Source organism: Panthera leo, chromosome A2 (assembly GCF_018350215.1).
Source record: "Panthera leo isolate Ple1 chromosome A2, P.leo_Ple1_pat1.1, whole genome shotgun sequence".
Lineage (NCBI taxonomy): Eukaryota > Metazoa > Chordata > Mammalia > Carnivora > Felidae > Panthera > Panthera leo.
In genome coordinates this window covers 108153609-108280572 of record NC_056680.1, presented here as the reverse complement: position 1 = coordinate 108280572, position 126964 = coordinate 108153609, and the positions used below count along the sequence as shown (strand labels likewise).

General features: G+C 38.4%; 2 protein-coding genes across 11 annotated transcripts; one reads left to right on the top strand and one right to left on the bottom strand.

Moving 5' to 3' along the window:
* Positions 1–5849: 5849 nt before the first annotated feature.
* LRRC72 (leucine rich repeat containing 72) lies at positions 5850–54070 on the bottom strand. Of its 7 annotated transcripts, XM_042919359.1 has the most exons (10): positions 53739–54061; positions 47970–48080; positions 43174–43243; positions 32158–32239; positions 30109–30219; positions 21158–21247; positions 20337–20489; positions 18263–18371; positions 7596–7623; positions 5996–6080 (listed from the first exon to the last, which is right to left on the bottom strand). In XM_042919359.1, exons 1-9 carry the CDS (start codon positions 53906–53908, stop codon positions 7605–7607), a joined length of 915 nt encoding a protein of 304 aa, XP_042775293.1. In that variant the 5' UTR covers positions 53909–54061; the 3' UTR covers positions 5996–6080; positions 7596–7604. The 7 variants fall into 7 exon arrangements, with proteins under 7 accessions (XP_042775285.1, XP_042775311.1, XP_042775323.1 ...); XM_042919351.1 differs by lacking the exon at positions 18263–18371 and having other exon boundaries at positions 5850–6080; positions 53739–54053; XM_042919377.1 differs by lacking the exon at positions 18263–18371 and having other exon boundaries at positions 5850–6080; positions 47970–48043; positions 53816–54049.
* Positions 54071–54077: 7 nt separating this feature from the next.
* On the top strand, positions 54078–119997 carry SOSTDC1 (sclerostin domain containing 1). 4 transcript variants are annotated; one of them, XM_042919443.1, is made up of 4 exons: positions 54078–54156; positions 54535–54680; positions 116530–116610; positions 119118–119997. In XM_042919443.1, exons 2-4 carry the CDS (start codon positions 54677–54679, stop codon positions 119531–119533), a joined length of 501 nt encoding a protein of 166 aa, XP_042775377.1. In that variant the 5' UTR covers positions 54078–54156; positions 54535–54676; the 3' UTR covers positions 119534–119997. The 4 variants fall into 4 exon arrangements, with proteins under 4 accessions (XP_042775377.1, XP_042775358.1, XP_042775354.1 ...); XM_042919424.1 differs by having other exon boundaries at positions 116262–116610; XM_042919420.1 differs by having other exon boundaries at positions 116217–116610.
* The last annotated feature ends 6967 nt before the right edge of the window (positions 119998–126964 follow it).

The following is a 126964-nucleotide window of genomic DNA, read 5'->3' as shown; positions in this document are numbered from 1 at the left end:
AACATTCCGCTTTGACTCGTGCGATAGTCCTCCTAGGCTCTGTTCTCCCACCAATCTGTTTTATACCTGTGTTATCTGATTGTTTTTTCATGTGTGTTATCACCATTTTGTGTTACCATTACGATGCCTGTCTTCGGATAACATGGAGGGTTGTGAAAAAGCAGGAGGAAATAGGAAAATCGAGAGATGTGGCGTTGTAGAGGTACCTTTTCCCTTCATTGAAGTGAATGCTAACATGAATCAACTCTAACACCGCTACAACCCCCAGTGGACAAAGAAGACTTCAGGTATAAGCCATGTCAACATGAAAATTTTCCATAGATGTGATTCAGGGAAGAGGTGGTCAGAAGATGGAGTTTAAGACACAATGGGGTTGGTTCTGATTATAATCCCTTCCTTTGTCATACTTCAATCTCAGAGTGATATTTCCAATTAAGATAGGTGGTCATCCAGTTCATTTTTTTTAAACCGTGTTGAATTACTTTTAATATGCTATCAAGAAACTTCTCAAACAAAAATATGACCTAAAGGATTAAGATAGTCTTATTATTCCAATATGTTTCATACCTAGAGCTGATGTAATAGAATATTGGTCAGCGGGTTTACTAGGAAATTGGATTTTGCTTTTTGATTCAATAGGTGATAACAGTAGTTAACACTGAAAGTTACTCTATCCCTGAAGTTACCGTTTTTAATCTTTATAATAAGCCTGTAAATTAGACTTTATAACAAGCCTGTAAATTAGACTTTATTTTAAGCCCCATAGCACAGACAAGGAAGAGGTCAGTTAACTTATCCAAAAGAACAGAGCTGGAACTCATCCAGGTCTCTAGTTCTGACCACTCCATTATATACTTTTACTATGTTACCTTTGCTGTAGTATCTCTGCAGATATAAGATAATAGAGCTCTGAAGGCAGGCCATTATTTTACAGGATTTAATGAATATTTTCCAGGATCTTTAAAACATGACTGATTTTAGTCATCTATCACGTACATGGGTTTACTTGAATTTTAATATTACTGGGTACTGAACTTCATAGAAATTCTTCAAGTAGATATTCCTTTTTTTTTTTTTCTAAGTAGGTATTCTTGCAGTGTTTTTATCTTCTCAGGATCCCATCTCACCTGCATCTGAAGCCAATGAATGCCCTTCTTGAGTGGGAGCTTGTACATCTTCCAATCCAGGTGTTTTTATGGTTGCTACTGGTAGCCGTGACCTGCTTCTTTGACCACACCCAGGCCAATCAGAGCACTTCCTAGAGGTTTTACATTCCTGAAGCTGAAGAGGGGAGGCTTTTTTTTTGTATTTTGTTTCTCTCTTACAACAGTGATTAAATACAGGGATTCAGTTCCAGAGCTGTGCTGACATGTGGAGGCACCTGAGAGAATACAGCTATTGAACACACCCAAGCAGGCAAGGGATAGAGGGAGGGAATGCTGTTTGAGCTGTTGAATCCACTGAGTTCTGGCAGTCTACACTGGGCTTACATGGTTTGGTTACATGAGCAAATTTCCCATTTGGATATCTATAACTTAAAACCAAATAATTCTTACTAATACATTTGTGACAAGTGGAAGACAAATGGGACCAAATTTTTAAAGTTAAGTGCATATAAATAGAGCTAAAAGGAAAATGAAGTCATATAACTTAAAATTTTGAAATTTATGTGCTCTTAGAAAGAACATACAATAGCAGTTCAAGGTTTTTGATTTTTGTTTTTTGTTTTCTTAACAGTTCAAGTTTGGAATTAAATCATGGTTATCATTTTGGTTGGAAAGGAAACCACCAATGCAAGGTGTTTTTCTTTATGAATGTTTTTTCTAGAAAAACTCATTTGCTTGAAATTGTATAGAAATTAGTGCATATTTATATAAATTGTGATAATACTAAAGCATTATTTACATAGATAAAAAGCAATATCTTAATTTAGTAAAAAGCAAATTTCTTCTTCTCATAATTCCTTCAGCAGATAAATAGGAGATTTCTTTTCCTCTAAAAGGTAATTCTGGCCTAGTTTATAGGGCTGTTTTTTGGAATCCTTTAAGGACTTATATGAATACATGAAGGCATCTTTTGAATAAAAGCCAAATCATAATTTGTCTAGAATGAATCAGGTAGCTACATAACTGACAAATTCAAGGCAATGTATCTAGATAATTCATAAACTAATATGGAACCACTTAATTCCAGGATGATTTGACATGGGTAAGATTTAAATGTGAAAAAAAATGATCATTCTCTGAAAAAAACCATGAGAAAATTCTTAATGACTTTGCCTGGAAGGAGGCCTTCGTAAATAGGATCCTAAACCCAGCAGCCATAAAAGGAAACAAATACAGCTACACTTAAAACATAACCTGAACACTTCTGCCTCTGGAGAGGTAGAGTAGACATACTTTTCTCTATTCCTTCTGCTAAGTAAAACTAAAATCCCTAGATATGATACATCAAACATAAATAAGAAGACTTCTCCATAAGGTGGAGAAAGAAGGCAGACTGGCTGGGGACCTCAAGAGCCAGGCAGTGACATTCAGTTTGTTCTCTTGAGATTTTTTTTTTTTTTTTTTTGCCTCATATATCCCAGTTTTGATGCTGAAGAAGCTGGCAACATGGAAATACCAACACTAAAAATAAAAAGTCCCTAAAAAGGCCTGTTGGCCTGCCTTGTAGATTTGTGACTCAAGACTGCAACATCAACTCATTCTTGAATTTCTAGTCTACCTAGGCCTGCCCTACAAATTTTGGATTTGTCAGCTCCTAAGATGGCATGAACCAAGTCCTTGAATCTCTTTCTCTCTCTTCCCCCTTCTCTCTCTCTCTCTCTCTCTCTCTCTCTCTCTCTCAATATATATATATAGGATATATATAGGATATAGATATATATAGGATATATATACATACAGTTTCTGTGGAAAGTTTCTTTGGAGAGCCCTAATGCACCAGGTGTCTTACTTTGGGCAGTTATATAACAAATAACCTGTATATAACATGTATATAACAATAAACATGTATATTTCTCACAGTTCTGGAGGCCAGAAGAGATCAGAGTGCCAGCATGGTCAAGTTTTTGGTGAGTACCCTCTTCCTGGTCTACAGAGGGCCATCTTCTTACTCTGTCCTCACATGGTGGAGATAGGGTAGCCAGCTCTCTGTCCTCTTAAAAGGGCACTAGTCCCCTTCATGAGGGCTCTACTCTCATGACCAAACTACCTCCCAAAGGCCCCATCTCCAGATACCATCATGTTGAGGGGTAGGTTTCAATATACAAATTGGGGTGGGGGGGGAGGAGGTGGGGACACAAACATTCACTCTGACATCAGATAGAGTTCATAAAGGACACAGCTGCTCCGGGGATAAGAATAACCATTAGATCAAGCACTGACTTTGAGAAAGCTACTCTACCTAACACCTTACATCCATTTATGTAACTTAATCCTTGAGATTTAATGAGTTAACTATGATTACCATTTTAAATAAGAGGAAATGAAAGCTTACAGAAGTTAGCTAACTTGTCCAAATGACGACTAGTAAGTGGAAGAGCGAAACTGGGTCTGATTCCAGAGCTGCAGCTTTTAGCCGCTTCCCTATCTACATCTATATAATATTTTCTCTTTCCTGGTCATGAGAGCTCCTGACAGATCCTAATATACTTTTGACCCACATCAGCTTGCATGTTCTCTTTTGCTTAAAACAAAGAATTTAATACCCTCTCAACTATGTGTTCCATTTTGGTAGAGTTTTAGGTTACCTCAGTAAGGATCATGTCTTTTATTTTGTGTTTCTGCCTAAATGGTGTTTTATTACAGTCACATCCATTCAGTAGCCCTTCGTTACTGAATAAAAAACATTGAGGAGTGCATTTTAAAGCAAATCTTTTTCTTCATACAAATGAGACATCTTTCCATTAGTTCCTTAAAAAGGAGATTAAGTAAAATTTGCTAGCCATATTTTTGTAATTGGAATAATTTTTTCATCCTTTTCAGTTGCTTGCAGGATTAAAAATAAAATATCAGGCTCCATATTTTTTTTTACAATTCTTTCAGTAGTTAACCTGGAGATTACAATATCTCATCTTAAAGTTACTGCAATCTATTCAAAATTAATACTGCTTATGCAGTTTATGGGCCAGCTTAAATCGGATCCCAAATGTACCATTTTCATCATGAAATAGGTTGCTGTTCTGCCTGCTCAACATTATTGCTTAGTGGGTCTGATAGTGCTCCACTTCTGATGAGTAACGTTAGTCAGAGTTGCCTGATGTTCTTTGATCAGATTCTTAGTACTAGGATGGATGCAGTAGCATGCCTAAAACTGCTATTTGAACAATTACTAGCTCTCTGCTGAAGGTGGTATGGCCTTATTCAAGAACCTTTTGAGGCTGCACTGTGACTTTCTTAGAGTTTGCCAGACTTCACAAATCATCCTTACCTACCATAAATACTTTCAGCACCACGGATTATACCAAGTTATTCTGTTACCTGTTGCTGTATCAAGGACGCTTAAATTACACTGAAATCGATCAGCTGGAAGCATTAATAATCATTATCTCATATAGTTTCTGTAGGCCGGAAACCCGGGAGCAGCTTAACTGAGTGGTTCTGGCTTGGGGTTTCTCAGGAGGGTGTGGTGCAGCTCTTGGCCAGGGCTGCAGTCATCTGAAGGTTTAATTAGATCTGGGGAATCTGCTCTCAGGATGGCTCTTTCTTATGGTTGTTGACAATAGGCCTCAGTCTCTCACTGGCTTTTTGAAGTTGACCTCAGTTCCTCACCATTGAGCCTCTCCAGAGGATTGTGTAAGTGTCCTCATGACATGGTAGCTGGCTTCTTGCAGAAGTGATCCAGGAGAGACAACAAGAGAACATTTCAGCTCTTACCACAACCAAATCTTGTAAGCCATGCACTATAACTTTTGTCTTGCACCACTCGTCTACATCAATGCCCAAATCTCTGGTTTTTCTTTCCCCCAACTATAACCCTCTGCCAAGGATCATGGCTGAATTTTCAGATTCTGGCTTTGTACAGAATCCTAAGTGCCCACAGGGGAAAGGAGGTTACAGATTCTCAAGGACGGTTCACTATTCCCGCTAGGGCTTTTGTCCCTTGCCTATTTTGATTTCAGCCCCACCTATAGTGTCCCACTGTGGTGGTGTCTCAGCACCACCAGATAGGAGGAAATGTCACTCTGCTCTTTGTAAGCTTTGATCTAGCTCTTTAGCTTAGCTGGGGAAAACCAGCAATGCATTTTGTCTCTCAGTACCAGGCAACTGCTAAAAGCTTTTCTGGTTCCTCTTTCCTCCAGCAGCAGGCTTCAGGATAGGCAAAGCTCAGACCACTAGCCCACACGCAGAACTGGCAACTGCCTTCAAAGGTGAGATAAAACGACAATAGACTGGATAAATAAATTGTGGTATGATCATACAATGGAATGCCGTACAGCAATGAGAATGATAGGGCTGTTGCCTCATGGGTGAATTTTACAGTATTGAGTAAGGGAAGCCAGACACAAAGTAATTCAACTTTTGTGATTCCATTTATATGCCTTTCAAAGACACACACAATTAATTTATGGTTTAGAAATCATAACAGTGGCTAGGTAATAGGTAATAAGAGTGGTGACAGACTGAGGAGGCACTTCACATCCTGGTGATAGTCTATTTCTTGTTCTAGGACTGCTGTTACCCGAACATGTTCATGTTTTGAAAACTGTTGAGCTGAACATTTAATGATTTGTGTACATTTCCATATACGTGTATTACTTCAGCAAAAATTTAAAATGTGTAGGAATTGTATTATTGGTGTTTCTGTTTACATTTACATATTTCAAATAATATACTAATTATACAATATACTTAATCACAGAGAAGTTTAATGAAGAACTGGAAACCACTAGGCTTTCTACAGATACCAGGGTTTATCTCAGTGTAATGGTGAGCATTTGAGCAGATTCTGTGCCTTTCTCATCAAGGTATTTTTCCTCTCGTGTTGGAACTGTGTCCCAGTTGAGGGAGGTAATAGCCATAGCTGATCTCTTCATGGACCTTACAAATACAGCATCTTCTGGGTCATCAAACACAGTTCTGCAAAAATGGCAGTAATGTCAGACAAAAAAGTCATTAAGCCAAAGTGAAATTTTGATTTAAACAAACAAATGAAATCTTGCCATTTGCAAGAACATGGATGGAACTAGAATGTATTACGCTAAGTGAAATGTTAGTTCAAGAAAGACAAATACAGAATTTCACTCATGTGGAGTTTAAGAAACAAAACATGAACATAGGGGAAGGGAAGGAAAAATAAGATAAAAACTGACAGGGAGGCAAACCATAAGGGACTCTTAACTATAGAGAACAAATTGAGGGTCGTTGGAGAGAAGTCGGGTGTGGAGATGGGCTAAATGGGCATTAAGGAGGGCATTTGTTGGGATGAGCACTGGGTGTTATATGTAAATGATGAATCAGCAAATTCTACTCCGAAACCATTACTATACTATACGTTAACTAACTTGGATTTAAGTTAAAAAATAAATAAGGAAACAACCCTCCCCCCCCCCCACAATAAATGACATATTTTTCTGTGTTATTGGCAGCATAGTACCACTAACAACTCTTGGCTTCTACTGATAAATGACTTTCAGACTAAGGAATGATATTTTTATTGTATATATTGTTTATTTTTAAAATACAGTTTTTAAATATATTTGGGATTGGCTATTCCACATTCATATGTTCATGATTTAAAACCAGTGTTAAATGAGATTATTAAACTATTTGTAGATGTCATATGCTTATTAGTATCTTAACTACATTTTATTAGAAAGTTGCTATTTCTCTACATTATGCTATATTTTATTATTTTTTAAATTTTTTGTTAAAAATTTTTTTTTTATTATTTTTGAGAGAGTGAGGGGGAAAGGTGTAGAGGGGAGGGGGGGAAGAAGAGGGTCCAAAGTGGGCTCTGTGCTGACAGCAGAGAGCCCAACATGGGGCTTGAACTCACGTACTGTGAGATCATGACCTGAACTGAAGCTGGATTCTTAACTGACTGAGCCACCCAGCTGCCCGTACATTATGCTATATTTTATAAGTGTTCTTGGCAATAATATTTTTCAATCCTGAATCCAAAGGAAAAAAAAATACCTAAGTGTAAAATTTAAAAAGAATTAATGACTTTAAAATTCATCAATGTTCTTGAATTTGAAATGTTTTTCATAGTTTAATGAAGTATTTACTTTTGAAAATATAAATTCCCATGAATATAAAATGTTAATCTACATATCTGCTTTCACTGAACATATTTAGAGGAACATTAAACATTTGTAATTTTCTAATAATTCTTAGGTTTTATTTTTTATGCACCAAATCAGCTTTTCATTTATTTCTGGTTATAATAATAATATTAAAAACCTAAATATGTAAAATATGAATAAATAGCTTGAACTTATTTATCACAGAAAGACAGAAGTTTTTCTCATCTATTGAAGAGTTAGTCGTTTTTTAACTCATTAAAATCTGTTTGGGAAATGAAGATAATTTAAAGTCAATACAATTATGAAATAATTTGATAATAAAAGTAAAGTTAAAAAAATCACTTACTTGTCTACATTATTCGCAAATGAAAAATCTATAAAAAAAATACATTTCTAAGTTAGTATTTTCCAAATAATTATTCAGCTTTTTAAAACAGTAAAACCGTGCTATAAAGGAAAAGTCTAGAGCACAACTCTCTGATTTTTGAATGACCATTTAGATAAATAATTCAATCCATCAAAAATGCCTTGACGCTTAAGCTCAAATTGAACTTTTCTCTTAGTTATAGTGCCTTAGGTTTGCCTTAGGTTTGAAGCAAGTTCTTTAATTCAATACAGTTCTCAAAACTCTGAGAACAGAATGCTTAATCAATTAAGTTACCAGTGGAATCCAAGTGGGGATTTTTGTAATTATGATATTGAGTCTCATGTGCAGAAAGTGATCCTTTTTCTCAGATAGACACATGAATCTATAAATGGACTACCAGACCAAATGAGGAGAACTATTTAGGGCAGTTTAAACCTTTTGAATTCTTGGCATTAACTTCAAAGAAATAGAATAAACAAATCCTAGATCACAAGAATCTCCATCTTGCCTAGCTTTGGAGCTCAAAGGCTAGTCCACAAAGCCGGGATTTCTTATGGTATCTTCCAGAGACTGTCATTGCTTTGTTCATTCCTCTCCAGAGGCCTGGTGCCAGGCCAGACATGGAATGTACCAGCACCTGTTGGGCCACCAAAGCCCACAATACCACAAGCAGCAGGGAGCACATAGCCCCTGCCTTAGAGGAGTTCATGGAATTGTTCCCTTCACAAATGGCTGACCATTCCATTTCTGATTTCCCCAGTCTCTCTTGCTGCATTTTTTTAAGAATTTAAATTTTACTTACTTACTTACTTACTTACTTACTTATTTATTTATTTATAAGTAATCTCTATACCCATCATGGGGCTCAAACTCACGACCCTGTGATCAAGAGTCCTGTGCTCTTCTGACTGAGCCAGCCAGGCACCCCTTCTATATGTTTTAATTATAAAATGCTCATTTTGCTGATAATGAATATAAACTAGAAAATAGTAGAAAGTGAAATCTCCATTTGATCTTTCTCATTCCTCTTACCAGAGGGATCACTATTAAGAGTTTTGTGTGTAGATTTCCAGCCTCCTATGTGCATACACATGTGTACTCACATATGTGAACTCAGTTCCAATTTTGTCATACTCTGCATTTTATTAGTCCATGATGTATTTTTCTTATACTCAATACCCCATGGAATAATTCTAAAGTGCAATGGTTCATGTTGTAGGAATGTTCCATCACTTAATATTCTTCTATGAAGGACCATTCGGTGTTTTCATTATTTTTTTCTTTTACTTAGAATGTTTCATTGAGCAGCTTTATACATAAATCTTTGTTTTTATGTGCAAATACTTTTGCAAAAGAGGCTTCAAATTTAAATGCTGTTTTGAATGGTTTGCACATTTTATATGTTGGTGGATGCTGCCATATGGCCAAGAAGGTTAAACTAGTTTACACTCCCACCAATAATTTATAAGTTGTGCTTTTTTCTCCCTTAATCTTTACTAACCTTCTCAGCATTTGCATATCTGCAGGACGAAATTGATATCTCATTGTTTTATTTTCCATTTATTTGCTCACTAGTAAGGCTGATTATGAGACATCACATTTATTTCCTTCTCTAAATGTCTTGTTCATAGCTTTTGTCACTTTTTTTTTAAATTTAGAGTTTACAAATTGATTTATAGGAACCCTTTAATATAATAGGAATTAGCTTTTGCCTATTGTATATATTGCAAAGATTTTCTTTTAATTTTGTTCCTGTATCATATAATGGTTGTCATTTTTATGTAGTTTAAATCTGTCAACTTTTCATTTTTATGGCCCTGAGTTTTGTGCAAAGCTTTGATTGTACTTCGTCTCCTTGGGATTATAAAAGTTTTTCTTTTTTCCCCCATGTACTTTTCAATTCATTTATATTTAGATATTTAATCTCTCTGGAATTTATTTTTCCTTATGATGTCTCCCGAAGAAAGTGGTTTTTGTTTATTTCTTTGGCGCAGAACTGCTCCGTGGCACAACTCCAGTGTCCCCCAGTCATGGCTTCCAAAACCTGCTCTGCTGACTGTTGATTTTTGCCTTCACAAATTCTTCTGACTCTGCGGTTTTCTCATTGCCAACCAATCTCGAGTTCTCACATTGACCCCTGGTACCTCTCTGAGGCTTCCTGCACAAATAGCACTTGGCATTTGCTTTCCTGGATGTGCCTCATGTCGTTGCTTCTCAGAGTCAGAGATGTTTTTAAGGCCTGGATTCCCAAGGCTTCGATCCCCCAGCTCAAAAGTTTTAATTTTTACTTTTGTCTGGATTCTGGCCTCCCTGTCTTATATCTGGATTCACCCACTCTGCTGAACTATCCATTTGCTAAATAGTCTACATGAATTTTGTTGTTGTTGTTGTTTTCTTCTTCTCTCTTCCTGAGTAACACGCCTCAGCTGCTAGGCCTAGGCTCTGGGACATCATCCTCAGCTTGGTCTTAGCCCTGCAGTTCCATCTTGTTTGGGGGAGAAGAGCAAATACAGAAATCCAGCAGTTCTACTTAGACCACTACTAGTCATTTAAAAATTTGGGGCGCCTGGGTGGCTCAGTCGGTTAAGCGTCCGACTTCGGCTCAGGTCATGATCTCGAGGTCCGTGAGTTCGAGCCCTGCGTCGGGCTCTGTGCTGACAGCCCGGAGCCTGGAGCCTGTTTCAGATTCTGTATCTCCCTCTCTTTGACCCTTCCCCATTCATGCTCTGTCTCTCTCTGTCTCAAAAATAAATAAAGGTTAAAAAAAAAAATTAAAAAAAAGAAAGTTATTGATATTTTCATTTATTTTAATCTCCCTTAATGTCTATCCCTATTTAGGTAGTTGGTGGGAAATCCCCCAATGTCTACTTCCTTAAAGCCGTATAAAAGCCCATAGCATTTTGATTCTTAAGTTATTGGTTATCCTGCAATAAGCATGATAATTAATGGAAATCGGTGCATGTCTTTTACCCGTTTTACAAGGATGGATACGTGGCATGTGAAGAAACTACAAGTTGACCTTACTTCTCAAGCTGTTAGAATATAATTGGTTTCTTTCCCAGTATAAGGTTAAAGATAATGAAATCAAAACGTGGTGTTAAAATTACCTTATGAACAATTTTAAGTATGGTTTCTTCCCAGTTAAAGGATTCAGAGTCCTAAATGTGCATGTCACAGCAAGATGAGATTTATATAAAAACAAATATAGAAACTATAAAACTGTAAGACATATTTTAAAAAACTTACATAGTGGGTTTTATTAGTTTCATTGTACATGTTCAGTTATTAAGATAAGCTAAAGTAAGCCAGGCTAAATATTGGGCTAAAAATACTATTTAGTTGCTCTGATATATTGGCATTTTGTAGGAAATGAGTAGATTAGGGCCATCCTAAGTTTTAGGAGGGCTATAGGTAACATAGCTATGAATTCAGAAGAACAACTCTCAGGTGCAGTGAAACACTCTCCGTATTCTTTCTTCCTCTGATTTCGTTTTTGGAGGTTTAATATGAAAAGTAATAAAGAGAATAAAAGGATAATAGTTTTTTTTCTGCAATCTCGTTGCACTAAAGAAAGGTAAAGCGCTAAAGGTAGTGTTCAACCGTCTTCCTCATACTTGTAATAACAGTAGTGCTGAAAAACAGATGGAATGTCTTACATTGTTTTTAAGAGTGTGTTACCTATTTTTAAGAGTGGAGATTTTCTATCCAGAGATTCACTTCCTGCCATAGCATGGCTCACTTGCACTAATCTGATAACATTCAGTTTGGGTATCTTACATGAAGTGAAAGAAAAACCTAGGAGGAGACTAATAGAACAGTTCAGTTTTTATCACGTCCTTCATATGTGTCAGATCAGGTGGCGGCAGTGTGTGTATGTAATGAGTGTGTGTATAAGAGTCGTGACAGCCAGAGGAAGATATTGTCTGTCCCTAGTTTTAAAAATCAGAAAGCTGAAAGAGGAGGTTCCGGAAGATGGCGGCGTAGGAGGACGCGGGGCTCACAGCGCGTCCTGCCGATCACTTAGATTCCACCTACACCTGCCTAAAGAACCCAGAAAACCGCCAGAGGATTAGCAGAAGGGAGTCTCCGGAGTCAAGCGCAGACTAGAGGCCCACGGAAGAGGGTAGGAAGGGCGGCGAGGCGGTGCGCGCTCCACGGACTGGCGGGAGGGAGCCGGGGCGGAGGGGCGGCTCGCCGGCCAAGCAGAGCCCCCGAGTCTGGCTGGCAAAAGCGGAGGGGCCGGACAGACTGTGTTCCGACAGCAAGCGCGACTTAGCGTCTGGGAGGTCATAAGTTAACAGCTCTGCTCGGAAAGCGGGAAGGCTGGAGGACAAAGGGAGGGAGAGCTGCTGAGCCCCCGGACGGCAGAGCTCAGCTTGGCGGGGAACAAAGGCGCCAGCGCCATCTCCCCCGCCCATCCCCCAACCAAAATCCCAAAGGGAACCAGTTCCTGCCAGGGAACTTGCTCGCTCCGCGCAAACACCCAACTCTGTGCTTCTGCGGAGCCAAACCTCCGGCAGCGGATCTGACTCCCTCCCGCTGCCACAGGGCTCCTCCTGAAGTGGATCACCTAAGGAGAAGCGAGCTAAGCCTGCCCCTCCAGCCCCCGTGCACCTTGCCTACCCACTCCAGCTAATACGCCAGATCCCCAGCAACACAAGCCTGGCAGTGTGCAAGTAGCCCAGACGGGACACGCCACCCCACAGTGAATCCCGCCCCTAGGAGAGGGGAAGAGAAGGCACACACCAGTCTGACTGTGGCCCCAGCAGTGGGCTGGGGGCAGACATCGGGTCGGACTGCGGCCCCGCCCACTAACTCCAGTTATACACCACAGCACAGGGGAAGTGCCCTGCAGGTCCTCACCACGCCAGGGACTCTCCAAAATGACCAAACGGAAGAATTCCCCTCAGAAGAATCTCCAGGAAATAACAACAGCTAATGAACTGATCAAAAAGGATTTAAATAATATAACAGAAAGTGAATTTAGAATAATAGTCATAAAATTAATCGCTGGGCTTGAAAACAGTATACAGGACAGCAGAGAATCTCTTGCCACAAAGATCGAGGGACTAAGGAACAGTCACGAGGAGTTGAAAAACGCTTTAAACGAAATGCAAAACAAAATGGAAACCACGATGGCTCGGCTTGAAGAGGCAGAGGAGAGAATAGGTGAACTAGAAGATAAAGTTATGGAGAAAGAGGAAGCTGAAAGAAAGAGAGATAAAAAAATCCAGGAGTATGAGGGGAAAATTAGAGAACTAAGTGATACACTAAAAAAAAATAATATACGCATAATTGGTATCCCAGAGGAGGAAGAGAGAGGGAAAGGTGCTGAAGGGGTACTTGAACAAATTATAGCTGAGAACTTCCCTGAACTGGGGAAGGAAAAAGGCATTGAAATCCAAGAGGCACAGAGAACTCCCTTCAGACGTAACTTGAATCGATCTTCTGCACGACATATCATAGTGAAACTGGCAAAATACAAGGATAAAGAGAAAATTCTGAAAGCAGCAAGGGATAAACGTGCCCTCACATATAAAGGGAGACCTATAAGACTCGTGACTGATCTCTCCTTTGAAACTTGGCAGGCCAGAAAGGCTTGGCACGATATCTACAGTGTGCTAAACAGAAAAAATATGCAGCCGAGAATCCTTTATCCAGCAAGTCTGTCATTTAGAATAGAAGGAGAGATAAAGGTCTTCCCAAACAAACAAAAACTGAAGGAATTTGTCACCACGAAACCAGCCCTACAAGAGATCCTAAGGGGGATCCTGTGAGACAAAGTACCAGAGATATCACTACAAGCATAAAACATACAGACATCACAATGACTCTAAACCCATATCTTTCTATAATAACACTGAATGTAAATGGATTAAATGCGCCAACTAAAAGACATAGGGTATCAGAATGGATAAAAAAACAAGACCCATCTATTTGCTGTCTACAAGAGACTCATTTTAGATCTGAGGACACCTTTAGATTGAGAGTGAGGGGATGGAGAACTATTTATCATGCTCCTGGAAGCCAAAAGAAAGCTGGAGTAGCCATACTTATATCAGACATACTAGACTTTAAATTAAAGGCTGTAACAAGAGATGAAGAAGGGCATTATATAATAATCATAGGGTCTATCCACCAGGAAGAGCTAACTATTATAAATGTCTATGCGCCAAATACCCGAGCCCCCAGATATATAAAACAATTACTCATAAACATAAGCAACCTTATTGATAAGAATGTGGTCATTGCAGGGGACTTTAACACCCCACTTACAGAAATGGATAGATCATCTAGACACACGGTCAATAAAGAAACAAGGGCCCTGAATGATACATTGGATCAGATGGACTTGACAGATATATTTAGAACTCTGCATCCCAAAGCAACAGAATATACTTTCTTCTCGAGTGCACATGGAACATTCTCCAAGATAGATCATATACTGGGTCACAAAACAGCCCTTCATAAGTTTACAAGAATTGAAATCATACCATGCATACTTTCAGACCACAATGCTATGAAGCTTGAAATCAACCACAGGAAAAAGTCTGGAAAACCTCCAAAAGCATGGAGGTTAAAGAACACCCTACTAACGAATGAGTGGGTCAACCAGGCAATTAGAGAAGAAATTAAAATATATATGGAAACAAACGAAAATGAAAATACAACAATCCAAACGCTTTGGGATGCAGCGAAGGCAGTCCTGAGAGGAAAATACATTGCAATCCAGGCCTATCTCAAGAAACAAGAAAAATCCCAAATACAAAACCTAACAGCACACCTAAAGGAAATAGAAGCAGAACAGCAAAGGCAGCCTAAACCCAGCAGAAGAAGAGAAATCATAAAGATCAGAGCAGAAATAAACAATATAGAATCTAAAAAAACTGTAGAGCAGATCAACGAAACCAAGAGTTGGTTTTTTGAAAAAATAAACAAAATTGACAAACCTCTAGCCAGGCTTCTCAAAAAGAAAAGGGAGATGACCCAAATAGATAAAATCATGAATGAAAATGGAATGATTACAACCAATCCCTCAGAGATACAAACAATTATCAGGGAATACTATGAAAAATTATATGCCAGCAAATTGGACAACCTGGAAGAAATGGACAAATTTCTAAACACCCACACTCTTCCAAAACTCAATCAGGAGGAAATAGAAAGCTTGAACAGACCCATAACCAGCGAAGAAATTGAATCGGTTATCAAAAATCTCCCAACAAATAAGAGTCCAGGACCAGATGGCTTCCCAGGGGAGTTCTACCAGACATTTAAAGCAGAGATAATACCTATCCTTCTCAAGCTATTCCAAGAAATAGAAAGGGAAGGAAAACTTCCAGACTCATTCTATGAAGCCAGTATTACTTTGATTCCTAAACCAGACAGAGACCCAGTAAAAAAAGAGAACTACAGGCCAATATCCCTGATGAATATGGATGCAAAAATTCTTAATAAGATACTAGCAAATCGAATTCAACAGCATATAAAAAGAATTATTCACCATGATCAAGTGGGATTCATTCCTGGGATGCAGGGCTGGTTCAACATTCGCAAATCGATCAACGTGATACATCACATTAACAAAAAAAAAGAGAAGAACCATATGATCCTGTCAATCGATGCAGAAAAGGCCTTTGACAAAATCCAGCACCCTTTCTTAATAAAAACCCTTGAGAAAGTCGGGATAGAAGGAACATACTTAAAGATCATAAAGGCCATTTATGAAAAGCCCACAGCTAACATCATCCTCAACGGGGAAAAACTGAGAGCTTTTTCCCTGAGATCAGGAACACGACAGGGATGCCCACTGTCACCGCTGCTGTTTAATATAGTGCTGGAAGTTCTAGCATCAGCAATCAGACAACAAAAGGAAATCAAAGGCATCAAAATTGGCAAAGATGAAGTCAAGCTTTCGCTTTTTGCAGATGACATGATATTATACATGGAAAATCCGATAGACTCCACCAAAAGTCTGCTAGAACTGATACATGAATTCAGCAAAGTTGCAGGATACAAAATCAATGTGCAGAAATCAGTTGCATTCTTATACACTAACAATGAAGCAACAGAAAGACAAATGAAGAAACTGATCCCATTCACAATTGCACCAAGAAGCATAAAATACCTAGGAATAAATCTAACCAAAGATGTAAAAGATCTGTATGCTGAAAACTATAGAAAGCTTATGAAGGTAATTGAAGAAGATATAAAGAAATGGAAAGACATTCCCTGCTCATGGATTGGAAGAATAAATATTGTCAAAATGTCAATACTACCCAAAGCTATCTACACATTCAATGCAATCCCAATCAAAATTGCACCAGCATTCTTCTCGAAACTAGAACAAGCAATCCTAAAATTCATATGGAACCACAAAAGGCCCCGAATAGCCAAAGTAATTTTGAAGAAGAAGACCAAAGCAGGAGGCATCACAATCCCAGACTTTAGCCTCTACTACAAAGCTGTCATCATCAAGACAGCATGGTATTGGCATAAAAACAGACACATAGACCAATGGAATAGAATAGAAACCCCAGAACTAGACCCACAAACGTATGGCCAACTCATCTTTGACAAAGCAGGAAAGAACATCCAATGGAAAAAAGACAGTCTCTTTAACAAATGGTGCTGGGAGAACTGGACAGCAACATGCAGAAGGTTGAAACTAGACCACTTTCTCACACCATTCACAAAAATAAACTCAAAATGGATAAAGGACCTGAATGTGAGACAGGAAACCATCAAAACCTTAGAGGAGAAAGCAGGAAAAGACCTCTCTGACCTCAGCCGTAGCAATCTCTTACTCGGCACATCCCCAAAGGCAAGGGAATTAAAAGCAAAAGTGAATTACTGGGACCTTATGAAGATAAAAAGCTTCTGCACAGCAAAGGAAACAACCAACAAAACTAAAAGGCAACCAACGGAATGGGAAAAGATATTTGCAAATGACACATCGGACAAAGGGCTAGTATCCAAAATCTATAAAGAGCTCATCAAACTCCACACCCGAAAAACAAATAACCCAGTGAAGAAATGGGCAGAAAACATGAATAGACACTTCTCTAAAGAAGACATCCGGATGGCCAACAGGCACATGAAAAGATGTTCAACGTCGCTCCTTATCAGGGAAATACAAATCAAAACCACACTCAGATACCACCTCACGCCAGTCAGAGTGGCCAAAATGAAGAAATCAGGAGACTATAGATGCTGGAGAGGATGTGGAGAAACGGGAACCCTCTTGCACTGTTGGTGGGAATGCAAATTGGTGCAGCCGCTCTGGAAAGCAGTGTGGAGGTTCCTCAGAAAATTAAAAATAGACCTACCCTATGACCCAGCAATAGCACTGCTAGGAATTTACCCAAGGGATACAGGAGTACTGATGCATAGGGGCACCTGTACCCCAATGTTTATAGCGGCACTCTCAACAATAGCCAAATTATGGAAAGAGCCTAAATGTCCATCAACTGATGAATGGATAAAGAAATTGTGGTTTATATACACAATGGAATACTACGTGGCAATGAGAAAAAATGAAATATGGCCTTTTGTAGCAACATGGATGGAACTGGAGAGTGTGATGCTAAGTGAAATAAGCCATACAGAGAAAGACAGATACCATATGGTTTCACTCTTATGTGGATCCTGAGAAACTTAACAGAAACCCATGGGGGAGGGGAAGAAAAAAAAAAAAAGAGGTTAGAGTGGGAGAGAGCCAAAGCGTAAGAGACTGTTAAAAACTGAGAACAAACTGAGGGTTGATGGGGGGTGGGAGGGAGGGCAGGGTGGGTGATGGGTATTGAGGAGGGCACCTTTTGGGATGAGCACTGGGTGTTGTATGGAAACCAATTTGACAGTAAATTTCATATATTAAAAAATAAAAAAAATAAAATAAAATAAAATAAAAAAAAAAAGAAAGCTGAAAGAAATTAGGGTCAAGATTAATAAAACTTCTACTTACTAGCACAGCTGCTATTCAAACCTAGGGGGAATCTGATCCCAAAGCTTGTGTTCTTGCCTCTGCTAGTTGCTCTCTAACTGGGGTGTATATCAGAGTCACCTGAAAGGCTTGTTAAAACAGCTTTCTGGGTCCCATCTTTGAGTTTCTAATTTAGTCGATCTCTTTTGGGACAAGAATTTGCATTGGTCACAAGTTCTTATGCGATGTTGCTGTTACTGGTTTAGGAACCACACTTTGAGAACCACTGCTCTACACTCTACTGCATCCAGAACATGTCCTATGGACATTTCTTCCATTCTCTGGGACGTGCAGTGGGTAAAGGGACAAGTTTAATGACATCTTGTGGAAACAGTCATACAAATTGATGCATTCTACAATTTAACTGGCCTGGTCCCTAAAAGAGTCGTGGAAACAAATTGCAAAATTTTTAAATTTAAAAAGAGTAAAGGTCCATAACAACTACATGTTGTTAGGAAATTTAATTGGATTCTGGTTTGAGAGAGCAGCTATAGCAGCCATCTTGGAACAACTGGGAACATTTGAATATGTATTATTATGTATTAAATAGTATGAGTACACTCATAGTTTTTTAGGTATGATAATGTCATTGGGGCTATATAGAAGAATGCCCTTATTTTTAAACTTAGAGGCTAAATTATTTAGAACTGAAGAGTCGTGATACCTGTTACTGAAACATCTAAATGGTTCAGTGGTATTTTGAGGTTTTCCAGTTAACATGGAGATTGGGGATGGCCAATCAGATGTAAGTAGAAGCTTCTGAGGAGATCGTTCTTGAATAAAAAGGCAAAGCCTCAGTTATGAAGGGTGGTGAATATGACAGAATATTAACAATTATTGAATATGTAAGTGACATTCTTTCAACTTTTCCTATGTTTTGAAATTTTCAAGTGACATTCTTCCAACTTTTCCTATGTTTTGAAATTTTCACATTAAAAAGTTGAGAGGAAAATCTTAATTTTGCCATTCTTTTCCTCTTGCTCATTTAAAAAAATGTTTTATTTTTGATAGCGCGTGCAAGCATGAGTGGGGGAGGGGGAGAGAGAGAGAGAGAGAGGGAGACAGAGGATCTGAGGCCAGCTCCGTGCTGACAGAAGAGAGATGGATGCAGGGGTCGAACCAGGGAACTGTGAGATCATGACCTGAGTTGAAGTTGGATGCTTAGCTGACTGAGCTACCCAGGTACCCCTCTTGCTCATTTTTGACTAGCTTAGCTAGTTGTAGAATTTTTGATTGACAATTACTTTTCCTCAGCTTTTTAAAAGCATTGGATCTGGGGCACCTGGGTGGCTCAGTCAGTTAAGCATCTGACTTTGGCTCAGGTCATGATCTCGTGGTCCATGAGTTCGAGCCCTGTGTTGGGCTCTGTGCTGACCTCAGAGCCTGGAGCCTGCTTGGGATTCTGACTCCCTCGCTCTCAGCCCCTCCCCCGCTCATGGTCTGTCACTCTCTGGCTCTTAAAAATAAATAAACATTAAAAAAAAAAATTTTTTTAAAGGCGTTGGATCACTGTCTTCTGACTTCCATAATTGCAGTTGGAAAGTTTATTGTGAATCTATAACTTATTATGTTATAGGTAATCTACATTTTTCAGTCTATTTTTAGATCATTTTGCCTTTGGTGTGGATTTTTGACATTGTTATATGTTATTTATGTCTTTGGATTAATTTTCTGTGATAAATCTAAAGGTTCATATCATTTGTCAAATTTGGAAAATCCTCAGTTGTTATCACCTCAAACATCAACTTATGCCCAATTTCTCTATTGTTTTCCTTCAGGATTACTAAACTGATGCTGGACCTTCTGTTTCTAATGTCTCCTTGTCTCAACAGCTAATTAATATTTTCTATCTCTTGCTTTCTCTATACTACATTCTGGGTAGTTTCTTCAAAATCTTTTTTCCATTTTAATATTTTTTTCCTTCATTTCTAGAAATTTTTTTTTTTTTTTTTTTTTTGCTTGTGGTTTTGCAAATCTATGTCATTTCTTTGGCACAGTGTCATGAGTAAAAGGGTTTTGTCTTTGCATCTTTTTTGTACCTCCTTGTGAGGCCTGGCTGTATAGCAGTCACCTTGTAACCATAAATCACACTATGAATAGAACAAAAGATAGATGTATTCTTAAATACTGATATCATTGAACTTTGCACTAACCCTGAACACCCTCCCTTTGTACTATTTGCTATGTGAGAAAAATCTCTATTTCCTTAAGTCAGTGAAGTTGGATTGCTGTTACATGTAAGAAATTAAATTCTAACTAACGAAACATCACTGAAAATATTCAAATTCTACTTGTGTATAATGAGTGTGTGTATATGAATCCAACCTAAATAGTAACAGTGATTACTTCTGGGTGAAGGAATTGTAGATGATCTTTATTTCTTCTTAATATTTTTGCCATATTATCAACAACTTATAGCTTTAATTGGTGAAATTGTCCAGTGATAGTGGTAATAATAATAAACAAAGCTTATTTACTGAGCCTTTTATAGTCACTAGATACTAAAGGAAGAATTTCAAGGTAATATCTCATTATTATCACATTACCTCATTTAATTTAATATACATAAACAGATAAAATTGCATATCACTTTAATTGGACTAATAAAATTGGAGAATATTTATTCACCATGTAGGTAGGGGCTTAGCTTATTGTCAATTGCAGCCATTATTATTATAATCAAAGTAACCAAAAGTCTGAGGAATTTTAATTTCATTTTTCTTCTGGTTTCAAAATACCTGGAGGTATTCTCTGAGCTGGTTTTTGCTTAAACGGTGATCTAGGATTCCAGAAGGCATCTACTTTTCCTCTGAATGCTATTGATTGAACAATATGAGCCTTTTTGTGATTAAAAATGGTGATCATTGATCTTCTTTCCTTCTCTGTAACTTCTGACAAATGCAAATAGTAATGTTAACTTCGTAGCATTATAGAGAAGCAGAGAGATTCAGAAGATAATTGAACACTTGGAAAAATGTGTTTATCTGAACTATGTCATATGTGAACATCCTGTCAGAACTGCGAAGGGCTATCACAGTTATTTCCTTGGAGGTAAAAGAGGCCCCCTAAAGGGTAAAATGTAACATGGTGAGGTTATTTTTGTGGTTCATATAAATGGACATACTAGTTCATCTACAATGTCTAAAGGTGTATTCACAAAGAAATTATCATTGATTATATATGTCTTAATATATATATTTACAGGATTTCAAAGAAAACGATTTTTAGAACTTAAATAGGCCTTAAGAGATTTAGTCCATTTCTCTCATTTTTGAAATAAAACACTAAAATGCTGGGGACAAATGATTTGGCATCCAACACATGTGTGTCAAAATCAGGGCAAGGAGACCAATCCTTATGCTCAGTTAGATGGCCTTTTCAATACAGTGATCAAGAAAAATAATTCCTAAGCTAGGGAAAATTTCAGAACAAACATTTTGAAAATAAATAATTGAAAGTCCATTTACAAAGAAAATTATTTTCAAAGACTTTCAGCATTTTTAAGCTAGTGAGCTAGAAGACTGTCCTTCACTTATTTCTCTGCCAGAGGTGTCCTTACGATTTCGATCAAGCAACTCTACTCCTGGAAGGTGGTAGATTATATATAAACGGTACAGGTTATATTGGCACAAAGGGTTTTGGTAGAGACCTGCAAAGAGAGAATCCAAGTTTAGATGTCAGATTTCAAAACAGGTTTCATGTATCACTTGCTAAAATATGGGAAATTGCAGAATTAATATGAAACATAAGAACATGTAAAACTCTGCTCCATGGACCAAACCAATGGCCCCACTAAAACTCACTTTTCAGAGCGGCCCTTTTTTTCCCATTTGTTAAATACACTCATCCAACAAATATTTCCTGAGTGCTTACTGTATACTAAGAACGGTCCTAGGTGCTGGGGACATAGCGTCTACCCCATCTACCACAAATGATGAAAATTTTAACATGGCTATAAGTTAATTAGTAAAGAAACGACAAGATATCAGCTCTGCGGAGGCCTTAATGCTGCTGTCTGCTGAAGTATTTGTTCCCTCGGTTCTCTTCTAGTCTCAAAGGTCACAAAGGTGGCTGTGTGGAGACGGGCAGAGATGCAGTACACTGATCTAATATCGTTTTCTTCCTCCACTTTAAACCATCGCACGCAGTTCAGATTACATAAATACCAGTGGCGGCTTCAGAGCTCAGCAGGAGCAGAGCTGAACAGGTGCTGATCTTTCGTCTTGTTTACCTCTGGCCAGAAGCACGTGCTTCTGATTTCCTTTATGCAGGTGCTGTGATACCTAATGAATCATGCTGTCTAGTACAGTGGCCGGAGGTGGGAGGCAAGCGCATGTGGAAGAGCTCCTGGCGTTTCTGACGTCACATACTTTAGACATCAGCGTGCAGGTGCATTTAAAAAAAATTTCAACTAAAGTTGTGAGAGTTTTATTTTCGTGGAGTGAGGTATCTTCCCTCTTCTTCCCTAGGTGTGTGAAACAGGGTTACTTTAATACAATGTGAAAGAAAGCTTTCATGATTTCCACTTGAATATCTTTAGCTACTGGATTCTGCCAACGTGCAATTTCTAGAAAAACACTTCGGGAAGATACATCTCGTGAGGAGAACCACTAGGTGGCAGTAGTAGAAAGAGTTCCAGCCGTTGTGCGACTACATCGCTATCACAAAATGGGGCTCGTGTACTGTACATGTTAAATTTAGAAGTAGTGCTCTAGCATTGGACTGTAAAATACAGAGACGCTTGATAAAAGCATGAAAACCCTAAGCATCATAAGCCCAGGAAAGAACAGTTGGCAACATGAAGAAGGTGGGGGAGTGCTTCAAAGACAATGAACTATTTTGATAAAAACTGAAAAAGTTGATCATCTGGATGTTTTCCCTGTAGGTTATAAAACATTTTGATATTTATCATATAAACACAAACTTTTCTGGCTAATGAAACCATTACATGTAGCTATTCCCTGTGGAAAACTTGAGCTTTACAGGGACTTAAAGTAGGCAATGGAAGACACCTGGTACATAATAAACAGAAGCAATCAGAATGAGGAAGGCATAAAAGAAAATGTAGATCCAGGAGCAACAAAGAATTTAAAAGAAAGGAAATATGTATGCATTGGGGGAAATAAGAGGAAAAAATGAAACAAAATTTTCAAGATTTCTTGAGTGACAAAAATGGTTTAAATTGTTAACTTGAAAGGAATTTAAAGTGGTAACAAATAATTATTACTACTGAACAGGGAATAGGACAGATGTATATTAAACCAGTAATAAGGACAGGTTTTTGGGTTTTTTTGTTTGTTTTTTTTTACGTTCATTTATTTTTGAGACAGAGAGAGACAGAGCATGAACGGGGGAGGGTCAGAGAGAGGGAGACACAGAATCTGAAACAGGCTCCAGGCTCTGAGCTGTCAGCACAGAGCCCGGCGCGGGACTCGAACTCACGGACCGCGAGATCATGACCCGAGCCGAAGTCGGCCGCTCACCCGACTGAGCCACCCAGGCGCCCCTAAGGACAGGTTTTAAAAGATCCACAGGGATCATGTATTGGAGCCAGAAAGAGAAAAGAACATCCTACAAGGATGTAAAAGCAAAACACAATTGTTTTTAATGAGAGTTTAGGAGGAAGAAAAAGTCACAGATGCTTCAGTGCGGAAGCCTGTTCTTTGGTTACCGTGTTGGAGAATCACATCTGATGCTTCATAACCCTATCGTACATTAAAGGGGGGGGGGGGGGGATAGTCTGCCGTCGCCTGTGATGTAAATCGAAAATGTAGCTATGACGTTTCCTCTTGGTACACCCTTCCCATTCTCTTTTCCCTCTGAGAACATTCCTATTTCATTTCTTTTGGCTTTTTTTTCCTAGCCTTCAGTTAAGTAACTTCTTTATGTAAATTGAAAACCAAGCTTCGGCTCAACAAAACATCCAATTTAGATTTACTGCTGTTAGATTACTTATAAAGAAGGTGTCTCAATACTGAAGACTTGATGCGTTCATTGTGGCTCACCATTTATCTCATTCTAAAGTAAAATCTAAGTGACAGCAAGTCAGAACACTGGGCTCTTAGCCCAGCCTCTGCTTAAATTAACTTTAAAAAATAGAATTAAATCGTTTGAGAGGCATTTCATCTTTACGATTTTTCACTTTGTTTTTCCTTGCTCTTAAGTTTTAGAAAGAAGCAATCTTATTTCCAAACTCTTTTTCCCCCCTTCCATACTATTAAACACTCAACATTTTGGATTTATGAGTTTTGGATTGATGCTGTAAAATTACCATAAATTAAGTTTCTAAGATATGAAATCAGTTTCCTGTGTCTGAAAGTTCTGAAAGCCTTCCATGATGTATGGGTACATTCCTTTAGAAACTATGAAGCAAAATTGCTTACACTTTCACTTTCAATAGGTTAATACTATTTAATCCACTTTCCCTTTAGGCTACTTATAGAGTACACCTCGGTGGCGCCAGCACTGTCTTGCTTATCTTAATTTGGGATTCTGAGTCTCAGCAATTTACATCTATCCAATAATATATCAAAATGTCTTTACTACCTTACTGCACAGCTTGAATTACATGAGTCACATGTACGAAGCTACTTCTTGAAACAGAAGAGAAAAAAGTTATCTAAATAATTGGCTTCAGTTAATTTTTTAAAACTTTTAAAGCTAAATTGAAAACCATCATTTAAATGAACATTAAGGGTTTTAAGACCCCCTTTGAAGAAAGTTGATGTGATTAATAATGTACCAACATGTTCGCTTTAATAGATGGGGAAAATGATACAGAGAAGTTAAAAGCAGTTATGTTCTGTGTCTGTGCAGAACAGCCTGCAGAAGCGAGTTCAGCTGGCAATGGTCACACACTAAGATTCTGAGGTTCTGGCTCAAGGTTACTTAGCAAGGGCAGCATCTCCGTTGTTTACCACCGTCTTACTTTAACAACATCTGTGGGCCACTGCACACCACGTGCTCGTACTGAATATGGAAATCATCCCTGATTATTAAAAGGCAAACCTGGACTAAAGCAGGGGATGAAGACAGTAGAGGGGTCAGAATATTCTCTTCTTCAAGACAAACAGCAAAGACCCAGTTGGCTCTTGTTATTGGGTGGATTGTTTTGTTTTGTTGTTTGGGAGGGGTGGTCCTGATGGGGTTTGGAGGGGTGGCAGGCGTTCGGAGCTGATGGCCAAGAAAATTTTTGAAGACATTTTTGGTGCAAAAAGGTGATTTTTATTAAAGCTCGGGGACAGGACCTGTGGGCAGAAAGAGCTGCACTGGGGTTGTAAAGAGTGACTGCTTATAGACCATGGAGTTGGGAGAGATGAAGTCAGGAGGAAGTTTCTTAAAGGGTTTCCATATGCTAAAGAAGGTTCATTTACTGGAGGCCTAGATTTTGTCAAGCTGAGGTCGTTTTTTCCTCTAGCAAAGCTTAATCATTGAGATGGTAGGGAGTTCCTGGAGAAGGCTATTGATAAGATTGCTTTTTTTTTTTTTTAATTTACTAAGATATTTGTAAACTGATGGAGACTATTAGTGTAACTGTTTGTTTTCTGCCCTTTCCTTTGTTCTTGGGCAGCTGGGAGTGCCTGGGGAATGTCACATCCCACCTGGGGGCCCAGGTGGTGTATGTGGTGTCAGCTTGCCTTACACTCCCTCATCAGTCCCACTTGAGCCATTTCAGGTAGAGGCTCGAAGGCAGAGGCCATCAAGATCATAGCCCCACCCTGATCTCAGTGTCCCTCTTCAGCCCCTGTCTATTTTCCATCTGCAGTGGACAGGGGCCAAGTGGAAAAGGATAGAAAATGTTGAAGATGGAGTCTGAAGAAAATGGAGACCATCTCTTGACAAGGTCACTCTGTCTCTAATGGTGAATCCTTAAAGGGCTTCTGGGAAGCAAATCTTAAAAATTATGCAATGCTGGGGCGCCTGGGCGGCTCAGATGGGTTAAGCGTCTGACTTCGGTTCAGGTTCATGAGTTTGAGCCCCGCATTGGGCTCTGTGCTGACAGTTCAGAGCCTGGAGTCTGCTTCTGATTCTGTCTCCCTCTCTCTCTGCCCTTCCCCTGCTCATGCTCTGTCTCTCTCCCAAAAATAAATAAACATTAATAAAAAAGTATTTAGAAACTTATGCAATGCAGGTGTCTGAATGTACTTCCCAATAGTGGAGCTTAACGAAACAAAAAATTTGAGAGAAATGAGGAGAGTGAAAGTTTAGGAACAGCAGAATGTAAGTATTTTGTGGCTGCTGCTGGTGGTGTTTTCCTGCTGTGTGCTGGGAGAGAGACAGGGGGACTGAAGGTCAGGGAACATCATTAGCCAGAAAATGGGTCTTTGAAACACGTACCTCCTGATTTAGAAAGAGTTCACAGAAAGGGAGGAAAGAGGAACATGGAGCTGGAGAGGGAGGGTGTGGAAAGGTAGACCGCCTGGAGAGAAGAGGTGGGGCCCTCCTGACTCATCCTGGAAGTCAGGAATTCCAGTTTCCAGGACCTCACACTCGGCAGCTGGGGTAGGCCTCCCTGAAGCTCCGGGCCCTGTGTCTCCTGGGCCATCTCTTGGCAATCCTCCTCTTAAACGCCAAAGGAGGGGAAAATGCCGAAATGGATTAGAAGTTTCCCCTCCAGGCTATTTTCTCACCCTCTGAAGAACTTGTAACTGGAGTGGAATAATAACAACACTTTAGCATTTTATACGGTTTTACAACTTGAAAAGGCAAAAATGTTAACACTTGAAAATATATGGATCTCTCATTTTAATTAATGAGCTGAATCTAATCTGTGATTGCAAATGAGGCTCAGAGAAACTTAATCTGAGCACATTACTGCACAAATGCAATTAGTAGTCTAGTACGTGTGAGACTTTTTCCCATATAATATCTTCAACCAAAATGGGGCAAGTGTTCAAAGTGTGCATATTTGCTACCAAAGCTTTTCTACAAATGTTTTATTTTTGGGTAATTGGACATAGCATTCTCTCCCTTTCAAAAAATGATCCCACTACAAGATTCTCATTTGGAACAATTGTAGTCGTGTAACTTGAATTAGATGGCCATGATTGTAAGTAGAGGTCGCTTCAACTGTTGTGACAGGAAATGATAAGGACGTTATATGACCAGGCTGGCCAACCTAGAGAACTAGAAAAGGCAACCCCACCTCAGGGCTGACACAACTCTGTGCTCACATACTTGCTTAACAAGGGAGACGCAGGCTGGATTGCAGACTCCACTCACTTCTGCACCAAGCACTTTGTTCAGAGCATAATCCTGTTGACTCCCATAGGACAACCTTGATTGGTAACTTCCAAATCTTGTCTTGTAAAATAAATCTGATTAAATTATTGAGTTCGTACATTTAGCAAATTGTCCATTTAGTTGCATATCTAGTTCCGTCTGCTCTCTAAGAAATATTTAGGCTGAAAGTTATAAAACCATAAGCTCCAGACGGGGTCTTTTTTGTTTACTTTTGTGTTTCCGTGTAGCAGAGGGTCATATAGTGAATATATGATAAATATTTATTGAATGAATGAATGAATGAATAAATAAATAAATAAATGATAAATATTTATTAAACAAGTGAATGGATTGATGCTAAACAAAGAAACAAGGCATGAGTTTAAATGTTAACATTTCTTTGTAGTTTGGTTAAGTCTCTGAGACCTGCGTGCCCACCATTAAAGGGGAAATCATTCTAATCAGATCATAGGATTTCTGTGAAGATTTAAATGAGACCATGATAAGAAAGCATATTCTCAACAGGAAAGACATTCAAATATGTTGTGATTATAATGATTATTATTTAAAATGTCATTTTTTTAAAAAGTAGGCTTCCTGCCCAGCACAGAGCCTAAAGCAGGTCTTGAACTCAAGACCCTGAGATCAAGACCTGAGCTGAGATCAAGAAGTCGGGTGTTTAACTGACTGAGCCACCCAGGTGCCCCAAGTTGTTTTTCAAATCTATTTACAACTTAGCAGAATTTTCTAGACTGCATGCATCTCAATTCATTATGTAATTTACATAAACCACAGTAATACCATTTTTGTTTTTATTGCTGCTTCAAAATAACATTAATGTCAAGAAATGCTTTTTCAAAACATGTCTGACGGAGTTAGCTTACTATTTCAGACAATCTTAAGGGCTAGCTATTAGCCCATTTTATGGAAAAATGAAGGTAAGTGAGAGTTCCAGATCAGTCGTTTAATCCCAGAAGCATTTGTTCCGCACAAAAGGGCCAGATAATTCCAATATGCAGGCCAATCCTGACTATTTCCCAGACCTTATCACATTTCATAAATAAACCTGGAGTTATTTGCATGTTAAAAGGTGTCTGAGGGGGCAAGACTGCCATGTGGCCAGCTCCAGGGGACACCATTCAGTGTGTAGGCAATATCAATGTGCCCCTTGGACCTGTACTGTGCAAGAGCTCTGAGAAGAACAAGACAGGAAGTAACCAAAGATGATGAAAACCTAAGTAGAGCAAGCAGAAAAGAAAGGGTGGTGATAGATATGTACTAACTAGTGAGTGGGTGAGGATAATAAGGGAGGGCAAATGGTCTTGACCAACTGCCCAGTTTGTGGCCCGAGTTGGTGTGCTGAGGGGAGGGATGGGGTGTAGGAGTCAACTTAGATTACTGTTTGTTTCCTAAACATCTGTCTTCAACTTCTTTCCAAAGGAAAAATCAACAAGATTTTAGATTAACAATGACAACAACAACAAAACATAGAGCTCACATGAACTTGGTGTCATTTTAACATTGGGGTATGAACAACCTACCTATGAGCACCTAAATCATTTTTCCCCAATACAGTAGGTGTAACTGATTAGCACTGAAAATATATGAAAACTTTAATTACTCTATGAATTGATCTGATCAGAATCTCCACCATCAACACCATTTTACACATACTCAAAACACTGTTTCAGGCAAGTCTGAGAAATAAATAGAAAATAAATAGGAAAAAAACACATCAATTTCACGACATTATGTAAACAAGTCTCCAAACTCTAAAGTTTGAAAGCCCACTCATTGGGCTGAGTGTCTTTTTCCTTGGTACACCCAAAATAATTTGTCTTCTGTTCTACCTGTGTACAGGTTATTTACCCTTCAAGAGTATAAGCTTATTAGGAATGCAAGCCGGTGCAGCCACTCTGGAAAACAGTATGGAGGTTCCTCAAAAAACTAAAAATAGAACTACCTACGACCCAGCAATTGCACTACTAGGTATTTATCCAAGGAACACAAGGATGCTGTTTTGAAGGGACACATGCACCCCCATGTTTATAGCAGCACTGTCCACAATAGCCAAAGTATGGAAAGAGCCCAAATGTCCATCGACAGATGAATGGATAAAGATGTGGTATGTATACACACACACACACACACACACACACACACACACACACACTGGAGTATTACTCGGCAATCAAAAAGAATGAAATCTTGCCATTTGTAACTACATGGATGGAACTGGAGGGTATTATGCTAAGTGAAATTAGAGAAAGACAAATATCATATGACTTCACTCATATGAGGACTTTAAGAGACAAAACAGATGAACATAAGGGAAGGGAAATAAAAATAATATATAAACAGGGAGGGGGACAAAACAGAAGAGACTCAAATATGGAGAACAAACTGAGGGTTACTGGAGGGGTTGTGGGAGGGAGGTAGGGCTAAATGGATAAGGGGCATTAAGGAATCTACTCCCGAAATCATTGTTGCACTATATGCTAACTAATTTGGATGTAAATTTAAAAAAATAAAATTAAAAAAATAGTATGAGCTTATTGAGCAAGAACTATGTATTATTTATTTTTCCAACCCATTTCACACTGCCTTCCACTACGTAGGTCACCTCCTTCTTGGGGGTGATTCAGTATACATGAATGAAATTTTCTGTTCACCCACTGGAAAGCTTTAAAAATTTTTAATTTTTTTGGTGTCAGCTTTATTAATATAATTTGCATACCACATACCACTCATTGTTAAGTATTCAATTCATGTTTTTTAGTATATTCAAAGAGTTGTGCAACCATCATCACAGTTGATTTTAAAACATTTCATCACTCCCAAAAGAACCCCTAATTCTTTAGCTATCACTCCCCAGTCCCCCCTTTCCCTCCCAGCAGTGGACAAACAGAAATCTATTTAAAAATAGTGAACTCTCAGTGTTGTTATCGCAATAGATGTATGTATTCTGGACACATCATATAAATGGAATCACATAATATGTGCAAACATTTATATTTTAAATAAAACCAAACATACAGGTGTAAACATGTAAATCTTTTGTCACTTCCATCATTTCCCTTTGAGATGCCATATCAATTCTCCAAAAAATGTTTTCCACCTGTTATTCTTTCAAAAAAGGATTTTTTAAAACGAATAAGATTTAGTCTTCTTTTCAGGAATATTTAAGTATTTAGTTATACCACTGATCTAATTGAAACTTAAAAAATGCAACCTTTCCTGTGTTACTACTATTTTAACTTATGGCCATATAAATATACAAATGAATACTTAGGCTCTTCAGATTGAGCATTCCCTTTAATTCCTTCACTGTTGCGTCAATGTCCGTTAGCTCATTGTGGTGTAGCAGGAGGATATGCAATGAAGGTAGAGAGTGCAGGCCTGAAAAACATTATTTTGTACAAAATCTTAAATGCTTTTAATGCTAATTAAACATGCCAATTAAACAAAAGCAAAGAACACATTTCAGCTGGTAAAAGGAGTCACTACTAATGATGTGAATTGTCATTGAGAATACAACAAAACATAAGACTTTGAATGATTGAGTGTGATGTGGGAATGTAGAGTCAATTTCTTCCCACTGTTATTGTTTTACATTTTTTCCTGTAGCTATCATTTTTCTGTTTGATTTCAGAGAGGTTATTTTCTTTACTCTTCTTTTTATTGTGTTTTGTTTTGTCACTGTTACTTAGATTTATAAGGCCAATCAAGGGAATAATTACTCATTTGAATTGGTACTTTCCCCGAAATTGCGCAGCTAAATATTTTCTTCACACAATAGGAAGAATATTCACATTACTTTTGTTGATTCTAAATTTCACATTTCCCCGCATTTTTAGCATAAATGAAAGTGGGTTGTGTCTTTACTATAGCCACATCATAGTTGAATTGGAAGATTTTCTTTCTTCACAGTACATGAAATCATGGTGGATCTTTTTTTTTTTTTTAATGTTTATTTATTCTGAGAGTGTCTGTGTGCAAGCAGGGGAGGGGCAGAGAGGGAGATCCCAAGCAGGCTCTGCACTGTCAGTGCAGAGACAGAAGCAGGGCTCCATCGTGCAAACTGTAAGATCATGACCTGAGCAGAAATCAAGAGTAGGATGCCTAATGGACTGAGCCACCCAGGTGCCCCGAACTCACGGTGGATCTTAAAATTTATGGTATTTTGATCCTATGATACATGATATTAAAAAAATGTTTTGTGCTGTACCTTTTGTATTTCATGATCATAGTACATCATGTACTTTTATACCTGACTTGAAACTGTCAGCTTAGATACGTAAAATTAATTCAGAGTGAAAGAGGAATTTGGCAAAAATTATAGTCACTAAAAACATTAAGAGTATTTATAAAATCTTCATAAAGTTTATAAAGTTTGAGTGGCAAAATTTTTATTTAAAAAATTTTTTTTAACGTTTATTTATTATTGAGACAGGGAGAGACAGGGCATGAACAGGGGAGGGTCAGAGAGAGGGAGACACAGAATCTGAAGCAGGCTCCAGGCTCTGAGCTGTCAGCACAGAGCCCGACGCGGGGCTAGAACTCACGGACTGCAAGATCATGACCTGAGCCGAAGTTGGCCGCCCAACCAACTGAGCCACCCAGGCGCCCCCAAAATTTCTATTTAAAACATTCTTTTACATTTTGAATAAGGTATATGACAATATTTCACTAAAACTGTAGTCTAAAGCACATTTCCATCTTTTTTTTTTTTTTTAACATTTATTTATTTTTTGAGAGACAGAGTACGAGCAGGGGAGGGGCAGAGAGAGAGGGAGACACAGAATCCAAAGCAGGCTCCAGGCTTGTCAGCAAAGAGCCCGACCTGGGACTCAAACCCAGGAACTGTGAGATCATGAGCCAAACTCGGCACTTAATTAACTGAGCCACTCAGGCGCCCCTAAAGCACATTTCTTAAAATGAAATGTATATGAGAGCATTTTATTTTTATGTATTTATTTTTTTAATGTTTATTCATTTTTAGAAAGAGAGAAAGAGAGCGCACGCGAGTGGGGAAGGGACAGAAAGAGAAGGAGACACAGAATCCAAAGCAGGCTCCAGGTTCTGACCTGTCAGCACAGAGCCCAATGTGGGTCTTGAACTCACAAACTGCGAGATCATGACTTGACTGGTAATCAGATGCTTAAATGACTGATCCACACAAGCATCCCCATAAGAGCATTAAAAAAAATAGATTTCACTACATATTACCAACAGAAATATTAAAACAGATCATTGCCTGCCATTAGCTATATGATAGTTACCAATTATTACTCAATTGAAAATCTATTCAAACAGCAGAAAAAATGTAAGACATACCTTCTATCTCGAATATGGCATTGTTGTTTAGATATAGTTCTGTCAGACAATAGTTTCTAGTTAGAAATGTTATTCCATGGAGCTGAAAATGAGAGATAATAATATATTTTCTATAGTAATTATATATATAAATGTGTATGTATATACATATATGTATAAAGTTATAATGAGATCATAGAAGTTTGATGTTTGCTGTTATTATTATTTGTCACCTATTGGTTTGGGCCATGATTTCACATCTGGACTGTCTGAGGACTTTGTGATGAAAAGGATGTGTTCAGATCATTGAAGACAAACCTTTCATAATGTCTTGACCAAACGTCTTTGCATGGTTTTCGAGGCCCCTGTAATCTGGCCTAGCCCCTTTGCTCTATCTAATGTTCTCTCCCAGTTCTGCCTCCTGCAGTCTCATTGGAGGTGGTCCCGTGTACCCACTGATTCACCATCACACATTATGGAGTGACTAGTGTGTGCCGCGGGCTCTGTCCTCAACAGTGAAGCCATCTCTGCAGCTGTGTGTGAGTCACGCCTTCTCTTTAGCCTGCTTGACTTTTCTCTCTACATTTCCCATAATTCTTAAGGATCAGCCATTGGCCGGCAGAGTGAATCAAACCATCCTTGAGTGGACCTCCATAGGAGGTGTCCCCTCCTCGGGGGATTTGCTGAAACCATCCTTTGATCTCCTGGCATCTCACTACTGTCTTCTTCTCACCCTGTTTTGACCCACTTTTTGTTTCACGAAACTTGCACCTGCTCCAGCTCTTGGAGTCTATGAACCATCTCTGCTCCTCCAGCTCAGTGTCCTTCTGTAAGCAGATCTCAGTTTAGCAGAGGATGGTGTAATCTGAATGCACACAGGAGGGCAGGCCCAGTGCTAACAGCCTGACCAGCCACAACTCTTAGGGCAAGGAAAGGGCAAGGCACAACATCATCCTGTTGCTTAACAGCCCATCTTTTTAAACAAGGACTTTCTTGACAACCTCCACGCCCATGAACCTCCATTGTCTTGACCACTCCCACACTTCATTTGACTTCTACAGTTAATCACTTGCTTGCTAGTTTTATGTCTTCATTAAGGAAAGGAAAACCATATTTCTTCGGTATCTTATTGCCTCCACCCCCTCCCCCATTTTCCTAACAATATGGTGAAGTCACATCTTATTTTTAAGATCAGTTTTGAAATTTAGTTATATGAACTGCAAAGAGTCAAAAGCACTCTTGAAATTCCTCAAATGAACCATTAAGTACTATACCCAGGAAATGGGGTATTCCACTCTAAACTGAATGTCAGAAGTGGCTCTGTTACTCTACCAAAACTCCATTAAAAAAAAAAAATTGACTCTATGACTTGGGTAAAATTTAACAATTTGTTTGAGTTGTGAGGACGGATGAGTCAGAGGCAGGGCGGTATCTTCTAAAAGCTGCAGGTAAGTGAAATATAAGGCTATCTGTCTACTTAGTACAGGATCTATCAGGGAGACTATTCCCATTAATAGTTATTGACCAAGTGCTTCGTATTTTATAAATACAAAAGTATATGCTCATGATTATACATTAGTTTTAAGTGTTTATTAAAGCTTATCATAGGAATTATTATCAGTGAAATGTTTTTGGCCTTTGATGGATTGATTCAGATAGATGCCAACCGTGTGATTAAGTGAGGATTCATTGCGAATTTTAGTCACGCCCTCTCATAGCTCAGAAAAGCTATGTTAGATTTGTGTCCCAAGTTGCACAACTGATTTCTTTAATGAATTGTTTTTTATTTTTCTGTTGTTGTTATATTTGCAACATTTGCAAATTATGAAGCTATAAAAGGCACATGTGCTGTTTATCTCATCATTTCACAGATTCATCTGCACCAAATTATGTCAGCGCCCATGCAGGAGGACCACCAGTAATTTCACCACAGCTTTTGTTAGGTCATACGAGGGGCTGTGTTCTTCCCAGGTAGGAGACCTACCAACACAATGAGGGGCGGATCCCAGTTGGCTTCCTATCCCTTTCTACTCTTCCTTCTGGCCTCCTGACAGCAACTCACTGCCTTCCTTCCCCTTACCACTCCCTGATCTAATGATAGCCACACCCGACATAAATATAGAAAACAAACCCCATTGGAAAGCATGACTTTGTCTTCTCTTCTTTTCCAGTTGCCTGCCCGACCACACATTGACAGAACATTTCTAATTAGTCAGGGCTTTAATTTCTCTTGCATTACTTATTAACGCAGGAAGAATACTAATAAACTCCATAATTTCATCTTGATTATAGCATCACAGTTTTCACAAGAGCATTAATGTCATTGTACCATGATGACTGGGATTTTAAGACTGCACTGTTTGTTGGGGTGAGATGCATAGGAGAATGGGGAGGAAAGAGATAAAGCCAGATCATGAGGACCCTGGGAGCTATTACAAGATTTTGTGCACAGGAGTGTTACTGTTCAATTTTATTTTAGAAAGAAAATGGCAGAGAAGAAAATGGTTTAGAAAGGATAGTAAGTATAATGGGAGGAGTTGAAAAAAAAAAAAAAGGTGTTACGCTAATTCAGAAGAATATATGGTGGCCCAGAGTAAAGTAATGACAGGGAGAAGAGAGGTAGAGGGTATTGAGAGAGAGACAGCTCTAAGGTGGAATTCACAAGACTGAATAGGCATTGCAATGTAGTAAGCTGTTGAAGGCAAGATCTAGGCATGAGAATTGGACACATGCTGATTGTTCTGACATTCATACTGACAGTGTTAAAGTAAAACGTTATTATAATTATCCATTTAGAAAAGTCTACGCTATTAATTCTAAGGATCGCCTTAGGATTTATATTGGATGTGACATTTCACAAATCATTTATTTTAGCTCAAGACTTGGCACATAACAAATGCTCAATAAATCACAGCTATTATTATTTCACCATTATTATCATTATTATTATTATTATTATTATTATTTTTAGAGAGAGAGTTGAGAGTACTTAAAGCACTTACAGGTAACCACTGAAGTACTAGTGGAGAAAAAATTATGCCAGCATGAATTTAGAATTGAAGAGGCATTCATTTATTTATTTTTAAATGTTTATTTCTTTTGGGGGAGAGAGAGAGAGAGAGGAAGCACAAGCTGGGAAAAAGGAGAGAGAGAGGAAGAGAGAGAGAATCGCAAGCAGGCTCCACACTGTCAGCACAGAACCAGATGTGGGGCATGATCCCACAAACTGAGATCACGACCTGAGCCAAAATCAAGAGTTGGACACTTAACCGACTGAGTCACCCAGGAGCCCCATGGAGGCATTCTTTTAGAACAGGGCTTCTCCACCTCTACAACTACTGACATTTTGGGCCAGAATATTCTTTGTTGGGGTTGGGAGGGCTGTCCTGTGCATTATAGTATGTTTAACAGCAAATCTAGTCTCTATCCACTAGATGCCAGTAGCACACACACACTCCACTTGTGACAGTCAAAAATGTCTCCAGAGAGTGCCACATGTCCCCTTGCAGGGGAAAGAATGGGGGTGGGGGTCTGTGTGCAAAGTCACTGCTGGTTGATAACTGCTGATTTAGAGTCAAGGGAAGAGGGAAGAGTCATATTTATTAAATGCTAACTATTAGTTGGCCCCTGACCTAGATGTTTTTACAGACATGATCTAGTGTGATGCTTACAATAGCCCTTTGTTATTTGTTTTATCCCTTATTTATCTAGGAGGAAACTGAGGCTCCGTGAAGTTAACCAACTTTCTCAAGGTAACAACAGAGCAAGGATTAAAATCCAAGTCTGTCTGACTCTTGGATCAAAAACTGGCCTATAGTACACCATAATTTGGTTCCTTAAAAAAGAGGAACCTCTATATAAAGTAACCAGAAGACATTAATTTGAACATACATACTTTGAAGTAATAGAAAATATTATCAGTTTAAGTAATGGAAAATACTCTATAAATTATTTTTCTACTATATCAGCAATGTTTTTCACCAAAAATCATATTTAAAATATACCCAAAAATATTTGGTGTGAAACTGACAAAAAATAGAAGAGAATTAATCTCTAAACATATATGTCCAGTATATACTGAGCCAACTAAAATTCCATGATGTATATTGTAAAGCTACTTGAAAAAAAGGTAGTAATCCAAATAATTCTTTACCAATATTTAAAATAGCACATTAAATATTATTATTTCATTTTTCAAATGCTCTAAGCCGTTTTTAGAACAAGGTATGTTTTATATAAATGAATAAATAAATATATTTATACCCAAACCTTATTGAAAGAACCAATTAAAGTTGTATATATTGGCTTTTGGAATATTTTTCATCACTCAATCTAAAAGTTTCCATTACTCAAACTAAGAGTATTTTCTATTCAAAATATTTTCAAATTAATGTCTTCTGGATGATACGTATATCAATTTATTTAATCTTCATGATAAACTCATAAGGTAAGAGTACTATCATTACCTTATTTTAAGAAGTGAAACTGAGGTACAGAACTGTTGAGTAACTTGTCCAAGATTACACAGCTAGCATATGGCAGAACTGAGGTTGACTCAGGCTCCAGCGTCCTTGCTGGGAACCACTGCACTTCATTACCATCCAGAGTAGGAAGCTGAGCTGTCAGTCAAGCTCATTTCCAGGCTCAGCTTGAGTCACTGGCTTGACTTGCCCCATTCACTTGATCTAATGTTGATCTCTTGGGTAATATGGGTATCTCTCAAAAATTGCTTGCACCTGGCTGACCTACAACCTACCAAGTTTCAAAAACCTAGGGGCAAATCACCATAGGCCAGTGATTAAAAAACACGATGGGGGGTGGTGGGGGCAGCGCCTGGGTGGCTCAGTTGGTTGAGTGTCCAACTTCCGTTCAGGTCATGATCTCACGCCTATGGGTTTGAGCCCCACATTGGGTTCTGTGCTGACAGCTCAGAGCCTGGAGCCTGCTTTGGATTCTGTGTTTCCCTATCTCTCTGCCCCTCCCCTGCTCGTGTTCTGTCTCCCTCTCTCTCTCTCTCTCTCTCTCTCTGTCTCTCAAAAAATAAAATAAAGTGTTAAAAAATTTTAAAAAATGATGAAATTCTATAATTATGTGTTACTTAAAAGGGTATATTGTTGTATGTTTGATGACAGAAATCACAATATCTCCTAAATTTACATAAATGTCTAAGTATTAGTTGGGTAGAGTTTTAATAATACATATTGAATTATGTAGGAGAAGAAAAGAAAAAAGTCAATATACTTCCAGGATTCCTAAGTTCATTTTTATGGTGCTATTGTAGAAGAAATGAAAACAATGCATTCATTTGTATCTCAGTTCAAAATATGTACAATATGTGAAAATAAAATCTATACATTAAAAATATTCAGGAATAACTATATTTATCCAATACAAAGACTTTTATTCTCATGTTTTCCCCTCTGTATTCCATGTTATTGAAATTTTTGTATATGCCCTTTTACAAAATAGGTTACATTTTTTGGTTAAATCATTTTAAATCATAACTAGATACACAGTGTAGATATCTATGAATTTCATAACCATTCAGTGAAGCCTTATTTAGGTTATTTATGTTGATTTACTTTTTTGAAGAAGTTTTAAATATTTGGCAAAACATAATTCTCTCAACAAAGTTGACATAAAGGATAGAATTAATGTTGACCTGAGGCAACAGAAACATGTAAGAGCCCAAATTATATGGAATGCATGTTAGTTCATTTTATTCCTTAACAGTTCTTATGCTCTGCCATGGGATTTGTGCTGCTCTAAATTTGTTTTTCAGAGCAAGGTATGTTATATATAAATGAATATATAATATATATATCCAAACCTTATTGAAAGAACCAACTAAAATTCCATGATATATGTTGTAAAGCTACTTGAAAAAAAGTAGTAATTCAAGAACTCTTTACAAATATTTTAAACAGCACATTAAAAATAATTATTTCTTTTTTCAAATTGTGAATTGCTAATTTTGAGCATCAATGTCCCTTCCTAAAATAATCAGATTTGTGCTATTTACAAAATTCTCAATATGTGCTGAATGCTTGGGAGATAGGAAAGAGTAACGTATCTTAATGGTGTAGAAGAATGAGTCCAGGATCTTTCTTTCTTTCTTTTTTTTTAATGTTTATTTATTTTTGAGAGAGAGAGAGAAAGAGAGAGACAGAACATGAACAGGGGAGGGGCAGAGAGAGAGGGAGCCACAGAATCAGAAGCAGGCTCCGGGCTCCACGCTGTCAGCACAGAGCCCATCGTGGGGCTTGAACTCACAAATCTTTATATCATGACCTGAGCCAAAGTTGGATGCTCAACCGAGTGAGCCACCCAGGTGTCCCAGAGTCCAGCATCTTTCTCAAAGCAATTTTGCTTATTTTAATCTGACCATTCTCTGGTTAGTTAGTATGGAATATGTTATTATAAATAAGTATTTCAATTATTTTTTACATGATGAAGTTTATGAACAATACCTTTGCCAGAAGAGGTACTTTTATTTAGATTTAGTTTGTAAAATGTGTCACCTATTTGGTCTTTGCTACATGGCAGAAACTCAGATTCCATTTTGACAGTTGCTTGGTGAAGCAACATACGGGTTTTTCATCAAGTGCTTCTTCTAATCTGAGACAAATGAAATATACCCAAGTACTGGCCGTTCTTCCAGAAATAAAAGGATACTAGCATTGTGGCACCAATATTAAGAGTTCATTATTGGGGCACCTGGGTGGCTCCATCGGTTGTGCGTCCGACTTTGGCTCAGGTCATGATCTCACAGTTCATGGGTTCGAGCCCTGCATCAGGTTCTGTGCAGACCGCTTGCTCAGAACCTGGAGCCTGCTTCGGATTCTGTGTCTCCTTCTCTCTCTGCCCCTCCCCAACTCACGCTTTGTCTCACTCTGTTCCTCAAAAATAAATAAATGTAAAAAAAAATTTTTAAAAAAGAGTTCATTATTGAATGAATTAAAAAACAATTTTTGAGGTGATGAGCCCAAACACAAAAAGATCAAAAGTATAGACCACTTGAAAGTGTAGTATAAAATGCAAATCACTCAACTTCTCATGGAAGGTTGGTAAGGATTAGCTGTGGACCTAAAATTCCCTCAGTCAGTTATTCTAGAAGATGAGACAAAGAAGGGGGTATTTAAAGGGCCTCGGTTAATGTGCATGTAAGAGCAGCGACCTCCCACTAATTACATGAGGAGAGATGAGAAAAGGTGACCCAGAAATGGAGGTGCTGCAGAATTAGTGAATATCTATGCAGTATGAGGAAGAAATGGGCCCTCAGAGAGCATAATAAAGGAACCAGAGTTGCCTGAGCAAACCTAGGAAAGCTGGGGAATTGGAAGCAACTTTTACCTATTGAATCTGCAAGTCCAGGGTCAGATTAGATGCTCCAGTTTTATCACCCACTAGAGAATGATGAGGAAACATACACCTGCTTCTAGCTATGTTAGGTTCCAAATACACCAAACTACATTCATTGCCTCCCAAGAGTATAGCTTTCTCATATTCCATTCCAGGTAGTTTGCAAATGCCATGCCCTTACCATGAGTAGAGAGAGCCACTCCCTCCGCCCTTCTTAATTTTATCGTGAGACCAGGTACCATCACATTTATTGTTACATTCTGTCAGTAGGCTAACCGTAAGTACAAAACGAGCCACATCAGATAGGATGTTTTGGCTTCAGGTAACTTCTGAGCTGAACTCAAACTGGCACATAGATGAGAACATTTATTACCCCACATACCAAGAAGTCCAGAGGCTATGAGAGCCTCAGTCCTAGTATCACAATGAGTCCCTGGGCTGTACTTTTCTCTAAATGTTGCTTACATTCTCATGCTGAGAGAATGGTTCCTGGCTTCCTATCTAGGCAAGAAATTATCGAGGAACCAAGGGACCTCTCTTCTAGTGCTCCCTTTTAGGACTGAGGAAACGTCTCACAGAAGCCTCCTAGCAGATGCCTCCTCTGTCTCTATTACCATAATTGGGTTATGTGCCCATTCATTGACTAGCCACTCACAAGGAGGATGGGATTATCCCGATTGGCTTAGACAGTATAGGATCCATTCCCTGCAACTGGTGATGCGGTATCTACCTGATTAAAAAAGAGAAGTATGTACAAAAACCTAAATTCAGATTCTGCTGTTTAGGTAAAAAGAAAGAATGGATATTGGATGGACAACCAATAATATCCAATACACATTCCTCAACAAAATTCTTGAGTATAAAAGAGTAAACAACAAAGATGTGTTCATTTTACTTTACCACTTTGTGCCTTGGTTTTTCCTAAATAGAGGGTAGTTCAAGATACTCTCTAATGTAAGAACAATGCCAGTCACAGATTCTGGTCATTGTTAACAAAATGTTGCAATTCTAAATATTTACATTCCTGTGTCAGTGTTGATGTTTTTCACTGTATTTTCACACATCATTTCAATGCTGGTATATTAACTTCTTTGCGGTCATCCTAGAGCTATCTAGATTTTAAAGAAAAGTAATAATCGTGGGGCTCCTGGGTGGCTCAGTTGGTTAAGGGTCTGACTTCGGCTCAGGTCATGATCTCATGGTTAGTGGGTTCGAGCCCACAGCAGGCTTTATGCTGACAGCCCAGAACCTGGAGCCTGCTTCAGATTCTGTGTCTCCCCCTCTCTCTGCCCCTCCCCCGTTCACGCTCTGTCTCTCTCGCTCTCTCTCTCTCTCTCAGAAATAAGTAAACATTAAAAAAAATAAAATTAAATAAAAAATAAAGAAAAGTAATAATCAAAATTTTACACATGGATTTTGTTGAAGTACTATCATAGCTAATATGTTCATTGGAGTTTGGGATCCTGAATAAGACTTCTTTTTTTTAAATTAATTAATTTTTGAGAGAGAGAGAGAGAGCACAGGAATGAGCAAGGGGCAGAGAGAGAGGCAATCCCATGAGGTGCAGAGGGAGATAAAGAGAGGGAGAGAGAGTGCAGAGCCCAGAGCAGGGCTTGAGCTCACCCAAAGTGGGGCCTCAACTCACTGTCCGTGAGATCATGACCTAAGCAGAAGCCAGATGTTTAACCAACTGAGTCACCCAGGTGCCCCCTAAATTAAGGCTTTAATTTTTCATGGACTATAAGTATTCAGCAGCTTAGCAACCAGCCAATTATTGACCCATAGGAAAACTTACAGGAGTTCATTTATTTATCGAATGAACACCGGATTTTTGGATAAGGTATCTTTTCATTGCTATATGAACTAAGTAAGTCTATTTTTTAAATGAACAAAGTTAAATGATGATGATGTTGGAAATAATATAGTGAGTTTGTTGAATGTACATAACCAGGCACATGAAGAGAAATCAGCCTCCTCCATTCCTTCCCCACCCACTGCCCTTCAGAAACAAAAGAAAGTAAAATAGTTGAGTGCGTGTACCATCCTTTCCTATGTATATAATGTGTCTCAAGTCAATTGTGTGAAAATTCAATGACTGGAAATGGGATAGTGTTCACTAACACAAAGCTAAAAGATATTTAAGAATCCCTAATTATATCTTTCCCTGTAGACACATTGCTGATATTTGTACACGTTCTTTCCTTCAGAGATGAACACCACAAGAGGCACACGTGAAAAACAAAGAGTAGTCAGTTTGGCCATGCTTCTGATGATTTCCGTCTTTTTCTAATCAGAGGTCGCACACTGTGACCCAGGATCATTTTTGGCAGAGTGTTTAAAAGAGTTTTAAACTTGCGTGCCCTTAGGTGGTGCGTACACTTTCCATTTCAGTTGCTAGTCGCCTGGGCCTTGAAGGTGATTTGTTTGTTCTCTCAGAAATCATTTCAAGCTCATGAGACTTATACTTACACTTAATATGAGAAGCACTTTCATTTTCCATTTCCCACTTAGTTAGTTAAGAAAAAAAAAAGAGAAGACTGAAAATGCCATGTAATATTGAAATGCTTGTATAAACATGACTGCTTAGGGATTCTGTGCTTTGAGTCGGGACTACTGTTGACAAGCAGACTACTGCTGAAAACTGAAATTATTTCTTTTTTTTTTTCAACTTTTTTTTTTTTTTTTTTAATTTATTTTTGGGACAGAGAGAGACAGAGCATGAACGGGGGAGGGGCAGAGAGAGGGAGACACAGAATCTGAAACAGGCTCCAGGCTCTGAGCCGTCAGCCCAGAGCCTGACGCGGGGCTCGAACTCACGGACCGCGAGATCGTGACCTGGCTGAAGTCGGACGCTTAACCGACTGTGCCACCCAGGCGCCCCAAATTATTTCTTTTTAATCAGCTGGTATTTGAAAGTCGAAATTCAGAATGTTAAGATTGGATCATGAGTTCATAATGAACAAAACACAAGCTGTTGGAAAGTCAAATTTTTGAAAGTTGAGAATAACCGACTGATGATTGTCTAAGCTCGCATTTTAGTTCAGTTCTGCTCTTTGCCTTGGAAAGAACTTGGAGCCCCGGCCAGGCACCCACTATGGGGGAGGCAGTGGGAGGGCACTGCCTCCCAAACTCTAGCCTCCAAGAGAACCTTTAAGGGCCATACTCAGTGAACTTCCCTGCAGTTGGGGACATGGTGGCTTACCGTCTGGCACTTCCTGAGAAAGTAGATTGGCTTAGGTCACTGGGAGGTGACCACCTGCTTGGCTTCTGACAGCAGGAAAAAGGTGTGTGAGTGCTGGGAAGTGCATGCCAGACCACTGAAGGAATATTGATCTGGGGTACTTTACAAGGGATCCTGCCCAAGGGCGTAGTTTGCCACAGCCCAGAAACTGTCAGTTTCAGGTACCACTGGGATAAAAGGGGAGGAGGAGCTGGGAGAGGCCAACGAAGAGGAATTAGACTTGAAAAAACCTACTTTGGAATAATCCATTAAAAGAAAAAAAGTTGACTTTACACATCTGTTAGTACCAGAGGGTACAGATCATGTAAGAATTTTGTTTCTTACTTAAATTAGGAGTATAGAATATTAATACTTTTAAAGATTAGCTTCATCAAAAACATGAAATTAAGATTGTGATTTAATTATAGAGCTATTTAAAGATAAAATAGAACTACCTTATTGTGATGTAGCCATAAGTATTTTAATTTTTTAAACCTAGAGAGATCAATGACTTCCGTCAGTTCCCTGGAAAGGAATGAAAAAAATTAACATTAGCAACAATTAATTTAATTTAATTTAATTTAATTTAATTTAATTTAACTATTAATTAGCAACAATTAATTTATTCATGGGTAAGGTGGGTTATATAGTAGGTCTTTGGAATAACTGTAAAGGCCTCTGTCTTTGTTCTTTCAAAGTTGTTGGCACACCTCTCTACTAATTTCCAAAATACCATCGCTATACTTCATTCATTTGAATTAAGATTTTGTCAGCCAGTTAAAGAAAATACTTAAGGAAAACATTTGATCACATTCCTAGAAATTTACATCTCATTGTGATTACATTTATTGGCACTACAATTAAAAAAGGAGATTTGGGGGCACCTGGGTGGCTCAGTTGGTTGAGTGTCCGACTTCAGTTCAGGTCACGATCTCACAGTTTGTGAGTTCGAGCCCCGCTTTGGACTCTGTGCTGAGAGCTCAGAGCCTGGAAGCTGCTTCAGTATCTGTGTCTCCCTTCCTTTCTGTCCCTACCCCGCTCACTCGTTTGCACTTTCTCTCTCTCTCTCTTTCAAAAATAAATATTTAAAAAAAAAAAAAAAAGGTTTTACTGGGTACAGGGCAGAGGGGGAAAAGTGAGTGTGGAAGACCTTGGACTTGCACATAAATGTGGAAAACACCATCAGCTCCTACTTCCACAATGTCTTTGAGGTTCTTACTTTGGGGTTGTCCAGATCTTGGCCACATTGTACTTAAGACGTGGAAATGGCAGTATGTCAAAAGACAGAGACTAGGTAGTGTTTTACTCTTCCTTTGTTGTTTATTAAATATGGGATCAAAATATCACCATCCTTTTTGAATTATACAGGTGGTCCTGAGTCCTGTTGCTATGTGGCTCACTCAGCAAAGGGACAGGCCTGGGGTGGAGAGGGGGAATTATCAGTGAAGTGGGCAAAATCCTGAGAATAGTCAGCCCTTGACTGCTATGGGCTCAAATATTCAGATCTCTTTTATTTCTAATGGAAGAAACTGTGTGCCCAGGCTGGGTATGTACACATATATGTCTTTATCAAACACTGGCATAGAGCACACACTCTGTGGCAGGCACTTTTCTAAGCCCTTAAAAATCGTTAATGTTAATTAATGTTATATACATTAACTCATTGGTGGTAACATCCTTTCACAAATTTTTGTGTTTTTTTTTTTTTAGCTTTGCGACACTGAGGGACTAGTATTTTCCTATTTTTTGTGAAAACGTATTTTCTAAATCATGCAAACAACATTTCTAAACAAAAGCAACTTTCTCACCAACTTTTCACGTGGAGAGATTTCAAAATTCAGAAAAGTTGAAGGAATAGTACATTGAAAGCTTGGATAGCCCTCACAATTTTTAATATTTTGCCACACCTCTGCTCGCTATCTCCAATCTATATAATATATGTCCTTATTGTTTGATAGTTTTCTTGGTGAACCATTTCAACATAAATTGCAGATTTATCGTAGGGCTCTCGCTCTTAAACACCTTGAGCATGCGTATCCCTCAAATAGGGACATTCTCCTGCAGAGGCACAATACCATTATCACCCCTAAAAATTAAATTGAATTCAATAATATCATCTACCATGCTTTTCATATTCAAGTTGTCCCTGTTGCTCCTGCACATCTTTGTTTCAATCCAGAATCCCATCAATATTCATGCACTGCATTTTTAGTTGGTATAATACCTTAGTTTTGTTAAATTTAGAATAGTCACTCCCTCTCCTTTTATTACCTTCACACTGACTTTGTGAAGATCCCAGGACACTTTTCTGAGAGAATGTCTCACATTCCTGATTTGTCTGATGGCTTCCTCATGATTAAATTCAAGGAGGGCCCTTTTTCAGTTACAAAGGTAATGATTGCCGCATCACATTATGAAGCAAGTGATGCCACTTTGCCCCACTCTTGGTGAAGGAAGTTCAGTCATGGGGTTCAGGCTGCATCTGCCAAGTTTCTCCATTGTAAAAGTATATGAATGTTGTCTTGAGCAGTTATGTGTGGGGCAAAACTCTAACGACTATGTGTATGTCTTGTCCCCCAATAACTTATTCAATGGATTTAGCTTTGGTTGATGATACTTAGTGAATCAGAAGATTTGGGATTATAAAATGCTGATTTTTCTGATGCTTTCATTCTTTTTACACTTATTAGCTGGTATTCTGTTAAATAGGTGATGGGTATCAAGGAGGGTACTTGTGAGGAGCACCAGATGTTATATGTAAGTGGTGAATCACTAACTTCTACACCTGAAACTAATATTACACTGCATGTTAACCAAGTGGAATTTCAGTAAAAACTTGGAAAGAACATCCACCCCTGCCCTTTCTTTCTTTCGGTCATTCTCTTCCACACCTTACTCGTATTTTTTTCTTAAACGTTTTCCGTTGTTGTTGTTGTTTTGTTTTTGTTTTTGTTTTTGTTTTTTAATTCTCAGAGTATCCCAAACAAAAGACTTCAAGCAGAGTGCATGTCCTTTAGACATGCACTCTTGGTCATTGAACACTTCTCTGGTACACAAAATATTCCAGACTCCTCAAATCAACTCCTAATAGGAGACTGATATGCATAATGCATTCTCCTCCACTGTAGATATGTAGCCTATTTCTGGGAAGAAGAATTTGGATCTTGGTACACCTAAATTATTGCACTGGGCAATAATGATAATACATTAACTTCATCCGTTCCCATGAGAAATAAAACAATCATTATGTGGTAGGAGAGAAACTCAAGTCCCACTTAGAGGATTTCCCCAAGGATTTCCCAGAAGGGTTGTTTTAATACATTAATACTTTGAAATATCAATTGTGTCAAATTAATGTCATTAATTTTCTTGTACTAGTTGTATTATATAAGGTAATAAAGTTGATTCCCTTTTAAAAGGACTTTAATTCAAGTCAAAAGTAAATTCTGCACATAAACCTGTTAGAAATCAATAAAGGGCTGTTGCCCTTTATTTCGGGGTGATGCCAGTGGAAGACAAAGAGAAGAAATCCTACGACTAATGATGGCAATGACTTATGGCGACAATAACATGTTAGTTCTGTTGTCACAGTATGCATTCTCCATGATTACTCAAGGAAATAGTTGATTTTGTTGTTGTTTTATTTTGTTTTGTTTTCCTGTTTGGCAACAGAGACTCCAACAAATAACCTAGTTTACCCAGTTTAATGGTGTCCGGGCTGAGAAATACATATAGTTTTTGTACCCAGATGTATTAAATGATAACTTAGTATTCTTAGGATATAAAATGTATTGTCCTTTAGTTGAGAAGACCAGTAATTACTCACTGTCAGAGGATCAATATTTCTATTTTTTTCTAGTGTTTTAAAGCTTTTCTTATTGTTATCTGCTTACCCTTGTACTACACAGATGTTAAAATCATGAAAGGCTTAGAGATGCGATCTTTGGCCACATAAAATATGTATTATAAAGCTAATTGATCTATAGAGAGATTCAAAGCATGACTTTAAGTGTGTCAGAATTATCTACTATATCTGTTCCATTCTAAAATACCCATTTTTAAAAATCCTAAATTGGCCAGCTCTTTTTTCCGTTACTATAGAGAGATTTAGAAACGTTACCAAGATAAATATTTTTCTCTGCACTTATTAATCTAAAAAAATTATACATCACAAAAGAAATATGTTTATTAATAAAGGATTTCCACAAATCACCAGCAATAAAGTGACTGACTTCAATGATAGATAGAGTGAGACATTTGCTTTAAAAAGTAGCTGAGTTCCAAAGATTACATGAGTCGAAATATGTCTAGCCTATTTTAAAATAATACATAGAATTCATAGAGATTGAAAAGCATGAAAGGGGGGAAAGAAGAGTAGGAGTAGGGTCATTGTTATTAAATTCAAAGTATAGCCGCACAGATGTCACTTGTTGGCTAGTAAAAACTGTGGTCCAGTCTAACCCATAACTTCATCTTCCTCCTACACATGGGGTTCTATCTCAGGCATTGTGACTACTCTGTAGAAGAGCCCACATTACCTCTCCCACCTTGGGGAGTTGGAGGGGCATGAAAGGGGGTTGTTACAGGAAGAGGTTTTCTTACTTACCTGTAAAATTAGTACAGGGGTTGTTGGCTAGGGGTATAATATAATAGGATTATTATTATAGTACAGAGGTATAATGAGCCGCCATTCTGTAATAACAGTAATAATATTAACTGTATTAATGCTCACTGAGTGCTTACTGTCAACCAGGCCCTCTACTTTCTACTATCACACCTAATCTTCACCCAACAACCTTGTGAAGCAGATAGCATTGTTATACTCAGGCAGAAGCCATGGTAGATAAAATATGAGTCCCATTTACATGTGCATTTCAGAGAAACCCAAGGAAGTGTAAGACATACTTAATACTAAAGAAAAATTATATTCATCTGTTTCTCTGAAACTCACATATAACTGGACTTGCTGTATGTTTATTTGGTAAATCTGACAATCCTAAGTTTTATGGCATGCCCAAGATTACACAGCTGGAAGAGACAGAGCTGGGATTCACACTCAGCCTGGCTCCATAATCTTTGTTTTTATCTATTTTAATTTCGCCTTTCTAATAGAGACGCCAGTGAATGGTAAAGTAATTAGAGGTTGGTACTTGCCTAGCCAGTCCTTGGGGAAAACAATGGAAAAGAACATGTGAATCTGTGAAACATTATAATATGATGCTCTTCTAATTCTTATATAAAGGACACTTACTTTTGAGAAAGGAACAGCTCAAAGACATCAGCATCCCTCTTGTGGCCACATATCTTTAGCTGATCTTCAACTGCCTGATAACATATAATTAATCTGTCAAGCCACATTCCACTGAGCAAAAATACAGAGACATTTGCAGTCAATAACAATAACGTCTACAAGAAGATCAAAAGAAAGGTGAATAAGGAGGCAACCACTCTAAACTAATAAATTTCAACACTACAATTATATATTATTTAATCATTTTTGTGGTTGAATTTCATTATCCTTAATCCTGGGCACAGATGTGTAAATAATTTTTAATCAAAAAGAAAAAAGTTTGTATGTGTACATATTAACCAAAAGCAAGTTTTTTTTTTTTAATGTTTTATTTATTTTTGAGAGAGAGAGAGAATGTGAACAGGGGAGAGCCTGAGAGAGAGGGAGACAGAGAATCTGAAACAGGCTCCAGGCTCTGAGCTATCAGCACAGAGCCCGATGCAGGGCTCAAACCCATGAACCATGAGATCATGACCTGAGCCTAAGTTGGATGCTTAATCGACTGAGCCACCCAGGTGCTCCCAAAAGCATGTTTTTGATTTTCTATGCGGCCGAATGATTTGGTCTTTAAATATTCTTAAATGTTCTTTCAAACATGAAGAATTCATATTTGGTAGCTTTTTCATAAAGCTTACAGAAGATCCTTGGTATCACCATTGCAGGTAGAGTAGGATACAATACATATTATTGTACAGGTGTTTCACATTGTAACTTCTCAATAAACGTCAGACCAATGAATAAGTGAATAGATATCATTTCCCTTTCTTTGCGAAGGAACAGTATCTTCATTTTTCACGAGTTACTAACATACTTGCACCGTGGGAATTTTTGATGGGAAAGAAGTAATTTTTATTCCCATAGGCTTTGTTTTGAAAATACAAATCCAACAACAGCAATTTAAGTGCTTTGCTTTTTCTTTTTAAGAGCCTTTGCTAAATTACAAAATAACATTTACAAGCCACATGGCCTAAAATGATACAGAAAAATTAAAGCCCATCTATAATTTGCCATGAAGGAGTAAAGCTAACAAGACACAACAAAAGTGGAAAGTATAATTGTTGCACTACTGGAATCTTATAAACATTGTAATTATCAGAGTCAAAACAATCACCAAATTTCAGCTGGGATTTGTCGTGGGTGGTGAGGTTGTGTTGTCAGTGATTTATGAAATTTTGACAATAGCTTTGTTATTTAGTAGAGGATGTTAAGAAGAGTTAGATTTAATGGAATGAACAAATATTGAAAGAAGAGAGGAAGATAGATATACCAGGGATTGAGAGTCACTGTTAATGTATTTCCCAAACTTCCTTTGTTACCTTGTTACACAAGGTGGATCTTGGGGCTTAGAGAACTCATTGGCTCAGGTGGAGGCATTTCCATCAGGGCATTTTGTGACTCTATAAAGAGCAAGCTGAATTGGGGGCTTGGATAAACCCACTGGATCAGGCTTAGGCATCTGGATCTGGATATTTTAACTTAACAATCTAAACTATCAGCTTCTACTATAAACAGCCAATTGCAAGTGTGTTAAAGTGTTTGGGATGTTAAAATCCAGCCAAAGTAGAATTAACAGTTTGCAGCTCTCCATGAAAGTTTTAAACGGGCTTTTAACTCAATTCCGCCATTCTACACCTAGCACTCAAAAATATACTAGTCTGTATATGTGCGTGTACCTGCATGCACACACACACACACACACACACACACACACAATGTGAAGTTCATTGTTCATCTCAGCATACATTTTCTATATTTGTGAAATATGCCCCCTTTATTGGAATATAGGTTACATTAACATGTAACTTCACAAGAATATAGTGTAGTAGCTTAAAAATATATACAGACAGATATCTAAACATATAAAGATATCCAAAAGTAAAAATGCCATTGGCAGTATAACATGTGCTAATACCATTTTTGTTACCAATGACATGTATACACATACATGTGTGCATTTGCACACACTCCAAGTCGGTAACAAAAGTTATCACTTGAGATCATGGGGGACTTTCATTTTCTAACCTGTACATTTAAAAATAATTTTGGGATATTTTAAGAAGTACATATTAATTCAGTAATTGGAAATTGACACAAACTTTGAAAATGTAGAATAAATATTGTAAGGATTTGAGTCAAATTTTGAAAATGAAGAGATGAAAAGGGAAATTGAAACAATCAGCATAATATGCAAATCGCTGGTGTAATTATTTACACAGCTTTTAATCATGGTATGTTTCTTTCCAACCAAAAATTTGGTATGAATCTAGTAACAAGTATTAATGTCAAAGTGCCAAAGAACACGAAAACGTGCCAAGAAGTTTCAAGTTTCAGAGCATCCGTGGTGGAGCAGTTCCAGGTCCCAATCAACACACAACTTCACGAGCAGCATATCCCTTTCATCTAAAGACGCACAACAAGCATTCATTCCCTGAACTCTGTTTCTATTGTGGTAAAATATATATAACATGGAATTTACTATTTTAATGGTACAGTGCTGTGGCATTGAGTGCATTTACATGGTAGTGCAACCGTGGCCACCATCCATCTCCAGAAGTTTTTATTCTTCCCCAGATGAAACTCTGTACCCGTTAAACACTAACTGCCCACTTCCCCCTTCCTCCAGCCCTCCGGCAACCATCCTTCAGTTCTCTCTCTCTATGGATTTGACTACTCCAGGTACCTCACCTAAGCGGAATCAGACAATATCTGTCCTTTTATGCCTGGTTAATTTCACTTAGCATAATGTCTCCAGGGTCCACCCATGTCGTAGTGTGTGTCAGAATTTCCTTCTTTCTTAAGGCTGAATAATATTTTTTCATAGGTATTTACTACATTTTGTTGTTCCATTTATCAGTCTATGGACACTTGGGTTGCAACCATCTTTTGGTTTTTGCCAATAACACCGCTATGAACATGGGTGTACAAACATCAATTTGAGTCCCAGTTTTCACTTCCTTTGAGTGTAATATACTCAGAAGTGGGATTGCTGGATCATATGGTAATCCTATGTGCAATTTTTTGAGAAAACATCGTACCATTTCCGTAGCAGCTGCAGAAAACAGCATTCTTTAAGATGGACCATTTTTAAAATAGTGGTTCCATCATTTGCTGAACCACAGACCCCCGAGTGCTTAGTTCAGGTGGTGACTAGTTTAGTTTATTAGACTAGCGAATAAATGTAGTGATGAATCAGGTAAGGTGTCCGCTGTCTGTGAGTAAAGCTTTTACTCAGAGAGCACAGGACACACAGAGCTGTAAAGGAAGGTTACAGGTGTTAAGGGATATGGGACAATGAGGATATGCTCTGATGAATACAGAGGGAGAAGAAATTACTGTCAGCCTAGGAACTCCACGAACATTTCAGGGCATGAGTGACAGTTAGGCTGGACCTGAAAGGGTAATGAGAAATTAAAAACAGAATATTGATGAGCGTGCTTCTAATCAGAAGGGAGCAAATACACAATGGAGAAGAAGCAAGGAAAGAAAGTATGACACATGTATGGTTTGTGGTCTTTGAATGCAGTGAAAGGCCTGTGGAAGGTAATTGTGAGAAATATACTAAGAAAGGTGGATTGGCGTCATATTATCTGTGCTCGGAAGTGTGCACTTACTCACCGTGCAAACAAAACTTTTATAGGCCCGAAGAACTCAAACTTAAAATCACATGTTGTATGTAATCTGTAACTTAAAATCAATTTCATTTTATAAGATATATATGAAATACATATTTTAGCAACATGATAAAGTCAGCGCAAGAGAGTCCAACAAAGTTCTCTTTTTTTCCCATCATAACTACATCCATGCTTTTAAACACTCTCCAATATCAAGGTATTTGAAAGACATTTTTCTTCCATCTCTGTTGGTGCCCTTGCTGTGCTGGTACTCTAAAACAAGGGGCTTGAGAACTCTGGAGTGATTAATTCAGCACTGGACTCCATTCTGGGGCAATAGGAATTAAGGGATGTTTAAACTGCAGAAAAGTTGTGACAAAGCAAGGCCTCAGGAAGAAGACTCTAGCAGGCGGAACAGGTACGATCGGCTGAGGCGCAGAGACAACGGCAGGTGGGAGGCACGGCTGCCACTGGCAAATCAGGGCGAGGCCCCAGGAGAGTGGCAAGCGGGAATGAGTGCCGAACAGACAGGACAGAGGGTGTGCGGAGAGAACGGAGAGAACGGATGGCAACTGGCAAATAAGAAGGTTGAGAACAAGGGTGAGCAAAGTCACAGGTGGTGATGATCTTGTGAGGACATGAAGAGGAGGAGGTGTCTTGGAAGGGAAAGTGAATTCAGCTGGAAATGCTGAAACTGTGGCGCTGGCGGCTGGGACACACGGGTCGAGACATCCACCAGAAAGCTGCAGGTGGAAGTGTGGATCTCACCAGAGATGTCAGGGTGGGTATGCACAGCGTGGTGAGTCAGGTCCCTACAGAGGAGGGAGCGGGACCCAGGTTAGATGGTTGGCAGGTGTCTCCATTTATAGACAGGAGGGAATTGGGTTGGGAGAGCGGAAGGAAGGGGGTTTGGGAGAATGCTCACAAAGTTAGGAGAAACAAGAGCAGAGTGGGAGCCAAGAAAGCAAATTTCAAGAAGGTAGGATTTGTTATTTTTTTAATGTTTTTTAATTTAATTTAATTTAATTTAATTTAATTTAATTTAATTTAATTTAATTTAATTTAACTTTTGAGAGAGAGAGAGCAAGGAAGGAGCAGGGGGGGCGGACAGAGGATATGAAGCAGGTTCTATACTGTCAGCAGAGAGCCTGATGCAGAGCTTGAACTCAGGAACCGGAAGATCATGACCTAAGCAGAAACCAAGAGTTGGATGCTTAACCGACTGAGCCACCCTGGTGCCCCTCAAGAAACTAGAATCTGAATCTGCAGTGTTATGTAAGGTAGTAGGTAGAGGGTATTCATTACTCAGAAAAGGTGTTGAATCTGGACAACAATGTCAGTTGTCTGATGAGTGTGAACAGATTTCCAATTAACTGGTTAACAAACCAGGGAAATAAAAGCAATCCAACATGGAATTGGGGTGTGGGCAGTTCTGGCACAGGGAAGATAGCAGCAAGCTTCCTCCACTGCCCTGATGCCTTAGGATCTAGATAAAACAGAAAAAAAAATGTTTGATAATTGTGGAATTGTTAAATCCCAGAAGAATGAAGTCCACATCAGAATCTATAGAAGAAAGATTCTCTTTGATGATTTATGTATTCTGATGATAAACTCCTATAGCTACATGCAACTCACATGCACCATAGCTTAGTTAGGACTTACTGTCAGGAGCTTCAGTTCCTTAGAGAACCCCAGCCTTGATTTCCATGGTAGCCCCAAGCCTTTCCAGACAAATCCAAGAACCCTTCAACACTTGGCTAGCTCCTATGTCTAACACTTCTGACATTTTTTCCCCCAAACATTCTTTAAGCCTTTATCTTAACTGCCCTCAACTCTGCTTTTACTGTCCATCAAAGAAGAAATGCCATTTCAGGGAATGGCATTTCCGGGTTATATATATTTGCTGGAGAGTCAAGACTCCAAGATTATGTCTTTCTCGCCTACTCCCTAAACCGCCATTGTTATATATGCGGCAGATGGCAAGCCGGAAAAGGTTCATGTCGGTCCACTAGTGTGGAACAGAGGCACCCCCAAACCCTACCCCGGAGATTACGGACCCCGAGCCCCAGCGCAGGGCCTGGGGTTTGCCGTGGTTGCACCCCCTCCGGCCCGACCCCACCTGGCGGCCTCCAACTGACTGGGGCTTTGGCGCAGGATTCCAAGGGTTCGTGGCCTGGAGAAGAGGGCACCGCTCACCCTGAGGCTGGTCTCCAGGGCAGTTTCCGGAACACTGACTACGCGCGTTGAGTGTCTGAAGGCGCGGGCCAGATGGTCAGGGGCCCAGGCCATCCGGGCACCCAGGAGGCCAGCAGCACCTCCTATCCAGCCAGCCCAGCCCGCAGCTCATTGTTCTGTTACCAACAGTTACCGCAAAGTCGGCAACTAGAAACCAATCCAAACTAGGGAAGATTTGAAGGCAGTCGCTGACTTCTGTGACGTTTTCACGTGTGGCCCTGCAGCGTCCATCACGTTACACCCTGGACGCACTCCTGTTTCCCCGGGGTGCGGGGAAGCGTGCTGTGGATGCCAGAGAGCAGGTGATCAGCTATGTATACCAGAGTGCGAGAGAGCACCCCAAAGGCAGTCTCCCAGTAATAATAATGTCATTGATTTGAGCTCTAAGTATCAGAAAACGCAGCTCTCTGAAAATTAGATGTACCACTGACCGCCACGAGGAGGCTGGGGATGAAGGTACACCCTGTGGAACCCTAGTGGAGCTTGTAGGAAAAAGGAAAAAATCAGTACCGCTAATCCTGCCTTTATTTAAAATTTTGACATTCCGCCTCTCATGAATGCTGCTGTATTAATTTTGAATTTCTAAGAAAAAATATTGCCTAAGACATTTATTTTGATTGCTGACTTTGAATACCTTACGTTTTTGAACTAAGGCCAATGTCTAACTTGCTTAATCCTAGACCTAGTCTTAGGATGGGCACGGAGGTGGCATTATGGAGGAGTCCCACGATTCCAGGTGCACAGAAAAATGGAACTCTTGGCGGATCTTATTGTGAAGAGCATGTTGGGTGAGTAGCTGAGAAGTCCTCCCTCTGACAGAAAATGGGTAAGTTGAGTCACTGTTTTTGCAAGTCTCTTCCAATCTCTAAGTCTTTTTTTTTTTTTTTTTTTTTTTACTTTTTGGATCCCCTAGTTCCATTGGAACCTCTTGCATAGGCTGTCATGTGATCTTGTTCATGTGAGTTTTGTTTCCCTCTAGCTTGGGATGCTTGAGATCTGTCTGTGCCATCACTATTTTCTGCCAAGGCTGAGTACACTGCATTTAGTAAACGTTGGTTCAATTGTATGAGTTGGTTGCGTGGGTCCAAATTTGAACTTGAAATCTAAAAATTAAATGTAGCTTTTAGAAATAAGTCAGGCTACTTGCATTAAAAAAAAATGCTGGTGTTGGGATAGAGTGTTCAAAACTGTCTCGGTAGAGAAATCAAACACACACTCTTTTAGTACTTCTTAAAAGTATTTGGGTCTGGTGGAGGTGGGTGGGTAAGCGTCTACCCAGTTATCACAGGAGTAATTATCTGAGAGTGTTGAAGTGGTTTTTATCCCAGAAGTAAAAATCAGTTGAGAGGAATGATCCACTGAGAAAATGCATAAAATAATTTATTTGTCCCTTTTTGCTGTGAATATGAGTTATATAATTTCAGATTATCATTCACGTAGATGCTACATGAAAAAATGGGAGTACATACTATTTGCTCGTTTTTGTACATTATACACATGCGAGTATTAGAATCATATGCAAAATACTTTTATGGAGCATCTTACGTAAGTAAACTACTAAGCAGATAATTTCTACTAAGATTACATTTAAAAATTTTATCCTTATTTAAAAAATCTTTTTACTTAATGTTGATTAAGAAGAAAAAAGAAATTAAAAAAAAAATCTATTTTAGTAAAGGAACTCAGGAACTCATTTATTATAGGGTCTTAATGTGTTCTCTCTTGGAGAAAAATTCACCATTTAACTGATCATGAAGACTAAAATAATGCAAATTTAATTATGGAATGTCAAAGATGGAGGTTAGTGAAGTACTTTTTTGGTAAAGGAACATCATAGAAATCCTCACATGGGTGGTATCACGTTTTTATAAAAGAAGCATCCTTAGCAGAGTGAGCAGAGAGATTTTTTTTACCTCCATGAGATGGGAGTCTAGCCTGAGGAATTCAGCTTGAATTTTGAAAAATCCATGTAAAATGTACATTCTGCTTTATAATCAATCTTGTTTTAGTATAAAAATAAAGTTGCTCCCCCTAACTTCCCTCAAATCTTTGAGTAATATTTACATTGAGGCAAGACACCCTGTGTTTATCCTGTGGCTTTACCTCCCTGGCACGCTGCCATTGCCTGCAGGGGTATGCATACCCCAGTTTGAAAGCTCTATCGTATCATGTATGTGGCTTTGGATAAGAAGAAAGAGCCTGTGCTCCAAGTCAGGGCATGTGGGGTTTGGTCTCAGCTCTGACATTAACTAGTTGTTGGCCACTGTCAGGTCACTTAATGTCGCTGCGGATTAAGTGTTCCTTTAATAGTAAAATGAAAAAGTTGAAAGTTTAGCACAAAAATCTATTATTTAATTACATTCTTCTAGACAGGTAATGTGTGTTATTCTCAGAATGAAAGATTCTTGTTGAGTTGTTGACATATAATTGTTTTTTAAGAACCATTTTTCAGTGGAAAATATGTGAGAAAAAAATATGCATGTGATGGTTATCTTTAAAGCTAAATAATTTTTTTAAATATTATCTTCCTAATTTTGCCCTGAGTAATAAGGGCAGTAATAAGTCTGGATGCTATTTTTCCAAGTGGCTAAAAAATATTTATTATATAAAATCATCATTATCTGTCATTTTCTACTGTAAAGAATGTACAGAGAATGAGCAACATAATCACCCACAATCAAAGCATATTCTTATATGTATAAATATATCTTTTTATGATATTTGATAAGCAGAGTATCAACATTTTCATTGTTTTAAGTTTTGGTAAAATGATATATCATTTTAATTGACAGCTACAATTTTTTTGTTTGTTGACACAAAATGCGAATGAAATAGAATATTGAGAATTCATGGAATTCTCCGTGAGTCTTTCATGTTACTGCAAGTCTTACAGGAAGAGGCACTGACTGCTTTTATTCAGGACTATATTTAAAATTTTTATAATGAATAGCCTTGGAAGATATAGTGTCTGCCTCCTGAGCAAAGAGTAGGTGTATTTTTGGTTTTTTACTAAGCAGCATAATAAATGTAATGTCTCCCTTATGATAAAGATGAGACCAGGCAGGCTTTTACTGCCTAGTATAAAATATTTGGGTTTTCCAAGTTCAGGGTTCCTCTCCTCCAACACAACCCATTATATGTGACCACATCATCTGGCCTGATTCTCAGGTCTCTGGAAATTGTGGCTGGAGGAATTGGTGCAAATACACATACTCTGGTTGTGCTTGTTACTGTGAATACTAAACCGTCCCTAGTCTCTGACCCAGAACTCTCATATCATCTTCCAGCCTCTATGAAACTGTGGCTCACTCACTTGCTTCTGCCTATGTAGGTTTTTTCCTTTTAATGAAAAGTGTCCATATAATTTATTCAGCCTTCATATTTCTCTTTACCATCTCATGAACTTCCATCTTTTAAACTCAACTACTGAATTGAATTTTTGTATTATATTCCATTGTAATTATTCTTATGGTTTATTTATTCATTACTATATTGATGGACATTTATGTTGGGCCAATTTTTTTTTCTTTTTTGCTGCGATAATCAATGCTGTAATAAATGCTTCTGGATGTTACATCAGGTGAAATTCCTTGATGGTATTAATGAGTCATATCTAGGAATGTTCCTATCTGTATAGGATGACATTTTATTGAATTTTGCCAAACTAATTGGAGAAAAATTTTATCTCAGTGCTTTAATTTGTTTAGTGAAGATGAGTAGCTTTGAAATGCCTATTAGTTATCTGTATTTTTTTTCTTTGATTTTTCTTTTTTCTTTTTCTTTTTCTTTTTCTTTTTTAATTTACATCCAAGTAAGTTAGAATATAGTGTAATAATGATTTCAGGCCTAGAATCTGGTGATTCATCCCCTATGTATAACACCCAGTGCTCATCCCAACAAGCACCTTCCTTACTGCCCATTGCCCATTTAGCCATCCCACCACCCACAACCCCTAGAGCAACCCTCAGTTTGTTCTCTGTTTAAGTCTCTTATGTTTTGTTCTCCTCCCTGTTTTTATATTATTTTTGCTTCCCTTCCCTTATGTTCATCTGTTTTGTATCTTAAATTCCATCATATGAGAGAAGTCATATGATATTTGTCTTTCTCTAACTGGCTAATTTCACTTAGCGTAATAGCCTCTAGTTCCATCCACGTTGTTACAAATGGGAAGATTTCTTTTCTTTTTTTTTTTTTTTTTGATTTGACATCTAGGCTCTTTTCATACTTTGGCTATTGTCAACAGCGCGGTTATAAACATTGGGGTGCATGTGATCCTTCAAAACAGCATACCTGTATCCTCTGGGTAAATACTTAGTAGTGCAATTGCTGGGTCATAGAGTAGTTCTATTTTTAGTTTTTTGAGTAACCTCCATACTGTTTTCCAGAGTAGCTGCACCAGTTTGCATTCCCACCAGCAGTGCAAAAGAGTTCCCCTTTCTCCACATCCTCGCCAGTATCTGTTGTTGCCTGAGTTGTTAATTTTAGCCTTTCTGACTGATGTGAGGTGGTATCTCATGTGGTTTTGATTTGTATTTCACTGACGATGAGTGATGTTGAGCATTTTTTTATGTATCTGTTAGCCATCTGGTTGTCTTCTTTGGAAAAGTGTCTATTCATGTCTTTTGCCTATTTCTTCACTGGATTGTTTGTTTATTGGGTGTTGAGTTTGATAGGTTCTTTATAGATGTTGAATACTAACCCTTTATCTGATATGTCATTTGCAAATAACTTCTCCCATTCCTTCAGTTTCCTTTTAGTTTTGCTGATTGTTTCCTTCACTGTGAAAAAGATTTTTATTTTGATGAGGTCCCAATAGTTCATTTTTGGTTTTGTTTCCCTTGCCTCTGCAGATGTGTTGAATAAGAAGTTTCTGTGGCCGAGGTCAAAGAGGTTTTGGCCTGCTTTCATCTCTGGGATTTTGATGGCTTCCTTTCTCATGCTTAGGTCTTTCATTTCTGTGAATCTTCATTTCATGTTAGTTGTTTAACTTTTAACATGCAGATGGAAATGACTTAAGCCCTACAAGCTAGATCTATAGAGCTTCCCAGTTCTTTCTTTTTAAAAAAAAATTTTTTTTAAACTTTATTTATTTTTAAGACAGAGACAGAGTGTGAGCAGAGGAGGAGCAGAGAGAGAGGGAGACACAGAATCCGAAGCAGGCCCCAAGCCCTGAGCTGTCAGCACAGAGCCTGACGCGGGGCTTGAACCCACAAACTGCGAGATCATGACCTGAACCGAAGTCAGACGCTCAACCGACTGAGCCACCCAGTCCCCTCCGCCCCCCCCAACCCCCCCCCAGTTATTTCTTAAAGTCACCCAGTGATTCAGGTCATCTTGTAGCATCCTGTACAACTGTCTTCCCTTGCTTTCCTCTTCCTGGCTAATGCCTGCTGCCTAGCAGACTGCTGAGATAAACTATTTCTCTGTCCTCAAAGTACCCCTTCGTTGATCCCCAGAATCTATGCCCAAGATGCTATTACCTGATGTTCTAAGTGTTGCCATTGTTTAAATTGTCAGAGTGATTGTGGGTTCTGAGCAAATAGAGAAGCATCAGTCTCTTGCCAACCCTGTGACACATTTGTCACCATGGTTCTAAAGGAATATTGCCCATATGTATTTTTCTTGAAGTCTCTCAGGAAAAGAGTCATTTCTAGTGCTTACTTACATAAACCCATTTTCTCCCAAAATTCACACACAATCCTCCAAATAGCTACCTTAATAGGAACAGGAGGTGGTTCAAGTTTGGAAACATTCCTAGACTACCTGGAACAGCTAAAAAACCTCTAGACAGAACTCCAGCTTAACCAAATAATATAATTTTCAATTCTAAACCTGTGCTGGCTTCAGTGTGGTTTTACATTTTCTCCCAAGATCAGTGGGCCCCATGTCTACTCTCTATCTATCTCTCACAAAGCCACCCTTTGACTATCCCTTGTGAATAGAGGAGAACATGCCCATCAGGGTTCTAGGTATAGAGTGTGGAAAAGATGAGGGGACAAGAACTCCTGGTGAGCTCATCCACTTGTCCCATGGGGTGGGCAGGATCAGGGGGTGGGGAGGCCAGAGGAAGACCTGAGCAGGAGCTTTTATCTTTTAATTTAATTTAATTTAATTTAATTTAATTTAATTTAATTTAATTTAGTTTTTTAAGTAGGCCCATGCCTAGCATGAAGCCCAACATGGGGCTTGAACTCATGACCCTGAGATCAAGACCTGAGCTGAGATCAAAGTAAATTGTTTAACCAACTGAGCCACCCAGGCATCCTGAGAGCAGGGGATTTTAAATCATGGAGCCTGGAACAGAAGACCTCCTACCTGAAATTAGCATGGTAACTGGGTAGAGAAGTCATATGGTTCTTTAAAATGAATTTCCATTATAGGATTTCATTGTGTGATGTCATTAAAATAACTAATCCTTCCCTTACCTTGTTCAATTTAGACTTCATGAGTTATTGATACAGAGAAATTTATCCTAAATTGGCAGAGAAGTCTTATAAATGCTAGTCAGAATACTGTATTTTGTCACATATATGATTTAACAATCAGACATCTGAAGCATAAGTTCTCTCTCTATACATGTGTGGGAGTATGTACATGCATGCATGTATGTATGTATACATATACATTCACACACATACGTGCACACACACACACACACCTTACTACTAGACAACATTTCAATGCCCCCAATGATCTTTCTCTCCTGGTTTTCATATCCTTGTGTAATCCTCTCCCCTTGCACATGGGCTGGATTTATGGACTCACTTCTAGTAAATAGAATGTGGCAGGAGGATGGGATATCACTTCTAAAATTAGGTTATAAAAGGACTGTAATTTCTGTCTTGAGGACCCTCTGTCTTGTTCTGTGGCCTGGTCTGAGGTAAACTTGCATGATGTTGTGAGCTGACCTATAGACCCACATGACAAGGTATTGTTGTCTCTGGCCAACAGCCGGAGAGAGGACCTGAAGTCTGCCAATAGCTGTGTGAGTCAGTTTGGGAGTAGATGCCCCTCTACTGAAGCCTTGAGATAACTATAGCCCTGGCCTGGCTTGCTGCCTTCTGAGAGATTCTGACCCAGAGGCACCCAGGTGAGCCACACTCAGAGTCCTGACACTCAAAATGGAAATAATAAATGTTTACTATTTGAAGCTGCTAAATTTTGAAGTAATTTGTTATGCAGCAATAGATAACTAATGCATTTATATGTGTATTATTGTATTATATGTATGTATGAATTTAAATTACAAGTACAAGGAAGGCCAAAAAGTCACATTTCTCTAGTCAATTCAGTTATTTTCAAAAGAATCCTTGTCCCTGTTACCATATGTAGTAAACATTTGACAAAATTTCTCATCCTGACAATTTCCAGATTAATATTTAAATCTGGAAAGATAAATTTACTCTTGGAATGTTAGCTACATGCAACCACATGTTTAGATGTAAAAATAAATTTGACTCTTTTATCATAATGTAATTTAATTGAAGGATAACTTCAAAAAAATTTTTTTATTAAACTACAACTTAATCTAAATTGTGTTGTGTTGACTTTAAAAAAAATCATTACCCAAATAATACTATTGGCAAGTCAATAAACAATTTTTTAAAATCTTTTTATGAAAACTTTTTAAATGCAATATATATTTTTAAAAAATGGGACAGAATAGAGTACTATTGTTTTGTCAAACTTTGGGTATTATATTGGGGATGTTTTATGTCTCAATACATTGTTTTCTCCGAAACTCTTTTTTAAAGTTTTTTTTTTCCCTTTATTTAAGAGAGAAAGAGTGGGGGGAGAGGGGCAGAGGAAGAGAAAGACAGAGAGAGAGAGAGAGAGAGAGAGAGAATCCTAAGCAGGCTTCACACTCAGAGTGGAGCCCAACACAGGGCTCAATCGCACGACCCTGGGATCATGACCTGAGAGAAAATCAAGAGTCAAACACTCAACTGAGTGAGGCACTCAGGCGCCCCATCTCAGAGGCTCAGGGATCCAAAACTGCTAAGATTTTCTTCTCTATACTCCCATAGATTTTAAAGTAAATTTTAGAATGAAGACTCAGCTTGGAAGTCATTTTCCTTTATGGCTTAGATTAGTTTTGCATAATAAGATCATTGTTAGCAGTGGCATCCAGGATTCTTGGGGACAGATTATTTGTTGCTCTTATTTCCTTCCATACTAAAGTGACAGGGAGAGACTCCCAAATTAGCTCCAGGAAGCCTAGGTTACCGTGTGTGGCCAGCTTGGGCCATCAAGCCATTTAAAGGAGTCTTCTTTCTGCATGAGATGACCCAACATCCTTCCTTTATGCACTCATTCATTCAGTCAGGCATTGAAATTGACTGAATCCCTACCATCAATCAGATACTCTGCCAAGGACTGGAGAATGTGAATAAGGCACTCTCCAAAGAAAAGGAGTTATGAAGCAAATAGTATTAGTACCCATAGCTCTAAACATACTTTAATTATGTTTGGTTCTGCTTGATATTGGCTGGTATTCAAATAGATTATTAAAGATGTTTCTATTATTTTCTCAGAGCCTGAAGTGTTTCAATTACTCTTGTACATAATTCCAAACTGTCTTATTGACTGTAATAACTGTGTGCTCTTTATTGCCTTTATTCAGCTGTAAGGTTCTTATTAAAGATGCTTTCATTACCAACTTTTCACACAAAGCAAGTAGGAGACAAAGGTTCAATAATCATTTTAATTATAGACACTACATTTTGGAAAGTAGTTCAGAAGAAATCTTTTTCAGAAGAAGTACAAAGACATTGAGAGGTTTTTTGCATTTCAAGTTTAATGCTTCTAAAGTTTTAGAAAATAATTTTTGTTTCATGAATCCTTTTTAGGTTATAACGAAGAAATAAAATGTGTTTCCACATTGGGGAATGGTTTCCAAGATGCTTGGCAATTTTCCTTATATTTGGATAGAAAAGATAGACAAACAGCTCATTTAGGCTCTGTCCAATTTAGCCTTTCCCTAGTGATCTGGATTATGCAGGAAGAAGCAGAAATCAAGCTAAAGGCCACCAGATCCCTACCATTTGTATAGGTGATGGCTTCATGTCACTTTTGCAGGCACAGATTATTAAAAACAGGTGGGGAAATATGGGAAGGAGAGTGAGCTAATAAAACAAAGGAGAGAGAGCAAAAGGGGAGAAAAACATAAGGGAAAGGGAGTGAAGAGAAGAGAGGAGACAGAGTCAAGACAAGAAAAAAGAGAGCAGAAATACAGAGAAACAGGAGAGAGAGAAAGGAAAGATGATCCGGAATTATACTGTCTCTTGATCACCCTCACCATTTGAAAAGAGAGGCACTACTTCATCCTGGATCTCATGGCCCAGGGAGGCTGGTAATTACAGCTCTCTAAACTCCTGGCATCAAGAATGGGCACATAATCCAAGATAGGCTAAGTAGAATAATCACTCCTAGATTTTTCAAGTTGTAACTAAGGGGAAAGGGGGAGGGGTGTCTATTCGTGGTGGTGAAGCTATGTGGTGTAAGACCTAAAGTTAATATTACACGTACTGCCTTAATATCCAAACCTGGGAGGGCCTAGAATGACCTAACTGCATGTCCCCCTCCTCACTCTCTTCCCACAGGCAGAGTGTCCTAGCCAAGCAACCCTCCTTATCCAACAGAATGAATACAATTGCTGCCTGTCCCTGAGTGGCAGGTTTCACTTCCTTGCCAGCCCAAACAATGATTCAAACAATCCAATCACATCCTTGTGTGGGAACGAAGGCATCTCACTCTCTTGTCACTACAGACTCTGCCTCCCACAGGCCCTGGCTATTCACTCTGTTCCAGAGCACACCCCCTGTGTGGTCTTGCATGTTATGCAGCAGCGTCCTCCCCTGGGCTGTGAGTGTAGGGCACTAATAGACTGCTACCCGTCGTATCTCTCCAGAGTCAGGTGTTATGCATTTGGTCATCCCCATGAGCCTGGGGTGAAGATCCTGCCCTTACCAATAATTTGAAGAGAAGGCAATTAAAACAAGCTGTGATATAAACCGGGGGCTGCTGGGCATGTTTCCAGCCATGTATAGTAGCTGGGCTGAGAATGAAAACGTAGCTCACGAAGAGTGGCAGAACTGGGAGAAAATGGGAGAAAATGATTTGGAATTCCTGGCTCTAGTCACCACTGAGGTCCTGCCTTTCCAGCAGTTTTCCACCTTTTTTTGTTTTTTTTCTTAACTTCTTATCGCTTGATGAGGGGTTCTTTCAATGGCATCCAAGAGTTTAGATGGATGTAGGCAGCCAGGGGAAAGAGGGGAAAGAAGGAAAAGTAAAGAAAGAAAAGTTGTACATGGTGAGTCGGAATCAAGAACCAGCTACAGTCACCTCACTGTGAATCAGTGAAGTCAATATTTGGTTGCCTTCATTTGAATGGAAGTTAATGGCCTTTTATTTACTAAGTACCTAACTGTGTGACCTGTACAGTTCTTGTAGAATGAGAAGATATATAACAGGTGTAGAAGGCTGCTTATAGTCCAATATCATGAACAGGGAAAAATATCTCCAGACACATAAGGTATATTCTATAGTGGGATAAGGAAGATATCACCCCATGTGGAAAGTCAAGTATAAAGAAATTAGAATATTACTTTTCAGGATTTATATTTGAAAGCACTGAAGTTCTTTCTTGAAGGCCCACAGTTTTCTGTATAGAAAATGAAGGAATCTTAAAGTTTATATGCTGATGAACATTAGAAAATTTTTTTCTCACTGAGGTGAAAGTCACATAGAAAGCATTGTTTTGATTTTTTTTGTTTGTTTCTTTATTTATTTTGAGAGTGAGAGAGAGAGAGCACAAGCAGGGAAGGGCAGAGACAGAGTGAGAGAGAATCCCAAGCAGGCCCTGGGCTGTCCCTGTGGAGTCTGACACGGGGCTTGAACCCACAAACCACGAGATCATGACCTGAGCCGAAACCAAGAGTGGGATGGTTGACCAACTGAGCCACCCAGACATCCCATAGAAAACATTTTAAAATGAACAATTCAGTGGCATTTAGTACAGTTACAATGCAACCATCACCTTTATCTGGTTCTAAAACACTTTCATCATGCTCAGAGGAGATCCATCCCTATCCCCATTTCTCCCTCCACCCAAACCTCCCCCACCCCAACCCTGGCAACCACTAATCTACTCTCTATCTTTATGAACGGCCTTGTTGTGGATGTTCCATATGAATGGAATATATGTCTAGCTTCTTTCACTTAGCAGAATGTTTTGGAGGTTCATCCATGTTTCAGCATGCTTCAGCAATTCATTCTTTTTAAGGCTAAATAGTGAACCTTTGTAACAATGTACCACAGTTTGTTTATTCTTTCATCTGTTGATAGATACTTGGGTTGTTTCTGTCTTTTAGCTATTGTGAATAGTGCTGCTAGGTAAATTTATTGGAACGCTTTGTTATTTGTTAGAACACTTGTCTTCAGTTTTTTAAGGTATATGCCTAAGAGTGGAATTACTGGGTTATGTGCCAATTCTGGTTAACTGTTGGAGGTGCCATCAAATTATTCTCTAAATGTGGCAGCCTAAATGTAACTGGATTTCACAACCCTAGCCACAACTATTGGTCATTCACAGAAGCTAGTACAATCAGTTTTTGCCTAGACTCTTTCCATTGTCTTATCATTAAACTGTTAGTGTATGATCTTAGAAGCTGCTGTTAGCCATGTTTCTACCTAGAAGGTGGACTTAAAATAGAAGAAAATGAAAGTAACATACAGAGCAAGAGCAGGTCAAGTTTAATGGTGTCAGTTCTTCCTTCTAGCTAGTTCTATGTCTGCTTTACTTCATTGCAGTTTGGTTATGGAAGTTAATATACTTTCCTTTTGGTTCAAGCTACTTGACATTAGATTTCTCTACTTTAAATCAAAAGTCCGACCAAGTTAGTTGATGTGGTAATATTATCTTGAGGTGAACTTCTTAATACCCTGGCATTTTCACATGCATGTGTCGTTTCTTGGGTCTATATCTGGCCCAAACTGACCCTAATTTCTAGTATAATGCTTGCCAGAACTTCTGTCTACTGATATCCCTGCCCCTCCCCTCCACCACATTAAGAACTAATAAGAAAATGTGAAAATATTTCTGGTAGAATTGTATCTTTTTTCTTTCTCTTTAAAAATTTACATTACTGTAGTTGGAGAGCTGCCAAGAGCTTGAAGTACAGCTGCATTTTTGAATTAATTAAATATCATAATCCTGTTTGCAGTTTCTATCAGTAACTAGAATGAATGTTATAGAAAGAGCATTTACTAAAAGGAATGTGTTGTGTAATTTAATGTATGCTAAATGTAGGTGGTCTAAAGACTATTTTACTGCATTCCTAATTTTACCCATAAACTTTAAAAATTCTGTCACTGAAGTGTGAATACCATTCAACAAAAGGAAGTCAACTAAGCCCTTTATATAACATTATTTTAAATAATCTTTTCTATATTTTCGAAGTCAGATTGTATAGTTAGTTAATCCATCTACCTATTGTAATATTAGGTGGTGAAAAATGTCCTGCATCCTGTCTCTATACATTCTTTTTCAATTCCCTTTTGTTGACTTTTCTTATATTTTGTATCATAGCTTTGGTAACTAGGATGTCGTTGGGTGAAGAAAATCCCTTATTTCCGATCTTTGTCATTTACAAATTAGTGACTCAAAGTATTACATGTGCACTCCCATAATTGTTTATCTTGGTGTGGCCCATGCTGAAAATTATTTCTGCTATCAAAATTATTTTGTTCTTTGACTTGATCTCTTGGTATTTTTTGGTTATGTTTTCTCTAGAAGTCAGGAATTGCTTGTCGGAAATCTCTTGACAAGAAAATTTACTAAGAACGTTACTGGATTGGTAAACTTGACAGTTTCTTTGCTAACAAATTCTAGCTTCCATAGCTTAACTTCTTACCCTACAGCTATTTTTTCCTCTCACATGATTTTCTTCATATACTATTGTGGTTTGGATAAACTTTTTTATTAACTTCGTTTTGTTACTTAGATGTGGATCATACTTAAACTGTATAGCTATGATAACTTAACACTTTGTATTACTTAAGATAATTTAAGACACTTTCTTTAACTGGTGGAATGATCCTGAGGCTCTTGTCTGGAGCTCCATTGGAGGAGACCCATTGGAAAATCACACAGTCTGGCTACGGCTTTTTCCTACAGTGGCTTTTATAACCTGGATCATATTCCGTTTATCTATAAATGATCTCGGTTGTTGTTTTCAACAACCCTGAGTATAAGTCCCTGTGATTTATCATGTACAGAGTCACTAACTGATTCATTGTCAGTGATAGGTGCTAACTTTGAAGTAAAGGGGTTGTCCTAAGTTATGAAATTTACATTATAATATCAGGACACTAAGCTTTACTTGTTTACACAGTAAAGAACAGTAAAGAAGTATCTTGTGTCCGTTAATAAGAAATCCAAAGGGCAATCAGTTCTCAGGGTCAGAGCTCTAGATCTCTGCTAGTTTTATTTTTAATTTTTTTAAGTTTATTTATTTATTTTGAAAGAGAGAGTATGGGGGTGGGAGCAGAGAGAGAGGGGGAGAGAGAGAATCCCATCAAGGCTCTGCACTGTCAGCGCAGAGCCTGATGCAGTGCTCAAATTCATGAACCACGAGGTCATGACCAGAGCTGAAATCGAGAATCAGATGCTTAGCCCACTGAGCCACCCAGTTTTCCCTAGATCTCTGCTAACTCTATTTTTTAATTTTTATTTATTTTTACTTGTTGATTTATCTTTTAATTTTTTAGAGGGAAAGAGAGCACAAACAGGGGAGAGGAGCAGAGGGACAGAGAAAGAGAGGGAGAGACAGTGTATCCTAAGTAGGCTCTATGCTCAGTGCAGACCTGACGACCTGGGATCATGACCCGAGCTGAAATCAAGAGACTGAAGTCAAGAGACCAACTGAGTCACCCAGACACCCCTCTGCTAACTTTAAGTCCTATACTCCTCTAAGTTGATTTTCTTTTCAGGTTTTCAGTTAGGCTTTCCCATCCCAAAACAGTATTAGCAGCTCCAGATTTTACTTCTGATATGCCACTATTGAGAGGAGTGCTTACTTTCTATTATCACCTTATGGAAGGGGAAACATTTCCCTAAATGCTTCCCTTCCATGTATCCTTGGCCAGAATGGAGTTACATGCCTACCTAAAATCAGTCACTGGTGGGGTGCCTCGGTGCCTGGGTGGCTTGGTTGAGTGTCTGACTCTTGATTTTGGCTCAGGTCATGATCCCAGAGTCATGGGATTGAGCCCCCCATCAGGCTCTGTGCTAAGCATGGAGCCTGCTTAAGTTTCTCTCTCTCTCTCTCTCTCTCTCTCTCTCTCTCTGCCCCTTTCCCTGGCTCTCTCTTTCTCTCTTTCTCTCATTCTCTAAAAAAAAAAAAATCAAATCAAATCAAATCAATCACTGGCAAGGAGAGTGGTATTGCTATGATTGGTAGACAATCAAGATCCTCTCTGATGTGCTATCTGCCAGGGGGACTCACCCTTCACTGAACTGGGAAGATGATAGTTTGCACTCATCCGCCTGGACTCCCACATAGATGCCCTCCTCCACCTGCTAGAGTTCTACACCACCCAATGGGCTGTCCTCCTTCCCCAAGGACATGATCCTCATGTGGCTTGAACTCTGACACTATATCCACTTGTCTATCCATCTATGCTCCCCCTACTCTTGGGGAGCTGCTCTGCCAGTGTGCTGAGGCTGAATTCCCTGTATGGGCCCACTGTGTGCATGGACGCCTTCCTCATCTGCTTGGGCTGTGACGCCTGTGACCTCCTTCATACCAATGAGATTTGACTGCTTGCCCAGCCGTGTTCTGTTCCAGAAAGAGTTAAACTATGCTCAGATGCAATTTTTATAGAAGTCTATTTAAAGAATAACAAATAGCTATCTATTTAAAGAATGGCAAATAGCTATGTACAAAGTAAAAATAAAGCAATGAGACTTTTCCACTCACAGAAAAAAAAAGGAGTTGTCAGAATAGAAAGCTGTGATAGTGTATGTATACTGTTGCTATAAGACATACAGCTAATACGTATGGCGTTCATAGAATAAGAAAAATATAACTATTCCCCCCAACCCATCAGCAGTATCTCATGTTGCAGATGAGATACAGAGAATAGCAATTTAAAATGACATTTGAACTTTTCTTTATTGTTAAATTTTTTTTAAATGTTTATTTAAAACCCCACGGGGGTGGGGGGGCGGGGGCACAAGCAGAGTGTGAGTGGAGAAGGGGCAGAGAGATGGAGACACAGAATCCGAAGCAGGCTCCCGGCTCTCAGCTGTCAGCACAGAGCCAGACAGATGCAGGGCTCAAACCCATGAACCATGAGATCATGACCCGAGCTGAAGTCGGATGTTCTACTGACTGAGCCACCCAGGTGCCCCTCAAATAACATTTTAATGTTTAAAACTGTGTAGCAACCCTTGACAGTTAGAAAAATAAGAATAAGAACCTGGCCCTATTGTTCCCAGAAATGAATTTAAAATAAAATAGTTGCTTTTTAAGAGTTGATGTCATGGTACTTAATAGTCCCCAGCACAGCTGCATTGCAAGAAGGCAACTTTGAGTGGCAATAAAATAAACCTTTTATGTTGCTATCTTAGCTGCAAGATTTCCACAGCATATTCATTTTACAGATGAGAAGCCCAAGGCATGGAGCGTTAAGTATGAGGTCCAAGATCACACAGCAAGCAGGCAGAACAGGCAGGACCCACTCCCATGAAGCCTGGCTCCTGTGCCCTTCTCTATAGTGACTGCTGACCTGTGGGAAAAATACCCAACTGCGGTATTATCTTTAATAGGAGAAAGCTGGGAAGTAACTATAGAAGAGAAAAGGTTAATGAATCATCTGTTCTGTGGAAATTAAACAGCTGTTAAAGAATGATGCAACCAAGTCACATTTATTGACAAGCAAAGGTGTTTAGTTTATCACCCAATGTTTGCTGTAAACACTGAGTAAGACCATCTATAGATTATAGGGAGAGTAGTTGTGTAAACCTATAAATGCCCAAAGCAGGATGGAAAGATTCCAGGCAAATTGTCCTCAGGGTCAGTTGGGAGAAGAGCAGGATCTGGGATGTGAGAAGAGGAATCTCAGGGGATAGAGGTATATCAACATGATGCAGGAAGGAAAGGTCAAACACATCCCCTGAGGTAGAGGAATGCTCAAGAGGGTTACACTGTCCAGAGGTGGGGGTGGACCCCACAGGCTGGAGGCAAGGGCTTGTCCTCTCTCAGTTTCATGCAGGGACATCACCTGTCCAGACCAGCTCCAGGGTGATGTCAGGCATATGTAGGCCAGGAGTGCTCACCTAGATCCTTCATCTTTTCAGGGCTAACAGGCACCCTGTGCCTACCAGCGTCTCTCAGGTAAATGCTGCAAAGAGCTTGGGTTCATGGAGAGTCCCTCACGAGACAAAAAAAGCTCAGATGGGTCCAAGACTCAGGTGTCCCTTTTGGAGCCTCTGTTGGGGATTGAGCAGCCCTTACTCATGAATGGTCTACTCAGAATATCCTGACCTGGCTTCTGTTTAACTCCCTTCAGGGGAAGTTCAGGAACCTCCATCATGTTCTGAACACGTGGCTGGTGCAGGGTAGGGGAGCTACACACAGGAATGAGACTCAGTTCTTGGCCTGGGGAGGCGAGTGGCCAGGGTTAATTTGCCAGTCTGTTGCCTGTGAATCTTGTGTCATTCCATTGGAGTGGTTTTCTTTTTGACAGTGAGTAAGGACCCACTTCCAGAATGTCAGGCCAAATGGGTAAGGCCAGGAGACTTGGAGCCCTTCTGTCATAGTGGCTTCTTCTGTTCTCATACCTGTCACTGCATGATGTTACTTGTCAACATATGAGTAACATTGGGCTTCCCTGCTGGAGTTAAACTCCACAATGGCAGATCTTTCCATGCAGCCCAGATCCTGAACCCAGGATCAGAGAGGGAAGACTCAGCCTGGCCCCTCTGGCTGGCTCCCTCTAACTAGTCACAAGGTCCATTGGGTAGTTGAGAGAGTCCTGGGGCCTCATAAGGGGGGAAGGTCCCCATGCTTGATGTCTCCATTGGTACACTCTGAAGGTGGCCCTAGGATGGGAGAGGATAGGGCTCCAAGGCTTCTCCCAAGATGGCATGATGGTTATCCGCATATGGTTTCATTTCTTACAAATTCACTGCACAGTTTCAGGGGTATTGGAGCTCTCTGTTTAGCAAATGTCAGAGACATTTTAGGTAACATTTGGGGACCTGTGGAAGTTAGGAACTTGATGAAATTAAAATGGAAATAATTTTATGGAGAAAAAAGTCCAACTGGAGTTTCAACTGGGATTTCACTAAATTTATGGATTTAGGGAAAATTCAGATCATTATAAATTATTAAGATTTCCAATACAGGTGCAGGAGCATGAAATCTTACTTGTTTTGAGATTGGTATCTGAGAGGGCAAGATCATCTTTTTTTTGCTCCTTTTTTTTCTGTTTTTTTTGTTTTTTTTGTTTTTTTTTTTAAGGCTGACTTGGCTATTTAAAAAAAAAATTTAAATGTTTATTTTTGAGACAGACAGAGAGAGAGAGCACAAGTGGGGGAGGAGCAGAGAGAGGGGGAGACACAGAATCTGAAGCAGACTCCAGGCTCTGAGCTGTCAGCACAGAGCCTGACGCGGGGCTCGAACTCAGAGACCATGGGATTGTGATCTGAGCCGAAGTTGGATGCTTAACCGACTGAGCCACCTAGGTGCCCCCTGACTTGGCTATTTTTGGTTAAATATGTGATATTGGGCATGGTCTGTGACAGAATTTGTACTTGATCTTGGAGTAAGCCTTCAGGAGCAGCATGAGGAAGTGGTGCCAGCATTATTCTAATATCTTCGGTGAATCGCTTGACTATGGAAGGTTCTTCCTTAGTGATTTTTGATATAATGAATAGCAAGTTAGCCATAGTGATTCTATTAAATATTTTTAACATTTTTAACATTTAATATTTCATATTTGACATTAAATATTCTAACATTACTATTAGCTCTCTTCTTTCTGTCTGTTCTTACTCCTCACAAGAGTTTTATTTACCCGAATGTATTTGCTTAAAGTCTCCTATTTTATAAGCACTGTTTTAAGCCCTAGGGACTTAACCAGGAAAAATTAAAAATCAAAATCTTTTGCCCTTATTAAGATTACGTTTTAGTGAGTACAACTCAGTTATACAACATGATGTATCTTTGGCCAGAGATGTGTCCATGAAAATAGGAAAAAGTTGATGCTCGATGAAGATGTATTTAATTTGAGCTGTGTGTCATATTTCTGGCCTCTCCCACTTCCCAGCACGTGGTTAAGTTGCCCTTCCTTGATCTCTTTTGATTGAGTGGGGCCAGATAACTAATTATTACTTATGAGTTGTAAATAAAGATAATTTGGGGCACTTCTGGGTGGGAGCATTGAAATGCCAGTGTAAGATAATCTGGGACACTTCTTTTGCTCTGATCTGAGGGTGGGCAACATAGGAGATGGTGGCTGCTTCATCAGCCTGGGCTCCTGAATGACTGAGACAGTTTGTGATATTGATCCTCTGAGATTTTGTGGGGGACACATTGTTTGTTCCTGCAGGATAGCTCAGCCTGTGCTCACTGATATAACAGGTTTAAAGGAAAGCAAAATGAAACATGTTATATTAGGATTTGTGAGCAGTAAGGTGCCAAATTATACTTGTACAGCACAAGTAGGCAGATATAGATCAGGTTTCGTACAATATTCCTTCCACTAGAATCCATGGGAATCCTCTACTAACTGCCTCTCATTGTCTTTTCCATTTTCCTGTTTCTGGTCACTGGCCCCACATTCCATGCTCGCAGCTCTGGTTCATTCCCTATTTAGTGCCTGGCACCTTCTCTTCATACACTCTCTGATGCTGTTGAATTAGAGCTGGCGTTGACCTTTTATTATGGATACCACATATTTCTGGTTTCAGTCATTCGATACTCTACATTGTGCCAAGTACAAACATGAACATCTTCTTTGCAGCCTAATAGGTCATTTGGTCTAGCTGATATGCTAATTTATTTGAGAGGGCCAAGGTAATGCTGCAGTATTCCACTGCATGTTGATACACTTAGGCTGACTTTCTTATTTTCATCATTATTACTTTATTAGTAAATGACATTTTGGTTCTCTTATGTCCATTCCATTTTCCTCCCCAATTTAAATGAATGAGGATTGGTAATATTGGAGAACCACTTAGGCAACTAGAACTGTGGGATATGTTGCTAGGGCAGTATTGTTCAACATTGGTTCTCTGATAGAATTAAGAGCTCTAAAAGACTCCAGACCCAGGCAGCACTCCAGACCAATTGCAATGGAATGACTGTGCCAGGACTTTGGCATCAGTATTTTTTAACCCCCTCTCCCCTCCTGTTGATTCCAATATGCAGATGAAGTTGAGAATCACTCTTGTAGACATTAGTGCTGGGTCGGGTGAGGGCAGGTAGCCAAGGTAACTAGCTGCAGAAGGACACAGAGGAGAATGAGGACTAGGAGATAAAGTCTTGCAGGGCCTCCCAGTGAATACTGGCATGCTATACATCTTATTCCTGACGTGCATCAAAGTTGGGCTTAGACACACTTGACGTCTACCAGGATTCTGTATTTTGTGCTGGCTTCTCCTTCTCTCTTCTCCTCCAGCCAGAGCTTGAAAAGCTACTCCTAGGGTAGCAAATATTTAAAAGGCAAATCTAGGTGAATAGAATCATATTGCAAAGTCCATTAGGAGAGAGGCAACGCCTAAAGGATAAAACAAAAAAAAAAAAAATTGGGAAGACACCAGAATGGAGTCGGGAGGTTGAGCAAAGGTGAGAAGGAAGGGTGGATTTTTACACGCAATGGTACAATGAGGCTGGGAACCCCAGCTCCATTGTTGGGGCAGCCACCTTCAAAGAGCACGGTGAGCCTGGGCAGGGAAGAAAGAGCAGATGGCATGTGGCATATTTTGAAATAGAAGCCAATCCTTAGCAAGTAATAAAAAGTGACTTTAGCAAAATTGTTTCTATATCTATTCTTCTTGAATGATAGAATAGGGCTATATTAACATTTTTTTAGGCAAAGAAAATCATTCATTTATGAGGAAAAACCTCCAGCAGTTGAATGTCTCATAAAAATGACACATCTTAGACAGAAAGTAACCTGTGTTCACCTAGATCTTGTACCTCAATATAATTCTACTAGGGTGGGTTAGGGGTAAGTGTTTTACACTTTAAAGGTATAGAAAGATACTCTGTAGGCTGGGTTGGCACCCACTTCCTTGCTTACGTGCTTTTCCCTTCTCTTTCTAACATCCTTTTCCGACATTCTCTCTCTCTCTTTTTCTCATCTTTTTCTAGCCTTCTGCGCTTAGGAGATCCCCTGCCTGCCACAGTGACTCCACCCATCAGATCAACACCCTGGGAGGTTCTTGCCCTCCCTTCTGTTCTGGTGTTTCCTTTCATCAGTACCATCCTTTCTTGCCACTTGTGTCTGTTCTCTAATCTCAAATTCTTGTCTCTGTCAGGAGGCTTTTTCTAAACTGTGTGACTTCATTTCTCTGCTGCTTCCATGAGCTCCCTGAGAAGCCTGAAGCTCAGCTAAATCTCTCCAGGACTATGTGCAGTAACGTACCCAGTGAAGCTTTGTTTAGCATTCCCGAGAAATGAGTCACCTGAGCCCTCCATGTGTAGAGAAAGCTGAGAAGGCCTACCTGAGTGGCCGAATGCTCCCTGAACCTGAAGTCTGCAACCCTCAGTTGAGAGTGTCATTATGTCCTCTCCTTGATCTTCTTGCTTTGGATCTAGTAGAATATCTCCTTGTTCTGTCTGTTCCAACCAAAGGAAGACTGCCAGAAGTCTGTCTGGGCATGATTTCCTGGATGCTTTGTTTCTATATTTTGTAGTGAGAAAAAATGATGAGGTTTCATGTAGAGGATGTTGGTGGTAGTTCCCACGTTCATTCTGCCTCTGTGTCTTACTCTTTGATGCCTGGGACCACTTGCCTCTCTGCTCTGTCTACTAGCTCCCTGACCTCTGCCATTAAATGGAATTTCTTCTTAATGTTTATTTATTTATTTTCAGAGAGAGAAATAGAGAGTGTATGCACGTACATGCACGCAAGCCAAGGAGGGGCAGAGGCCAACAGGTGGCTCGATCCCATGAACCATGAGATCATGACCTGAGCCAAAATCAAGAGTTGGGCAATTAACCAACTGAGCAACCCAGGCGCCCCTAAATGGAGATTTTTAACTTCATTAAGGGGGGAAAGTGGGGTAGGAGAGAAAAAGTACAGAACAGCTCAGAATCTCTTAGGGCGGGAAATAATTTAAAAACTTTTCCACTATTATAAGATTATTGTATATTTTTATAAGAAACAAAAAGTCTTGCTTTTTTAAAAATTATGCTCCAGTGACTTTATATTGGTTAACTGCAAACATTTTTAAAGGAATCTTTTTTTTTTTTTCTCATAATAGGGTCAATTTTTTTACTGCTCAGTGTAAAATTCCTTATTTGGTTCACATTTGTTACAAATTAGATCATTAAATTCTTAATGCCCTATTAAAGAACTTCCACGTCTCACATATTCAATATGCCCTTAACATAATTTTCCAGCGTATTCCTATGTACTGACTTAAATTTTTTTAAGTATAACACATATTTTTAAACTAATGAATCCTGGCTCTATTCTTTTTCCCTTATGGCATTCCTTTATCATCACCACTGGTGACATTTTTTTTTCTGTTCTTTCTCAACTTCTTTAATTTTTTTTTTTCTTGTGTGTGTGTGTGTGACAGAGAGCATGTGTGTGCATCCATGAGTGGGGAAGGGGCAAAGAGAGAATCTTAAGCAGGCTCAATGCTCAATGCAGAGTCTGATGCAGGGCTCTATCTCATGAACTGAGAGATCATGACCTGAGCTGAAATCAAGAGTCAGTTGCTCAACCAACTGAGCCTCTCCGGCATCCCCCCAACTTCTTTTAACAAAACATTTCAAACATACCTGTAGAGAGAATATCTTGCCAATCTTGTTTTATCTATCTCTATATATTTTTAAAGAGTATTTGAAAACAAATCCCAAATATATCATTTTACCTTTGGTAAAATTTGGTAACTGTAAGAGGTAAGGACTTTTAAACGTGAAATGAATATTAGATGACATTAAGCAAGAATTTAAATTATTTAGGTACAAATGTGGTTAAAACAACTAAATAATTTAAATTCTTGCTTGATGTCATCTAATATTCATATCATCCTTGGATTTCCTCAGCTCTCTCAAAAACATCCTTTTATGATTGATTTGTTTCATTCAGGATCCAAGTAAAGTCCTCAGTTAGAATTTAGTTAATGTGTTTGTTCGGTCTCTTCAAGCTACCTTCACTTACCACCCTCCCCACTTTTTAATTTAATTAATTTAATTTAATTTAATTTAATTTAATTTAATTTAATTTAATTTAATTTACAATTTATTTATTTTGAGAGAGAAGGAGGCAGTATGAATGAAGGAGGAATAGAGAGAGAGAGGAAGACAGAGAATCCCAAGCAGTCTCTACACTGCCAGTACAGAGCCTGATGCGGGGTCTGAACTCACAAATGCACAAGATCATGACCTGAACCGAAACCCAGTCAGATGCTTTACCGACTGAGCCTCCCCAGGCGTCCCCCCACTTTAATATTTTCTACTTGTTGGATAAGCTAACTCGCTGGTCCTGGGTAATAGCTCGTCTTCTGCACTTGTTTGCTCCCTAAATGATAGTATTTATCTTATGCTTCTGTCAGCTGTTTTTTCCTATAAATAGGAGCTAGAGCTTTTCAGAGGATTGAGTAAATTTTGGTGCTTTTCTTTCTCTCTTTTTTTTTTTAGGGAGAAATACATTATAGATGGCATTTTGTATGTCTTGTTACAATATTGAAGGGACCCACAAGGTCTTCTGTCCTGTTTTTGGTGATACTAAGAGGGATCCACAGATTCAGGAGATACCAGCCAGGTTATCACATTGTAACATTCTTATCCACTTTTTAGCTAAAGGTGTAGCAGCCTTTAATATTGTTGAATTCCTTTATTTCATTAGGGGTTGCAAAATGGTGACTTTTCTTGCAGTCTCTCTGTATTTATTAGCCATCGATTCTCCATAAAGAACTTTCTCTTGTCAGCAATTTATTACCCAGAAATACAGTTTGTACAGGCACAACAGAACAAGTGCTTTATTTTTTTCAGTGTATTGATTCATTTTCAGAATGGTGGATTGGTATTAGAAATGTCCAAGGATGACCAATGAATTTTTGTTAAAGTTTTAATATGAATTAATGGATTTTCAGGTGTTTCAATCCACCATAGTCATTATTATTTTTTTCATCTACTGTCATTGTAGTTCAAATAACAGAATATTAAGCTTTTCCAAATTTTCTTATCTGGTGGGCATAGACAGATGACAGAGCAGAAATTCTTAAGGTGACCTGTGTGTCAGACTCTGATGAGTAAGAATTGATAGTTGTTTTATGTTTATGAAAATTGGCGTGCGTATGGTAAAAGACCAATGATAAGGTTTTGATAAAAAGTTGTGGATATATGCGTATTCACCATAAAATTCTTTCAGCTTTGTTGTAAGTTTGAAATTTTTCACAGGTAAAAAAAAAATAAAGAACTTGGATATTACGTTAAGACTCTCTGAAATAAACAAGTTGGGCTACATCAAGCTAAAAAGCTTCTGCACAGGAAAGGAAACCATCAACAAATGAAAAGGCAACCTATAGAATGGGCAAAAATGTTTGCAACTCATATATCTGATAAGGGGTGAATATGAAAAAAATTTAAAGAACTCACACAACTCAATAGCAAGAAAGCCAAATAATCCAATTTAAAAATAGGCTGAGGAGCTGAATAGACACGTTTCCAAAGAAGACAAACAGATGGCCAACAGGTACATCAAAAGGTGCTCAACAGCACTAATCATCAGGGAAATGCAAATCCAAACCACAATGAGGATTCACCTCACACCTGTTAGAATGGCTGTCATCAAAAAGATAAGAGATATCAAGTGTGGGTGAGGATATGAAAAAAAGGTAACTCTTGTACACTGTTGGTGGGAATGTAAATTGGTGCAGCCACTACGGAAAAGCAGTATGGAGGTTCCTCAATAAATTAAAAATAGAACTACGATATGATCCAGCAGTCCCATTTCTGGGTATGTATCCAAAGGAAATAAAAACAGGATTTCGAAGGGATACCTGCACTCCCATGTTCATTGCAGCATTATTCACAATCGCAAAGATATATAAACAACCTAAGGGTTTGTCAACAGATAAGTGGATAAAGAAGATGAGGAATATTATCCAGCCACAAGGAAAAAGGAAATCCTGCCATTTGTGACAACATGGATGGACCTTGAGGGCATTATGCTAAGTGAAATAAGCCACACAGAGAGAGACAAATACTTCATGGTATTGCTTATATGTGGAATCTCATAGAAACGGAGAGTAGAAAAGTAGTTACCAGGGGCTGGGAGGTGAGGGAAATAGAGAGATGTTGGTAAAAGGGTATCACCTTTCAGCTGTAAGATGAGTAAGTTCTGAGAATCTAATGTATAACATGGTGACTATAGTTGATAACACTGTTATGTATCACTGAAATTTGCTAAAAGAGTAGAATGCTTAGAATTTCTCTGCCCTTCCACCGCCACAAAATAGGTAAATATGTGAGGTAATGGCTTTGTTAATTAAGCTGATGGGGAGAATCCTTTCAAAATATATATGTATGTCAAATTGTTATGATGTGCACTTTAAATATCGTACAATTGTATTTATCAACCATACCTCAGTAAAGGTGAAAAAAGCATCCTTTAGTGAGCACATTGAAAATTATAGCATAACACAAGAAAAAAATGAGTGAAAGCGTTTTTAGATTTTGAGTATAAAGGGAGATGTATGTGTTTCCATTAGTGCATTGAAATTTCGAACAGTGGCACTCAGACATCTACAATGTCTGTTGACCTCTGATATGTGAAATTTTTCTCAAATTAAATCAAGACTATTGAGCTGTGTAGGGATAAAAGAATCTTGATTTGTTTGAGAAACACATTTTGAAAAGTTATGATGAAGTTTAATGGGAAACATACTTGTATAGAAGCCTGGGCATAAGGTTGAAATTGATCATCACATTGTTTGTTTAGAAAAGAAAACATAACATTCAAAGAATATGTTGGAAGCATTGGATTTCTTCACATGAGAACACACACATTGAAAATGATGAGGCTTGGATAAAGCATAAATTACAGACTCTTTTTTTTCTTAGAAGTGTTGAGCTTGAAAAAATATGCATATATTATTGGGAATACTAAAAATCAGAATATTTTTGCATAGGGAATACTTTTGAGGAAAAAAAAAAGATACAAAATAATGGGAACATTTTGTTAACAATACCAATGACCAGACTCTGACAATTATTCTACCAATGGAAGAATAAAATGACAGAGAATTTACAGCATGCCAAATACATAGATTTTCAGCAGTAGCCTATCATTGCTTGCCTGGGTGGTCTCCCATTTCCCAGAAGAGAGAATCACTGAGTTTCATGATAGTCATGATGTACTCTGCACCAAAAGGTCCTCTGTGTGGGGGGAAGGTGGGGGGGAGGGGGAATGACTTTTTAAAAAGTCATAGAAGGGGGTAAAAAAAAAACCATAGAAAAAATTTTGTGAGTTATGTAAACCAACCCATTTACCCCTAAGAAAAACCACACCTAACTTCTTCCAGACAGATTAGAATCTTTCTTATTTCCAAAGACCTCCTGAGAAGGAGTTTCCATTTCCTTACTTTAGTATTTGACAGGCTTCACGCTCAAGAAGACTGCTCTTTCGCCTGTGTTAAATCTTTCATGGTACTGCCAAGATTTTGTTCGTATAATTTCCTCTAAGGGAAGACAGGCAGACGACTGTCTTCAGGAGATCTTTGTACCTCTGTTCCCCTTGGCCTCCTTTTTTCTACACTCACAATTTCCATCTTTTAAGGCAAAGATTGCAATGCCTTAGGGGTTAGGTGGATAATACATAACTTACCGGATTTGAGATTGTAGGGAGTGGTGGCAAAGTGGAGAGTCAGTGCTCCACCGAAGGCATTTAATTGCATCGTCATTTTATGTACTGGTGAGGCCAAGCCAATGAAGACTTTGGGGTGAATTCTGCTTATGAGCTGCCCACTTCCATCCTTGTTATAGGCCTTCCTACCAGGGTAGAACATGTTAATAAGGTTGTATTTGCCTGTGCATACAGTGGAATACCCAAGTCTTAGTTTAACTCTGGTGAAAGATGTTTGTCTAGATTTCATATCTTCTGCAGGAGATTTTAATGTATGCATTAGCCCCAAGATGGCCTTCCGTGCCCTTGTCTCCTGGTGTTCATACCCTTATGTGCTAGGCCTGTGTGAGTAGCAGGATACATTGGAGATGAGGATGCATACCTTCCAGTGCTAAGTCATATAAGTCATGAGCAGCTTTCCCTCTGTCTCTTAAATCACTCGCTCTGGAGGAAGCTGCAGCTATGCAGTGAGGAACCTCAAACAGCCCTGGGCGAAAGACATGAGGCCCCCAACCAACAGCCCAAACTAACCTGCCACTCTGATGAGTGAGCCGTCTTGAAAATGTATCCTCCAGTTCCAACCAACCCTTCAAATGCCTATGGGACCAGCCAACAGCTGACTAAAACTGAATGAGAGACTTCAGGTGAGCTCTGCCCACAAAAGACCTGAGGTCTTGACCAATGGAAACCTGATGTGTAATAAATGCTTAGTATTGTTTTAAACCACTGAGTTTTAGAGGAGATTCGCTGGGCAGCAATAGATAATTTGACAAGTAAAGCTGGTGGATTTAGAGCTATAAATCCACAACTGCAGGCATCTATTACTTAAAAGGAGTAGAACAACAATCCTGGTGACCCATTCCTCTCAGTTTCCCTTTTAAACAACATTTTCTGGAGTGCCAGGGTGGCGCAGTCCGTTAAGTGCCTGACTCTTGACCTTGGCTCAGGTCATGATCTCGTGGTTTGTGAGTTCGAGCTCCACATTGGGCTCTGTGCTGACAGCGTGGCGCTTGCTTGGGCTTCTGCCTCCTCTTTCTGCCCCTCCCCCACTTGTGCGCACACTTGCTCTCTCTTTCTCTCTCTCTCTCAAAAATAAATAAACTTGGAGCACCTGGGTGGCTCAGTTGGTTAAGCGTCCGAGTTAGGCTCAGGTCATGATCTCACTGTTCGTGGGTTTGAGCCCCAAGTCGGGCTCTGTGCTGACAGCTCAGAGCCTGGAGCCTGCTTTGGATTCTGTGTCTCCCTCTCTGCCCCATCTGCTGCTTGTGCTCTCTGTTTCTCAAAAATGAATAAAAATGTTAAAAAAATTTTTTTTAATTAAAAACTAATTAATTAATTAATTAAAAAAGAGAAATTTCCCCAGTTTAATGAGATATAATTGATATAGTATTATGTAATATTAAGGTGTACAACATGATGATTTGATATATGTACATATTGTGAAACTATGGCCACAGTTAAGAGTTAACACATCCATTGACTGATTTACCCTCCCAGTTTCTTTGGCAATGGGGATAGAGATGTTTTGTTCTTCCTCAGGAATGGAAGCTAGAGATCATGTAGAAAGCATGGTGATCTTACATGGATCCATGTCATATTTTTTCCCATGTCACACTGGCTTTTAATTATCATTCTTTAATAGCTAATATTAATTGAACTTTTACTGTGTGGCAGCATTATGCTAAGAGTTCTGCCTGAGTTATCGTCATATAATCCTCCTAATAGCCCTAAGAGGTAGCTATTATTCTTATTTTCCAGTTTACTGCAAGACAGCTCTAAGGAACTGGTGAAGTAAGCTGATGTCTAAGTAGTTGTGAGTTTTTAAAAAATGCTCTATGACTTTTCTGCCCCCAAATATCTGTACAAATCACACATCACAGTTACTTCTATTTCATAAGTACGAGCCTTGAATGTTTTTCAAAATAATCTCTTAACAGGGTAGTTGGTCACTTCATGGATATATGTTTAGCAGATGTGTTTCGTACCCCTTCTTGGGAAAACGGGTGTGTGGCCCTTGCCCGGGAAAGCGAGGCATACAGGTCTGCGATTCCAGGGAGCCCAGCTGAACGAGGGTGCCAGCTGCTGTGCTCCTCCATCCATCCCTGTCTGCACTGAATTCCTATTTCCCATGAGCCATTCCTGGCCAGTGATTGAGTTGGCAGGGTCAGCAATACATTCCTGTTCTGCGGGATGCAGGGCTCCTCTGAAGGATGATGCCAGATGGTCCTGCCAAAATCTCTCACGACTACACTGCAGTCTCATATTCTCCTACCCATCCTGTCTCCTTGCCTCTCTCATTCACCTGAGGTTGGACATGCATAACGGTCTAAAAAGCACCCCTTTCCCCCTTGCCTGTCCTTAGGCCTCTCACAGGTGTGGTTGCCTCAAATTTATCTCCTGCATATTTAGTTCTGTCTTGGCATCTGCTTCTTAGAAGGCATGGACTGGCTCATAGTGGTAGCACATGAAGCATCTATGGTGACAATGTGACGAGAAGATATCATGAGCAAGCCTAAAAGGACTTGGGGAGGATTCAAAAGATAAGTAACACATTGTATAATTTTGGTTAAGCAAAACTCATGCTGTGCTTAGAAAAAAATCAAAGATTATTTATGGGGAAGTTAAGAGGAACCCTATTAACAATAGAATTGTTGATCAAAAAAAAATGAAGATACGTAAGGATGGGGGTACGTGGTCTGTCTGATAAAGTTAGGTACATTTAGTCATCTAAAATAAAGAATACTCACATATAGCAGATGTTTTTGGTGCCCTGCTTTATCTTGCCCTCGGCCCATTTCTGATTTTAGCTGTGGCAGGTGTGGACAATTCTGGACAGACTCAGGCTTGTGACGACAGCATCCTACCTCAAGCACATGCCAGGAGAAGAGTTACCAGATTTAGAACATAAAGAAGAAGGAGAAGGAGAGGAAGAAGAGGAATACAGGACACTCAATTAAATTTGAATTTCAGATAAATAATGAATAATTTTTAATGTAAATATGTCTCATGTAATATATGTATTGAAAAAATATTTACTATTTATCTGAAGTCCTAATGTACCTGGAATCTTGTATCTTACTGGCACTCCTAGCCAGGAAGGTCTCCACTTTTCTGTCTTGGAGCTTTTTTTGAGGCCATGGGAGCTCTCTCACCCTGAACTGATGCAGCCTGACTGTGAAATGGATTTAATGTCCCAGGAGTAACCCTCAACTAATGGAGAACTGTAGCTAAGGGATCAATACTCAGCAACCTGTCCTTCCAAAGGAGAAGTGAGCATTGTGTCTGTTTCTGATGTCCCTGCAATATCGAGTCTCTGTTTCCTACAGCAGCAATCTCAGTAACACAAGCCTATACTGGCATCTCCTTGCCTTCTTATTCCCCCGGCTTCACCTCTCCTGCTTCCTGTGATTGTCCTTCTGATAAATATAATTCCATGTCTTAGGATCTGCATTTGGAGGGATCTAAATTAAGACAACGTAATTATGCATTAGGCAAGTATATGCAATCCCTTTTCCCAAAAATAATTCCAAGCACTCATAAAGCTGAAAAATGAGTTTGCATAAATAGATGGTCACCTAATTATATGAAGATATAATTTTAGATTCTAGTAAATAAAAAATAAGGCAATTTGCCTTTCAGGAAGACCATTTTCCTTATTTGGCTGTAAATAAAATAAACCACACATTAATTTATGGTTAAAAAAAATTCTCATGAAAACAGTAACCCACAAGTATGTAAAAAGGGAGCAAGTGAAGTTAAGCAAATCCATTTTCTAATATATGCACTTTGAAGGCAATATGAGTTTTGTTTAAAGAAGTGATAAAAAACAGTTTGTATGGGTGTCTGTAGAGGGTTTGGGAAGTTTGCGATTATTAGCTCTCAAGTACTTCTGGTCATCAGTATAAATATTGTGTTACTATTGAAGAGTTACATTCATTTTTGGCACTGTTTTGCACTTCATCACGGTTTTCCAGTACTTTTAGACTGTGCGAGGTTGTGCATAAAACAATCAATCATCCCCTGTTGGCTGTTTGGCAGAGACAGCCAATGACTTGTTCTGTCATGAACTGAATTCATATATATTCATGAGGCCCAGAGAAACACTTCATTGTTTCAGATTGTTTTGTTATTTTAGAATAAATCATAAAGACACCATCCCACCCATAGCTGGTAAGGAAATATTTGTCCTATGATCCTCACTTTTGTGGTTTGTAGTGTTTTAACTTGCACAGGTTAGCCCACATTACATGTCTTTTTTTTTTTAACAGTAAGTTACATACCTTTTTAAAAAACGCCATGCCTGTGTTCCCTTGTATCAGCAAAAATTAGAGACATCTAAAAACTGAAATGACCTGTGTCCTAAGGTAGGGTGATTTAATTTTCAGATTGGGGGGGTGGGGCATGGTAGAATGGTAAACTTCATACAGGCAGGTGTTGTGTAAGCTTCCAAATTCTAAACATTTCAACCTTTTTGTCCCTCATTTATTTGTGCAGAACCTTCCAAGAATCAGTTGTAATTGTGTAATTTTATATGCTGCCAGGATGTCTGCATGAACCTCAATAAAAGCAAAAATATCACCATCAGCATGAAAACAACTTACTGAGAAAGCTATTTTAACACCTTTGATTAACAGAAGAGGTGAATAGTTCTATTTAAACCATCCAAATTCCTCACATTGTCTGTCTTTCCTAATCAGTAATCATATGCTCATAAAATCTTGTAAAATCTAGGGAAATAAAATCCAGAGACAGTGAATCCCAGAAACATAAAAGTCATAGAACATTCTTAATCACCACCAATGTGATTCTCAGAGAAGACAGTTTATTGGATCGTCCCTATGAATTATGAGTTCAGCAATAAGACTTGATTTAAACGTTTACTGTCTTTGTTTCTAACAATGGCTATTTGTTTAGGTGGCACAGTGCCTATTTAAAACTTAGTCAACTTCTTGCCATAGGGATCAACAATATTTAAAAGGACAAATGGTAATATAAATGTGGCTCCACATAGGGTTGGGATCACACGTGGGTTTAAATCCTGACCCTGGGTGTATTAGATGGTGAAATTCAGACAACTTACTTGATTTTTAACCCTCAATTTTCTCATCTGTATAATATGGATACTAGTGTTTATCTTATTATTATGCAAAAATATGCTGGCCATCAAGTAAGAAGCTAGAAATTTTAGCTATTGTTTTCATTCTTATTAACTAGTGTGCTTAGCTGCAAAAAAAAAAAAAATAAATAAATAAATAAAAAAAGGAAGAAGAAGAACCCACTCCAGCTAGATTAAACAGAAGATGTATTTATATATTTATTTTTTAGGAAAAAAATGTATTAAAGGAGACCAAATGGCTCATACATTTTGGAAGTGGAAGGTACAGAGAATCTGACTTGGAAGTGATATGAAATGGGCAATGCCTAAGTCATTCTGACGAGGCTGCCAAGGGGCATATATACTGGAGCTCACACAGGAGTTACATAAATCGTGGAGCACAATGCAAAGTGAAAATATGAGGCCGCTTGTTCAAAAAGTAGGAAAATTTCCATTTAAAGACACTGAAATAGAGGGGCGCCTTGGTGGCGCAGTCGGTTGAGCGTCCGACTTCAGCCAGGTCACGATCTCGCGGTCCGTGAGTTCAAGCCCCGCGTCAGGCTCTGGGCTGATGGCTCGGAGCCTGGAGTCTGTTTCCGATTCTGTGTCTCCCTCTCTCTCTGCCCCTCCCCCGTTCATGCTCTGTCTCTCTCTGTCCCAAAAATAAATAAAAAAACGTTGAAAAAAAAAATTAAAAAAAAAAAAAAAAAGACACTGAAATAGAGAGCTCTCTCCTTTTTCCTGCAGGCTCCCTCACCACCTGTCATGGTGTTTTGTTTTGTTTTGTTTTGTTTTGTTTTGTTTTGTTTTGTTTTGTTTTTATTTGCTATTTCATGTTGTTCAAAGCAAAGAAAAGTGAAATTAAAAAAAAATTTACTATGAGTTGTATTCATCTTCATGTTGTACCATGTCAATCTTAAATGCAGATACAGGAGCATTTAGCTTGTATGCAGAATTACTGAAATCTCAATTCATCTATCATAATCTGTACCTGCATATGTATTTCATTCTTACCAGAGGAGTAGAAACATTGCCCCAAATTAACTTTTTATTTGACTTCTTGATATGTGGGCATTCTACCAAAACTCACTCTGTGAGGCATCCTGATAAGCAGGAAGGACTGATAAGAAAAGGAGACTTGGGTTGCCCCATCTGTCCCTTTTCTTCTGTCACAGTTCTGTCAGTTGGCTACTGCAGAGGAATAACATGAGTGAGAAGACGTAGGAGAAGGTTCCTTGGTTGTTTGTGTTTCTTGGAATGACATTGTCTTTGTTCTGTTTTGGAAGCAAGATCTGGTTCGAATAGGGAAGTGTGGCTTCTCAGGGCTGTCGGTGCTTCCCACCTCCACACCTGTCACTCCGTAGCAGACATGACACATTTGTTTTGTCCTTGCTTTGAACCTTGCTGGGCTCCTACACATCGTGGGTCTATGGAATGCTGCTCTCACAGGTCACTAAATGCTATATGCAGATGGGCGGTAAGGAATTAGGTCAGACACAAATACTGTGCAAATTGTTACATTTAGTATAACCTGGTTGGGGTATTTCCTGAAGATTTTATTTTTAATTTAGGAAGGCGTATACTTTACAGTCTGAATATTCTTTTTCAAGAAAGTAAATGCTACTTAAAGGAACGTATATCAGGCTACATGAGACTAAGCAGAAGAAATGTGTGTATAAATTCATCATTGTCCTGTTAGGTGCAGAGAACTTAATGACAAATGTCATCTGACAGAGTCAGATTTATGATCCAGAATTAAAAAAAAAAACAAATCCCTATTGGAAAAATGTACAGTAGCTTAAGCTACCTGTGTTATCTCATAAAGTCAATTTGATAGATATACTCACACTCAGTTCCCAAGGATCTTCTCTTGTGACCTGTCATCAATATGTACCCTCAATATTGATGAGCTGAACTCAAATAAAAGAAATGCCTTCCCTCTCATAACTGGAGTTGAATGTGTAAAGTCATCATGGTAGGGTGTCCTGAATTCTTGAAATTCATTTTCAAACTCATTTTTCATTCTTTTTTAAACTTCTATTATCCTTCCAATTAAAATTTGTTGTTTTTTTTTTTTCATTTTAAGACATGTTAATGTTGATGTGTTCATATTTCACTCCATCAGATATATTACTCAGATTTTGTAAAGAATTTCTTGGCTATAAGATTGTTGGAATATTAAATCTTCCTTTTTGTTTTATTTTACTACTCTAAAGGCCTTACATTCTGCGTGCTGTAACAAAATGTTAAATTAAGTCAGAAATACACAATTATTTTTTTCTGTAGATAAACTGGCTTCCATTTTGTGACTAAAATTTATCAATTCTGATGATTTGGATGAAAATATATAATACAGATACACACACACACGGCACACTGGGAGCCTACTTTGTTACTTTATTTTTGGCGTGTTTTTCAGAACTGACATAACTTACTGCTCAATAAATATTTGTTAGGACAGATGACTCTGTGAGTAACTTACGAGCATTCTCATGAAGATGTTAATTCACCTCAGAATGGATAATAGATTTAGGTGAAGAAACTTCACAAAATTAGGTTTCTCATTTTGCATTACTAGCATTTTCAATTACATTTAAAACAATTTTTTAAAAGGGGTTAGATCAAGAACTTAAAGAAAACAAGAAACTTTTCTGGAAAAGTGGTTGTGTGGGTGCTTTTCTAAACGGAATCATGAAGTTATTGAGCACAACATTGATATTCCATCAGCTCTACCTTAATCCTCAGTAAAAAAAAAAAAAAAAAAAAAAATTAGCTGAGCTCATGATGACCCATATTAAATTTCCCAGACACTCTTGATGCTAGAGTGACTAGATTTTAAGACCAATGAGATATGAGCAGAAGTGACATATACAATTCAGATTGCACTGTTAAAGGTAGAAGATTAAAAATTAATCGTAGAAAAGTGCCTGTGATTTGGGATTTATAGTACATACAGCCAAATTTTGGTTCTAAATAATGCAATGCCCAAGATAGAATGTTTTTGGACAAAAATATGGTAAGAACTCGTTAATTTTTCAGTGAACAAATTAATGTAAGATGGGAATCGTTGACCTATATATATACATGCATATGTGTATGTGTATGTATATGCTAGTTATAATAATTAAATATTTATCTTCCAAATAATTTGCCACAATTCTCTTGATTTTGGAGCTCCAGTTTTCATCAAATACTTGCTTGGACCATCTCCGTCTGGCCTTTCGAGGAGATTGAGTGCCAGTAAGGTGGTCCTGAAGAGCTAAAAAAAAATAAAGTTGATTTCCTATACTTACATGGAAAGACTTAGAGGCAATGTTAAGTGAGAAAAGCAAGTTACAAAATAATGCATAAAGTATAAATCCAGCAGAATAACAAGTACAAAATAAATTTATGTATAGCTTGGCATGCATATATGCCAACTCATATGAGTGTATGTATTTGTGGGTGTGTGTATGCATGTGAATGTATAAATCAATAGAAACTTTTTAACAGTATATGGAGAATTGTTAATAGTAGTTACCTCTGTGGAAGAGCAAGCATTGGGAAGGGAGTTAGGTGAAGGCGATACATAATTTTTTAGTCCCTGTGCCTCGTTTGTTTGAATACTGTATAATGAATATGCATTTAGAAATTACTCGGGGAGTTTCTATTTATATGTATGTGTAGAGTGAAATAAAAATATGTATCATCAAAGTTAAATATATATCCTGTTACTTATTAAATATTTATATATGATAGAAGTAAAAGCAAACTCAAGAAGGTTTAGTTTAACTATATTGCCTGTGGAAAAAGATTTTAGATTTTTTTACTTCCATAGTAAAATCATCCCTGGTTTGACTCCTCATTCAATAATTTGCTGGAAACAGCTAATGGGTGAGTTAAATGCATTATTTGAAAAGCATAGGTCATAATGTAACCTTGCAGACTGGCTGTTAGTATTATAGGTAATATCACCAGATCATTCATGCACCATCGACTGGTACATTAGAGGCACTCGGTGGATGCTATTATTACTGAGATTATTCTTAAGTGTGAAAAACTGAAATTAAACCTTTTTGATACATCATAGTTATAATTTCATTAATCCAGGAAAAAAATTATGATGTAGGGAAAGACAGAGCTTGACAGGAAAAATGTAGGCAATGTTTTAAATAAGCATACTTCGTAAATGACTTCAGTAAAGTTACAGTTAAAAATGTTTTATAACAGGGCACCTGGGTGGCTCAGTCAGTTAAGCATCTGACTTTGGCCGAGGTCATGATCTTGCAGTTTGTGAGTTCAAACCCCTCATTGGGTTCCTTGCTGACAGCTCAGAGCCTGGAGCCTGTTTCAGATTCTGTGTCTCCCTCTCTTTCTCTGCCCCTCTTCCACTCATACTTTGTCTCTCTCTCTCTCTCTCTCTCTGTCTCTCAAAAATAAGGAAACATTAAAAATTTTTTAAAAATGCTTTATAATATATATGATGCTATTTGTAAATTAATTTAGGGGACACCTGAGTGGGTCAGTCAGTTAAGCATCTGACTTCAGCTCAGGTCACGATCTCACGGTTCGTGGGTTCAAGCCCTGCATCTGGCTCTGTGCTGACAGCTCAGAGCCTGGAGCCTGCTTCAGATTCTGTGTCTCCCTCTCTCTCTCTCTGCACCTCCCCCACTTGCACTCTGTTTCTCTCTGTCTCTCAAAAATGTATAAATGTTTAAAAAAATAAAATTAATTTATAATTTTATGTATCACATAGAAGATAAAATGAAAAAGTTCTATTCATAATAAAGAAATCAATAATAGCAGCAAACAGGGGCGCCTGGGTGGCTTAGTCAGTTAAGCGGCCGACTTCGGCTCAGGTCATGATCTCACGGTCCGTGAGTTCGAGCCCCGCGTCGGGCTCTGTGCTGACAGCTTAGAGCCTGGAGCCTGTTTCAGATTCTGTGTCTCCCTCTCTCTCTGCCCCTCCCCTGTCCATGCTCTGTCTCTCTCTGTCTCAAAAATAAATAAATGTTAAAAAAAATTAAAAAAAAAATAATAGCAGCAAACACAAAGGAACCAAAAAGACTCTAAACTCTGTCAACCCTATCTAAGGAAGATCAAATAAAAAGTAATGTTTAATCATCTTAGATCATATATATGGGTTAAAATTAATTATTATTAAAATTAATTAATCATTAAAGCTAACAACTAAATTAATTAACAAGTAATTACGATTAATTATTAAAATAAACCAATAACTTAAATAATTTTAAGTTTAATTTAAAATAATTAAAATATCACAAATTATATAAAATTCCTAAAAATCTGATGAGTTCTAGTATAACATTATCAGATATAATTTAAGAATATGTCATAAAAATATTTGTCAATTGCATCATTTTTGTATGTGTGTATAAACTTTCAGCAGATCCCAAGCACAGCTATTTGTCTTTTGCCATTTACAGTTGTTTTACTCTGATGCTTTTGCAAAAGTGCTCCTGAAAAAATGCTTCATCTTCAAAGAGATTCATGGAAAAGACCCTGATATATACTCTAAAATACAGGTTTCTGATAACTTTAAGATTATAACATTAAACTGAGTAAGAGTTTCTAAAACTCCAATGGAAAACTGATGCATAATGCTGTTAATCCAAGATGAAGCAAAACAAGAATTATATACATAAGATGAATGAACTATAAAAATGATTATAATTTTTATGACTTCATTTATTTATTTTTATGTATTTAGATATAATTTTTTGTCACATTGGTTTCCATACAAAACCCAGTGCTCATCCCAACAAGTGCCCTCCTCATTGCCCATCACCCACTTTCCCCTCTCCCTCAGCCTCCATCAACCCTCAGTTTTTTCTCTGGATTCAAGGGTCTCTTATGGTTTGCCTCCCTCCCTCTCTGTTTGTAACTTTTTTTCCCCTTCCCCTCCCCTGTGGTCTTCTGTTAAGCTTCTCAAGATCCACATATGATTGAAAACATATGGTATCTGACTGACTTATCTCACTTAGCATAATACCCTCCAGTTCCATCCACGTTGCTGCACATGGCATGATTTAATTCTTTCTCATTGCCAAATAGTTTTCCATTGTATACATAAACCACATCTTCTTTATCCATTCATCAGTTGATGGACATTTAGGCTCTTTCCATAATCTGGCTATTGTTGAAAGTGCTGCTATAAACATTGGGGTACATGTGTCCCTATGCATCACCACCCCTGTATCCCTTGGGTAAATTCCTAGCAATGCTGGGTCCTAGGGTAGTTCTATTTTTAACTTTTTGAGGAACCTCCGCACTGTTTTCCAGAGTGGCTGCACCAGTTTATATTCCCATCAACAGTGCAAGAGGGTTCCCATTTCTCCACATCCTTGCCAGCATCTATAGTTTCCTGATTTGTTCATTTTAGCTACTCTGACCAGCGTGAGGTGGTATCTTAGTGTGGCTTTAATTTGTATTTCCCTGATGGTGAGTGACGTTGAAACATCGTTTCATGAGTTTGTTGGCCACCTGGATGTCCTCTTTGGAAAAGTGTCTATCATGTCTTCTGCCCATTTTTTCACTGGGTTATTTGTTTTTCGGGTGTGGAGTTTGGTGAGTTCTTTTTAGATTTTGGATACTAGCCCTTTATCCATTTGCAAATATCTTTTCCTGTTCTGTCAGTTGCCTTTTAGTTTTGTTGATTGTTTCCTTTGCAGTGCAGAAGCTTTTTATCTTCATGAGGTCCCAATAGTTCATTTTTGCGTTTTATTCCCTTGCCTTTGGAGATGTGTCGAGTAAGAAATTGCTGCAGCTGAGGTCAGAGAGGTTGTTGCCTGCTTTCTCCTCTAGGGTTTTGATGGATTCCTATCTCACATTTAGGTCCTTCATACATTTTGAGTTTATTTTTATGTATGGTGTAAGAAAGCGGTCTAGTTTCATTCTTCTGCATGTTGTGGTCCAGCTCTCCTAGAACCATTTGTTAGAGAGACTGTCTTTTTTCCATTGGATACTCTTTCCTGCTTTGTAGAAAATTAGTTGACCATACATTTGTGGGTCCAATTCTGGGTTCTCTATTCTATTCCACTGGTCTGTGTGTCTGTTTTTGTGCCAAATACCATACGTTTTGATGATTACAGCTTTGTAGTAGAGGCTAAAGTCTGGGATTGTGATGCCTCCTGCTTTGGTTTTCTTCTTCAATATTATTTTGACTATTGGGGTCTTTTGTGGTTCTGTACAAATTTTAGGATTGTTTGTTCTACCTTTGAGAAGAATGCCGGTGCAATTTTGATTGGGATTGCACTGAAGGTGTAGATCGCTTCGGGTAGTATTGACATTTTAATATTTATTCTTCCAATCCATGGGCATGGGATGTTTTTGCCATAAAATACCTAGGGATAAACCTAACCAAACATGTAGAAGATCTATATGCTGAAAACTATAGAAAGCTTATGAAGGAAATTGAAGAAGACACAAGGAAATATGACTTCATTTAAAACATTGCTGGTTCTTAATGTGTTGTTTTATAGATTTAAAGTACTGCTTTTTCTATTCTCTTTTAAGCTATCTGCAACTTACTGTAGTTTGGTAAAGTATTTAAATACTTTAAAGCTAAAGTATTTAGGGGTGCCTGGGTGGCTCAGTCAGTTAAGCGTCCAACTTCAGCACAGGTCATGATCTTGTGGTTAGTGAATTTGAGTCCCGTGTCAGGCTCTGTGCTGACAGCTCAGAGCTTGGAGCCTGTTTTGGATTCTGTGTCTCCTTCTCTCTCTGCCCCTCCCCTGCTTGTGCTGTCTCTCAAAAATAAATAAACATAAAAAAAAGAAAGTATTTATCTTTTTTCCCTACCCGATTCTTCCAGAATTCAGAAAGTCTTATTAAATATTCTTATTTATCATGACAATGTATGTATGTTACATATGTTCAATAAGAATCTGTTTTTCTTGTAACAAGACACAATTGAACAAGTCCTTGGCTTGGCTTCCTAGCCTAAAGAGGCTTTTGAAAGTCCCACCTGAGATTCCTTATTAAAAGTTCCAGCAAGAAATATTTAAAACAACCTATATGAGGAGTGCCTGGGTGGCTCAGTTGGTTAAGCTTCCAACTTCGGCTCAGGTCATGATCTCAGGGTTGGTGAGTTTGAGCCCTACACTGGGCTCTCTGCTGTCAGCACAGAGGCTGCTCCAGATCCTCTCTCCCCCTCTCTCTGCCCCTCCCTGTCCCCTTCTCATGCTCTGTCCTCCTCTCTACGCCCCTCCCAGGCTCCTGTGCGAAAACCCATGTGCATGCTTTCTCTCTCTCTGTCCATCTCTCTCTCTCCCTCCCTCTCTCTCTCAAAAAATGAATAAACATTGGGGTGCCTGTGTGGCTTAATCACTTAAGCGACTGACTCTTGATTTCAGCTCAGGTCATGATCTCACAGTTTGTGAGATACAGCCCCCTGTAGGGTTCCTCACTGACAGTGTGGAGCCTGCTTAGGATTCTCTCTCTCTGTCTCTGTCTCTGTCTCTGTCTCTCTCTCTCTCTGCCCCTACCCTGTTTTGTTCTGTGTTTATGTGCTCAGGCCAAGTTTATTGAAACTGGAAACTAGACTTGATTTGCAAACAAATTAGTTTTACTATGGTTATCTTTGATAGAAAGGAGGTGATTACAAAGAGAAAAACATATGTTTTAGCAATACTCCTTTGTGGATACCAGATCTAGGGCTATTAGTTATCTTTGAGGTTTTGTTTTCCATCCATAAAATGGACCGAATCCTAATTCTTCTGATTTCCTCCAGTATCTGCCTAGAACTCTCCAAAATAGCATTTCCAAATTTCTCCTACTCTTTTGACTTGGAATCACTATAAGACTAAAACTGCCATTTCCCTGAATCCAGGCAAGGTAAAGCTAGACAGCTAGGTATACACTTTAGGGAAATCACAACAGCTTATGTGTGGACAGTCTCCATGCCTTGTTGCTCCGTGACCACTTAGAAAGAGCACCAGAGACGTTGACTCTCTGCCCTCTGACCTTTCTGCCCTCACTCTATCTGAACATGCTTTGAACCGACATCTAGAAATTTTCTCAACTGATTGCTGTCCATACTCAGAAACTGAATGTATAATTTGTTCAAACTATGAACACTTGTTTTCTTTTTATTTCCGTAGGAAGGCATCTTATTAAAGTACTTGACTGCTCACATCACATAGAGGCCTAATCTATGCACTACCATCTCCCAAAATAAAATATCCTCCCATTCATTCTGTCCTAAATAATCATGGGGATATATGATTGCTAATATATCATGTTATGCCAATGTAAAACAAAAACTTTTAAAAATTATAATTCATCTGAGTTGTTTGCTTAAATCTTGGCTCCTGGGAATCTCTACTCTAGGCAATTTTTAATCCTTGGCTGTTGTTTTTATAGTCCTCATATTAACCTCTCTGGTGTGTTGTATACTCTCGAGGGTTTTACATGCCTCTCGTCAGCTGCTCATGCACCAAATGGTGTCCATCAGGATTGAACAACTGGATGAAATCAACAATAACCACATAAATGATGAAGACGGTGACTACATGACCCTCCAGCCTGATGACTCAACTAATGGAAACAGCGAATGTGTGATTCTTCAGTCTGACTACATCAACGGTGCTAACCGAGAAGAACTATTAATGCTCTTCTGGTTGGTCTTATTCTCAGCCTGCCAACAGGGGAGAATTGTTAAAATAAAAAACAGAGACTGACTTTGAAAATTCCCTGAGCAGACAAAACCGGTTTAGTCTTTCAAGCAAAGCTTAATTTAACATATTTTGCAAGACTGACTTGACCTGGGCTATTTCTTGCTTATGCCTCTGAAAATCAAAAGGAAAACTTAAACTGTTTCTCAAGGTTGATATGAGGTAACCCCTGACCAGTTCCCTATCATTTAAGAAAATTCTACTATTATGACCAATCACTGTGAAGAATAAAGTCACTGGTTTCTCATTATATAAGGTGCTTTATAACAAAATACCCCTGAGCCTCATTCGACATTTTGGTTTGAGTGCTTCTCACTTGCAAACTGTTTTTTTGGTGTGTGCACAATAAAATTTCACTAATTACTACTTCGGTGCTTCATCAGTTTCACTGTGACTATTTCTGAACTTCTGACAACTAGTACTTCTCCCAGTTACTCAATGGAAGTGGCCAATGGAAGAGTTTCTGACATCCGGAAGGTGTCTATGCAGTCCCCACAGATGGGCAACAAGCCCTTCCTTGAAAGGGCATCAGGGTGGAGGGTTGCACCTCTGCATCTGCCACATTGTTAAGAGAACTTGACAAAGTAATTTTAAATCTCAACTGGAAGCATAAGCAAACCAGAAGACCCAACAAGTTTTGGAAAAAGGAAAATAGTGAGAAAGGATTTGCTCTCTCAGGTATTAAAACATATTTTAAAAGCCTCAGTAATCCTTGTCATAGGAATAGACTGAAACCTCAGTGACACAGATCTGAAGGCCAAAAACAACCACCTGCACCAGAATATTTAGTGAGTGATTGTGGGACAGCAGTTCATTTTTTGTTTGTTTTATATTTAGCTATTTTTTTTTTTTTGAGATACTCAGATTAAGGCAATGATGTATATCATGAATATCAGGGTACTGTCCATTTCTTACAGTCGACCTCCATGTTGTAGTGGCCTTGCTGATAATCAGGTTTCTTTAAAAAAAAAGAAAACCCCAATAATTTCATGTTCATAAAAATGTCCATAAATGGAGGCAATTAGGTTGTTGATGTAAGATCTTCTTAGTTGAGGATATAAACCCCAAATGTTTAAGACTTACAGAAAGCTGTAGGTCGGCTGTTTACTCTGCTGTGACAAGCGTCTGTGTGGTAGGTCACCAGCAGCTGTGAGTCCAGTGTGGAAACCAAGAAAAAGCACCAAGATATAGTACATCTGCTCCAGTTGTGTGGATCTTTGCATTTATGTATATTTGGCTAATTAAATCATAATTCTAGTATTATGAAGTAGAGTAGGCATGAGAGGCTTAGTTTCTTCTTGTTAATCTGTAATTCTCTTTAAGTCTGAAATGTTAATGGATAAAATCAGTGGGAAAGGTTTAGATGTTCAGTAAGACTTTATTTAAAAATTTACTTAAAAATTTGGGGGGGAAGCATAACAAATAAGTTCGCTACCTTGCACCCTATCAAATAAACGTTATATAATAAAGTCTGTGAATCACAAAGAAGTAAAGTGTGTATATATGTATACCTGACCCTGGTGATAGGGAAAGCTTTTGTAAACATGAAGATATAATCAGAAACTATAAAATAAATGAATTTTATATGTCATCATATATACCCATGCCACGCGTAGACATAGACTAAGTCTTATATGTAAAAACCATATATGATTTAGCCTCTAAGCAGTCTAAGACAAAGATTCACGTGTGGGTTTTTTTTTAGAAATGTGATCCCAGATGGCAGCAGTGAGTGGCAGAAGCAGAAAAAGTCAATACAAGGATACATTATTCAGTTTGCTCCTCTTTGTGTGTTAAATTACTCTGTACCTAGAGATGTTCTGAGAAGACTACAAATATCCTTGTACTTGGAGGCACAAGGAAAAAGTTCCACTGCCCGTAGACCTTCTTAGTCCACAGTGGCAGTAACCAGAGAGTATTGATTCTGCCATGTTTTCACGTTGCAAAACTGAGCACAAGTGAGTGCCTGGGGGTGTGCTACTATCAGGGCAAAGAGAGCCCAGAGCAGGAAGCAAGAGGTTCAGGGACAAGGTCTTCAGGTGAGTGTTCTCAGGCTGCACCCAAAGGAAGCTGGGTGAAGCCAGCAGGGAAATGGACTTCACAACAGTGCTGGGAATAGGAGAGGAGGCTGGAGCCTGAGACGGTGCCCACGAAATGCTCAATGCTACAAACAAGGAAGACCACCAGCATGATTAAGTTGAAAAAAAAAACAAACAAAACAAAACACTGTCTATTCATGATAAAGCATTTGTAGTAACTTCATAGGTAAAGACCTCTTACAAATACATGGAAAGAATAAAGTAAATACAATTTAAAGATGAAGAGGCAAGTTATAAAGGAAGAAAAAACCTGATGGCAGACATTAAAAATGGTCCCATTCATGAACAATTTTAGAGATGAAGTGAAATATTCAACATACACAATTTTCACCCACTAAATTGGCAATTCAATAAAAAATTATTCTTCTCAGGTTTAGGGTGGATCGAAAGAAATGGGCCCTTTCACTTATGGCTGATGATTATCCAATAGAATATTTTTGAAGAGCAACTTGGCATTATTCACAAATAGGCTAAAGTGAGCACACAGAATAATCAAGGAATCATTTTTTTTACTATAGTTTTCAGAACTTAAACTACATAAAAATATGGATTAATTTTCAGAGTAGTTAAAATTGCCAATTAATAAATGAAAAAAGAACCAATGCAATAATGAGCAAAGAAATGAAAACTTATAGTGTCTATTACCTATTTAATTTAAAAATATTCTTTATCAATTAAATCACGAGAATATTAAAAATTGACAATCCTAAATGCTTATAAAGATGGGACGTCTACAGTGTAGGTAAGTTTGTACATGAAGCGTTGGAAACAATTGGGTATCTGGAACCAAACATTATGGAACCCATTTTAAGGAAATGATAAGAGATACAAATATTGATGCACAAAGATGTTTTCTTCAGTATATTTGAATTGTCAAAGAATTAGAGACAACTAAAAAGTGTCTGTTTGAAATACAGACACTTTGAAATATCTATCCACATGAAACCTAAGGATGAAATATTAGAATCTTTCCATGTTAAGTCAGGAAAAATCTAAGATTGCCTACCCATCATCGCTGCTTTAAATTAACATCGGTGGAAAGTTTTAACCAGAGGCATAAATAACAACATAGGATGAGAAAAAAAGCACAAAATAGTGAAAAGACAGGAACAAAGTTATCATTATTGCCAGATGATGTGATTATCAGGAAATACTGAGATAGTTAACTAAAAATGTATTAAACAGCATCAGTACTGTGGTCAGTTACAAGATCAATTATCCAATTCTGTAGCTTTTCAATGAACATTTAGAAAATATGATGTCAGAGACTCTCATTTCAACAGCAGCCTAAAACATAAAATATGCTTCTGATTAAACTTAAAAAATGTATAGACAGATACAAATAAAACTACAAAACCTGAATAAAGGACAGAAATAAACAGAACACATGGACAAAAACTTAAGAAAAAATAAAGGAAGTGGGAGGAAACCTTTGGAGGTGATTAGATAAGTTTATGGCCTTGATTGGGGTGATAGTTTCACAGTGTGCATCTATCTTCAAATCACCAAGTTGTGTACATTCTGTATGTACAGCTTTTTATATGTCAATCGTACCTCAATAAAGTGTTTTTTCTAAAAGAAAATAATTTGTGTCTTTTTGAAGACCTAGAACACCGTTGGAATATCCTGACTCTGCCCTCCCAGCCCCTTGTCTGTCGCCAGTAGGAGAGCTATGATTTATGCAGCCAGAGTTTGTCCCAAATCACCTCCACTTTCCCTCCCTCTTTTTCTTTTCTCCTCTCTCCAGTTCTTCAGTCCCCTCGTTTTCCCTTCCCCCCCTGTCCTTTTCAGTTTTCCCTCTTTAGTTTTTCTTTCTTAATGATACTCCTGACCTACAGAGGTGATGGTTCAACCCTCAGCTTTTAGCCCAGCCCTGTTTTCAGGCCTGGATTCTCTCCTCAGTCCTCCATTTGATTAGGGTTATGCTCACCCTATGCTAAATATTTCTGAAATTTAAATTTCTTCTACAACCCCTCAGAGTTATCTGTCCAAAACCCCAAACTACTCATGTCACTTCTTTGCTCAAAATTCTAGGAGTTCACGTTGATTTTAGAGTAAAATTCAAAGGGCGGCTGGGTGGCTCAGTCAGTTAAGCATCTGACTTTGGCTCAGGTCATGATCTCACAGTTCGTGATTCGGAGCCCTGCTTCAGGTGAGCCCTGCTTCTCTCTCTCTCTCTCTCTCTCTCTCTCTCTCTTCCTCTGCCCCTTGTGGGATTCTCTCTTTCTCTCCCACTATCTGTTTGCCCCTCACTCCCTTGTGCCCTGTCTCTCTGTCTCTCAAACAAAAAATAAACAAAATAAAGAATCAAATTAAAACTCCTTAGGCTGAGAAAATGTTGTTCAAATTCTTCCAGTGCTTATTTCTCTGGCCTCTTCTAACTACTCCATGGGAGGCATTTCAAGGCAAGCAAGACGGGTTTAGTTTCTAAAATTTGCTGTGCTTTCTGTCACTGCCAGATCTTTGAGCACATACTATTTCTTCTGTCTAGAATACTGCAACTTACTTGCTTTTTAATCTGCCTCCTTCTGTTTATCCTTAATACTGTGCTCGGAATTCACACCCCGTGGAAATCTTTCTGGTCCTCACCAGTGACTTTGAGCTCTAGATCAATTCTTTGATTCTCTCCTGCCCTGACTTCTAGCCCTATACTGTAATTATCTGTTTAACTGACTGTCTTAATCTTGTGCAGTGAATTTAGGGGAGGCAGTTTATTCTATCACTGCAGGGCAAGCCACAATCTCTCGTACATACTGAGTACTCAGTATGTGTTAGCTGTAGTGGTAAATAAATGAAGGGCAACAAAGAAAGCATATTATAAATCCCACAGTGCAAAAAATGTATCCCTTTGGCATTGATAAGGAAAAATCAATTTTTAGGTCCAACGTGGAGAGGTTGAGCAATGAAGATGAGGATTTAAGATGTGAATTCTTGAAAGGCTGTAGGCCTTGTTTTGAATCATATGATGATTTCACTGGATCAAAGAGTGGTTTGGCAAGCAGTTGTTAAGGAACACTGAAACAGTGCCAACATTTCTGAGCTGATCTACTCCAGAGTGAATAAATTTTAAGGAACTGTAATTATCATGTGCATTAGCCACCTTTATAATTGGAAAGGGAAAATAGCGTTGAGATCGTGCCGTAAATGACAACATTTATGTGCTTAAGGGTTGTCTTTAAAGGCTCAATCTTATGAAGATTTCATCTGGAGGGACGCAAGCCTTTCAAGTGCTTCAGCCTCGGACTTGTATGGTATTTGGAGACAGTCACCCTAGGGCGTGGCTGTGCACAGTTGTATTTTGTTTTGCTCAACTTCTGAGACTAGCAAGATTCCCAGGACTACCAAGTATGGCAACAAAACCAGCAGAACATTTCGATGGTCACTAAACAGCTTGCAATGTCCTGGCAGGAGCGGACTTTCCCCAGTCTGTTTTAACTTCTTCTTTGGCTGTTTGTCAGAAGAGACTTGTCTCCCCGACCACCGTCAGGCCAACAGCCCCAACTGCTGTATAAACAGGCTGGAGAGTTAGGCCCGAAGGCAATCTAAACTGTTAGTTGACATAATAAAATTCTAAGCCATAAGACGTTTTAAGGATCCTCTCTGTCTTTCCTTGTTGAAAGCAATTTTAATCAATGCTTCTTAATCAGAGAATAATGGTTAAATTGTTTCCATGAGATTTTTAATTGACTTAATCTTTTGCCAACCTTAAACGAAGCTAAAGCCTTCAATAAAGATTGCAAAAGTACCAATTAAAGGTAAAAGCAATGGCAAACAAAAAAAAAATTAATGATCATAATGCAGACATGGATTTTCCATAAATTATTTTTTTCTCTTCAAAATAAACTATTAAATCTTTTCTCTTCATATTATGTGTTCCAAGCCATGCTTGATGTCAGTATGAAATCAAAGTGATATAATAAATCCTTAAAGTAGCAAAGGCATGGTTTATTTTTGTTGGAATTATATTTTAAGAGAGCAAATGGATGTCAGAAAATTCCACATGTAACTATGTCGAGATAAAGGAACACTATTTTAAGTGGGGATTGTTTTGTTAATCAATGTAAAAGAACTATCTTCTTATGGATAAAAAGTCTTGAAAATTGACATGCAACTATAAAATATCAAGATAGATAAAATAACTTGGTATTTTGGAAATTGCAAATGTTTATGAAGATGGTATGAATTCTGGTGTAGAAGCTTAGATATGAAAATATATATATTGAGATATATATGTATTATATACATATGCATATGTATATAATGCATATATACATGTATGCATTTCTTTATATTTTTAAATCAATTTAATTTAAAAACCTGGCCCTCATTTTCCTTTCACTCCTTCCCTTGCCCCTCATCAAGGGCTTTGCAGAGTTTTCTCCATAAGGCTAAGGCACTGGGGAGGTTCCTCTAGGTACTGGTGGTCATCAGCAGTCATTCCCTACTGGATACCCATTTCTAGGCTACATGTTCCCTTCAGGTTCAGAGGCTATGGAATTACATTTTTTGGGGGGGAAGATGGCAGCATAGGAGGATGCTGGGCTCACTGCGTCCTGCTGATCACTTAGATTCCACCCACATCTGCCTAAATAACCCAGAAAACTGCCAGAAGACTAGCCAAACAGACTCTCTGGAGCCAAGCGTAGACGAGAGGCCCACGGAAGAGGGTAGGAAGGGCGGAGAGGCGGTGGGCGCTACAGGGACTGGTGGGAGGGAGCCAGGGTGGTGGAGGGGCAGCCCGCCCAGCAAGGCAGAGCCCCCGAGTCTGACTTGCAAAAGTGGAGAGGCTGGACTGCATGAGTTCTGACAGCCAGTGGGACTTAACATCTGGAATGTTATAAGCCAACAGCTCTGCTCAGAGAGCGGGAGGGCGAGAGGACAATGGGGAGGAGAGGTGTTGAGCCCTGGAAGACAGAGCTCAGCTCGGTGGGGAACAAAGGCTCTGGGCAGTGCCATCTCCCTCTCCCATCCCCCAGCTGAAATCCCAAAGGGAACCAGTTCCCCACACGGAACTTGCTTGCACCACTCAAACACCCAACGCTGTGCTTCTGTGGATCCATCCCTCCGACGGGTCTGCCTGTCTCCCTCCTGGTGCTGCAGGACCCCTCCCACAGGGAACCACCGATGGCAAAGGGAGCTAAGCCTGCCCCTCCCGCCCCTGTGCACCTTGCGGATCCACCCCGGCTAATATCCCAGATCCCATCAAAGCAGCACCACAAGCCTGGATGTGTGCAAGTAGCCCAGACAGAGGCCACACCACTCCGCAGTGAGTCCTGCCCCTGGGAGAGGGGAAGATAAGGTACACACCAGTCTGACTGTGGCCCCAGCGGTGGGCTGAGGGCAGACATCAGATCTGACTGCGGCCCCGCCCATCAACACAAGTTACTCCAGACAGCACAGGGGAGTGCCCTGCAGTTTGGAGCCACCACAGGGACTACCCAAAATGACAAAACGGAAGAATTCTCCTCAAAAGAAACTCCAGGAAGTAGAGACAGCTAACAAATTGATCAAAAACGTTTTAAGCAATATAACGGAACATGAATTTAGAATAATAGTCATAAAACGAATCGCTGGACTTGAAAAAAGTATAGAGGACAGCTGAGAATCTATTGCTACAGAGATCAAGGGACTAAGAAATAGTCAGGAGGAGCTAAAAAATGCTATAAATGAGGTACAAAATAAAATGGAGGCAACCACAGCTTGGATTGAAGAGGCAGAGGAGAGAATAGGTGAATTAGAAGATAAAATTATGGAAAAAGTGGAAGCTGAGAAAAAGAGAGATAAAAAAATCCAGGAGTTTGAGGGGAGAATTAGAGAACTAGGTGATGCAATGAAATGGAACAATATCTGTATAATAGGAATTCCAGAAGAGGAAGAGAGAGAGAAAGGGGCTGAAGGTGTACTTGAACAAATCATAGCTGAGAACTTCCCTGATCTGGGGAAGGAAAAAGGCATTAAAATCCAAGAGGCACAGAGAACTCCCTTCAGACATAACTTGAATTGATCTTATGCATGATATATCATAGTGAAACTGGCAAAATACAAGGATAAAGAGAAAATTCTGAGAGCAGCTAGGGAAAAACATGCTCTAACATATAAAGGGAGACCAATAAGACTAGTGGCAGACCTATCTACTGAAACTTGGCAGGCCAGAAAGGAATGGCAGGAAATCTTCAATGTGATGAACAGAAAAAATATGCAGCTGAGAATCCTTTATCCAGCAAGTCTGTCATTCAGAATAGAAGAAGAGATAAAGGTCTTCCCAAACAAACAGAAATTGAAGGAATTCATCACCACTAAATCAGCCCCACAAGAGATCCTAAGGGGGATTCTGAGAGTGAAATGTTGCAAGGACCACAAAGTACCAGAGACATCACTACAAGCATGAAACCTACAGACATCACAATGACTCTAAACCCATATCTTTCTATAATAACACTGAACGCAAATGGACTAAATGCTCCAACCAAAAGGCATACGGTATCAAAATGGATAAAAAACAAGACCCATACATTCACTGTCTACAAGAGACTCATTTTAGACCTGAGAACACCTTCAGATTGAAAGTGAGGGGATGGAGAACTATCTATCATGCTACTGGAACTCACAGGAAAGCTGGAGTAGCCCTACTCATATCAGACAAACTAGAATTTAAATTAAAGGTTGTAGGGGCGCCTGGATGGCTCATTCAGTTGAGTGTCCGACTGCAGCTCAGGGCATGATCTCACACTCCGTGAGTTTGAGCCCCATGTCGGGCCCTGTGCTGACAGCTCAGAGCCTGGAGCCTGCTTCGGATTCTGTGTCTCCCTCTCTCTCTGACCCTCCCCTGTTCATGTTCTGTCTCTCTCTGTTTCAAAAATAAATAGACATTAAAAAAATTTTTTAAATAAATAAATAAATTAATTAATTAATAAAAGGTTGTAACAAGAGATGAAGAAGGGCATTATATAATAATTACAGGGTCTATCCATCAGGAAGAGCTAACAATTATAAATGTCTATGCACGAAATACTGGAGCCCCCAAATATATAAAACAATTAATCACAAACATAAGCAACATTATTGATAAGAATGTGGTAATTGCAGGGGACTTTAACACCCCACTTACAGAAATGGATAGATCATCTAGACACACGGCCAATAAAGAAACAGGGGCCTGAATGATACATTGGATCAGATGGACTTGACAGATATATTTAGAACTCTGCATCCCAAAGCAACAGAATATACTTTCTTCTCGAGTGCACATGGAACTTTCTCCAAGATAGATCACATACTGGGTCACAAAGCAGCCCTTTATATAAGTATAAAAGAATTGAGATCATACTATGCATACTTTCAGACCACAATGCTATGAAGCTTGAAATCAACCACAGGAAAAAGTCTGGAAAACCTCCAAAAGCATGGAGGTTAAAGAACACCCTACTAAAGAATGAATGGGTCAACCAGGCAATTAGAGAAGAAATTAAGAAATATATGGAAACAGATGAAAATGAAAATACAACAATCCAAACTCTTTAGGATGCAGCGAAGGCAGTCCTAAGAGGAAAATACATTGCAATCCAGGCCTATCTCAAGAAACAAGAAAAATCCCAAATACAAAATCTAACAGCACACCTAAAGGAAATAGAAGCAGAACAGCAAAGGCAGCCTAAACCCAGCAGAAGAAGAGAAATAATAAAGATCAGAGCAGAAATAAACAATATAGAATCTAAAAAAACTGTAGAGCAGATCAATGAAACCAAGAGTTGGTTTTTTGAAAAAATAAACAAAATTGGTAAACCTCTAGCCAGGCTTTCTCAAAAAGAAAAGGGAGATGACCCAAATAGATAAAATCATGAATGAAAATGGAATTATTACAACCAATCCCTCAGAAATACAAGCAATTATCAGGGAGTACTATGAAAAATTATATGCCAACAAACTGGACAACCTGGAAGAAATGGACAAACTCCTAAGCACCCACACACTTCCAAAACTGAAACAGGAGGAAATAAAAAACTTGAACAGACCCATAACCAGCAAAGAAATTGAATCAGTTATCAAAAATCTCCCAACAAATAAGAGTCCAGGACCAGATGGCTCCCCAGGGGAATTCTACCAGGCATTTAAAGCAGAGATAATACCTATCCTTCTCAAGCTGTTCCAAAAAATAGAAAGGGAAGGAAAACTTCCAGACTCATTCTATGAAGCCAGCATTACTTTGATTCCTAAACCAGACAGAGACCCAGCAAAAAAAGAGAACTACAGGCTATATCCCTGATGAATATGGATGCAAAAATTCTCACTAAGATACTAGCAAATTGAATTCAACAGCATATAAAAAGAATTATTCACTATGATCAAGTGGGATTCATTCCTGGGCTGCAGGGTTGGTTCAACATTTGCAAATCAATCAATGTGATACATGACGTTAATAAAAGAAAAGAACAGAACCATATGATCCTGTCAATCGATGCAGAAAAAGCATTTGACAAAATTCAGCATCCTTTCTTAATAAAAACCCTCGAGAAAGTCAAGATAGAAGGAACATACTTAAACATCATAAAAGCCATTTATGAAAAGCCCACAGCTAACATCATCCTCAATGGGGAAAAACTGAGAGCTTTTTCCCTGAGATCAGGAACACGACAGGGATGTCCACTCTCACCGCTGTTGTTTAACATAGTGTTGGAAGTTCTAGCATCAGTAATCAGACAACAAAAGGAAATCAAAGGCATCAAAATTGGCAAAGATGAAGTCAAGCTATCACTTTTTGCAGAAGACATGATATTATACATGGAAAACCCGATAGACTCCACCAAAAGTCTGCTAGAACTGATACATGAATCCAGCAGAGTCACAGGATACAAAATCAATGTACAGAAATCAGTTGCATTCTTATACACTAATAATGAAGCAACAGAAAGACAAATAAAGAAACTGATCTTATTCACAATTGCACCAAGAAGCATAAAATACCTAGGATTAAACCTAACCAAAGATGTAAAAGATCTGTATGCTGAAAACTATAGAAAGCTTATGAAGGAAATTGAAGAAGTTATAAAGAAATGGAAAAACATTACGTGCTCATGGATTGGAAGAATAAATATTGTTAAAATGTCAATACTACCCAAAGCTATCTACACATTCAATGCAATCCCAGTCAAAATTGCACCAGCATTCTTCTTGAAGCTAGAACAAACAATCCTAAAATTTGTATGGAACCACAAAAGGCCCCGAATAGCCAAAGTAATTTTGAAGAAGAAGACCAAAGCAGGAGGCATCACAATCCCAGACTTTAGCCTCTACCACAGAGGCTCTGGAATACATATCCTACTGGAACTTTAATGAAGGTGGTTATTGTGCCTTTCTGAATATTAGCCACCTTTCTGGGACACTGTCAGGGAGTAGGGCTTGGCCTCTGGTCTTTCATGAAGCACATATACCCAACCCCAGTCCTTCGCTCCCAATTCTACCTCCTCCTCAACTTCCTGGATGAAGGCAAAGGAAAAAAATGGACGCTAAGTGATTGTCTAGAACAAATATCCTGCCACATATATAAAGGAGATCATCTAAAAACAATCTAAATATTTTATCAGAAGAGAATTAATGGATAGTTTATATAAGATCCATGTAGCCCATCCAATGCTAAGGTTGAAAAGAATGAGGCAAACCTGTATGTTCTGATACAGGAAAATGTCCAAGATAGGTCATTAAATACTCAGTGTAATTTGAGAAATCCTATGTATAGCATGTTCCTGTCTTTATGACAAAAGTTAAAAATATATATGTGTATGTATATGCATATCATATTTAAATTAGCTTATAAATGCACAAAATGTTGGAAAACATCACAAGACACTCCTAACTGATTATTCCTGGGTAGTGGGGTTGGAGGAGAAATGGGAAGAGGTGACTTTATCCTACTTAATGAACTATTGACACAGTTTATAACATGCATGTATCCTTTTCATAATTATATAATCCTATTTCTTAAAAAGGTAGAAATCTGATGATGCAACTCTTTTCCATAATACAATAAGCTTAAATATTATGAAGTAATCAGCTTAATTTTCTTGTTAATCGTATGAGAGCATTAAGAAGGACACTTGTTTAGAAAATTTAAAAATATAAAGCAGTATTCTCTTTCAAGGTTCATAAATAAAATATTCTGTGCTGAAAATCTGCATATATCCTTTTCTCTATTTTAATAATTATATTTTAAATAATTTTACTGATCTTAAATACATTGTGCTGTGTATTAGGATTGGAAATGTAAAGCACCTGATTTTACTGAGATTAAAATAAATGTCTTTGTCATATGAGGACTTTAAGATACAAAACAGATGAACATAAGGGAAAGGAAGCAAAAATAATATAAAGACAGGGAGGGGGACAAAAACATAAGAGACTCTTAAATATGGAGAAGAAACAGAGGGTTACTGGAGGGGTTGTGGGAGGGGGATGGGCTAAATGGGTAAGGGGAACTGAGGAATCTACTCCTGATATCATTGTTGCGCTATATGCTAACTTTAAAAAAATAAATTAAATAAATATAAAAAAATAAAAACTAAATGTCTTTATATTATTCTAAATTGTAATACCTAATCCTCAGAGACCCATCTCCCAAATATTCTTCCTTTTCCCCCAATTGTCCTTTCCTTTGTATTTCACCATTTGTTAATTTAGTCTATATTTTCAATAAAGCCTTCCAAGAACAGAATTTTGAATAATGAAAAGAGCATTTGCAGGAATGAAAGGCATAAAGGCATTAAATTGAATGGTGAGCATGAAAAACTACTATAGAAACATAAATCTAAGGAATAGAAAGAAAGGAGGATAGCTGGCTCATGAAGATGTTTGTTCTGCAAGTAAAAGGATCTAACTGACTTTTTTTTCTAGAGAGAAAGAGAGAGAGAGAGAGAGAGAGAGCGCACGCAAGCAGGGGAGGGGCCCAGAGAGAGGGAGAGAGAGAATCCCAGGCAGGCTCTGTGCTGTGTGCTGTGAGCATGGAGATGATGACCTGAGCTCACATCAAGAATCAGACGCTTAACCCATTGAGCCACCCAGGAGCGCCTCGACTAACATTTTTAAATGAGATGCTCTGATATCCATTTTTAAAAGATCCTGCTGTTGAGCACCTGGGTGGCTTAGTTGGTTAGGCGACCAACTTTGGCTCAGGTCATGGTCTCACAGTTCATGAGTTCAAGCCCCAGGTCAGACTCTGTGCTGACAGCTCAGAGCCTGGAGCCTACTTCAGATTCTGTGTCTCCCCTCTCTCTACCCCTCCCATGCTCACACTCTGTGTCTCTCTGTCTCTCAATAATAAATAAACATTAAAAAAAATTTAATAAATAAAAGATCCTGCTGTATCTTATTCTGGAGAGTGCATTTTAAGGTGATGAGCCTGTAAGATGAGAGATCAGTTAAGTAATCCTCAGGCAAATAATGACGAAAACTTGAACTAAGCCAGTTGCTATCTGGGTGATAAAAAAAGAAGGGATGTTGAGAGATGTTTGTTATTTATGGTTTTGCAAAAAACACAGGGCATAAGTTTTATAAGCTTATACAAATATGTCTACACAGTAGTTTATACTACTTGAGAATTCCTGAAAGTAGGGAATTAGGTTTAAAAAATCTAGGGGCAGGATTACATGACAGTAGGTATGTAAATGAAAGTGTTTGTGTTACTTGACAAAAGGTTTCTAAACCAAGTTCTAGCGTTCTACTCTAAGAAAGCATCCGACTAAATTTGCTGCCTGTCGCTGGATAGATTTCTTGAGCTTTGATTCTAGCTGTCTCTTAGACAATTTCTCTTGGTTTTCCACCAGCACCGTAACCACATCCTAATGCAGTCTAAACTCATTATTAAACTTTAAACTCTTCCAGCCTGGTTCCCCTGACCCCACCATTTCCCTAGTCACCCAGCTTTACAACTTTATTTTCACCTTTGCCTTCATTTCCAATCAACTGCCAACCTATTCTCAGTGTCTCTGATCTTTGTCCTAGCCTTCCCTCTCTCTTTCAAGTTCAGGATTTTTTTTTTTTTTCACCTGAGTTCTCGAAATAATGTGCCTCCTTCCTATGTTGCAGTGTAACTCTGCCTAACCCATATCACGCATTGCATCTAGAATCAGTGTTCTGAAACCATGTGTGTGCTCTTGACCTTCCCCTGCTTATAATCTGTCGGGGCGAGTGAATATTTCATTTAATGAGATTGCTTTGGAAAACTTTGTTATTATCTACTAAAGTTGAATATACAAATTCTCTATTTCATCCACTTCACAACTAGATTTATATTTAACAAAAATATATATCTATAGATGCATCAAAAGACAGGCACTAGAATGTTTATAACAACTTTATTCATAATAGCCACAAGCTAGAACCAATCCAGTCTAGACTAGATAAATGAATTGTGGATGTCAATGCAATTCAATAGTATACAACAATGAAAAAAGTCATTCTTATATCAAATTCTAAAACAGGCAAAATTAATAACTGGCGTCAGAAATCAGAATAGTAATTTTATTTTAGGGAGGAGGAAGAAAGTGGTTACTAGGAAAGGGGACAGGAGAGAAACTTTGGGGTACTGGAAATTTTCTATCACTTTACCTGTATGTAAGTTACATGGTGTTTTCACTTTGTGAAAATAAAAAACAAAACACATATATTCACATTCACATCCTTCAGTGACTCTTCACTGTTTACCAAATTATCTCCAAACATTTAAACCTGCAAAGCAGGACTGTAGTTAATGATGTGCTCCAATCTGCCTTTCCAATCAATGTAGACACAATTGTTTTCCATGTTCCCTAGCACCTATCCTTCATTCCAGCTATATAGTAGCTGTGGGACCCCTACACCACACCTCCCATCTACACAGAACTTGGAAGCAAATTACTTCATTAAAACATACCAGAATTGAAATTAGGAAGTTTCTGCAGCAACTTTATTTCCCAGAAAAGCTGTAGTGGTATTGGGCCAGATTCTCTGCTACGTTCTTTTTGTCCTCCAGTTTTCTGACATACCAGGGAACTACAGATTGTTAGGCCTCTACTACTGGTGAGGTAAGGTCCTAATAGGTTTGGGCTTGGCCAGGAAACCCATTGGTACTTGAATAAGAGATTCCTCAGGAAAGAGTGAAACGAGACTGCATGCTGCCAGGGCTAGGAGCCTGACTTGGCTGTGGAATGCTCCTGAGGTTGGTGGACAACAATCAAAACCACAATGATCAAAGTATTTTGCCAAAATCTGGGTCAACATTGATAGCTGTGAGAATCAGATATGGCTGCCAAAATTTCTAGTGAGCAATGGTATCACCGTAGGTGGTAATTTTTGTGTCCATCTCTGTGGAACAAAGCATTAATCAGTCACTGGAAGACACCAAGAATATCCAGGCCCTAGGGAGAAATAAATACAGGAAAAAGAAATGGGTTCAGGTTTTGGCCAACTGAGCTGAGCTTCAGGGCAGGGCTTCCATCTGACTGTACAAACTGGAAGAGTCTGGAGCAGAGTCCTAGTTAAACAGATGAGGTAACTGTGATGGAGACTATGGGGACAGGGCATGTGTGCAGTCTACTGTCGTGCATCTCACACCTTAGCACGCAGAACAAGGACTGGGAGAGTTGTTAGAACACAGGTTCCTGGATTCTACCCCAGGGGGTTCTGATTCAAGGTCTCAGGACCTTTTTTAAAGCTTAATTATTTTTGAGAGAGAGGGGGGTTGGAGGGGCAGAGAGAGATGGAGACACAGAATCTGAAGCAGGCTCCAGGCTGAGCTGTCAGCACAGAGCCAGATGTGGGGCTCAAATCCATGGACTGCGAGATCACGACCTGAACCGAAGTCGGCCACTTAACCAACTGAGCTACCAGGTGCCCCTAAAATACGGTTTTAGAAGAACTATCAGGGTTGTGTGGAACAAAACGAATTCTAGCTCCCATTATTGGGGACAGGATATTTAATATGCTACCAACCATGCTCACACTGAGTTCAGGGACTTGTGTGAGCTGAATGTACGGTGAAGAGATCAGTTCTTACTGTGCAAGGTAGCAAACGCCAGTGAAAAGGACAACTTACTAGTTTCCCTAATTTTTACAACCATATGGAAGCCCTCTTCTTACTGTCTTGACATGTTCCCTAGAGCTTGCATATAAGGTTTTCCTTAATAGCAGCTTGCTGGCATTTTTAGGAAGTTTCCTGGAGAATTTGCCTAGGCTGGTGGTTTATAACCCAGGACCGTTTTGCACATCGGGGACATTTGGCAATGTCTGAAGAAGATATTTTTGTTGTTCACAGCTGGGTGAGAGAGGTACAAGTGGCATCTAGCGGAGAAAGCCCAGGGTTGCCGCTAAACCCCCTACAATACACAGGACAGGTCCCATAACAATGACCTGGCCCGGAATGTCGCTAGTGCCAAGATTGAGAACTATATCTAGGGATGTATCCACTGGATTTTGAATTTCCACTTGGGTCTTGTGTCAGGCTACACAGCGCCTTATAAACAGCACTATGTAAATTAATATTATCAGTGTTGGGGATGCTTATAACAACAACAAAAACACATTTATTCTACAAATAAAACCAAAAAACATTTAAACAAAATAAAAGAGACAACTAATAACGGTGGTGAGGGAGGAAGAAAATGCTACAGAAGGATCAAGTTAAGGGGAATTCCTTTAGTGGAATTCTAAACAGGAGCTTTAGGGAAAAGGCAAGAGGGTAAGCGCTGTGCCTCATTCAGCTTTGCAGACCCTGAACTGCAGCATCTTTGACAAATACTGGACTCGACACATATTGACATGAAATGAATGAAAGATGTTAATCCATCCTCTTTTAAGGATTTTTATGCATGAAGATTCTATAGTAGTTTTCTTTCTCTTCTAGACTAATGGTGGTCAATGCCATAAGTTCTATTATTAATTGGAACACTCTGAACATAGTTTAAGTCCATAGAGAACGAGATATAGCTCATTATTGCATTCAGTAAACATATTTTGTTTATATTTATTCTGGTTCTTCCCCTGTCAGAGATAAAAAAACAATTGGTCAGTCTAATTATTTTTAACCAAAGAACATTTACACATTCTTTAGTGTTTAATCAAACTAAACAATCTCTTTCCTTTTAACTTTTGTTCTCCATCTTAAATTGAATAATTGTGTTTGTTGGGGACTTCTCTAACCTTTGAAAAATCATTTTTAAATTCAAAGACTCTAATGAGAAACAGGACTTTTAAACTCATATTCAGTGACTATTTTTTCCATTTCTTCTGGGCCTGGTTTTATGCCAGACACTTTCATTTTTTTTTTTTTTTTATTTCTTATTGAGATAGGTAAGTTTAGTGATGTTTTACACATGAAACAACTAACTTAGTTTCAGGAAATATAACCAGTTCATACAGATTACAAATGCCAGAAATAAGATTCAAATTCAGATTTTCTGATTCCAGTGCTAGGAGTCACATGATCAACAATACTATTAGAGCATTTAAATTCCAGCTTTTGCACATCAGAGTAATAGCGGTAATTCTATACCATTATTTGATTATTAATAATAGAACAACATCGATGACTCAACGGAGGACCAGAAAATAGATTTCAAAGCCTAAAAACAGAAGTTGCCCAACCACCATATTGAATGGTGCCACATCTAATGCTTTCAAGGTCCTAGCATTATTCACAAAATTAATAGCTTAATTACTGTATCTTCATTTTCAAACAGATAATATTGTCTTAATTATCTATGGATATGTAACAAATTACATCAAACCTTAGTTAGAACAACGTTTACTATCTCATAGCTGCTGAGATGGCTCTGGCTTAAAGTCTTTCATAAGGTCACAAGGTATAAGCTGGGGCTGCAGGCCTCACGTGAAAGATGGGCTGTGAGATTTGCTTTCAAACTTATCCATGTGGTTGTTGATAGAATTCAGATCCTCATGGTTTGTTTAGTGGAAGGCTCCCCTTCCTTGTTGGCAAGAGACATCCATTCCTTGCCACTTGGGCCAACTCTCCATAGGAAAACTTATAACATGGCAGCTGGTTTCTAGCAAAGCAAGTGAGGGACCTACAGCAGGTAAGGAAGACAGAAGTCACAGTCTTTTGGTATAACCTAAGTATAAAATTCACATCTTATCACGATATTATATTCATTAGAAGTTAGTCACTAGGTCCAATGTACACTGAAGAGAAGCAGATTGCCTCAGGGGTGTGAATATCATGAGTTGAAGGTTATTAGGGGCCATTTTTCTGATTGCCTACCATAAGTATTAACCAATTTTTGAGTATGTGAAAGGACAGTTTTTCTATATTTCTTAAATAATTTATCCACTTGTTGAACATTATTCGTAAGATAAAAATCATTCTTGTATCACAAGGCTTTCAAAGCCATCAGACAATTGGCCACTCTGATACAATGGATGGGGTGCTGACTCCAGACTTGAGGAGGTAGAGGGCAAGGGACTTTCTTTACTCCTAGTTCTATCTAAAGTGAGTCTTGGAGGAAAGATATGTATTAGCCAATGAGGAAGGGAATGAGGAAAGTGATAGAGGGAGATTTTCCAAATAGAAGGAGAACCATGCGCATACGAAGTTCTGGAGATGAGAAAGAACATAGCTTGCTCAGGGCAATACTTTCTTAATCAATTATGTCAAACATTTATACCCATAATCTTAGAGTTTGTGGTTGTTCTTAATGAAGTACTGTTAAACTGCTCAGAAGAACTGTTAAATAGCAAATTTGTGATTATTTCTATTTTATCAAAGTAGTTTTCTAATTTGATCCTGTATGATGTATTGGATCTAAGAACTCTAAATTTTTCCTGTCCACATGCACCAACCATATTGCCCTCATCCTGGCAATTTTGCTTCTGCCTGAGGTAATATCCTAAGGCTGAGTCTGCAGAATACCAGATGCAAAACAGAGTTAACAATTATAAATAAATTTGATCAATCTGATTAATCCACCATAATAATTAAACTGCAAGGGGAGCCTGGGTGTCTCCGTTGGTTAAGCATCTGACTTCGGCTCAGGTCATGATCTCATGGTTTGTGAGTTTGAGCCCCGCGTCGGGCTCTGTGCTGACAGTGTGAGCCTACTTTGTATTCTGTGTCTCCCTCTCTCTGTATCCCTCCCCCACTAGTGCTCTGTCTGTCTCTCTCTCTCTCTCTCTCTCTGTCTCAAAATGAATAAATAAACTTTAAAAAATCAGAAAAAAGGAATTAAACTGCAAATTAAAATATCTTGTTTTACTGTGACACACAGACACACAACAGAGTAATGGTGAAGAGATTAGATTCTTTTGACCCCCTTGCTTCATTTAGGCATTGGGTCTACTGGTAAATGGTTAATAGTAACATCCTTCATGTAATTAATATCAAGTACTCTGATAAGCAGGATAAAAACTTCTTCAGTTAGTATTTTAAGAGGATGCCTAGTATATAATCTCCATGTGCATACAGTAAACTGATGTATTGTTTTTCAGGAAGGATGTTAGAATAAATGACTACATACAACCTTAGGATAGGGATCTGATTGTTATGAAGAAGACATACACATTAAATTGAATTTTTTTTACTTTAGTTTTTATAATTTTGATTATGTAGAATTTTGAACATTTGAACCCTTAACCCATGACCAGTCTTGCCCCACCTACACCTCTAATAACCTCCTCCCAAATTATTTTTGAAGTTTATTCCAGACATCCTATCATTTTGTCTAAGAATATTTCAGCATATACCTCTAACAGAGAAGTAGATGCTGATTCTAAACAAAACCATAATAATACTTTCCTTCTTGAAAAACTCAGTAATTTCTTAGTATTATTAAATAATTAGTCTTTATTCTTAATTTTACTTTCTTTTTATATTGAGAGAGATAGATGGATAGATGATTTTGGCCTGCAGGAGATATTTGGAAAAGTCTGGAGACATTTTTGGTTATAATGGAGGGGGTGGGGATATAGTACTGGCATCTAGTGTGTAGAAGCCAGCCAGGTATGCTGCTAAATACACAGAACAGGGGCGCCTGGGTGGCTCAGTCGGTTAAGCGTCCGGCTTCGGCTCAGGTCATGATCTCGCGGTCTGTGGGTTCGAGCCCCGCGTCAGGCTCTGTGCTGACAGCTCAGAGCCTGGAGCCTGTTTCAGATTCTATGTCTCCCTCTTCCTCTGACCCTCCCCTGTTCATGCTCTCTCTCTCTCTCTCTCTCTCTCTGTCTCAAAAATAAATATTAAAAAAAAAAAAAGTTTAAATACACAGAACAGCCCTCCATAATAAAGAATTATCTATTTCAAAGTGTCAATAGTGCCATTTGGAGAAACATAGATGGATAGATGGATAGATAGCTGAATAGATACATAGGTAGGTGGGCAGGTAGGTAGGTAGATAGATAGGAATAGCAGCTATAACAGACCCAAGTTTATAAAGGGGAGAGATACAAAATATCTATGCTATCAGGTCATGTCAGTAACTGCACAGAAGGCAAAAATAGATCTAAAATTGAAAAGATGATTCAGAGTGTGTAATTATTACAATCAAAATATCCCATAAACCAGAGGAAATTTCGTGACTTTTTTTAAAAGAATGGAGAATGGTAAGTAATATTAATGGAACATCTGTTGCAGGTGTGGATAAAGAAGGTCAGGAAAGTATGTTTCTTATGTGTGCAGCAGAGTCAAAGGCAGCAATGAACAAAATGCTTAGTAAATACAGATAGAACATGTGTTGGGCAGCTAATGAAAAACCTAGAAAAAATTATTTTGAATTTGCTAAACAATGATCTGTCCGGAATGGCTTTTTTTATGCTAAATGCTATGAATTTTCACAATTGTGACATATTTTTAAGATGAAAATTGATAGTATTTCTTTACTGCAGAAAGAGCTATGCTCATTATTCTCCACACAGAACCCCTGGCAATAATTTACCTAGTGGAGCAGCAGTTCATGCAGATCAAAGCTGCATTATTTAAGTGTGTCCAGGGGGCAGATTTTAGCTCCATATGCCTTATACTTTAAAGGAAAAAAAATATATCGGTTTGCTTCTTGAGAAACAAAATATGTTTAATAGGTGCTTACTGCAAGTCTAGCAAAACTCACCCGAACTCCTTCCTATTATCTGGGAAGAACCCGCTCCCTACCCTAAATACTCTAAAATCTGGGGGGAGTGCGGAACAATTGTGGGAATGTAAATCTCTTCAAATGAACAGCAGTGTATTTTCATTTAAATTAAACCCGAATGTGAACTAGATTCAGGAAAGGAAATGGCAGAGAGGGAGATAGTCTGGAGTTGCTATAGAATGTGCCTGGCTGCTTTAGCTCCCAGACAACTGATGAAGCGCAACTCTGAAATTTCAGGCCATTTGTATACCAAGCTCCTCCTTTTCTGTAGTCTTCTCTTCTATTGGTAAAATTCTTTTGCAGGGTCATGTAGGGATCCCACCCCTTCTCTGTGTTTTCACTCTGAAGCTCTATACAACTTTACACCTGAATGAACGCCAAACCTCACTGGATATATAAAGGGAATCTTGAAGAGGAATTTCACAGTTACAGTGCAGAAGCAGAGGGAAAGGAATTAACCAGCTCTCCAGCCAAGCAAATCCTCTCCTCACCATGCTTCCTCCTGCCATTCATTTCTATCTCATTCCCTTTGCATGCATCCTAATGAAAAGCTGTTTGGCTTTTAAAAATGATGCCACAGAAATCCTTTATTCACATGTGGTTAAACCTGTTCCAGCACACCCCAGCAGCAACAGCACGATGAATCAAGCCAGAAATGGAGGCAGGCATTTCAGTAACACTGGACTGGATCGGAACAGTAAGTGTGTTTTACTTGCATGGATTTTGTTTTTTTTCTCTTTTGGTAGCATTAGCTCACATTCCTATAGAATCGTTTCATTGCTAACTAACCTGAACCATGTATATTTTGCTAAACAATCTGGGAGTAATCTACTGCATGTGTAGATTGGCATTCTTCCCTACAAAGTTAATGTAACTAAAACAGTGATTTGATAATGCAGGCGAGGACTTAAGTTCTATCAAACATCCAAAAAAGAAAATGTTTCTAGGAATTAAACTGTTGCTTTTTTAAAAATCATGCAAAACAAGAATTTTTAAAAAAGTGTTCTTCTACGTAGTGTACATTCGGGTTGTTTTCTGTGTATTTCAGGACATGTACAATTGTGGTAAAGTGCATAAACGTGACTAACCAAAGTATGTATAGGAAATCATAAGCTTTCCGGGAAAAAAAAAATGGCTCACAAGGATTTCTAAAATATGTCTAGTGAAATGGTTGAAAGTTTTGATGATGACCAATGTAAAAGAGAGATGTAACTAAAAATATTGGAGAATCCTATTTTTCCAACATAATTACTTATTAACCAGATCCAAATTGGGCTAATTGTATACTTCTGTGAAAGAGTGGGGAAACTTTTATAACTTAAGAGATTTAAAATAATAGCAGTACAATAATATTTTGTACAGGGAGTATTTGTTTTCTTTTCTGTTTGCTGAATTGACACACTAATCAAACATTACTTAGAGGGATTCAAATTTCTTCTCCTAACTTTTGCTTCACTCCTTTCAGGAAAAGTTCACATGCTAGCAAACAGGTTTTCATAGAGACACAGAAAAACAGTGCACAGGAAATCTTACACAAATCTTTTGCTCCACCTCAATTCCATTCAACTGCTAGAAGTAATTTTGACCTTTGAGAAGTCCAAGCAAATAGGGCTATTAATGTCTTTCTAAGAAAACCAAGGTGTTTTCACTTTCTTGAGGATAGTTGCTCTTATGTACAAAGGCAGTATCTGATTATTATTAGATTACTGAGCAATGTGGTGGGTATTCATGGTCAATGAACTGTCACTGCAAAAATGCCAAATCGGTATATACTTGGGGAACAAAAAGCTAGGCAAGTCAAATTCATCTCCGGCTCTTTCCAGGTGCATTCCTAAGGCAGATGCAGGAAGGGAAGCTGGAATCAGAATGAGACAGGCAGAGCACACTGACCAGTCAGCTAGTTTACCCTTTCACTTTAATCCCATGCTCTATACGGATGTATGTGTGTCTACATAAATTGTTTTACAGCTACTGCATCCCTTTAGGCTATGTCTCCCACCTCAGAGCTACTGAGGCCGAGAGACAAAGTCCAACTCCTCATTCAGGATCTACTTCAAATTAGCCTTCAGGATTCCACTTCAAGGCAAGACTACTTCACCGGTCCTTAGCATTTTTATCTTTTAAATTTCAGCAGTCTATCCTTATAAACATTTTTTTTTTTTTTCTGGTTAACAAACTTTGATTTCTTTTCAAGATTGTTACAGGCAATTTTCCTCAAGTTTGGGTAACAAAGCAATGGAAAGGAACACTCAAACATTTCAAGATTAATTTTTGCTTTAATTGCATAAGGCATGTAACAAGAAACAGCTGATTAGAGAACATACTTAACAGATTCAAATAACTAAACAAAAAGTTTGCCATGACCAGCCTTCAGGAAACGAACACCATGGTTCCTTTTGCAGTTGTAAATCAGACATGTTAGGCATTTTTCTGCCATAAAATTCATGGAAATGTAGCCAAGTTGTTATGGCAACCATACGTTCCTGATTTAGGGGCTTTTATATTCTTCAAATTTTGAGTTGTAGTGACATTTTGCCTTTCAAACATTTTAATATTTGTTTTTAAAAGATAGCTTGGGAATTTAGGTTTAAAACGTAGTTATTAAGGTTGATATGCAAAATGTCAGACTTTGTACACACATGTATGTATGATTCTCTGCAGCTGAATTTTATAATTGAAACAAAATAGAGAGAGAGCATACACATTGTACACAATATTTAAATACTTTTCACATTTTCCCAGGAGATTTTTTTAAAAACCTAATTAAAAGCACTTGCAGATATTAACTGATATGACCTGTGAGAAAAAGAACATTATAGTCTCTTAGCTCACTGAAGAAGGAATATTTACACAAGTGTAAGAACTGTTTAACCCTTACTGGGGAATAAGACTAAAAAACAATGGGATTTTCAAACACTTCAGTAAGCAATTAGTTAATGTTACCCATGAAAACAAAAATCAGGCCGAGTTCATTTTATTTCAAAAATGTACAGCCATTTGAACTGATCATTTTCACGGAAGTTATCTCTACACCCATCCAGGCAGATTTTTGCATTGTGAAAATGAAATAGATGTTCCCTTTCTATTTAACAACTTGCTATCATTTGGATACAGTTTTTGCCATTGCAGATGCCTTTGTTGTTGTTGTTTTTGAAGCGTTCATTTGCTTCTTCTCTTTCATGCACGCTCTTCCGTTTCCTGTAGGTAGAGTTCAAGTGGGTTGCCGGGAGCTGCGTTCCACCAAATACATCTCCGATGGCCAGTGCACCAGCATCAGCCCCCTGAAAGAGCTGGTGTGTGCTGGTGAGTGCTTGCCCCTGCCGGTGCTGCCCAACTGGATAGGGGGAGGCTATGGAACCAAGTACTGGAGCAGGAGGAGCTCCCAGGAATGGAGGTGTGTCAATGACAAAACACGCACCCAGAGAATCCAGCTTCAGTGCCAAGATGGCAGCACGCGCACCTACAAAATCACAGTGGTCACCGCCTGCAAGTGCAAGAGGTACACTCGGCAGCACAATGAGTCCAGTCATAACTTTGAGAGCATGTCGCCTGCCAAGCCAGCCCAGCATCACAGAGAGCGGAAAAGAGCCAGCAAATCCAGCAAGCACAGCCTGAGTTAGAACTCAGACTCTCGACACCAGACTGGCTAGTAACCATCTGCTTTACAGATCTTATTGCTTGGAAGACTCAAGCCTGCCATTGCTATTTTCTTACTTGAAAATAGATGCTTTGTGCTTTGATCAAACCCACCAAGCTGTCCTAAGTATCAGGACCTTCTCTGGGAATAGATTTTCTTTTTCAAGTTTTTCAAGATGTATGCATATCCTTGAGTGCAATTTGCATTTAAATTCCATTCAACCTGTAGTTTTAATTCCCCATGGTTCTCGAAAGACTGGTGATACTATATACATCACTGAATCATTACTTTTTAAAGCAGAAAAGGGCTTCTTGGTTATCCTCCACTCTCCAGCCCATCCCCCACCCCACACCATCCCCAGCAAAACCCTTTCATAATTAAAGAGTTAAAAAAAAATTGTTGCCATGAATCTTCACAGTAACATTTCAGAAAGGTGCTTTTTTTTTTTTTTTTGGTAATTTTCATGGGAAGTTTAGCAGCCATGAGTGATCTCCTTTGAAAGAGTGAAAGATATTGTGACATTTCACTTCAAAAATAAGCCCTGTAGCTTTTTACAGTCTCATAGTATGAAATTATACCCTGCATGCTGACCCTTGCTTACAATGGAATGCCAGAAATGCATGGCAGCAGCTAATAAGTAAAACTGATGAACTATTTATTTGTCAATGTTATTATTTAATGAGCTTTCACATGTGATTTTTTTTCAAACTGTTAATTTTTTATGTTTTGAAGCTTTTCCATGTACCTAAATATTTTCCTGTATGATTTGTGGTTGATCTAGAAATATGAGAATACGTGTAGATATGTAAAATAAATATTTTAGTCTCCTTTTTACATATATGTTTTATCATGAACTTTATCAATAGTATGGATCCTTTTAAATCAATAAGATGCTTTGTAAAACTGAAATATATAATACCTTTTTGTTTAATCTGTGCAATCCGAAGGTGAATTAACCTTCAATTCCATCAGTTTCTTTTAACGAAAATAAACACTGCTAAAAGTTGTTGTCCTTGCCTTTAACATGTATGAAAAAGGTGCACGTGTACCAAAATTAGAATTTATGTATCAGAATAATTGATTTCTTTGATAAGGCACATTCAAGTTTTGAAAAAAAAAGTTCTTCAGTAACAGAGGAGAGAAAGAAAGACAATCTTTTCAGTAAAGGGATGATTTAAAAAGTTGGGTGACAATCCAGTTGTAGTGAGTTGTAATGAGAATATCATATGTATATACACCTGGGATGCCAAGTCTGCTGCCCATTATAATCACCTGGAGGAGATAATTTAAGACCCAATGTCCAGGCTGGCATCCAAATTACATCATACTTTCTGGGGGTAGAACTCAGATATCAGCAGATTTTAAGGTTTTCCAGGTGATTCCAGCATACAGCTAAATTTGAGAAAGGACTTGTGAAAAAACTACTATCATCTGTTAGGGGAATTTTGAATACTATTGCGTGCCCCTCCCCCACCCCCAAACAACAAATAAAACCAAATAAAAACAACAAAGGAAACAAAAACTAATTTTTCAGTATTTTCGAGTCTGACATGTTGAAACATTAAGCAACCTAGCCCCAGTCTTGAACCAGATTGTACGGTTATATAACTCATGTGCCAATTCAATCAAATGATTCAGCCCATCGCTCCGCATGAAAACCAAAGGGGCTTGGTTATGGGCTGATAAGATCTTCTGGGTTTTCCCTTTTGGATTTTGAACACAAAGGGGTCCTTGCTCCTCTTCTGTAGCAGGTTGTGCTTTTGTAATTGCAAATTTAAACGTCACATGCGTATCACACATGACATTATAAATTAAATAAGGACATTTTGTCCCTTTCCTATGAGAGGTAGGAGAGTCTCAACCTATATGAAGACAGAAAACCTCTCTAGATTTTATAATAATGCTATTATACCATCAGATAATGTAACAATTCATAGTCCACTATTGATTTATCTTCCAGTCTTACTAACTAGATATTAAACTATCTCATATTATATCATATTAATACTTGAGACACTTATAATAATTATATCACAGGTTGAATATACCAAAAATGTATTGTTTCATATGTCTATTTCAGTGGTTTAACATTGCTCAATATGGGATATTTCATATAACAGACATTGAAGACACTGTAGCCATTTCTTCTGTCTCAACAAGAAGGCACTTTTAATAGCCTTAGAGTTAATCTTAAAAATTAGTGTGTTCCAAGATCTGAGGCATAAAAAGGACTTGACCTGACAATGGCTTTTCAGAATCAAGAAGATTCTGCTGTTGCCTTGAAAAAAAAAAGTTTATTTACTTTTGAGAGATAGAGAGAGAGAGACAGAGGAGAGCCCGGAGCAGGTTCCCAGCTGTCAGCGCAGAGCCTGACACAGGGCCACAGGGCTTGATCTCACAAACTGTGAGGTCATGACCTGAGCTGAAATCAAGAGTTGGCTGCTTTACCCACTGAGGCACCCAGATGCCCTTGTTGTTTACCTTTTAATAAGAAAATGTTGAAACATAAGTTTGGGTGATAATAAAATGCTAAAATCATCACTGATTTGACTGCTAATGTGAATTAGTAAACAAATGTACTAGGAAAAATGAAATGGAGTAAAAAGATTATAAGACTTCTCTCGTCTCTGCTAAGTCAAGAATTAGATCGATTTCTCATGGTCACATTTAATTTACTGATCTGTTTCTGGCGGTGTTACATTGATGATACATCCATTGTGTGGTATTTGACATCAAATGAGAGGAAAAGGTCAGCAATCAATAAGAAAGGCCTAGGATACAATCAAGCTCCCAGAGAAGAGTGCAAATTAAAAGTCAACAGAAAGAGTAGCTTTACAGTTATTTAAAAAGGCGAAAAAGCACTTGCATCTGAATTGCTGATTTTATTTGAGGTTTTTTTTTTTTCTGATTAAACTATGCGTAATTGTCCTCTCACCTTAGTAGCTATCATTTCAAAATGGTGAATTGTGATAATTTCAGCAGATTCTGACCTCTAGTTCACATTCATGATATCTATCCATGAAGGATTTGTTTGTCAAATTTATTTTTGTTGCTGTGAATAAGGACTTTTTCAAGAGGCTTCGTAGATAGAATATAGATACTAATATTGATATTTATACATACATTAGATATATAGATAGATGTGTATATTAATAACAAAAATGAAAGAAAAGTTAATAGCACATATACAAATAAATAATACAGATAGTGTGCTATACCCTAGTTAAACATGCACATAGAACCTTTAGAAATACCTACTTACAAAAGAATTAACATTTTTCTACAAATTACTTATATTTATTCATTTACATTAATTACAAATAATTGCTAGTTGGCAATATTCTATCAGCCATGTTTATTTTACTGTGTATTTTTTGAAAAGCAATGAAATTTAAGTTGCTTTAAAAAATTTAATTTGAGAGAGAGAGAGAGAGAGTGTGAGCGGGGGAAGGACAGAGAGAGAGGGAGACAGAATCTGAAGCAGGCTCCAGGCTCTGAGCTGTCAGCACAGAGCCCGATGCAGGTGTCGAACCCACAAATGGTGAGATCACGACCTAAGCCAAAGTCGGACTCTTAACTGACTGAGCCATCCAGGTGACCCGCTTTTTTTTTTAATATTAAAAAGAAACTTAATCTATTCCAGCTCAATGTCAAATTAATAAGGTTTTACTAGACGGTCTTGCTGTATCATTCATTCTATCTGCTACTAGAATTATTATTTTTTAATTACATAACCTGATATATCTATTTAGCATGATATTTACTTGAATAGGTATTGAATAGAATGGTTAAACTAGGTAGTTATGGTGGAAAGAATAGCACTCTGTCAAAGCAAAACCAGGAAACTTCCTAACAGCTGAATAAAGTCTTTGAACATTTAAATTTGCCATATGAAATACCCTTTTTTTTGCAATCACTATGAAATTTAGGTATCAAAATCAAATTCATTATAGTTGGATTTAAAACATTATTTGAATTTGATGTAACTCTTGAAACTGTTTTTTAGCACTAAAGTGGCAACTCATTGCATACCTTAAATTCGGCATTTATATGCTTCCTGTAGTCATACAGTTCTAATGGAAAGTGAAATGCATGGAAAATCTTTGATGAAATCCTTGTAGACACTCAGAAGGAATTCAGAGGGAAAATGATTTAGGATCCTCAGTGCTAGAGTGTATTCTCTTGTTAGGATGTTTACTTCCCTTAAGTGTAGACCGGTGACTTCCATCTTGGTCCTGTTGAAACCTATTAAAATACAGCTCTGTGTTGTGTTAAATGAGTCGAGACTTGTGAACTAAGTAGACATTTGGCCACTGTTATTACATTCACAAAGGGAGACCTTCTAGAATAGATACTGCAAAAGGCATTCTCCTTGTCAGTATCATTTTCAATTCCATTGGTTTATCCATTATTCCTGACTCTTTATCTAACGTTGCATTTGGTGCCTTTACCTGCATAGTTTGTAAATTGTCTTGAAGAGCTACAGGATGGCAAGTACCGCAGAAATCCCAATGGAAGGATGTTTTAGCTTCCTGGTTCAAGAATTGTTTAAAATGAATGCCAAACTGACTGCATAATTATCTCCAGTGCAAATTAGACTGAGTGTTCATCCTCCACATTGGCAGACCTGCTTGCTGAAGGATTTGTTTTCTGTCACAAACAAAGAAGAACGAAACAGTTTGGGAGATTTATGAAGAAACTTTAATGTTTTCCTTTGAATTTTAGTAACTACACACTAAGGATTACCTTATATTAGTGATTTCATTTTTTTAGCAATTGGATTAGGCCCTTGAATCTGAGGCAGAGTGTCTAAATTGAATGATATCATCAGTGATATAAATATATTCAACCCGAATTCATTGTTATTAAAACTGATCAAGGGTTTGATAGGCTTAAAGATATTTATTTATTCACTGTTAAAACTATAACTATCACTTTTTTTTTCAGTAGGAATAAATGCCTTTTTTCGGGAATTTGTTATTAAATTCACACAAATTTAAAACTCTTTTACATTGCAATCTTGGTTAATTTTCACACAGTGATCATTTGAGTCCTCTTATTCATTGAGGTGTTGATCTAAATTTGGCACTGAGAGACAGACTAAAACACAGAACCCAGCAGTCTAGTAACCAGAACTTTTTGACAATCCATGCAATCTTTAATTTGCACTCTATGTCTATACCGTTGACCCTTGAACAACATGGGTTGGAAGGTGTCGGTCCAGTAACACATGGATTTGTTATGGTACAGTACTATAAATGTATTTTCTTTTACGATTTTCTTTTTTTTTTGTTGTTTTAATTTTTAATTTTGTAAAAAAATTACATCCAAATTAATTAGCATATAGTGCAACAATAATTTCACAAGTAGATTCCCTAGTGCCCTTTACCCATTTAGCCCATCCCCCACCCACACCCCCTCCCGTAGCCCTCTGTTTGTTCTCCATATTTATGAGTCTCTTCTGTTTTGTTCCCCTCCCTGTTTTTGTATTTTTGTTTCCTTTCCCTTATGTTCATCTGTTTTGTCTCTTAAAGTCCTCATATGAGTGAAGTCTTAGGATACTTGTCTTTCTCTGACTGACTAATTTCACTTAGCATAATACCCTCCAGTTCCATCCACGTAGCTGCAAATGGCAAGATTTCATTCTTTTTGATTGCCAAGTAATACTCCATTGTATATATATATATACCACATCTTCTTATCCATTCATCCATCAATGGACATTTGTGCTCTTTCCATACTTTGGCTATTGTGGATAGTGCTGCTATAAACATTGGGGTGCATGTGTCCCTTTGAAACAGCACACCTGTATCCTATGGATAAAGTGTACCTAGTAATGCAATTGCTGGGTCATAGGGTAGTTCTATTTTTAGTTTTTTGAGGAAACTCCATACTGTTTTCCAGAGTGGCTGCACCAGCTTGCATTCCCACCGACAATGCAAAAGAGATCCTCTTTCTCCAGATCCTTACCAACATTTGTTGTTGCCTGAGTTGTTCATGTTAGCCATTCTGACAGGTGTAAGGTGATATCTCATTGTGGTTTTGATTTGTATTTCCCTGATGATGAGTGAAGTTGAGCATTTTGTCATGTGTCGGTTGGCCATCTGGATGTCTTCTTTGGAGAAATGTCTATTCATGTCTTTTGCCCATTTCTTCACTGGATTCTTTGTTTTTTGGCTGTTAAGTTTGATAAGTTCTTTATAGATTTTGGATACTAACCCTTTATCTGATATGTCATTTGCAAATATCTTCTCCCATTCTGTCAGTTGCCTTTCTCTTACGATTTTCTTAACATTTTTTCTCTAGCTTACTTTATTTTAAAAATATAGCATATAATATATATAACATAAAAATGTGTGTTAACTGTTTTTGTTATTGATAAGGCTTCTGGTCAACAGTAGGCTATCAGTAGTTAAATTTGGGGGGAGTCACAAGTTATACATGAATTTTTGACTGCAAGAGGTTGGTTTCACTAGGGGCTCCTGGGTGGCTCAGTCGTTTGAGCATCAAACTTCAGCTTAGGTCATGATCTGGCGTCCATGGGTTCAAGCCCCACATCAGGTTCTGTGCTGACAGCTCAGAGCCTCAAGCCTGCTTTGGATTCTGTGTCTTTCTCTCTCTCTGCCCCTCCCCCACTCACTCTCTCTGTCTCTCTCTGTCTCTCTCTCTCTCTCTCTCTCTCTCAAAAATAAATAATAAAAAAACATTAAAAAAAAAAAAGAGGTTGATATTCCTAACCTACATGTTGTTCAAGGGTCAGCTTTGACTGACAATCTTTACCAGCTGGAGCTTTCAATATATTTGTTTGCTTTGTTTCCTCTCTTACTTCTCATATGTAGCTTATATGTTATAAAATATTTCAAGTTTTTTTAATTCCTCAAGTTTAAAGTAAAAAAAAAAAATAACCAACTCTTCCTTGCTACGGATTTCTTTGTTGCAATCCAAAGATAAACGTGCCAGATGCATTTAATAATCAAATGAAGTTCCATTTTGCTTGTTCAATACTGTCTTTCCTAAGAATTGGTTAATTTTGACAAGTTTGTATACTGATTAAGAAGTGTTTTACATTTAATCTGTGACTTAGTTTGACCTTAATGTTTATTTTAGAGAGAGAGAGAGTGAGAGAGAGACAGAGTGTGAGTGGGGGAGGGGCCAAGAGAGAGGGAGACACAGAATCTGAAGCAGGCTCTAGGCTCCTAGCTGTCAGCACAGAGCCCGACGCAGGGCCCGAACCCACAAACTGTGAGATCGTGACCTGAGCCGAAGTTGGACGCTTAACCAACTGAGCCACCCAGGTACCCCTTAATTTGACATTCTAAAAAAGTAATAAATAATGAAGTTTTCAATTTAACTTATTTGCAGCTTAAAAAAAAATTTTTTTTTTTACATTTATTTATTTTGAGAGAGACAGAGA

What these genes read in the sequence shown, in the direction of transcription:
- LRRC72 (XM_042919351.1), bottom strand. Translation starts at nt 53,908, where the DNA reads ATGGCCTGGGCCCCTGACCATCTGGCCCGCGCCTTCAGACACTCAACG. An exon ending in AGAGTTGCTTGATCGAAATC is followed by an intron (nt 20,490 to 21,157) that starts GTAAGGACACCT and finishes TGCATTTGTCAG; the next exon opens with AAGTTACAGAGAAGGAAAGA. An exon ending in AGCTCAGAGAATACCTCCAG is followed by an intron (nt 7,624 to 20,336) that starts GTATTTTGAAAC and finishes TTTTTTTTATAG; the next exon opens with ATTTTTCATTTGCGAATAAT.
- SOSTDC1 (XM_042919424.1), top strand. Translation starts at nt 116,406, where the DNA reads ATGCTTCCTCCTGCCATTCATTTCTATCTCATTCCCTTTGCATGCATC. An exon ending in CACTGGACTGGATCGGAACA is followed by an intron (nt 116,611 to 119,117) that starts GTAAGTGTGTTT and finishes CGTTTCCTGTAG; the next exon opens with GTAGAGTTCAAGTGGGTTGC.